This window comes from Ruditapes philippinarum, unplaced genomic scaffold, assembly GCF_026571515.1.
Source record: "Ruditapes philippinarum isolate M1 unplaced genomic scaffold, ASM2657151v2 ctg427_1_1_1_1, whole genome shotgun sequence".
NCBI lineage: Eukaryota > Metazoa > Mollusca > Bivalvia > Venerida > Veneridae > Ruditapes > Ruditapes philippinarum.
The window spans coordinates 191,960-336,138 of record NW_026860379.1 but is presented as its reverse complement, the minus strand read 5'-3'; the positions used below and the strand labels follow the sequence as shown (position 1 = coordinate 336,138).

Genomic DNA, 144,179 nt, shown 5'->3' with positions numbered 1-144,179 from the left:
ATTGTCTGAAAGGTTTGGAAGTAGTAGGCAACAGACTAGGTATTTAACGAAATTTGAAACTAGAAAACGTAACATAGGTGAAGCGGTAGCATCCTATGGTGATGATCTAAGACTACTAGCTCGAAGGGCGTATCCTGATCTTGGAACAGAAGCTCAGGAGTCACTTGCACTTCACCAACTTTATAAAAATATCAGTCTAGACTTAAAGTATAGATGTATGGATAGAAAGTGTAGCACAATAGAAGAAGCCGTGGAGATTGTAGAAAGATGCGAATCAATATTGGGACCAGACGATAGAAAGCGATCAACTGTACACAATATAGCAAGCAGCGAAACAAGAAATGTAGCCGCAAACAACAAGAATTTAGTTGAAAGTGAACTAATGAGTCAAATGCATAACATCTTAAACAGACTTGAAAAAATGGAAACAAAAATTGACAAGGCAAGCTTAGCAGAAAAAGACGACAGAAAAAGAATTGGTAGATATGATCGAAAATTTACGGGGTGTTTCTTATGTAGCGGAATGGACCACTATGCGAAGGACTGTCCAAGGTGGGGACAAAAGTCGGAAAACTACAAACCGCTAGTTTAATGAGCCAAACACTAGCGGGTGATGTTTGGCCAGGTGATGTTGACAAATATGATACAACAAGGAAAATTGGTGTGTTCAATAAACTTACTAATAATTGGAAGGGTCCATATCTGGTGTTGAAGCAGCTTGATGATTTGACTTACCTGATCCGTGCATCTCCGAAGATGGTTCCAAAGGTGGTGCATATTGATCGTCTTCTTCCTTACCGAGGTTCAAATCTACCGAAGTGGTTCCAAGACTATAAACCGAAGAATAATTGATATTTACTGTTGCAAGCTTTAGTTTCTTTATTTTCAACTTGTATGTACATTCGCAATAAAATGGTTTAACTCACCTATGTTCATTCACTAAGGAGTGTTTGAAGGTACGAAGGATGATGTTGGATTCGCCTTCGTGGTTCATATATTGGGGAAATATATGATTACAGGACCCAAGGGGGGCTCTGTGTTCTTTATGTATATGTGGTATATACATGGTTGTCTAAGCCTTGTGCACAGGTTAGACTGTTAACTTACCTCACGGTTGTTATAGGTGGGTAGATGAGGTAACCATCAATCTTGGACTATATATACAAGCCTTAACATCATTCGTTATAGCAACAGAAATATACATGACGTTTACATTTAAGCGTATCAAACTTTTCCGTCAAATCAGCGCGCTTCGGAAGCAAATAACCCTAGACGTATCAAATTCTGTACCGTTTCAAATTCCGTAATAAATCGAGAAACACGTATCAGAGGAATGGCTGGCTTATGGCAATGGGAATCCATGTATAAAATATCATGGCCTAAAACTTAACAAGATGTTGTATACCTGTATTTTCAGTATGGTTCACAAATGTTGGTCCTGCGGGGAAGGTTTTGACAGCAGAGATCGGTTGCGCACGCATTATATGAACAAGCCCCACAGGTTTCTAGAAGTCATTTGTGCTTGGTGTTATGAGAAATTCAGAAGACCTGTTGATCTCAGATCACATATTCAGAAGAAGCATCGCTCCGTGTCTAAGAAGTATGGACCACACTTTCCGTCAGACAAGGAGGCATTCTTCGCTGCTGTAGAACCCAGGGCATACAGGACGTGTATCAAGGGGACACCAGCTGAAATACATGGCATCCATGAGATGAAAGAGCTTCTGTTGATGTGTCCCTTTCACTCTTCAGAAAAGTGGCAGTATGGCTGGGACAGGCATGGTCCCTTCTCAACCGTACAGTACAGTGTAGGTAACGTCGAAAGGTCATACTCTCCCACAAGACAAGGCATGTGGGAAATGGAGTCGATTGAGATTTGTCCCTTGTGTCAAAAGTTGTTATCTTTGGAGGCAAGGGCCAGCACTACCGGCTGACGCTAGAGAGTCTGGATCAGAGAGACAGAGATAGGTTGATGAGGACCATGTCTGCCATACGCAAAGAGCCCAACTTTGTCCCCAAGCAGTGGGAGTCCTGCAAGTCATCTCCAGAGGTGGTGAGAATTCTCAAAGCTGTTGGACTGGATGGTATCACAATTGTGAAGGTCGAAGTTACCAGATGGAAGCCAGCCAACAGTGAACGAAGTCCTCCATCAAAAAGAAGATCCATCTCACCTCTCTCTTCAACTTCGTTTTCACCGTTGCCACCAATTCTTTCACCTTTATCCGAACCTGATCTTGACTTTGACGACACCGAAACACCTATAAATCAGCAACCATCTTCAGAAATAAACACATCTATTGTCTCTTCCGTATCCACTTCAACAACTTTACCTGTTACAACTTGCTCAATTTCATCGTCCGACACAACTGTATCAACTCCAGTTTCTGGCACAGTCATCTATTCGACAACATCCTGCTCTTCATCAACTTCTACAGTCTCGTTAGTTACTTCCTGCAGTACAAACCTGAAATCAACTTCCATTATGTCTACTGTTTCTACAACACCATCAATTAAGAAGAAGCACTCCGAGGTTATATCATCTATGGACAGTTCTACAAATCATCATGTTTATACGGTGCCACTGTCTATGCCAGTTACTTCTCCTGTTGTACCTCCTATAGTCACTGTTGATTCAACACTTGAACCAGCTGTAGAAGATTTATCTTGCACAGCGAAGGAATCCGAGACGAGTCTATCTTCTGTAGATTTCGCTACTCTTCTTCTGATGTCTGGTGAGATGCCTCTCTTCCCTCCTGCAAGGCGTGATTGGGAAAAAGCTGCTGGAGTTACTATCCCTCTTACCGGTCCAATTACTGTTTGGCCACCAGCAGACTGGAAAACGATGTCAGCCGACACTAAACTTCTATTGTGGCAGACGGTGGCAACTTCTTTGTCCATTCAGTGGGGTCTACCTCTCGACCGACATTTTATATTGGATGCTTTCCAATTTTTAGCTTTGCCAGGAACAAAAGAGGTAGAAATAGTTTCACCAGAGGCTCGACTCCGCCATGCGAATTTCACAACCATCAGGAATATCGCTCAGAAGAAACAAGTTGTCGGAGCAGAATCACTCATCGCAATATATGAAGCAGGATATCACAAGAGCTTTTCCGCACAACCAGGACACTACAGGGATTTTCTCCAAAGTTTGAACAACATTCCGATCAGGATCTAAACACTACCTGAAATATAAAGTGTAATATTAATTAATAAAAGTAAGTAAACAATTTAGGGACAATATCATGGACTTTAAAATTTAAAATATATATTTGTAACAGATACAGGAGTATCTAATTCTTTAAGGTGGGGAGCGTGTAATGGAATACCTCCCTTACAAATTTGGACATTTCAAATGACATGACAATTTACGTTATACTTTCAACAGAAATCAACATGTGCATATATAATTCTATAAATCATGAACTGTTCTTACTTAAAATGTATTAACAATGATCAAATAGTGCTACCTTTTTAACAAATGGACTTTATTCCACGAAACACAACGTAAAACTTGAATATCAGCATTGTTGACAGTTCTCTTTTAAGAAGAGTATCACATTAGGATAGATAACTCTCGCCACAAAATGGTCAGATGACCCTAATTAATTTCCTGATGAATATCTAATAATTTGGAACATTTACAGTTACTATAATATATCACAAAGTGAATATCTACAGACATTATTGGAAGATTCAGACGGCGCTTTCTTCTGTCATTTTCCATGTTTAAAAATAGCGGACACAGAACTTTGGAACTACTTATTTATAATTCAGTCCGGCTTTTTTATGAATCTATATTTGTTTACATAAAAACTTTCAGGATTTCTTATTTGATTTGAGCCGGTTGATTTTCTGTCTGACATTATCATATTTTAATATGCAAGTACTGTATTTTATCGGCGTAATGCAATACGTCTGCATATATAACTACGCTCATGAATGTTTGACCGGCTTTAGGTTAATATGTATTGTTAAATGTTATTTCAGATAATTTTTATGTTTATGTGGCTTTTCAATTAAGCCATATATGTGCTACTTATGTCTGTTAGAACTTTTATTGTTATTGCTATATTGTTAAATATTGTTAAAGACTGATCACTGGACCTAGTCTTAAGCCGGGATTTTCATTGGCTGGGCACTCTTTGTAGCGTCCCAAAAGTTTATAAATAGGGGTGACTGTCGTCATTTGGCATCTTCTTCTCAACTGTAAAAACTTGAGAAGTACTCAAAGCTCAGATAGCTTAAAGCTCTTCACAGCAGTCTTACCTGATCTATAAATTTATTTAGAATTGCCTGTAATAGATTACTATCTTCTAAGGTACAACTAGTGGAAATATTGTTTAGAAATAATAACTTACCTTTATTTGCTGAGCGTTAAGCTATACAGTACTATCGTAAACAACAACAGTTTACTTACAGAAGTCTATTACAAATTTATTTTCATGCTGAACTTAATATGAATTATCACGTTATGGCAGACCCTAAAAGATGTATTGGTCTTAGAAATTTCCAACATCCTGTCATACTTTGCATTTATTTGTAACTAAATGTTCGTAACCGAAGAAGATCCCATTGCATAAGCCTAGGTCCTCTATTGTCGAGTATTGTCAATGCCAGTATTTAATCCATCGAAGAAGAATTGTTCATGCCGCCCGATATTAATCCGTTTATAACGATAGATCTACGTCACAGAGTAGTATTGTCAGCGAATATCATATACATATTTATTGAGATGTACTTGTTATATATGATGTCACATTATTAAATGACGTTTACATGTTAATCGAGTTACTGATGTCTTGTACCAGTTTCCTGTGTTTATACCAATGCAGGACTTACCTATATTTGTACACTCTATCCTAAGTAATAGGTTGTATAAATCCTGGTTATATAAATATCCTGACAAGATGACCAGATACTTACAAAGGATCCCTTGATGAAACTATGATGTCTCTATTATGATCTGAGCCTACCTCTTATGATGTATACTACAAAGATGACTAAGATGTGTTGAAGCTATGTCTGATGTTTAAAACAACAGCTGCTTGTAAGAGTATGTAATATGGAGTAGAAGTATTGCCATACACTTACTAGTTAATACAGTGGCCGGTATCCTGATTAATAAGGATTTGGTAACTACCCTAGGGGGGTAGGTCCTTACAATATTTTATAATGATCAGTTTCAACTTTTTATTCTTAAGCGTATTTACAAATGCGGCTTTTTAGTGACCATTGATTTTGTGAATCATTATTTTTAAAACACGCTTACCCATGGAGTCAGGAGTAGTCAAGAGTTTTAAAATTCATTTTAGAGTTTTTCTATTTTATGTTATATAATTTATACGTCACGCGCATTTTCAATACTCACAATCGTGTTGACATAACTAATTACCGTCTTAGTCACGCCATCCATGATTAGATCTATATATTGTATAAAATAAATCAAAAACAATAATAATTCAATTCATCTTACCAAAATGGAGAGAGACGCGCATTTTCAAGGACATGATAAACAAATATGCAGAAATGTTATCTATTCTCAAATTTTGTGATAATTTCCTTTACAAATAAACAAAAATTTCTGTATCCATTATAATGAATGAGTTATATTCATAATAGATTTAAAAGTTAATAAAATTGGATGTCTTACATACTTGCGATCTAACAATCCTTTTCTTGGTACAGATAATTCATTGCATTCAAAAAAGATAATGGAATTCATCTCCAATTTTTCCGGAGCGGTTACAAAGTGTACATTTACGTAAATTCCAATTTATACCATTCCAACTTCAGGTTCCAGTTGAATAAAGCATATATTGTCTGTCTGTCTGCCATTTTGTTTGTCAAGATTCCAAGTCACATGGCGAAATTCCGGCTTTACTGTCGAATGAAAAATCTCAGGTGCCCCTTCATGCAATACTTCAGGCATGAGCGACCCCGGTGTAGAACCACCAACCTTCTGGACAGCTTTCATCGCTCCCTCACACGGAATAATCCAAAGAAAAAATATAAATGTCACATGTTGTTATAAGACTATGAATGGAAACTTTATTTGTAATTAAACTAATTCAAGAACTAAAGAAAATTGTGTAATTAAATTTAATATTAACTTAATTATATGTATGGAAATTGAAAAATAAAAAAAATATGACTTAATTTCAGTTTTGATTTTCAGCGTTGAAATCATTCTAGTTCAGTATAAAGTTATAACATAATTAAGCGTTCACCATTTAATTGGGCATGTCTTGTCTTCGTTTTCATATTTAACTGCGTCAATAAACGGATTCTTCACCACTTTGTGCTAACTGGTCCTAAAATAATAATTATTATCACCACCGCGATCACTGACAATATAAAGGGCATTTTGTATGAAGGTCAATGAGTTTCAATGGTGACCTTTATCGCAAGGGTCGATCAAATAACGTTTCAATTTTTTTTCTAAGTTGTTATTTTTTGAAAAAGAATTATAATTATTATTATCATTTATTCAAACCCATGAGACTATAAAAGCCCATGAGCTAGGTTTCCTTTCAACTGAGTTTCTGGATTGATATTCCGTTTGACATACTTTTCAAGCACGAGTCGGCACATGTGTATTCACTTTATACCCGACATGGTATATGCCTAAATGATGGTACCTGACATTGTATAGACCTAAATCATGATGATATCTGACATGGTATAAACCTAAATGATGATATCTGACATGATATACACCTAAATGGTCATTACTTTACATGGTATATACCTAAATTATGATATCTGACATGGTATATACCTAAATCATGATATCTGACATGGTATATACCTTAATTATGAAATCTGACATGGTATATACTTAAATGGTCATTACTTAACATGGTATATTCCTAAATTATGATAACATTTGACATGGTATATACCTTAATTATGATATCTGACACAGTGTAGAACTAAATTATGATGATACCTGACATGGTATATACTGATGATACCTGACATGGTATATACCTAAATAGTCATTACTTGACATGATATATGCCTAAATTATGATATCTGACGTTGTATAGACCTAAATTATGATATCTGACATAGTATTACCTAAATAATGATATCTGACAAGGTATATGCCTAAATTATGACATCTAACATTGTATATACCTAAATTATGATATCTGACAAAGTATTACCTAAATTATGACATCTGACATTGTATATACCTAAATTATGATATCTGACAAAGTATTACCTAAATTATGATATCTGACATAGTATTACCTAAATTATGATATCTGACATGATATATACATAAATTATGATATCTTACATGTTGTAGAACTAAATTAGGATGATACGTACCTGACATGGTATATACTAATGATACCTAACATGGTATATACCTAAATAGTCATTACTTGACATGATATATACCTAAATTAAGATATCTGACAAGGTAAATACCTTAATTATGATATCTGACAAGGTAAATACCTAAATTATGATATCTGACATAGTGTAGAACTAAATTATGATGATACCTGACATGGTATATATTGATGATACCTAATATGGTATATACCTAAATAGTCATTACTTGACATGATATATACCTAAATTAAGATATCTGACAAGGCAAATACCTAAATTATGATATCTGACATAGTGTAGAACTAAATTAGGATGACACCTGACATGGTATATACTGATGATACCTAACATGGTATATACCTAAATAGTCATTACTTGACATGATATATGCCTAAATTATGATATCTGACATTGTATATACCTAAATTATGATATCTGACAAGGTAAATACCTAAATTATGATATCTAACATAGTGTAGAACTAAATTATGATGATACCTGACATGGTATATACTGATGATACCTAACATGGTATATACCTAAATAGTCATTACTTGACATGATATATACCTAAATTAAGATATCTGACATTGTATATACCTAAATTATGATAACATTTGACAAGGCAAATACCTAAATTATGATATCTGACATAGTGTAGAACTAAATTAGGATGACACCTGACATTGTATATACTGATGATACCTAACATGGTATATACCTAAATAGTCATTACTTGACATTGATATATGCCTAAATTATGATAATATGACATTTGTATATACCTAAATTATGATATCTGACAAGGGTAAATACCTAAATTATGATATCTAACATAGTGTAGAACTAAATTATGATGATACCTGACATGGTATATACTGATGATACCTAACATGGTATATACCTAAATAGTCATTACTTGACCATGATATATGCCTAAATTATGATATCTGACATTGTATATACCTAAATTATGATATCTGACAAGGTAAATACCTAAATTTATGATATCTGACATAGTGTAGAACTAAATTATGATGATACCTGACATGGTATACACTGATGATACCTAACATGGTATATACCTAAATAGTCATTACTTGACATGATATATAACCTAAATTAAGATATCTGACAAGGCAAATACCTAAATTATGATATCTGACATAGTGTAGAACTAAATTATGTTGACACCTGACATGGTATATACTGATGATACCTAACATGGTATATACCTAAATAGTCATTACTTGACATGATATATACCTAAATTAAGATATCTGACAAGGTTAATACCTAAATTATGATAACATTTGACATGGTATATACCTAAATTATGATATCTGACATAGTGTAGAACTAAATTATGATGATACCTGACATGGTATATACTGATGATACCTAACATGGTATATACCTAAATAGTCATTACTTGACATGATATATGCCTAAATTATGATATCTGACATTGTATATACCTAAATTATGATATCTGACAAGGTAAATACCTAAATTATGATATCTAACATAGTGTAGAACTAAATTATGATGATACCTGACATGGTATATACTGATGATACCTAACATGGTATATACCTAAATAGTCATTACTTGACATGATATATACCTAAATTAAGATATCTGACATTGTATATACCTAAATTATGATAACATTTGACAAGGCAAATACCTAAATTATGATATCTGACATAGTGTAGAACTAAATTAGGATGACACCTGACATTGTATATACTGATGATACCTAACATGGTATATACCTAAATAGTCATTACTTGACATGATATATGCCTAAATTATGATATCTGACATTGTATATACCTAAATTATGATATCTGACAAGGTAAATACCTAAATTATGATATCTAACATAGTGTAGAACTAAATTATGATGATACCTGACATGGTATATACTGATGATACCTAACATGGTATATACCTAAATAGTCATTACTTGTCATGATATATGCCTAAATTATGATATCTGACATTGTATATACCTAAATTATGATATCTGACAAGGTAAATACCTAAATTATGATATCTGACATAGTGTAGAACTAAATTATGATGATACCTGACATGGTATACACTGATGATACCTAACATGGTATATACCTAAATAGTCATTACTTGACATGATATATACCTAAATTAAGATATCTGACAAGGCAAATACCTAAATTATGATATCTGACATAGTGTAGAACTAAATTATGTTGACACCTGACATGGTATATACTGATGATACCTAACATGGTATATACCTAAATAGTCATTACTTGACATGATATATACCTAAATTAAGATATCTGACAAGGTTAATACCTAAATTATGATAACATTTGACATGGTATATACCTAAATTATGATATCTGACATAGTGTAGAACTCAATTATGATGATACCTGACATGGTATATACTGATGATACCTAACATGGTATATACCTAAATAGTCATTACTTGACATGATATATACCTAAATTAAGATATCTGACAAGGTAAATACCTAAATTATGATATCTGACAAGGTAAATACCTAAATTATGATATCTAACATAGTGTAGAACTAAATTATGATGATACCTGACATGGTATACACTGATGATACCTAACATGGTATATACCTAAATAGTCATTACTTGACATGATATATACCTAAATTAAGATATCTGACAAGGCAAATACCTAAATTATGATATCTGACATAGTGTAGAACTAAATTATGTTGACACCTGACATGGTATATACTGATGATACCTAACATGGTATATACCTAAATAGTCATTACTTGACATGATATATACCTAAATTAAGATATCTGACAAGGTAAATACCTAAATTATGATAACATTTGACATGGTATATACCTAAATTATGATATCTGACATAGTGTAGAACTAAATTATGATGATACCTGACATGGTATATACTGATGATACCTAACATGGTATATACCTAAATAGTCATTACTTGACATGATATATACCTAAATTAAGATATCTGACAAGGTAAATACCTAAATTATGATATCTGACAAGGTAAATACCTAAATTATGATATCTGACATGGTATAGAACTGAATTATGATGATACCACGAGATGGTATATACCAAAATAATCATTACCTATCATGGTATAGACCTAAATGATGTAATTCACTTAAATAATGATGATACCCGACATAGTAAATATCTATATATCATTACTTGACGTAGTATAGACGTAAATTATGATGATACTTGAAATACCAAAAATGACAATAACCTAACATAGTATATAGACTTAAATGATCGGACATGGTATATAACTTGGTGTATACCTCAATGGTCGTATATTACATGTTAATTGGTTTGAGAGATGTCTTATGAAGTAGAAAAAAAATAATGTGCAATATGAAGGTGAAAGAGAATTATGTGAAAACATACTAGAAATATTACTGTTATAAAAGTATCTTTGGCGCTTCCCAATATAATAAGACATGATGTAAGCCATTCATTATCTTTATTTCATTATTTTGCAATATTGTTATGGATACCTTTAATTAAAACCTTACTGAAAGAACTGCTTAATTAGCCATTGATTAGTCCGATCCTGACCTATTTCTCTAATTCTAAAACAAATAAAGATTTATCTATTTAATTTTCTTTTTCTTTTTTCAGGAATTCCAAAAAAACTCTTTTCGTTTTTGTTTTTTAACGTATTGCTTAATGACTTGATTTGTACATATTGTTGAAGCTTTTTCTCTGGTTTATTTAAGTGACACAGAGCTATATATAATGTCAGATGCTCAGATAGAAAATGTTCTTACCAGTTGCAAGAGGTCGACATAAAGATCGAGCTTTTAAAAATAATATATTAAATTTTAATAAATCGGTTTAGGCACCCAAAGAAAAAGACTACTCATCATGAAGCCAGTTTTGTAGATGAAAACCTTATCGCACTAAATAACTAAAGTAACCATCACTTATTATATCTTTCAATCTAGACAAAACTTTTTAAAGGCACATTATGCCCTGGTGTGCTTTTAATTAAATTTCTCAAAAGCCCTGTTATTTCCGGTGTTCCATTATTGTTTCAAAACAATATACTCACTGGCCATTAACATTAATCAGCTTTTGTTTCGATTTTTTGTTTTTTGGGGGTTTTTTGTTGTTGTTTTTTTTTTTTGACAATTAGTACAATTGTAGTGAGTTAGCATTTTGTATGGAAGTCAAAATACTACTTTGTTCACATTTTGCTATACTTTAATTACAAGTAATTTTACATTCAGCGGTAATTTTAGGCACCTAACATGATCTTAAACCATTATTTTACAGGAACAAATCTCATATCTATGCTCTTCTTAAAGAATGAAAATTGTATTCGTTTTAAGGCATAATGTGCCTTTAATTATCATCTTAACGGACGTTTAAAAATAATGTAAACAGCAGACAGTGGTTTTAAATAAAAAAAAAATTAAATCAGACCTTTAACAATTACTGTCTGCATTGTGCAGACCATAATCAGAAGGTGCCGGCTGATCATTGCACTGGTTGCCACCAGCATGCTGACAAAACTCATTAATTTATCAGGGATAAATTGCAATGTATGACGTCATCAAATCAATCGATAAAAAAATTCTGCAGGGGAGATTTCCCAAGAGAATGATGGTAACAACTTGAGCATGCAATAAATGAAAAAAATTGTGAGACTCAATTTTTTCAGGTGAAGTCCGTGTTTTATAATTGCGAGCAAGTTGGGTTAATTAAAAGCAGCACCTGCGACTAGCGTGAATAACGTGCAATTTCCTTGTATGCATATATGCATAAAATGCAGTTTTCTGGCTGCACTGTACATACATACTCTTATAAAATAAAATACTGAAAACTTACCAGGTTATTTTTTTCATCATTTTGGCACTTTTCAGCAACGTTTATAATTTAATAACTAATGTGTTTAAGATCGGCTTCGTCGATTAATGTTATATCTCTGCCAATAATTTATTCATGTTTAAAACAAGCAAATTTCAACGTCTTCCCTTGAAATCAAGCATAGAAGATGTTAAAACAGGTCTTTATAAGCTTTTTTATTTTTGGTTTGGTTTTACATCGCACCAACACAGTATAGGTCATGTGGCGACTTTCCAGCTTTAATAGTGGAGGAAGACCTCGGATTTCCTTCCATGCATTATTCCAAGCAAGAACGGTCACGCGAGTAGAACCAGCCAGCTAGATATGTTCCTCACATTAAAGAATCCAAAATCACTTTCGGGATTCGAACCCACAGCGGCAATCTGCAAGTGGTTTAAAGTCAACAACATAATTATTACCCTTGTCTAAATTTTACGACCCGAATCCCCTAATCCTGGAGCCGCGCCATAACATAATTTAACAATCCTGAATGTGCATGTATGCATGCTAGATGTGTGCGCTATATCAAAAGATTAAAGAAACACTGAAAAATAGCGTTGTTTGACTTTTTATTCATTAAAAACGAATAATTGAACAATTATTATCAACAATGTTTTCTTGGTCCATTTCTACAAAGTTGTGGACCAAAAATGTGTGTTTTAAATATATGTATATACATGTACATTTATGAACAAACATATGATATCAAATATTTTCTTGATTGGCGTATTACGCAGAAAAAAAATAACATAAAAATACCAGTTACCGTATTTTTACCCATTTGTCAAAATGAACTGAAATAGTAACATGAATTAACGCCAATGAATTTTTTGTCTAGTCCAATAAACAAAAGAAAAAGAATACATCGCAAAACCGTGCTTTTGTGTTTTAATAAAACAATACACAGTGACAGATTTACGCCTCCAGATTAGCGAACCCAGTTTCTATTAAAAGGAAGAAAAACGTATTTGTTCGATATTCGAAACCTATATAAACAATGCAAAAAAATGACAAAAAAGGACGACCCTTTGATTGAGTTAATGTTAGTAAAAAATATATTACATCTCACACGAGTTGCCATATAAAATTTTACAATGTGTTATTAACGGGTTTCAAGAAATTGTGGTCACATATTTTGTTTGAAAAGTTTAATAAATTCTATAATTACAGAGATTGTTTTTACCACATGACGAAAACCCATAAAAGTTAATGAAGTGCGACGAATTTATATTACACAAAAAGTGACATTAAGATAAATACGAAATGGTTATATTACATTGAAAAGAAGTGATGTCACGTGATAAATACGTTTTTTCACCGTCAGTTTTACCCCGTTACTAACGGAATAGGTATATATAGTTAATATGAGGGCACATTTTTAAGCACATCTCATTCTATTTATGTGAATTTTAAGCGCCTGTTGCTAACTTAGAATACGTTATATGGCAACTCATAAGGTTGTTGGGGGTTTTTTTTTGTTGTTTTTTTCTCTCTCTCTCTCTATCATTTTTCCATTTGTATGACGATTTTAAATTTTCACGAAAATTAACCTAAATCTGGAGGCATGCTGCTTTAATTGTAAGCTTTTGTTGACTTTATGATAACTTCTACAATAAAATAATACAAATATTTAACTTGGCAGTAAGTCAAAAATGAACCATTAATTACATGTGCACGGAAATGGCGAAACTTTTAACTCCGTGCAAGTAATTGATATAGAAAAATAAAAATGTAATGATTCTAAAAATAGATATGGCATGTACGTGCAGTATTTTGTATGATATAATAATGCAAATATTTGTAAAGATTAAACATTTTGATTCGTTTCTTTCTTTTTTTTCTAACTACCCTTATCATAATATCATGAAATAAAACAAAAACCAGTAATCTTTTAAAACGAAAGAAGAAAAAGCACTTGAATGAGACAGGGTCTTTCAATTGGTTAGTGATTTTACGAACGTAAAATGCTTGAAAAATATATAACCTGTAATTAACGCATTGACTGAACTGATTGCCTAATTCGTAACTATATACCGCTAAATTATCGGAGAAGAATCGGTCGATGAAATATCGATTTTCAACTCCCGCTGTCGCGTGACCTTTACGTGCGTTTATTGATTTTAGGTTATATTTATTAAAACACGGTTTAAGGCCAAAGAACGTCCATGTTTGTTTTCAGTTTTTTTTCCTGTTGATTTTAATAAATATGGAGTTTCAACTAAGAAATAACGAAATACTACACTCTGTACATATGGTTCCATCGAGATAGGATTGCCCCGTAAAACAATATATGTAAAAGAAAAATATTTACGAATTAATTTGTAAATCATTGGGGGGGATACACGTTACCGCTTGCTCTTTAAATTGAATTACCTTCTTGTGTCATTTAAATGAGCGGGAATTCTTTGATAAAAAATTTAAATAGTTAAATACGTGCATTTCAATTTGTTTTTTGTTTCTTTCTTTCCAAACACATTTAAATTTCTCGAATCATTTTTGAGCATCCTCTATAGCAAATTTTATGGCATATTAAGTTGCATTTGTATAACTGGCAGAAAAAAATGATAATCACAGCCATATTAGACCATATATTGGCTAAAGTATTAAGGCAGATATCTATAATCATTAAAATATTAGTTATAATGTTTTGAATCATAAACATTCTATTATTATATGGCAACTTTGATCACTATGCACAAACTATTGGTTGAAATATTAATTAGGAATATTGAAATAAACAATATTATCTGTGAAATATTGGTTGCATTATTAATTAGGAATATTGAAATCAACACAATGTCATCTGTGAAATATTGGTTGCAATTCTAATTAGGAATACTGAAATAAACAATGTCATCTGTGAAATATTAATTAGGAATATTGATGAAAACAATATGATCTGTGAAATATTGGTTGCAAATATTGAAATAAACACCGTCATCTGTGAAATATTGGTAACAATATTAGTTAGAAATATTAAAATAAATAATGTGATTTGTGAAATATTGGTTGCAAATATTAATAACGAATATAAAATCAAAAGTAGAGACATTGTTTGCAGGGTTTGTGACTAACCCAAGATTTGAGCCGTGTCATGACAAAACCATCATAATGGGTTTGCGACCAGCATGGATCCAGACAAGCCTGCGCATCCGCGCAGTCTGATCAGGATCCATGCTGTTCGCTATCACTTTCTCTACTTGTTATAGGGTTTGTAAGCGAACAGCATGGATCCTGATCAGACTGCGCGGATGCGCAGGCTGGTGTGGATCCATGCTGGCCGCAAACCCATTATGTTGGTTTTGTTGTGACGCGGCTCATTTGTTAAACGTATAGAGATTAAATGTGAAAAATAAAGTATCTATGAACATCATAAACATCAAATGCAAGTTCTGGCTTTCGCAGTTAATGCCCCTTTTCTTGTAAGTCAATGCAGTTAGATCTAACGAAATAAACAGTACATAATCTTTAACACACATAACATAGAAATGCAACTGTCTAAAACATATCTTTATACACACACATATACATATATAACAAAATAAAACAGTAAAATGGTGAATATAGTGTTTTTTAAATGAAAATTCCAACATAATTAACAAGCCACTCTAGAATCGAAGTAAAAAAATAATATCTAATACCGTTTTAATCGCCCATTTTTATCTACCATTTTTCAATCGTTTGAAGGATATAATGTTTGTTTTATTAAAGAAAGATAGTAGTTGGTTAACATATTATCAAATCAGCGTCATTATTGAATATTACAAAATCTGGGAAATGTAAACTTCCATAGTCATTTCTAATTACTACGTAGGCCTTTCCAAGTTTTAGTCAATTTTTGACTACCATATACCAATACATGTAATATGACTATTGAAACAGAAAAAATATACATACATCATCTTTAAACAACAATATGGCTTTTTCATATGTAACACATGTTTATCTTTCTACAATACGTGTAACTCGTTAATAATTTTCAAATCAATGTTTTTATACTTATATATCATTCACAATATTTGAGAGAAAAAAAAACACTACGTTATATTTTGGTCTTTGGTTAAATTCACCATGCCGGCAATGTAAGTGTCATATGGCGCAAATGGCGATTTTTTTTCCAGTTCTGCGCCGGTTCCGGACGAGTCCGACGATCGAATCCGACGATCCCAGCTGCACATCAGTGCACTATTTTAGACAAACCACATCTAAGCAGTTATAGACCATTATGTATGTTTATTTTTTAAATCCGGAAATGATAAGAATTAAATATAATGATAAAATTCAAGAAGCATGTGTTAATCTTAAATAGTTAACAATTGTTGTTAAACATTCAAAACAAAAAAAAACATACAATTTAGAATTTCAATACTTAAAAAGAATGAATGCCCCGAGATTTTGAACATAATTGTGTACAAAACAAATGGATATAAACAAAAGAACATTGCATGTCATGGACAATTAAAAAATATATATACGTGTAGAAAACATGAAAACTTTGCCTATTTATTGCAATAGAACAATAGTTATTACCTAAATTTTGATTTAAACAATAATGAATATATACAAAACAAGTCAACATAGCACTACTTCAAATACAGCACAGTTAGATGATATGGTATGGTACAAACGTAATTTATAAACATGCAAGTATTCCGGATTGTTTTTAACCCTTAACCTGTAGAATCATGTACTGCACGGGTCCACGTGCAGTCTGGTTAGACTCTATACTGGTGACAAAGGCTAATCATTGACAGTTCCAACAGGTCAAAGGTTACAAAAAGTTGTTTTCTCTTATTGCACCAAGTCTTGCTTCTTCATTATTATTTCGTATTTGCAACTCTCAAGTCAGGTAGATTAAAAACAGAAGTTTTTGGACACTCTGGCATGCGGGTGCCAAAAGTTTCTTACCATGGCGACAAGTTCAGGCCAAGATCTGCCGGTACATTCGTGCCGTCTGGTCATGGCCTGCCCTGTTCGCGCTATTCAGTCAATACTAACCTTAAATTTTCCCTATAATTGATAAATGGTTCCGTCCAGATTCAAATATTGAACGATTCCATTTTAGATATATACATTTATATTTATCGCAGTAGGGGTTAAAATATGTGCTAAATAACCGTAATATTTACTATAGCTGACAAAATTAGCATATCGTCAACTAAACATTTAAAAGGAACGTTTACTAAATTCTGATGAAGATTTCTTAAGTTTACTGTATTTTTAACAACTGTGTTAATCTGTCGATTATTATTTTATTGTGAATTAAAACTGAATTTAATTTCAAATGCCAGTAAGTCCAACTGCTGTTCAACTTAATATGGCACTATGCAAAAAATTATGTAGTCTTCCATGGATTTTGAAACATAAGAAAAGAGAATGAACAATGAAAATTGCAGAATAGATTGAATATCATCGTACAATGAATGTATTAAGTTAATGAATGATTTAAGTCTAAAAATCCTCAAAATAGGTTTAAACCTGCGCGCCATTTTTTCCGTTGCAAAGAAACTAAAACGCCATAGGTGTACACAAGTATCATATTAAGTTACTTCGAGATTAAGAGTGACATAGGGAAAACATCAAAATCAAAATTTTGCTGAAAAAAAACTGTACAAACTGATCAAAATGTGAAAGACAACTTTTTTCTATCTTCTCATGAACAAAAAACATACATTCTTGAACAAAACATTACGAGACAGTTTATCAATGAATAAATGTCGAGGCTGCGGCTTACGACACAACCTCGAGCATTTTGAATATAACATTGAGACAACTTCAGGACTTCGCCTTTCCATTTACTACTAACAATTTCAAATCTTAATAAACAATATAATCTCAAAATTATTGACAGCCGATAAGCCTATCTTACGACTTCAACCCAGAAAAAAATCGAGAACCGAGACTCCCTTTCTTAACATTGTAAGTCTAGTATATTCTGCCAAAAATCTATAAACTGTAAATGATATCACATTTGTTGCGCTTATAAACATGACATCACATTAAACATGATGTCATATGTTATACAGTTAACAATACTCTTTATGATCATCTGGTTTTACCCTCTACATAAAGGATGTTCATATCCATGTACATAGAGTTATGTCTATTTGATTGTTTCGCCCGCAAGACCATTTCCAATCACCGCTGTGATCTTTAGCACCCCTTGGCAACGCATTTATTCTTCAACTTCTCATTTCTTCTTAAATCTTTTGGTCTTTGGTGTAATGTTTTGGTCCGTGTTCCTTGTCGTTCATGTTCTTCAATCTAATACAATGACGTCATTGTCTTCGGCAGCCGTACCTACAAATCAAGCGGTTCTCAACGGTTGCGGTATTTTCAATAATAAAGCAGTTCAACTTTAATATAGTTATACCATTCAGTAATCAATTCAAGATTGCAAGGTGCTACATAAAACAAAACCTACACAGCTACAGTAAACTAGAAATGTGTCATCATGCCACGGATGCCCCCGCATGCAGCCAAAATTTCAGATGTTATAATATTTAGTTCCAAATTTGTTTGCACAAATTATTGTTTTCATTTAAAGTTCAAAGCCCTTAAAACTTTTCAATGTTAACACAAACCATTTCCATACAATGTTGAAGGCACTGAAATTATTCAGTCTTAACCTTTTGAAAATAGCATATTTCATATTTGTAGCCAAAATAATGGCTACATACATTTCCACAAAAGTATGAGTGCTGAAACAAGAAAGATAAGTTTGTCCAAAATCATTGAACCACGACCAAATTCAAACTTAAACTGCTTATTCCTAAGATGTATCTATATTATTTTCAAAGTGAAAGGGACATAACTCTGCCAAAAAATTCATCGAACCATGACCAAATTCCAACTTGACCTGCCCATTCCTTTGACATATCCATATTTCAAATTTGAGTTGAATATGTAACACTGCTGGGTAGATAATGAACAGAAACTGTAAATTTCATATTAATTTCAAAGTGAAAGGGGCATTACTCTGCCAAAAATCATTGAACAATGAACAAATTCGAACTGGGCCTGGGCATTCCAAAAACATATCCATATGTCAAATTTGAGTTGAAAGTGTTGTACTGTTGGGGAGATAATAAACAGAAACTGAAAATTTCATATTATTTTCAAAGTAAAAGGAGCATAACTCTGCCAAAAATCATCGAACCATGACAAAATTGGAACTTGACCTGTGTTTTCTAATGACATATCCATATGTCAAATTTGAGTTGAATGTGTTGTACCGTTGTGGGGATAATGAATGGAAACTCAAAATTTCATATTATTTTCAAAGTAAAAGGGGCATAACTCTGCCAAAAATCATCGAACCATGACCAAATTCGAACTTGACCTGTATTTTCTCATGACATATTCATATGTAAAATTTGAGTTGAATGTGTTGTACCGTTGGGGAGATAATGAACGGAAACTGAAAATTTCATATTATTTTCAAAGTAAAAGGGGCATAACTCTGCCAAAAATCATCGAACCATGACCAAATTCGAACTTGACCTGTATTTTCTAATGACATATCTATATGTCAAATTTGAGTTGAATGTGTTGTACCGTTGTGGAGATAATGAATGGAAACTCAAAATTTCATATTATTTTGAAAGTAAAAGGGGCATAACTCTGCCAAAAATCATCGAACCATGACAAAATTCGAACTTGACCTGTATTTTCTCATGACATATCCATATGTAAAATTTGAGTTGAATGGGTTGTACCGTTGGGGAGATAATGAACGGAAACTGAAAATTTCATATTATTTTCAAAGTAAAAGGGGCATAACTCTGCCAAAAATCATCGAACCATGACCAAATTCGAACTTGACCTGTATTTTCTTATGACATATCCATATGTCAAATTTGAGTTGAATATGTGCAACCGTTACTAAGATAATGAACGGAAACTGATGATGACGGAATGACAGAATGACGGAATGACGGAAGGACGGAATGACGGAAGGACGGAACAGGGTAACACTATATGCCCCGGCCATTACATGGCGGGGGGCATAAAAAAGCTTAAGTTTTATAGCGGAGACCGCTGAAATGAATTGCATTATTTCTTTACAAAGAAAATATTAATGGCCATTCATATAACAAAGCTCTATAAATATATTATTATTACCTATATATCATCACAATATATCGGTTTATGAGGAATTATTGTGTAACAATGTAAATTCCGTCATATCTGGATTTATTAAACGCCTACAACTATTACTATATAAAGTTATATATAATATTAATATATATTAGAATAATTATTCTATGGCAGCGCTGCCTTCTTAATATATCAGTGAAAAAGCAATAACATTTCAACCTTACCTCCTAAGCGCTTGTGTTTAGATGCTATACCATCTAACAATGGATCACCGGCCCGTTTCTCCCCGACATGCGCACTCAGCTGACTCATAGTTGCCGGCATAGATGCTTCAATTTCCTCAGCTGTAAGGCCAATCGTATGACCAGCCATTTCAACAGCGTCGGATAAGTCAGTTTGATCGGGTTCACCTTCACTTTGTGCTATCGCTTCTTTACTGGGAAACATGTAAGTCAACTGCGGGAAGTACTTCTCCAGGTCATCGAATTTTATCATTTTGTTACACTTTAAAGTCACTACTGGTAAACTATAATACTGAATAAAAGCTTTCTCCTCCGTTTCATTGCAGGTCATTAATGGCACATTTAACACGTTTTCTAGCGCAAAAAGAAATTCGTTCACACTACAACCATTGAAGTACAATTTACACACTGCCTCTACAAGACAATATCGTCCATTCCGACCATCTTGTTCTAAATATAGACACGATATGCTTTTATTGTTAAGCCATGCACCTTCTATACATTTCACGAGTGACACCTGCGGTTTTGCTGCAGAAATCGTGGTTGGTAATGGCTGGTTCCTTTGTGCAGGCATTGAAAGAACTGTACTTGAATCATCTAGGACGGGAACCACTACATCGGAGGATTGTGTAACTGACAAACTGGGACTTAACATTTGGCCGGGAGAGGTTAAATCATGAGACACGGTTTTCGTAACTGATGCGGGTGGCGGACTCGACATCAATTGCAAAGGCGGGAGGGGTGTGGTTTCACGTCCTGGCATACTTTGTTTTGGCGGGGAAACATTTGAACCTGTTGGACTAAACAGTCCAGGAATTTCTTGATTAGCACTAGGGGGTATAGTTCTTTGCACATGAGGTGGAATCGGATTATTTGTAGATTGCAGCTGTACATGCTTATTAACATTTGGATCATGATGTGGATGCCCTGCGATGCCCATTTGGAATGGTGGATTTTGACCAACTGATGATTGTATCTGTTCCCTTGACACTGGGAACCTTTGCGCGCACATATTCTGCATGTGCTGAATCGCAAGACCACCATTTAACATCGGCATCGGACCTCCTGTAAGTGTATCAGCAACCGGAGACAAACCAACAGACCTTGGAAATTGTTGGAAACTCGTAGGCGACAAAGGAGATCCTAAAGGCGATTCTGAAGGTGGCCTTGATGTTGACGGTGGTCGAGACCCTGACTGGGAAACAGACCCAGAGGATGGTCTAGATTGAGTTCTTGGTGAAGTTTCTTGTCCGTTGCTCATAGGGCGCTGTTGAGACATTTCTTTGTTATGTTGTGAGGCTTGTCCATGGTTTCTTCCATTCTGATTGTTTTGAATATTTGCATAATACTGCATTGCCATAGGGTTCATTTGTGGAACAAATGGATTATACTGAGGCATTTGGCCTATTCTAGCATTTGGAGGACCATTGGACATTATAGGCCTACTGTTTGTTCCATACTGAAACCTGTACATGTCCGCCATTCTTGGATCAATCATGCGAGGATTTATGTTGCCAGGAAATCCTGCCTGTGGCGGCATTTGAAACCGGGCACCATTTTGCTCCGGCCTAGTACCAGCTCCCTGAAATTGATTTCGTATCATTTCAAGGGAACCAGGCTGGAACATGTATGGTTGATTCTGCGGTCTAATAGTACTTTGAACTGGCGACGTTGCTAGTTTTGGCTTCTCAACAGGTCTACTGCTCGTCGTTGGTAATTCCATATAAGTTGCATGTTTCAAAGGGTTACTTGACGGCAGTTCAATGATATCAACTGGCGATATCTTAAGAATGTCTTTGATATTTATAAGTCTCGTTGTAGTGTCAGAAAACACAAATTCAACACCTGCAGTTTTACACGCTTTGTTTAACAGTTCACATTCTCTCTTCGTTGGCGGAAGACCACTCACGTTTTCATTAGTCAATAACCCAGCAGCATATTTTATAACAGACAGTGGTACAAACTTATTTTCTAGTCTCTTTATATACGGAGTTACCGTATTTTTAATCTGTAACCAACCAGCAGTTTCAGCGGCCTCTTGCCTAGCGACTGCTGCATCTGGAAACGTCTTTTTTACAAGATTATAGAAATTGATAAAATCGGACAATAATACTATTAAATCTTTCGTGGTAAACTCTTTCTTACCATACTCCCCGGCACAATGCTGAAGATTAATCTCATTAAAAAGTTTTGCTTCGTTTGCTGTTATAAAGAAACTAGTGAGAGGCGCTTGCTTCCCAAGGTCGTCCGGATACGAATTCGGATACCGGCTTAGTAACTTCATTTCAACTATTCTCACTGAAACAAACTGTTTATCACTACGTAAAATATACGGGATATTGATCTTGTCGACAACTGTCCAACCAAACACGCCTTTGATGCTTTGAAAATCTGGTTGCGTTTCAATACTCGTATCTCCATTGGCAGCCACAGTATTGGTGGATGGTTTCTTTTGTTGTTGTTGCTGTTTTTGTTGTTGCTGCTGCTGCAGCTGTTGTTGCTGTTGTTGTAAAAGCTGTTGCTGCTGATGGTAACTGGGAGGTATCAACGACAGATCAACACGCTCTGCTTTGATAGCCGGATGTTGCATAATCTGTAAAATTATCAATTGATCTTTTATAGAAGCAACAATAAATGCAGCAAAAATCATCTCTTTAGGAGAATCTATTTATATACACAAAACACAATACTGTTACAAACACAAAGGCAGAAAATTGTGAGTTGAACAAGTCTAGGGCACAATTAAACATAAATACATCATACATGTATATGTTGTACTTCATAGCATGAGCACATGATTGTTTCTTACGTAAATATATATGTTTCTTCTTTTCCCAATTGAGAAGCATTAAAATCCCAATTATCATCTTTGAAAATAATATATTTTCGTTCAAAAGGGAATCAACTTGAAATTAAGTTAAAGTATACAAGGAAATATGAATACAATGGTTATCAATGGAAGATATACTTTCATTCATTATGTGTTTAGTAATTCCTATTAGTTACTCTACAATTCCCAATTTTAATTTTTCACGACTGCCCTTTCCCAAATTCCAACCTTTTCCCAAAATTCATCGCTGTTGGTGTTATTTATTGTGTATTATTGCTGTTTTACTAAAAAAATTGATGTTTTAAAAACATTTTGAATAAATAAATATTTAAGTATCAAAAAAATGGGAGTGGTATGCTATGTACATGTATAATATCCAAGCCTCACACCGACTGCCTGTGATTTTATCAAGAAATATTAAAGTTGGAAAATAGTCGGCAGGTGGAAGAAACAGATTGGAGCGACGAAAGCGCATAAATGTAAACTTTGTACTTCGGACGAATTTTATGTTGTACATTTCTGGTTTTGGTACTACATTTATTTAAAGTTATAATGCGAGACCTAGTAATAAAGTATGTAATAGCTAGTTCATAGTGTCAATCAAGTGAAATGTCCGCATGAAAGTATGTTCTTTTTTTTTTAATTGCAATCTATAAACCTAGATTCTCTATTAATAAGTTCATTGTACATGTAGTTATGTCTTTATTTATTATAAATCAGGCATATTCTTAAGAACACTTTATGTACTGAATAAAGAAAAATTACAATTATGTCAACGTAAGAAAACGCTATCTATAATACGTAAACTTGTACACTTAAGTATTTATTCTTTATGTATCAATAAAATGATTAAATGTGTATGGGTGATTAGCTATTTATCATATTTTACCAGATACTGTATTGTACAGCTTACGAAATAATTTTTCTGTCTGGCACAATAATACCCAATTATTTCCGCATGAATCATTTGACGTCATTGAAACTATAAGAAAAGGTAACCTACCACTCCAATAGTCATGCCCGGAATGGAAAAGATACTGCAAACATTCAAGATAAGTATTCACGGATCAGCATCTCAATTTATGCGCTCACGATTTCAGGAACATCACAAAGTCTTGCCTCTGAAAAATTCAAGTATGTACATGTATAATTGTATATAAATGTGTATAAATAATAGATAGATAACGCATCTAAACAAGAATTACTATACTCAGTGTGTAAGTTAGTAAAATAAGAGCTTGAACAAATTTATGAATGGAGTTATAATTTCATTTAAGAACACTGCATCAAACGATTTATAATGTGCTTTAAAGCGACTTCACTACGTCATATTTAAAGGGACGTCACTATGTTTTTTTTATTAACAAGACCAAACTATTTTTGTCGAATTTATTTGTCTACCCTTCTGATGGATTTATTTGCAAGATTAAAAACATTCACCCACTCCGTTTTCCCCCAGAATAATCATTTTATTGTTTAAAATGAGGCAAAAATAACTCAAACCGGATAAGAATCGCATTAAAATCAGTATGAATTGAATTGAGAATTTGTGAGTATATCCGTTATTATTATTTCGTTGTAAGTGTCCTAATTGATCTATGTAAGAATTATAAAACATGTTTGATATTTCAATTGGATTTCTGAGGCATTATTTGCCTTTAAGTTGAATATAAATGAAATTCATGTTTGCTTTATTTACTAGTGTTATTATGATAACTACGGTAATTTCCATCTTCCAATATATGGATGCAACTTGCCGCCTGATATGTGACAATTAATAAACAGAAGAAAAAAACTTTTTTAAAGTTGAATATGAACGAAATTCATGTTGTTGCTGGTATAACAACACAATTGCGTGTGCTAAATAGAATCAATACGGTAATTTGAACCTAATAATAGATGCAACTTGCAGCAATGCTAACCGTTCTTTGCTGCCAAAATATGCGCATTTTGTAAAACTTAAATTACAAATTACATACGTTACTAATTCTTTCTGTTCTCCAATTAATTTTGGTCTTAGATTTAGTAATAACGTAACATTGTGTTGCCCAGAACCACAGAACTATATTTTAGTCTGCCTGTACAGCAAAATGTTTTGCCATTTTCTATAAATTTACCGCCATATCTCTTGTATATTCTCACTCCCTGATAATGTCTGTGCCATCGCACTTTTGGACGCGTGCCAATTTACACCAGGTTAAAAATTATTTATGTTTGTCTTGGCCCAAAGCCAAAAATTAACTACGTTGTTGAAATTGTTTAGTAGTTTAAAGGTGCGCCATCTAAAAATAAATTTCCGATAGGTATTTGTTAATTTATTAATTTTATAAACATGTTTGTATGGTACATAACCATATGTTAAATGCCTTTTTTATTATAATATGGGGCTTTTCTATTTCAAAAACTCTGATATATATAAGTTTTAAAACACATACTTTTTAGTTTAGAGAAAAACAAACAAATGCATTTCGGGGTTGCTACATAAAAACATCATTTACGATATGGGTTGTGAAGTAGTTGTCAAAATGCCAAGTTTTCCAAACATACTTATTTTTACCTAGATATCAAAACCATTAAAATTTCACTGCAAGATTAAAGAAAACTTATGCTTACATGACGTCAATGCGTCCTTATGAATGATGTCGCGAGTCACGGCGGTCGCGTCATATATTGTATGTACGACGTCGTTTTAATACCAATAACTACATTGACTGTTAAATTTATATCGAAATGTCCGATAAGCAATGACTTTCAATAATCAAAATCATGCACGATTAATCACTTTCATTTCACACAATTGTTGAATTTATATCTTTAAATTTTAAACCAGTTCCGGCGAAATTAATCACCGCAAGTCTAAGTACTGGTTAATGAGCGCGTTGCTATTGGTTACCGCTGTGAACTGTTAAACACTGACAGTAAACACTTGTTTATCGATCCATTACACAGCATAGCCGGAGGCCATTAGAATTTGGATGCCTGCCAAATAAAGCGTACGGAAAATATATCCTATATTCATGTTTAAAAGGTTTATTCATATTGCGATGAAAACCTAAAAAGGGTGTTGTATTACGAACAAAACAAAGATATAACAATTTAAAGAGCCTAGCCGAGGGTTTACTGTAGCCATGTATTAAAATGTTTTGTAAGAATCTTGTAAATCCCCATGGCAGATGCGGAGCATAACATTTCTATTTATAACTACGGTATGCGACAGATTAATCACCTTAAAGACTTAAAGACCTAAAATTATTGAAATATTTTAATCGAATTATTATTATTGTCGGATCAAAATTATACATGTAAGTTTAAGAAAATGTGAACTCGAAAATGTGCATTGTGACGTCACTCACGTCATGCACATTCATCACAATGATAAAAAACACAAAAAATACGTTGAGTCTCTTTGTTAACAATGAAGATAACTCTCAGATAACTCCAGTCCCCTTTTAACGATGAGAATGTTCCCGTGTAAAATTTACTGATACAGATTCTTATAAATTGCTAAATAGAAACCAAAATACCCGGCGACGATTTTCACTCTTTGCCTAAGCAAGGTTTGTAACGCTTTAGAGCAAGCAATTTTCTTACAAACGTAACTCGGACATCATGCAACCAATGACAGTAGTTATGAAATAAAGGCATTTTTCTCTTAGTTCAATTTTCACAACACTATCATTTATTGAACATCTACAATTCAATGCCTATGGCTTTTGGAGGCATGCAAGCACCTTTTTCTAATTTCCGTGAAATATGTATCATACACTTCAATATTGCAAGCGGACACAATTTCGATCACAGGAAGTGCACCGCAGCACGTGTTTCTATACAGTGAATATTTTTATATTAACATTGTCGTTATCAACTTCATCTAGTCCAGTTAACTTAATCCCTGATTATTAGGACATTGAATTACTAGAACATAGTTGTTATCAATTTCTTTTTGTCCTGTTACATAATCTCTGATTATTTAGGACATTGGACATGTATAATATCATTTATTACAATGTATTTAAATTATCGTGAGAAAATGAAGGTTTAACGTCCTTATAACAAACATATCGCATTTAATTAATATCATACAAGTCAACGCTTTCAAACTTTTTAAATACTAAAAAGGTAAAAAATATTTAAAACAGTAAGTTATCTACAGTACATAGAAGTTGTGTCAATTATTCTCTAAAACTTACAAAAAGTATTTTCCGTCATTAATCGTAACGTGTTCATTTATTCCAAATTGCAATATTGAATAGCACGTGTTTCGCGTGTCACATCATAACCGAACTTCCGGAAAGTATGTTCAAAGACATTTCGCTATTCAAAATAAAATTGAAAGAGAAGTCGCAAAAAAGTTAAAAATATATTTTGCAATCTGACTTACTTTCGCCTCATCCCGCCCACCCCCTCCAAGAACACACTGTTTTGCCGCCGCCCCACCCCAAAGTACTGTATTGGCGTTAAATCAAAACGCATGCATTCTATGATTCATATACAATTTTTAAAAAATGCATCACGTTTATTAGAAATGTTACGGTAATGTTTTTTTTTCCTCACATAACATATCAACGTTTATTAAGAACATTACGGTATTGATGTACACTATTTCCAGCGCGCAGCCAACAAACAAAATACTTAAACTAATTACCATACACTTCATAGATAAGGAAATTAATTCTATGTATACGCCAAGACAGGCGCTTTAAACCAGTTTAAAATGCAGATTAAAAAAATATATATTTAAACAGTTCCTACTTACGCGTAGCAAACTTAAATCAACCTTCAATTACGCCAATCCGCCATTTCAAAACACTAAGAATCTCCAAAATTATCATGACACACTATAAATCATTAAATGTTGACCAAACATTTCCGCGGGAACTATACAACACTACACAGCGACTTTACACGATTTATTAAACACGTCGAGATACACGAGTAACACGCAGTCAGATTTACGAGAGAATTATACATCGCTTGCGACGGTTATTGGTTTGGGCACAGTGCCAATTTTTCGGTGGTAAGGGCCTGACGTTATTAAAGCGTGAAATGTAATCGTAAAGAATTAAAGGTCGTCTGGTTATAAACGGTGTTTTTGTGCGAAATACGAACAAACACTGTATTGTTGCAAGGCAGTCAGCCGAAACTTTAAATGCGATCTATTGTATTGGAAAGAATAAAGTAATCCGTTATCGATCGGCAGTCCTGAATCTGTACATGTACATTCATGTTCGAAATACTCTTTTACTAGCTGATATTTGTACTGTAAATTGATTGAATTACATTTTCAAAAGAATTTAAAATCTGTTTATATTCACATAAATTAATTGTTTTAATTAATAAGTAAACAGGGAGCTAAAATAATTGAAATACCTTCTCGTAGTCATTTCGCAACTAAGAACCGAACAGTGTCGTCATTGTTCAATTTATGACGTCATTTATTTAACATTGATGACGTAATGAAAAGGCTTCACGATCATAATTTTCATGATAAAGCCATTATATATTTAGAATTACAAATAGATACTTGTAAATATTTATAAGAGCAAAAAGGTGCTGACCCAATAAAAAATAGGGACATTTCGATCTATAACTCAAGGTCAAATAAATAATCCAGCACACAATACCTAAATACACATATCCCACTAGTCACATCCAATTTTAAACTATAAAACTGTCACAGAATATTTTTATTCGACCCACTATTCAGCCTTACGTGTACCAAATGAATACATCCCGCCCATAAAAAATCCCCCGCTTTGGCAATACGCCAATATTGTCTAGTTACACAGACGTATGTGGGTTAACCAATAAGTAAGCTTTTGTTTGAACTGCATACTACGTAACTTCATTTATCGATTACCAATAATTTCTGGACAAAGGGGGTTCAAAATAATTTTCTTTTTTCGGCCCGTGTTTCTATGTTATCGAGATAATAATTATGCTTCTCTACACGAAATTTATATAATCTATTCTTTTAAAATTGGTCAAAATTTAAGATTTACAATAAGTTTAAAATTACATGTTCTTCTTTGATTTTGACACGTTTACAAATGAAATTTTTATATTTTAATAAGAATATAAATATATCCTTTCGTATTTCATAATTTGAAGTAAATAATACATGATACCATTTTTTTCCTAAGTGTGCTTTTTATCGATTTTAGTTCGCTCAAATTAATCTTAACATTAACCCACACAAGTGCGTACTTAACAACAAAGCGATAGTTGCTAGGCAACGTATCCGCTCGCTATAGATAACATCACAGATAATTATACTGTCGGCGGTTGTCAATAGCAACGCTGTTATTATATGCGCTACTGCACACGGTGTTTAAGCAAATAGGTAGCCTCGAGGCAAGCGGTTTTTAACCTTTTTTCATAACGCAATAATACCGTCATCCTGTCGTTATTTTACATATTTTTGACATGATTTATCAGCCGAATTACCGACCTTTATAGTTGCACATAAAAACATAGACTTAAACAAGCATAAATATTATCTGTCTTCTATCAGATAACGCTGTTCTGCTATTACTAGATAACGATAATTATATACATGTCCAGTTTAAACCGGAAATGGCGATAATCACATCGCGGTGAAATTGATCAACGGTTAACAGAAACATAAATCAGTGTTAAAGGCATTGATTTTATATCAAAATGTGATTTTTCAATGACAATCAAGTGACAGAAAACTAATATTTTTTTTCAATTTACGCAATGTGTAACTTTCAAATACATATTAACAGTTTGGTTTCATGACAATGCGATCGAAGTTCTTATACAAACCCACGCGGAAACCGTGCTACATTTCCTACTAGTTAGTGTCAACTTATCTTTAAATCTGATCCATATAAACCCCTACATGACCCCACGGATTTATATATACAAATAATTTGTAATTAAGATCCGTGATAACCCTAATCCTCTTATTCGAATTAGGGGCCTATCAGATAAGTGGATTACAAAAGTAAAAATTCTGGTTTAGGTCAGAGTAGGGATTTATCAGTTCAGGGAAGGGCCTCGGTCATTTCTGTAAAATATAGTAAGATAAAGCTTTGTCACATTCAACAAGTTGTCCAATTCTATCAAATGTCGAATTCGACTAACTGTCATATTCGATGAGATGTATTTCGACGAATTGTCATCGAGGTTCAAGCTATCCTTAAAGGTATGACGATGTCAAATACATAACTAATGTCATGTAAAGTAAGGTCATAAATCTTGGGTCATGTATTGACGTCAAATTATGGAACACCAAGACTGTCTGATATTGATATACCGGTAGATGAGAAACTTAGCTTAAAAATGTTTTTTGTTCTAGAAATGCTTTTATTTTTATTTCTCAAAATTTGTTTACTTTAAGAGTCCTGTTATATAGTTCCTAAAATGTTACTCACTGGCCAATAATATTTTGCTTCTTTGGCTTCTGTTGCTTTTTAGCAATTAGTACAGTTAAATAGTGAATTAGTTTGTTATAATGAAGTCAAAATACTACTATGTTTACATTTTCCTACTTCACCGATATATAAGTTCGCATTCACTGCAAATTTCTTTAAGTAATTAGTTTTTAACGAGCTCTTAAACTGTATTATAATACTGAACGTTTGTAACGTCGCTTTTCATTGGATAATCGTGACGTTTATATTATTAGTTATAAATATTTTTGGCAGGTTATATGGCCCTATATAAACGGTTGTTTGTAAATATAACCCGAGCCGCTAGGCGAGGGTTATATTGCAAACAACCGTTTATATACGGCCATATAACCTGTCAGAAATATTTATAACGAATTTATAATACAGCAAGCATCATTTTTAGTGGAATAAAGCGAGACTTCTTTATAAATCGTCAGCAGCCGTGTATATTATATGTTATTTTGGTTTTGGAGTGATATATGTGGATATATTACCTGTCAAGATTTTATATCACCCGAGCCGTTAGGCGAGGGTGATATTTTATCTTGGCAGGTAATATATCCACATATATCACTCCAAAACCAAAATAATAATTTTATTACCCTTCCCGTGCCGAGTTAAGACGATTTTAAAATAAATCATTGCTAATTCAAATGAAACGTCGAAATAAGATTCCCTTTAGGATACCCCTTCACCATAACATGACGTCACATAAATACATGACGTATTATCTTTCGAACATAACGGATGTAAACAAGAGAAAAGGAGTAGTCTGTTGAACGCACTTTTTTGAAATTAATATCAAGCTTTCACAAGGTCATATTTGTTTTCTATACTGACGAGAATATGTATCATTACTCTATTTTGGTAAATATTTATCATTTGACAGTTTAAAAGTGCTTGTAAATCGGAATTTATATTGCGTAAAATCAAACCGTACGCGCATCGCACGGCGCATGTTGTTTACAACGTGGGGTACCCATCGGGAAAATTTAATGTGTATATTACCCGTCTGGCTCGGTAATATCAATTTATTTCGGGTGATCAATATCCAATCAAAAAGGCGGAAAAAATCTGGAAGGGTAATAAAAAAACTATATAAACGTCACTAAAATATTATCCAATGAAAAGCGACGTTACAAACGTGCAGTATTATAATATTAGTTATAAAGATTGTTATTACAGGTTATATGGCCCTATATTAATGGCTATTTGTAAATATGACCCGAGCCGCTAGGCGAGGGTTATATTGCAAACAGCCGTTCATATACGGTCATATAACCTGGCAACAATCTTTATAACGAATTTATAATACAGCAAGCATCATTTTTTAGAGAAAAAAGTAATATTTCTTCATGAATCGACAGCAGCCGTGTATATAAAACTTTATAATACTGCACGTTTGTAACGTCGCTTTTCATTGGATAATCGTGACGTTTATATAATTTTATATACACGGCTGCTGTCTATTCATGAAGAAATCTTACCCTTTTCTCTAAAAATGATGCTTGCTGTATTATAAATTCGTTATAAAGATTGTTGACAGGTTATATGGCCGTATATAAACGGCTATCTGCAATATAACCCTCGCCTAACGGCTCGGGTTATATTTACAAATAGCCGTTTATATAGGGCCATATAACCTGTCAACGATCTTTATAACTAATAATATAAACGTTACGAAACCCATTTTGTCATTTGTAAAGAATGAAAAAATATTCGTTTCTGAAGCATAATGTGCCTTTAAAAGGAACATTCATATTTTCAATATACACATAATAAAGCTTATGAATTAATGTTGGGTGTGAATGGAATTGCTTAAATGTACATATATCAATATTCTTTGGTTAAGAATTATGGAACATATGTAAGCACTTAGCAAATAGACCTTATGGGCTTAACTCTGAAGTAAGCCATGGGACATTCCGCTGACGTATAAGTGATTGACTTTATGTAAGACATTCAAGACGCCAGTAATCAGTTCAGTCAACTCCAGAAAGTAATCTTAAAGTGGATTGGCCTATGACGTGCACAGTATTTCAAATATTTATGGAAAAAAACACAATAGCAATGTATCATTTGGATATTCATATAAAAATTATTTTTAAAAATTGTTTAAAGAGTTCTTAAGTAGTGATATAATTATGATGAATGATATTTTGTTCTATCTGCTATGCATAGATTTTTTTGTCTCGGATCATGTATCTGAAAGACAGACTTACCAACAACATCCATATATAATTATTTCGTGGTTTGTTGTCACGTATATGGTACTAAATACTATCAACATAATTATTTATGGTTGATTTATAACAGATCTCGACATTCCACTATCATGGACTAATCCACTTTAAGACGTAGATATTGGAATAGTGTCATGCAATTCAACTAAACAAAACTCATAACACCCCCCGCCTGAAATTATGAGAATTAAGGACACAGTTCCTTGAAGTAAAACTAAAATAAGATGAAACTAACTTGAACTTGAGTAGTATATGTTTGTATTTAATCCCATGATGCGTTTCTTTTGTTAGTAAGTATACATATATTTTTAGTTTCATTTAGCTGTTTTCTATGTGCGTCCGTGTTCGAGTTGTTAAGGTCGTTGACTTTCAACCACATGCCCGTTGGAATAAAATAATTATTATTATATTAATACAAATGTTAATTAAATGTTAGCATTCCACGAGGCCGTTGTCCTACCCTCCTTCTATAGCATGATAAAAAAGCCAACAATCAATTGCCGATGAATATGTATTTTAAATACCGGGTTATGTCAGAATATTAGTATAAGGTTTAAATTTCAGTAATACCACCTTGCGTTGTTTTAATTAAGAATAAGCAGATTTTCTTTACATAACGTCGCATTTGGGAAAGGGAAATCATACATACAATTATATGAACATTCTGAATAGGGAGTTTTTTTTTTGAAGAAATGAAAACAAATGTTAATTAATAAATTGCTAACTCGATTTGATCGGCTCTGTTTATAACAGATAATTCTTTCATACCCCTCCCTAGCACCGGCTAAGGCAGCATTCCATCTTCTACATGAAATTGGTCATTCTTTCTCTTTATTATAAAATAAAATTGTGTAAAAATAAGATCGTATTAATATAATATTATGAAAATAATTTTTTCTTTACTTGTAGTAAGAAATCAAAAGGTCCAAATGAAGTCATTTTTTTCTTACATACGAGTAAAGTGATTTCTAAATATGAAAAAAAAACGCAAAATGATTCTGTATAAACTGGGATAAAAATAATTTTGGTCCCAAGTATAAAGAAATGTTTGTGTCAAACAAATGTGTGTCAAAGTATTATGCTGTTGCAAGTATATTTTATTACATTATTTTCTTTGCAATTATTCGGCAGTTAACGCGTTCCATATTAATTTATTTAAAAACGTGTGCATATCATTTGTAAGTAGATAATTATGCTACTTCATAATTTATTATGATTTATTTCCGGAGATAGATTCGATTGTTTCAATGAAAATCGACTTTCTTTACACGAAAATATGGACACTCACTCTGTTTTCTATGGAAGCCCTTGAGGGACATTTGAAATTAATATTTAAAACTTAAAACAGTTTTCATTTTCGTTATTTGAATCATGATTCATTCATATTGTTAATCAATTAATTTTAAGTCGTTTGTTTATAGAAACTTAATGTTGTTCATTGTTTTTCATCGCTTATGTGAACTTATTTTGTGTTGTACGAAGCGTTTTGCCGGGTTTAAGATGGCAGAATTGTATCCCCTGACATGCGGCCAGGGAATAATAAAAAACATGTTCCGTTTTCTACAATATGGACACTCTTAATATTCTACGAAGCCACTACACATCTTATATCTTTTTGGGACATTTATCAAGCCAACTAAGCGCCGTAGCACCTGTATGCATATTCTAAGAGTAAGAGTGATGCCCTTTTGTTGCTAAAACATCTTGCAAAGTAGCGAAACATATACATGTATACATGTAGGCATATTTCTCATAATAAAGTATGTAATATACAATGTGTCATGGTGTTCGTATTGCATTTTTGTTTTTGTTTTTTTCCCTTGCGTTGTTTTTATATTGATAAATGTGATATTTGGTTCAACATTTTAATTATTATTATTTATTATTCATTTATAATAATAATAATAATAATGATAATAATAATAATAATTATAATAATAATAATTATTATTATTATTATTATTATTAATTTGTTTTCCTCTTTAGATGCATTACTTCCATCCTGTAATATCTATGTCAATAAATTTAGATTAACTAAACGAATTATCTTATACATTATATACCGAAATAAGGTCTTTCAAATACAATACAATACAATACAATACAATACAATACAATACAATACAATACAATACAATACAATACAATACAATACAATACAATACAATACAATACAATGCAATGCAACGCAACGCAACGCAATGCAACGCAACGCAATAATGCAATGAAATTGGTCAACCACTTTAAATGTTTACTATATAATGAATACTTTCAGAAACATAATCCTTATAAAAGCAAAAAAATCACAATCTCTTTACAAAGTCTTTAAACCGAAGAAGAAAATAAAATAAAAATATAATTTGAATTGACCGGAAATTGGACAGGATAAATTTACAATGAATTGCTGAAAAGGCCGCCATTGGAAATTTTCAGAGCGCGTTCTGGCTTTTGAACAAAATAGGTATCAGGGTATAGGTCATAAGTAAGCATTTACGAAATTAAATATTATTTCGAACATTTAATTATATTTGAAGTCATCTTCTATTGTATATACAATGTGAAGTGTACACGCATCATCGCATGTATTTAAATGTCTTTTCAGGTAGAAGTGCCACATTTGATTCTTAATTAACAAGATACAATCTTGTTTACGTTTATCCAGGGTTTTCTTTACTGTATTATGACACACCCTAATTGAATGCCCTGTCTGACATACTTTTATGACCCCCTCACCCCCAACGGACCGTAGCCTTCACAATGGGATTTTAATTAGTTTGACTTATATCAATGTCAATTGTAATGCCTTTAATTTGATATGGCTTTAATAGTTTCTTAAATATTTGTACTAATATTATTAAAATGACGAGGGTCTTTGACCAATGTTGTATAATACATAGAGGATATTCAAGTTTTTTCTATAAATACATGATTTATTTTCATCGAGTGGTATGAAAATAAATATTTCATGAGTGGCGACATCCACACGTGAAATATGATAGTTTTCATTACACAAAATGAAAACAAATCCTGTATTTATAGAAAAAAATTGAATTTACTGTTTATTATATACATTTTTGTCTGGTTTGAAAGACTATCCCTTAAATTTTGTGTATTGGCTGAATTTAGAAGAAAGTAGTCCGGCAAGACACCAGTGAAAATACGGAAAATATGTTTCACTGCAGTGAAAAATAAATTTTTACAGTGAAAATACGGAAAATGAAAATACGCATTTTATTTCATCAATATTTCTCAATATTTCATTTATAAGTATATAATAAATGTATTATATATCACGGCCTTTTAAATACAACCAATAAACTTGCAGAGTTTGAACCACGTGATGTCCAAATTATATGATTAACTGTAAGGTGAAGGTTAATCATGATTTCATCCACATAAAACTCATTAAGGGCTCACACCGAGAGAAGACGCAGCTAGCTATCAGCAGCCAGTGGTCATATTTTAGAGTAAGTAATGTTTCGAGAATCAAAATAAAAAAAAAAAATAATAATAATAAAAAAACAGTATCAAATGCATTTTGTACCCCATAATGCCTCCAATTTATCATACTTGAAGTGACAAGGTTTTGTCAAAATGTCAAAAAAAAAAAAGTGAAACAAAGGTGATTATAAATACATTTTTGAGAACAATACTGCTTCTATTGGACTCGTACACAGCTGCAGAACTTATACCGGGCTAGCGCCTCGTCCAATATAGGTTTGACAGCTGTGTACTCGTCCAGTAGTATTCAGTATTGTATTCAACACAGTGTAATGACCTCTTTATATCATTTTTTTACATTTTGTATAAAAATAACTTATATTACATAATAACTACGTTGGTAAAGTATTTAAATAGCACAAGCTAGCTAAAGAGACTTCAACGAGCCCAGAACTGAACACAAGTCAGCATACTTATGATGAAAGAGTACTAGAAACAGAATATTTTTTTCGGAATCAAAACGTTCTATATATATATCATTATTATGTTGTATGCAAAATAGAATATATGGGTTTTGGGCGGAAAAGCAGAGAAAAAAATGCCTCGATGATTAATATCCTTGAAATATAGGAGTGAGTGAGAACTAAAATGGAGGTTTTAACGATTCCTTTATACACTTCGAAAAAAATGGTGTACAAAATAATGATGATGATGATGATGATGATGATGATGATGATGGTGATAATTATAAACAACACAGTTTTAAATAAGAATTAATCGTGTTTATTTTTGACAATTGATATATTTTTTAAAGCATCATGTTTTTTATGTCCCTTTAAAAAGAATGAAATTTCCAGTTTTCTTTTTGCCATGGACGATATTACAAAAATAAATTGTATGAAACATTCGCAAATTGTTATTAGTCGCGGTTATCCCTGTTTACGTATAAATCATTGGACTCGTCATCAATAGAAATCTCATTGTCGTCTGCCACATCGAAGTCCTCTTTTTTCTCGGCCATTTCTAAATCCGTGCCAGTTATTCCGACCCATTTCCACTTACCGAAGTGCCAGAAACGCCGCTTCCTTATCTTTTCCTTCTTGAATGACTTTTCGAGCTCCGAGGCCGTAATTTCGCTGAAAGTTGCTTTTGGCAAGATTAATTTACGTGCGTTCTGTTCTGTTAAACTTTTAGACTGGTATATTCTGGTGATTATTATATGATCATCTTTCTTTGGCTTGCAAAATAGAGGACTACACATGACTGCAGTACATCTCGACATTGAAGAACGCTTTCTCTTGTCTATCGCCGCCATGTTGTGGCGTTACTCTAAGGTATAGCAGCAACGTCAATTACGTCATATTATATTATGACGTCATCATCATCAGTAAGTCACACGGTAATACCGTAAACTAAACCAATGGCCCCATGTCTAATATAATGTTAACAGTGATACGTAACTATACTATTATACAAGAGCTCTTATTAATGGAAGCAACGATATACTCATAAGAATTCTGTATGATTGATACACTGCTTCATTCAATATCGTATCCACGATGATGCACCGACGGCTCTGTATAAATATACTATCTAGGGCTCTGTATCAATAACTACCGAGGGCTGTATATAAAAGATAGTTTAATATACTACCGTGGGCTTTGTATAATTTTACTATCGAGGGCTCTGTATAAAGATAGTTTTAAATACTACCGAAAGCTCTGTATAAATATACTACCAAGGGCTATATATAAAGATACTACCGAGGGTTATATATAAAAGATACCTTTAAATACTACCGAGGGCTCTGTATAAATATACTGCGGAGGGCTCTGATTAAATATACTACCGAGGGCTCTGATTAAACATACTACCGAGGGCTCTAATTAAATATACTACCGAGGTCTCTGATTAAATATACTACCGAGGGCTCTGTATAAATATACTACCGATGGCTCTGATTAAATATACTTCCGAGGGCTCTGGTTAAATATACAACCGAGGGCTCTGTATAAAAGATAGTTTAACATACTACCGAGGGCTCTGGTTAAATATACTAACGAGGGCTCTGATTAAATATACTACCGAGGGCTCTGTATAAATATATTTGAATATACTACCAATGGCTTTGTATAAAAAGACCTAATGGCAGGGGGGATTATATATATGTGGTATCAAATGCTTTACTGAGAACTCAGTATAGATGATAAAGCTCGACTTAATGGCAGCGAGGATTTATGATATATATGTGGTATTAAAATGCTACTTTTGGAACTCGGTAAAGATGATATTGCACGACTAAATGGCAGCGAGGAATTATCATATATATTTGCTATTAAAACGCTAAACTGAGGACTCGGTATAAATGATATAGCACGACTAAATGGCAGCAAGGATTTATGATACTAGTATATATTTGTGGTAATTAGTAATGACAATACTCTATTGGTATTTCAAGAACTCTATATTAAATATATTTTTTTATGACAATAAATGACAATATACATATGAACAACGAAATGATTCAACATTACGATATGAAGAAACTATGATACTGAGAAAAGAAAATACAATATAAGAAATAATGACCGGTAGACTAATGTCGATGTATCTAAAAATAGATGAAACAAATCCATTGTATTGATAAATGCAATGAAATGTTCTTGTGAATAAATATAATCTTCAACTTTTATATGCAAGATCGAAATGTATATCAGAAAGTGAAATTCAGATGCAACATTTTTATGTGGCTAAGAGTGAAAATATAAAAGCTGGTGTTCAGGATTGAAAAGTAGTTTGATCTTTTATGCAAAGCAAATAGTTTTATATTTATACCATACTTTTAATGGAATAGTCATTTTGAATGAGTTTTACCGCGTGACTTTATGCCCCTTCTCTTATAGCGTACTTTAATTTAATTTCCCGTATCCTAACCTCTTAAAAAGAATTGTCAAAGTTTTCGGCTTAGCAGTTTAGAAATTATATTTTGATATTTTTCACCGTGAAAATATCAAAATGTACTAAGACGTGTATACTTACTTAAAAACAAGTAATATATTGTTTTAAATTTAAAAAAAATTAAAACACGTCAGTATACTTGTATTTGAATAAATAATGAAATGTGTTTCTATTTTCCTAAATACAATGAACTGAAAAAGAAAGAAAAGGCAAAAAAATCATAATAAATGAAAATGAAAAAAATAAAACAAAAACAACAAAAACAGCTAAACATATTAAAATTAACAGTTATCATTTAATTACACATACTTTTTATACTTTTTACATGCATGTTCTTAATAGAAAACGTGAAGTGCATTATTTAATTGTCATAATAAGTTACATAGAAGTTAGAAAACCTTTACAGAGAATTACCTACATTTAAGAGTTATGCAATATAAGGAGTTAATGACAGTCAAACACACGAGGAAATCGTTGACTTTCTAGATAAGACTGTGAATCCGCTTCAGTAAACAAATTACGGCTCTCTGATTATTGTTTTAAAAACAATGTCTGATACAATGTATAATCTGATATTTTTTTCAATCACACAAGCGCTAGCCTGACTTTGTGTAGTCTCATTGGCTTGATTTTTCGACGTTACGTCACGACACGTCACGATAATGATATACGCGATGACTTTTTATGACCTGCGAGAATTTAACAGTTTAATTGTAACAAGAGAAACAATATTAACACTAAAGTTTGAATTCCTTTAATTTACATTTTACCAAGACTGAAGTTGGCAATTGTCTGGGTAGCGGCCGAGTCAAAGCCAACGATGTCCAACATACCCAGGTCGTCTGGGTCTGCAATACTGAATCCGTTTGAAGCCATTCCAGCGACAATCAGTTTCGCATCGTGAATTTTCATATTTTCTCTGTAATCTTTGAGAGCACGTGACGGGTGAATCCTGCCGTACCATGTTTCACTGTCCGTATATACAATGAATACATCGTACTTCTTTTTATTTTCATCCGCCCAAAGCATGGGTAAAGCACAGTCTGTACCACCAAATGGGAGGCGCTCTGTTTTTTCGAGAACTTCGGGCAATGTGTCATTTTTATTTATGTCCATTGGCATAAGATGGTGCGAGAAAGCGACGATATCAAAATTTGCTTCCGACCTTGCCGTGACCATCATCATTGCTGCGGCGGCGTGACGACACGTTATGGTCTGACTCCCGACGCATGGAACATTCATGGAACCACTTACGTCTATAGCCAACAAGTACCGTTTCCCGGTCGGTTCCACGGATGCAAATGACAAATAGTACGCTTTATCGAGAGCTGCAATAACATTCTTGTTTGGTTCCCAACTCAAATGTCCCTTTTCTCCTCTACCCTTTTCGTACGTGGTCAAAGCCAGTAAAACCTTGAATGGATGAATTCTTGCCTCTTTAAGCGCTTTTTCATCTGTCAGTTTACTACATATTGCTTGTTCAACAAAAGAACCTTCCCCACACAGTCCCAATGATGTAATTTTCCCAAGATTACGAATTGCTGCTTCCATTTTCAAGTTCATAATAAGAGCTTCCCAAACTTTCCTCGAGTTCAACAACTGCGTCGGGATGTGCTCCCGCTCTAAACCATGCGTCTGGATCATTTTGACCATTTCATCTTCATCTGTGCATCTCTTCGCTTTCTCCGTGGCTTCTAGGAACGCTATCATCTTCATTAGCTTATCGTCATTGCCCATTTGTTTATCCGCCAGCGCCCGTGCCTCTATGAAACCTTTCATGATAAATTTCAGAATAATATTCAAAGTGTCGTCTGTTGCTTTAGGGTGAGCCAGACGAACCACGTCACGGTGCGTCCATCCCTCTCTATTCCTATACTTGGTAATCAGACGAGCTACCGCCGTTGGGTTTTTACATTTATTCATATACCAATTGACGATCGCGTGTCTGTGGGCTCGGCCCCAGCCAGTTCCAGAACTTACGTCTTCACAGTATTTGACAAACATAAACAAATGTGTGGGAATTCTACACATTTCGTTCAGCGCAGCATACGCCAGTGTCTTAGTTTTCGTGTCATTCGATCTTGCACAGATGGCTAAAGCAAAAATGGTTGGGTTCTGTCTCGCAGCCCGACCGGCCAAGCTAATAGTTCGGATTAGCTCGACCACCTCTGGTCCTTTACCGTCTGCAATAAGTCTGTAAAAATATTTAATCTATTTAATACCAGTTTCATAAAACCGTTTTAAACAAACCTGGGATATAAACACATAAAATGTATATTCCGGTCTAAGAGCAAACCGATATATCAATACATTATTTAATTGATTGATTGATTGATTGATATCTATTAATTAATTAATTTATTAATATTGGACCGAAAAGTTGCGACTGATACGATCTGCAAAGACACCAATTAATAACGGCAAACACATCAACAGCTATTTGAATATTTGTTGCATGTAAACATTGTGCCTGCTCCCTGCCAAACAAACCGTGTGCCATATGCTGGGTTCCCTTAGACAAATAATTTACAATTTCTATAAATAAATAACTCTTTTTAATCAGTTGCGCGTTGTACATGCAATTTCGTATGGAATGGGATCCCAAAAAAAACTGACAATTGAAAACGAAAGTACATTTGCGCAATCCCAACAAAATGTCATCTGGTTACCACAGGAAACAATTCTTCCGAATGAATTTCCAAAAACTCACTTATGAATGACAGAACTGGAATCTTCGGGTTTATTTTTCTGATTTATTATTCTTAAGTTTTATGTTACGGCGACAATTTCAAAATGAGGAACAAATGTATAAAAGTACCAACCTATCAACGCATTGGGCATTTTCTCTCTTGGGCTCATTGGTGACCGCCTTGTAACAGAAAGAGTTATCTGCCCCTAGGAACAGAAACCTTTGCAACTTCATCATGTCGTTGACCTCCCATACGTAAGCCCCGGACCGATTCTTCACCTGCTTCGGGGTCAACGGCTCGCGCTGGGCCTTCTAAATTAAAAATTAAGAAAAAGGGGTTTTTATAAATTAAAGCTGGATAACTACAAGACTACAAGTAACTTTCATAATTTTGGAAACTTAATTTGAAGTTTAATTTCAGATAGTTCCTCCTACAAACAAAATGTTACATAATTATGTTTATTACATTATAAATCTAAATTTACAAAAAATAATAATCAACGTTTCCAAGAAACCTATTTGAATGATTGTTTTTCTAATTGAGTAATTCGTGTATATATATGGCTTAATATAATTATATAGTTGAATTCAATTTTCTGGCTTTCAAATATTATTATATTATGTAAGTTTCAAGTGTACTATATACGCAGATAGAACAGGTTTCAAAGTATTTCTAGACCAGTCAAAATAAAAGCGACGTTTAGAGTTATGGGAGTCAGAAAGTTGTTCTATACTTATGCCTATATCAACAAGTAAAATAAATATATGTAAATGTCAGAAATATATTTATTATATACTTATAAATGAAATATTGAGAAATATTAATTAAATAAAATGCGTATTTTCATTTTCCGTATTTTCACGGTAAAAATTTATTTTTCACTGCAGTGAAACATATTTTCCGTATTCACGTATTTTCCGTATTTTGCCGGACTACTTTCTATTAAATTCTGCCAATACGAAAAATTTAAGGAAAATTCTTTCAAATTTTAACGTCAAAAAAGAGCAATGTATATAATAAACAGAAAATTCAAGTTTTTTCTATAAATACATGATTTATTTTCATCTTGTGGCATGAAAATTATCATATTATATAAATATAAGAAAACAAATTTTAAACGTATATATAATATTAATAAATAAGAACAATATTTAAAAATAAAAGTTATTTTTAGAACCCGGTCATTCATTTTATTGCGCAGTTAAATCACAACGTAGATTGATATCAGATATGAAGGTAGTGCAACTGTACAGTTTAATCTTTACTAGATATATCATTTAATTTATTTTTAAGGCAAATATGTACAAACTCTGACAATATACAAAGTAACGTTATAAGAATAAAAAGAAAAGAGGGAAAATGGGTACTGTATCATATATATTTATACACGGCTTAAGTTAAATCCGTGGGTACAGTATATAGGTTTAAATACTGCAGAAGAACTCAAGAATCATGTTTTTCTTTATTTTATTACTAAAAACTTAATAATTGTTCTAATGCTGCCAACAATAGACTTACTTCGTATCTGAAATAAAGGCACATTTCAATATTTTATATATAATATTAATTGTTTTGGTGTGTTTGACAGCGTAGCTTAGTTGACTATCGATAGACACGGAAGGCTGTAAGCACAGGAACTTGAAATTCTATCAATATTAATGATAATATCCAAAATATACCCCCTATACAGTATTTATTTATACTGTATTTGGGGTATATTTTGGATATTATTATTAATATTGATAGAATTTCAAGTTCCTGTGCTGTAACTAAAATTTGCTATTGAAGGGCCTCCTGTCATATGCCCTTAATTTTTGTAAGAGAAGCCCTTGGCTTAAGATGAGCAGAACAACACCAGTATTCATGATCGAACACACTGATGGACAAAATCGCTACTTTACTACTTTACGCCACTATACGTATTTTTGGCACACCGCTATTATTTTCATGTTATTAAATCAAAATTAAACGTATTCTTGTTGAACATATAAACAGGTATAATGTTATTTCAAATTCAGCTTTATAAACATGTTCAAATTCCAATTATTTGAGTTATTTTTAGAGTTCTCATAAGGAAGACGCTGATTGTCTGGGCCCTCCGAGTCCGTACGAAAATAACAAATCTGCTTGATAAATCATTACAGTAAACATCGAAAACTTTACCTCTGTTATAAATTTCCTCGATGATTGCCATGTTTCTTGATCGTCGTGATCACTGCTGAATCTTGATCTTGTTAGACCCATCTTAAATTATTTTTCATGTCTTCACTCTATATAAACCCATGAGCAAGTACTGCGTTGTTAAATATAGTAACAGCTAGGTTTTTCCCAGTTTATTTGTACACGCGTCGCAGTTAATGTATCGGAAAACCACTTTTCTGGACTATAAATAGAATACACAAATTTAAGTTGTACGATAAGGAATATATCAAACAAAATTAATATCCTTGTGATCATTAAATATTCTAGTAAAGTTTTTTTTATCACCTTGAATTGACTAATAGCTTTGTATAAAGCATTGCATCCATTTTTCCAAAACCTGAAAGTGACATTATATGCTGTCGAATTTCAGTTGTCAAAATTGTATTATATTTTAAAGATTGGCTATTAAACTGGTGATTGACCAATAATTGATAGAATAACACGAGATAAAAATTACCTAAATTATAAAAAGACTTCACCGCTCTTTTTTCACAATTTTAAAAGCATAATATTACCGATATATTCTGAACGATATTTATATAGAAATTTCCTTTTTTCACGTTGATATTGTTTTTCTTTCTTTTTTTTTCATAGTAAGATATTTAAATAATTGAATACAATTATGCCAAATTGTCAAGTTATTTTTATTTTTACCTGTCTCTGACCATTTACCTTAGACAATATAAATTATTTGAGTAAAGGTGCCATTTTACGTACTGGTATTCTATAAAAATAAGACCTATAATAGTTTTAAGTCTAACCATGTTGTCTTGGAAAATTGTTTATAAAGTATAAATAAGTACGTTTTGGGAAAGCAAGAACATTTTGTTTAAAGAACTGTACGTAGAATCGTAGATCACATTTTTTAGTCGATATGCTCCAAGTGGCGGTTTAGTTTAGGGACAATGTCTATCAGAAGGAAAAAGTAGATACTGCACTGGTTGTTCCAGCCAACACCGCTTTTTGGATCATGCAAATGTAGGACGTTGTATGCAGAAGACAATTTAAACCTTCTCTTCTGGAAGTATCTGACACAATGTTATAATCTTCTAATTATCAAATTTAAACGCGAGGACCGCATGCGATTGAAACGCTCGTCCGTTGAGGTTGAAAAAAAAAATCTAAGTTAAAAGAGGGTATAACTTTCAAAATCATGAGCCTTGTCCAACAACTGCACATGATGAGCAAGTAGTCAGTTTCATGTTGATAACTTTTAAAATGTTTGAATAATAGGCTTCATTAAAGTTTTTGCAAACGACGTCACACCGATCATAATAATATTAATCTACAAAACCGACGAGCTAAAACCGTTCTATAATTTAATTACGAAACCCGCACTTTTAACGCTTGGTTGAAATATTACCGCAAATTATCGTCACGAAATCCCGTGGACATTTGCAGTCACATGCCGCGATGCTTTTGCATAGTCCTTTAAATGAATAAATAAATAAATAAATAGAAAGGATTTTGAAAGAAAAATGAATATATATATGTGTTTTTAGACTTAATGGGCCTTTAATTCATGGTAGTTTAGGAGATGTCAATGAAAAAAGGTTTGGGCTTTTTCGCATAAGACATGTGAATATGAAATAACATAAATATATATTTCAACTTTCATTAGATCTATATGCAAATTCATTAAAAATGATTATAAGTACATCCGTTAAAACCTGTCCAAAAAGAAGTACGCAATGCAGTTGATAAAACATAACATAACATAACATAACATAACATAACATAATCTTTTAAACGGTAATATGAATAAATATATCAGCTGCCCTTGATTAATTTTTGCAAAACTATTTTTAGATGACCTAGCTTGTCTGATTTATTTTTGGAAACACTCTTGAAAAACCCAAAAAGTTATTTTTAACAATTAATGAAATTTTTGCTTTGTTTGCAAAATTTTGATGTTTTTCAGGGAACAGAAAACCAATCCTTGCAACTCGTAAATGAAAACTTTTTTCATTAAGTTATGCAATACTCAGAATCTAATAATACACCTTTAGTAATATTTGAGGAGTTTGGGGATGGTAAGTTATATACATGGATATATTTGAAGAAAATTACTTACTGACTTCCATTGTGCAAATTTTATTTGCTATATTCTAACAATGAAATCTATCTTTATGAAATCAAGGATTTTCTGTTTTCATACCATACCTATATATCACTCAAATTAATACCTCTAATTTCCATTTAAAAATTAATGTTTTCAAGAAATACTTAATACTACTACATTAGGAAGAACTCCATCAACTTACAAAGATCCATTTTGGGACAGTGTCATTCAAATAACTGTTACAAAGATTAGTTTTGATACAGTGTCCTTCAAATATAACAGTGACAAAGATCAGATTTTATACAGTGTCATTCAAATAACTGTGACAAAGATTAGTTTTGATACAGTGTCCTTCAAATAACTGTTACAAAGATTAGTTTTGATACAGTGTCCTTCAAATATAACAGTGACAAAGATCAGATTTTATACAGTGTCATTCAAATAACTGTGACAAAGATTAGTTTTGATACAGTGTCCTTCAAATAACTGTTACAAAGATCAGATTTGGTACAGTGTCCTTCAAATAACTGTGACAAAGATCAGATTTGGTACAGTGGCCTTCAAATAACTGTGACAAAGATCAGATTTGGTACAGTGTCCTTCAATAACTATGACAAAGATCAGTTTTGGTACAGTGTCCTTCAAATAATTGTGGCAAAGGTCAGTTTTGATACAGTGTCCTTCAAATATAACAGTGACAAAGATCAGATTTTATACAGTGTCCTTCAAATAACTGTGACAAAGGTCAGTTTTGATACAGTGTCCTTCAAATTTAACAGTGACAAAGATCAGATTTTATACAGTGTCCTTCAAATAACTGTGACAAAGGTCAGATTTGATAGTGTCCTTCAAATAACTGTTACACAGATTAGTTTTGATACAGTGTCCTTCAAATAACTGTGACAAAGATCAGATTTGGTACAGTGTCCTTCAAATAACTGTTACAAAGATCAGATTTTATACAGTGTCCTTCAAATAAACTGTGACAAAGATCAGATTTTATACAGTGTCCTTCAAATAACTGTGACAAAGATCAGATTTGATACAGTGTCCTTCAAATAACTGTTACAAAGATCAGATTTGGTACAGTGTCCTTCAAATAACTGTTATAAAGATCAGATTTTATACAGTGTCCTTCAAATAACTGTGACAAAGGTCAGATTTGATACAGTGTCCTTAAAATAACTGTTACAAAGATCCATTTTGGTACAGTGTCCTTCAAATGAACTGTGACAAAGACTAGTTTTGGGACAGTGTCCTTCAAATAGCTGTGACAAAGATTAGTTTTGGTACAGTGCCTTTCAAATAACTGTGACAAAGATCAGTTTTGGTACAGTGTTCTTCAAATAACTGTTGCAAAGATTAGTTTTGGTACAGTGCCTTTCAAATAACTGTGACAAAGATCAGTTTTGGTACAGTGTCATTCAAATAATTGTGGCAAAGATCAGATTTGGTACAGTGTCCTTAAAATAACTGTTACAAAGATCCATTTTGGTACAGTGTCCTTCAAATAACTGTTACAAAGATCAGATTTGGTACAGTGTCCTTCAAATAACTGTTACAAAGATCCATTTTGGTACAGTGGCCTTCAAATAACTGTTACAAAGATCAGATTTGGTACAGTGTCCTTCAAATAACAGTGACAATGATCAGATTTGGTACAGTGTCCTTCAAATAACAGTGACAAAGATCAGATTTGGTACAGTGTCCTTCAAATAACTGTTATAAAGATCAGATTTTATACAGTGTCCTTCAAATAACTGTTACAATGATCAGAGTTGGTACAGTGTCCTTCAAATAACAGTGACGAAGATCAGATTTGGTACAGTGTCCTTCAAATAACTGTAACAAAGATCAAATTTTGTTAATGTGTCCTTCAAATGACAGTGACAAAGATCAGATTTGGTACAGTGTCCTTCAAATAACTGTGACAAAGATCAGATTTGGTACAGTGTCCTTCAAATGACAGTGACAAAGATCAGATTTGGTACAGTGTCCTTCAAATAACTGTGACAAAGATCAGATTTGGTACAGTGTCCTTCAAATGACAGTGACAAAGATCAGATTTGGTACAGTGTCCGTCAAATAACTGTGACAAAGATCAGATTTGGTAAAGTGTCATACAAATGACAGTGACAAAGACCAAATTTTGTACAGTGTCCTTCAAATAACAGTGAAAAAGATCAGATTTGGTACAGTGTCCTTCAAATAATTGTGACAAAGATCAGGTTTGGTACAGTGTCCTTCAAATAACTGTGGTAAAGATCAGATTTGGTACAGTGTCCTTCAAATAACAGTGACAAAGATCAAATTTGGTACAGTGTCCTTCAAATATAACTATGACAAAGATCAAAATTGGTACAGTGTCCTTTAAATAACTGTGACAAAGATCAGATTTTGTACAGTGTCCTTCAAATAACAGTGACAAAGATCAAATTTGGTACAGTGTCCTTCAAATATAACTATGACAAAGATCAGATTTGGTACAGTGTCCTTCAAATTAAACTATGACAAAGATCAGATTTGGATACAGTGTCCTTCAATATAAACTATGACAAGAACAAATTTGGTACAGTGTCTTCAAATAACTGTGACAAAGATCAGATTTTGTACAGTGTCCTTCAAATAACAGTGACAAAGATCAGATTTGGTACAGTGTCCTTCAAATATAACTATGACAAAGATCAGATTTGGTACAGTGTCCTTCAAATAACTGTGACAAAGATCAGATTTGGCACAGTGTCCTTCAAATAATTGTGACAAAGATCAGATTTGGTTAATGTGTCCTTCAAATGACAGTGACAAAGATCAGATTTGGTACAGTGTCCTGCAAATAACTCACTACAGTGTCAACCAATAACTGTGACGATGATCAGATTTGGAACAGTGTCATTCAAAAACCCCTAACAAAGATCAGATCTAAACTTTCTCTGTTGAAGTTTTTGTGGCTGCCATGTTTGTTTGTTTCTTTTATTGGGTTTTACGTCACACCGACACAGTATAGGTCATTTGGCGACGTTCCAGCTTTACTGGTGGAGCAAGAACTCAGGTGCCTTTCCGTGCATTATTTCAGGCACGAACGGGCACCTGAGTAGAACCACACAACGTTCCGTAAGCTAGCTGGATAGCTTCCTGACATTAAAGAATCCAAAGTCCCTGTCAGGGTTCGAACCCACAGCGGTGTACATTAGATTAAAATTGTAAAAGCAAAACAAGAAAGATGTAAATGCTGAAAGTTTATTGACTCAGAAAGAAAAATCTACAAATAAAAACAAGATTACTCATCATCATATCACATTGTTTCAATCTTTGGAAAATTAAAAAAAAAATGAAATGCTTCGTAAACATGGCAAACTTGAACATATGTTGATATTTGCTCATAAAAAACATTAAAAGAATTGACAATCATAATTATTTTCACTCTTATAAATATTCTAATGCATTTTTACACAATAAAAATACCTCAATTTCCCTCCCTCTACCCAATAAAAAAACAACCCTCAACTATAGACTTCACTTTTTTTCTTCAAATAACCCTTTCACTGCAAGGCACCTATTACTTATAATACTTCAAATACGGAGTTTTCAATTCAATTCGCATATTAAGAGCCTTTTAAATATGTAGGTATGTTGTTTTGTTTTTTTATTAAAAAAACCACTTGTCCTGGTCCACTTATATTATTTGCAACTGTATATTTTAAATTAAGAGGACTTTGTTATAAAAACAAAAAACTGTCAGTAGGTCAGTGTGCTTGACTTATCGTGAAACAAGAGCTTGGATAAAGTGGAATCTTTTAACTTCAAAAAGGGTCATAATTCTGTAAAAATCCATGTTATAGTTATGGGCCTTGGACATTGGCCTCCTATTATGCTCTAAAATAAGTGTGAGAAGATTCAATCCTTTCCACTTTCAATTCCTTTCTGACACCTGACACCTGGCTTTGAGGATATAAAACATTTTCTGAGTACTGTCTCAGGATTTTCTTTGGTCAGTGTTGTTTCTGTGTCAGTTTTGCTTTGACAAATTAAATACTTAAGACCTCAGTCTGAGCTTAGATAATTAAAAAAAAATTTCTTCATAACTTTGGACCCTGGTTGAATACAATAGCTCTCCATATTTTCTTATAGTTGAGCTTATAATAGCATAAAAATAATAACACAAAGCAGCATGGCAGGCCAGCTAATTGCCCTGCACTGCTGACAGGCACATTATTTTTGTTAGTTAACATCAACATATTGCATAAGAAATACTATAGTTGACTGTTGATAGTTTCATAATCATTACCACAAATATTATTTTTGTTGGAATTTTAAGTCGCAACGACACTGTAAAACGTCATATAGCCATTTTCCAGTTTTTACTATAATAAATAATTAAGAAAAACTTGACGTGTCACGGTGTGTTACTCTGTAGTTTGAACTTGCATTGGTAAGAAAAATTTAGGAAAACCAATATCGGCCTTCCAAGCATGTGTACATTACCAGTTTTACTATTTTTAAATCAGTACCTAATCAATTGTTAATTTCATTAAGTGGACGGGATTCCAAATACATGTAGGGAAATAAATGACAAGTTATGCAAACTGCTGTGAAAGGGCTAATAAAGAAAATTTATGACCTTAGTGCAGTAACGGCTTTAGTTCCTTTAATTTCATAGGAGTAAATCAGTTATTGCACTAAGGTAACAGAATGTTGACATTTAAATTAGTAAACTTACTGTAAAAACAAGTAATTCATTAATTATTAATATTAAGAATTCTACAGAGTCCTCTATGACTCCAGATACCAGATCTGTGAGCGTCGCTTTGTTATATTAATCTAGAATTAAAATTATTTTAATGATTTTTAAAACTGATTTTATCTTTCTAAATTTATAATAAAAAAATATATCCCAGCCCATCAAAGAGTGTTAGAAAAATAAAGACATTAATAGAGAAATTATCAAATTTAACAAGACTGTACCTATAAAAACCACTAATCAAGACATAAAAATGCAAACAAAATCTAGTAAGTTTATCTATTATATAAACAACAGTAAAAAGGACCTGCCCATATAAAAACAGTAAATGCATAGTTTAATACATGTATATATATACATATAATCACATTAATAATTGGACGGACCAGCCTTAATGTAAACATACAAATTTTGATTCAGAAAACAAAAGAAATACAAACATTATTAAACAACAATGATTAGTACTAGTACCGTATTGTTTCCATTTACCCCCCCATCTAATTAGCGCCCATCGCCCCTGCCACCTCCCCCTCAACCACATTTTGTAGAAGATAAAAAATTTACCTTATTTACCTTATAGATTTATAATCAATAATGAAAAAGCAATCCAAAAAATCCAAATATTTTTATCTAAAAATAATAATTTATGACAAAAATAATCCTGAATTATACATGTATATTATTTGATCATAATAAAGATTTTTATAATTGAATTGTCTTATAAGAATATTTTAAAGCACATTTATATTGTTCTAATTAGCGCCCCGCCACCTTTTAAAAAAAAAAATGCAAGCCCCCAGGGGGTGTTAAATGGAAACAATATGGTATATACAGTAAAACTGTTATACAACGATATCCAGACGCCGTATCTATATTGATTGTTATATCAAAATATTGTTACATCCCAGACGCAATCAATTTGAAAACAAGTCCGGACTGCGGCAACAGTATCGTTATAAGCGGTATATCATTATAAACGATAGCCTTATAAGTGGAGTTTACTTTAATATTATGGTACATAGTATTATTATTATAATTAAAGTGTATACAGTCATGTATGTTATTATTCAAAGAGCAAAGGTTTTAAATGACAAAATGTCACTTAGGATAAGAAATAAATCCCACTTAAAATATCTGCAGTTCATGACATAAATAAAAAAAGTCCTTACATTTGGAGCAAACCAAAATTTCTTTTTGAAAGGTTCAAATCTAAATTATTAATTAAAGAAGGTCAATGGACAAATTTTTATTTACTATTATTTTTTTTTAATAAGTACCATTTGGAGAACTACTAATCTAAATTATCAATTAAAGGTTTACATACCGGTACTTACAATGAAGGTCAAAGGAATTCTGCTTTTTTTTAATAAGTATTATTTGTAGAACTGCCTTTTTAGACTCTAAATTACTCACTTAAGCGATTACAATGAAGGTCAAAGTACAAAATTTATTGTTTTCTCTAGCATGTTCTATACCGATAACTGAATGGCCAGTATACGGTATGCCAAAAAAAAGTTCATGAGTAATATAATATAATGGCATCTTAATGAATCAACATTTTTTCAAACTTCTCAGATGCCAACAAATTGCGTATCACAGATATATGAAAACAGAAGAATAATTCACACAAAAATAAAAGTCTAACATAAAAAACGATAATATCACAGAAACAGTAAATTTAAAAGTATGAAATGTACTATAAATGTACTTCAAATAATAAATGCTTTCAAACTGCTTTTTGACTGAATTATCATGCATAACTTGAACTCAGAACCATTTTTATGCCATTTTTTCTTTGGAAAAACAAAAACAAACTTTTTTTCTTGGGAAAGCTAAACAATAAATGTTTTAAACTTTTTTTTAAAATTAAATCTTTCACAAGGCATTTGAGAAAAAAAACTATTTCTTTACAATTTTTTTTTTTCAGCTCTGACGTGTATACATCATGTGATGATATTTCAGTCAAATATGTCGTAACATGGTTTCCTTAAATAAAAAAGTGGCAAGGTAATATAACAAATTCACAATGAACAAGAACAAAAATCGAATGCTGAAAAGGCACGCTCATTTTACCATCAATTTTTTCAAGAACTTAATCATAATGTATGTTGTTCACAATGGAAATATTTTGTTTTTTATACTTCATGTAAACTTTTCTCAATACAATTTCAAGAAATTTAATAAATTTGTTGTTTAAAATTGTTTTGACAATTTAATTAAAAGAATTCTTCTTATTAAAATCTAAAAAAAATTTTGGTTCCTCAAAAGCACTCAAGAAGACATTTACCACATTTAGTTTTAGTATAATATCATTTTCTTAAACTAAAAGTTCTTCCGTTTCTTGGACATAACGTTTTGAAATAAACGGATGTTGTTTCTTTTCTTTTTTCCATCATTTTCTTGAACATGCTATCAAATTCAATAGTTTGTGTAGTTATTACATAAAATGTGTTGGGGTGTCTTTTACACAGGTTTTCTAACCTTCAAAATTTTTAATTTTTTTGTCATTAAATTTCTAGATTTGTTATACCGTCTTTTTTTTCAAATTTATAAAACAACTTTATTTTTTTTGTCATAAAGTTGGAATTTTTCGGAGGTAGGTTGAACGGTACTAAATTTCCTCCTCCTGCACAGCTTCTCCTTTCTTCAACTTGTCAATGATCTAAAAATAAAAAAAAGTTAAAAATAGAAAGTTGAAAATAATTAATAAATTTACAACATTTACATATCAGGAGGATAACTGATCATATCATCTTTTTTTTGTTCTGACATTTATTTTCTTTAATTGTAGTTCTACAGAAGAACTAAATGTTTTTGTTTACAGTGTACCATGTTTTTTCTTTTGATATGACAGGACTGGAATTTTTTTTTTTTCAATTTTGTTTACGATTTGATGAAATTTGTTTGGACAAAATTTATAACGTGAAAAAATCATGATTCTGTCTACCCGCTTTTCCAGAATAATCATATAAATTATGCAAAATGATTCCAAAATTAAAAGCATATCAATGCTTTTACCTAATTAGGTTAAGAATTTCCAAAAAAAACAATGTTTAAAATATTTCTGAGTATAATTCTTTGTGAAGTTTTGCATATTTTCCCCTTTGACTACCCAGTGAATCTATGTAAAAATTTCAAATTTCAGATTTTGATGCTTCTGGAACACTTTGGAACTCACAATCTAATCAATTCAAGTTGATTAAGCCCAATTAAAGCAATGAAATTTCAATGTTTTCAATGTGTCTAAAACTGATCATGATAACAAAACTAACCAAATTGATAATCAAACAGCTGAAAAAAATAATTTGAAGTAAAAAAAAATAAATAACAAAACCCCAACAAATCAACGTGATAATAGGCAAAAATACTTACATTTCGAAGTCTGGCAATTTCTTTGTTATCAGCATTCTTACTGGCATCATTTGTAATAAGCTTCACTCTTGATGCATACCTAAAATTATAATATTGTATACTTTAAACATACCTAAAATTATAATATTGTATACTTTAAACAATACCTAAAATATAATATTGTATACTTTAAACAATACCTAAAATTATAATATTGTATACTTTAAACATTACCTAAAATTATGATATTGTTTACTTTAAACAATACCTAAAATTATAATATTGTATACTTTAAACATTACCTAAAATTATAATATTGTTTACTTTAAACAATACCTAAAATTATAATATTGTATACTTTAAACATTACCTAAAATATGACAGTATTTATGCCTAAACAAAATGTAAAATATTGCACCCTTACAATAGAAGAATTGCATACTATATAATAATAACAAAACAGTATTGCATACTTATAATAACATTATTGCATAAATGAAATAACACTATTGCATAATTATATAAGATGAATAACACCATTGCATATATTTGTGATAACAATACTGCATACTTTTCAACAGTATAACTCGTGGGCTAAACCCCCGCCCCCTTGTACAATTCAGATAGCCTGGTGTTCTCTTTCTATTACTTATTGTATACACAACATTATTGCATACATATAAAACACAATGTCTAAAATTAGTAACAAAAGCACTTACGTAAGAGAGATAACAGTTTCGTCCATGTTGTAGTCAGCAGGCGAAATATTCACAAACATGAGAGTTTTTGCGTTGCCTCCGAGGGAGTCCTGCATCAACATGGTGAGCTTGTTGTTACGGTACGGGATAAACTGTTGATCACTACTGAGAGCCGAGATCACGTCACCGAGTGCCGACAGAGATTTGTTGATGGACATAGCTTCCTGTCATAACAGAATTATAATAAAAAATTATCGAGGGCTTGATGCAAAAGGGTTGTAACTTATAGTAAACAAAGAAGGAGTTACGACCCTTTAGCACAAACATGTCAAACTGTTTATTAGGGTTTTTATTAAAGTCACACGATCACTGTTAAGGTCATATGGCGACTTTTCAGCTTTACTGGAAAAGGAAGCCCTAAGGTGCTTCTCAGTGCATTATTTCAGGCAACAAGCAGCCACTTGAGTAGATCAATTTCTAAAAAAGTTCTTGGCGTAATTCTTACATATTGGTATGGGGACAGGAAACACTAGTATGAAATTGAGGATAAATCTATGAAAAATAATATCTTCATGCATTTACTTAAGTCTAGATCTAATAATATCATCAGAACCTTAAAACAGGTATAATTTCCTAAAATCTCGTGTTCTCTTTTTCAAGAGAAGTGAAAGTTTTGAAATTCGAATATCTAAATAACCAAGAAATTATAAGAACACAAAATTTAAATACAAAATATACATAGTGAAATTTTATGTTACCTTAAGTTGTTCAGCCCCGGCTCCAGTCTTACCCACTCTTTCACTACCAGCAAGATCTACCAAACTCAACTGTGAATATAAAAATATTTTGTTGGGCACATAATCTACGTATTAACTTTAAACAATCAAGTTTGCATATTCTTTCTTATCTGATTACAGTGAGATATTGAGATATATCAGTGAGATACAAGTAATATCACACTGTTTCAGACTGAGTTAGATACAGAGTTCTAGTCTACATTCTTTATAAAAATATATTAAAAAGAATAACAATAGTTAACGTCATTGTTTGATGTTAATTTTTTGTGACATCTGACTATATTTACGGCAAAACCATCAAATGTGAAAGAAGAAAATAAGTTTCTATTTAGTGAAAATTGACAATACATATAGTCTCACTCGGAAGATTGAAGACTTTTTAATTATTTGCACTTTTGCTTTCGAAATTTTAAAATATTTTAAAATATTCACTTCAAAGTATGGTAATTTTTATAGTCCATATTCACATATCCTATATGTATCTGCTAGACCATTAATGAAGATTGTACATTTACTTCACTTTAATATAAAACCACTTCTATGCATGATTGTAAATAATACTCTAGTAAAAAAGAAAATGAGAAACTGCTTAAATCTTGTGTCAACAAAGTTACAATTTTTTCTAACTACATAATTTCAACTAGATTATGTAGAGTTTGTATCCAGTCGATGGACCCTCATTCAATATGCAGTACAAGAACTTACTTTAGACAGTACACTGTGTACATTTTATAAGTACATGTATGGGTTAAAATAATATTAAAGTACAATTAAACTGCAAAATATCTAAGCTAGTAAAGTCACATACCTTTCCTTTTGTTACATTTCCTGTGTTTTTATTGGTTGCCTCCATCACTATGCCGACCACCAAATGTGACCTTGAACTTTCAGCATTCATCTCTGAAATCAAGAAAGTAAAATCTTTTAGTGAAAGCTAAGAAGTTTCACATTTTTTATATGATATGTGCATTTAGCTAGGCCAGATCGACATAGATCCATGAAGTCTGACCAGGTTCTTCACTATCGCTGCTGAAAATAGAATTAAAGAATCAGAATCTCTCAAAATTGGAAATGGACTCTGCCAAATTGGAAGCAGGGCAAGTCCATTATAGAATCAAAGAAAGGTTATGTTTAAATATGCTTATAAACTCACAATTAAACATGTTACATGTACATCATCTTCTCAGTGTTAAAAGATTATTGTAACTGCATATAAACATGTTTTCAGACACAAAAGTCATGTAAATAGACAATGTAAATAGTAGGTACCGTATATCAGGTTATTTTTGCGTAAGGCAAATTTCACGATTTTGGCAGTGATGTAAATTTAGCACTCTAATTAAAGTGATTTTGTTGTACATGTTTCTTTTTTGCGAAGAAAAATCTGATATATGGTACTATTGTTAAATCTTCAACTATTTTTCGGCAAGGTAAAGGTCATTTGGTGCCTTTCCAGCTTTACTGTTGGAGGAAGACCTCAGGTGCCACAGTGCATTATCTCAGGAGCTAGGGGGCACCTGAGTAGAAATGCTGCGCTCCATAAGCTTGCTGAAGAGCTTTCTCACATTAAAGATACTAAAGCCCTTGGTGAAATTTGAACTTACTGCTGTGTCAATCATTTTTTATCATTTGCACAATACCAGTTTTTAATTAAATGTTATAAAATAAATCATCATCCTCAGGAAATAGAATAAAACAAAATTTTGACCCCCAAAAAAACAAACTAGAAATGTGTCGTCACGCCACGGATGCCCCCGCATGCAGCCAAAATTTCATATGTTATAATATTTTGTTCCAAATTTGTTTGCACAAACATTTCAAGTTCAAAACCCTGTAAACACAAACCATTTTTATACAAAGTTCAAGGCACTGAAATTATTCAGTGTTAACCTTTTGTAAATTGCATATTGCATATTTGTAGCCAAAAAAATGGCTACATACAATTCCACAAAAGTATGAGTGCTGAAACTGAAAATTCAAAATTTTTCAACATTCAAGATAGATAACTTTGTCCAAAATCATTGAATCACGACCAAATTCAAACTTGAAATGCTTATTCCTAAGATGTATCTATATGTCAAATTTGAGTTGAATGTGTACAACCATTGGGGAGATAATGAATGGAAACTTAAAATTTTTAATTTTTTTTTAAAGTTCAAGAGGGATAACTCTGTCAGCCATCATCAAACCATGACCAAATTCGAAATTGATCATGCATTCTTATGACATATCAATATCTTTTATTTGAGTTAAATATGTACAACTGTTTGGGAGATAATGAATGGGAATTGAAAATTGCCTTTGTTTTAAAAGTTAAAGGGGCATAACTCTGCCAAAAATCATTGAACCATGACAAAATTCGCACTTGACCAGCCCATTTTCTTGACGTATCCATATGTCAAATTTGAGTTGAATGTGTAATACCCTATAGGAGATAATGAACGGAAACTGAAAATTTCATATTATTTTCAAAGTGAAAGGGGCATGACTCTGCCAAAAATCATTGAACCATGACCAAATTCGAACTTGACCTGCGCATTCCTTTGACGTATCCATATGTCAAGTTTGAGTTGAATGTGTAATACTGTTAGGGAGATAATGAACGGAAACTGAAAATTTCATATTATTTTCAAAGTGAAAGGGGCATAACTCTGCCAAAAATCATTGAACCAAGACCAAATTCGAACTTGACCTGCACATTCCTTTGACGTATCCATATGTCAAGTTTGAGTTGAATGTGTAATACTGTTGGGGAGATAATGAACGGAAACTGAAAATTTCATATCATTTTCAAAGTAAAAGGGGCATAACTCTGCCAAAAATCATCGAATCATGACCAAATTCAAACTTGACCTGCACATTCCTTTGACGTATCGATATGTCAAGTTTGAGTTGTTATACTGTTGGGGAGATAACAGGGTTCCCACAAAGAAGATAAATCAAAATTCCCTGACTTTTCCATGACTTTCCCTGACCAAAACCATTTTTCCCTGACCAATAACAGCGTCAAGTTTGCACAATCTTAGAGCATTAAATGTAATTTTTTATACATGTAATTCCACCTCCTCCTCCCCAAACAGCCAACCTATTTTCTCCAATTCTTTATTTTAAATTATTCAAGATAAAAAATACATGAATATTAGCGAGCAATTGTCATAAGCAACTTGTCTTGTTTACTTTCAACAAGTATGAGTATATTTATCCAAAATGTAAAGTATTTGATAGTACATGTTATGCTGAAAGATGTTTCATTCTTTTACAAATGCAAAGAGGATTGACCAAAACAGGCCTGTATTTTAATAAAATATATGATTGTTATCAATGGAAAACTGGTGTTGGACAAGAAACAATAAGACAGGTAATGAAGTGGCTACATTAAAAGCAAAATGCAGTAAAAGCTAATAATACTACTTATAAAACTAGCTATGGCAGTTAGTATTTCAAAGTTATGGTTTAATGCATGTGTGCAAAAACACAACATGGCACTAAAATTATTGGTACTTAATCGAAGTCCACTAAGTGTTTTCTCAAGTTTCTCAATATCTTTACTGGATTCTTTTATTACTTTTCTTTGACCTTGACCCTGAAGGCATTGCACTTGGCATTTTACTTCACAAGCAAGTCCATTTTCATATTTTTTCAGCCTCCTGAGCAGATTATCAGCCTCTTTCACAAGAACAAACCATAAATAGCTCAGGAGACAAGGGATGCTTAAACTCCTTTTAGCTTCTTTCTTAATAAGATAGTTACTAATAATGACAAAAATATCCAGAATCTTCAGGCAGAAGCATAATCATTTTAGGAGTCAAAAAATATATAAATAAAACAGACGCTTATAATCAAAAATAACAATAAGATACCCAAAATAATGGAAGAAACTGCCTTAGCTTTTACTGATTTTGCTTCTTGCTGTTTCACAAAAACATTATTTTCTACAAAATTCCCTGACTTTTCCCTGACTTTTGCTTATTTTTCAAATTTCCCTGACCAATTTCAAAATTCCCTGACTTTTCCCTGACCTTGAAAAAAAATCATTTTTCCCTGACTTTTCCCTGACCGTGTGAACCCTGGATAATGAACAGAAACTGAAAATTTCATATTATTTTCAAAGTAAAAGGGGCATAACTCTGCCAAAAATCATTGAACCATGACCAAATTCAAACTTGACCTGCACATTCCTTTGACGTATCCATATGTCAAATTTGAGTTGTTATACTGTTGTTTTACTGTTGGGGAGATAATGAACAGAAACTGAAAATTTCATATTATTTTCAAAGTAAAAGGGGCATAACTCTGCCAAAAATCATTGAACCATGACCAAATTCACTTGACCTGTATTTTCTCATTACATATCCATATGTCAAGTTTTAGTTGAATGTGTAATACCGTTGGGGAGATAATGAAAGGAAACTGAAAATTTCATATTATTTTCAAAGTAAAACGGGTATAACTCTGCCAAAAATCAACGAATCATGACCAAATTCGAACTGCCCTGTATTTTCTCATGACATATCCATATCTCAAATTTGAGTTGAATGTGTGCAACCCTTACTAAGATAATGAATGGAAACTGATGATGATGGATGACAGAATGACAGAAGGACGGAATGACGGAACAGGGTAACACTATATGCCCCAGCCATTATATGGCGGGGGCATAAAAAAAAATAACCAAAACAACAAACGAATGTAGGTTATCATTAGAGTTTGTGCAACTTTTTTTCTTCAACTTACTGGTAGATGCCACGTGACGGTTTGTGCTTCCTTCTTCAAAAAGTGCAAACAACTCCTTTGAATTTTTTGCGGTTTTTATGATTGCTCCTTGAATAAACACCATTCCTTTCTTATCCTTCTTTATATCCAACTTGTCCTATAAAACAAGAATATATCAATTAATATACAAACTCTCTGTATTTTTCTAGTACTTAAAGGAACTCCACAGAAGTCAAAAAACCTTTAATCGTAAAATTTGAATTTCTTACATAGATCACCAGGAGCTTTTAAAACAGGAAGATATGCAAAAGATAATTATGAAATATACTCTGAAATAGATTGAAAATCATATTATTGTGCTATTTTAGCCTCATAGGAGTAAAAAGTTTAATTTTTGCCTTTTTTGGGTCATTTTTCACTAGTGAACGAATGATCTGAAATTTTGCATACAAGTTGTATATACAAGAAAGTACATGTATATAACTGATATCGTACATTAATAAATTTAAACTCTTCTATATTTCATTCATTTATAAATAATAGAAATTGTAAATAAAAGATTTGAATTCAAAAATAGAAATTTCTTTTTTTTTTCTTACAAACTCAACATACTTTAATCGAAAGATCATACTAAGAATGAAAAGAATTACATTCACATTTAACATATATAAAATATGACATTTCATTCAGTTAAAGAAAAATTATTTTAAAAAGCTGACCTTAAAGAATAAAGACGTAAAAGCTATTATTTATGGGTTTCATTATCCCCCATTGTCAACATGACTTTACAGAAACTTCTTATTGCTTTAAAAATATTTTACCCTTTTAAAATTATATAGAAAAATAAATTTCATTGCTATTCATAACTTTTTTTCCCTAAACTTAATTTCTTTAATTAATAAACAGATATGTAGGTAATATACACAGTTTAATGTTAGCTTGCTTTTAAGAAAATAGAATGGAACAGAACAGAACAGAAATTTAATTTAAGACAGACTTACATCATTTTACAAAATATACAATCTTTCCGTAATATACAATAGCTACAGAACATTTTATACTTATAATTATGTATATTCATTTTACTACTCAATACATTATTATCATTATTAATTACACAGAAACTACAAAGCAAGAACAGATTATAAATGCAACTACGAACTAATTAGAAAGTTAAGGCTTAAAGAAAGCAGTCAATTAAGATAACTTCATTTAAATGTATTAAAAATTGTATTCATTTAAATTATACAAAATGCATGATAAATTTTTGATGTGTAAAAGCAATTTTTTTACACCAATATAAAAATGACTACAATATTTCCTAAACCCTTACCATCACAGACCCATTACAATGCTTTACACTGATTACCTTATAAAGAGCACTAAGTGAAAAACAAGAATAATGTAACAGTGACAAATGCTCCCTTATGTTGATGAAAACATGGCTTGACTATAAATAGGTTGAAAATCTATATTTAGCCTCATTGACCTTGACCTAATTGATCTGAAATCAAAGGTTAGATGTCTACAGAAGGTAGATCTATCCACTTAACAAATATCGAAGATATCAGTTGATAAAAGAAAAGTGCATTGAGAAACTGTAGAAAGTGAAATAGAAGGACTGAATGGAGAGACATCGTATTGACAAACTGGCTACCAATATATACTTCACAGAAGAAATTTCAAGAGCACAAGACAGTGTGGATGCTCAAGCATAAAAAAGACTATATAAATGTTGGGGAATTCTTATCAACAAACTGGGCACTGTATGCTCCACAGAAAAAAATTCAGGCAGCACAAGACAGTGTCATTGTTGAATACCCACATTTGATACATGTTATGGTTCAGCCGTTGGTATCTGACCATGGACAGTGTGGGAGTTTGAGCATAAATAAGACTATAATGCATGTTTTTATCTATGTCAGTACAGTGTTGGTTCTATTACTACTTGAGTGTAATTCTCTATCATGCTGGTTAAAAAAACAACTGTAATTTAATTACTGCATAATCAAAATGAAACTTAGCATCATCATTTTTTTCCAAGCTTGCATATGAACCATTTTTTTCACACTCACACAATCATATTAGTGCTATATGCCATAGTGTTCAGTTCACCCCATTCATAAACCCTTTAACTATAAAACTGAAAACTGAAAAGTTGATTGTTTTAACTGAAATCACATCAAATGTGCATAATTACCCAAAGCCATAAAAAATGACTCAGAGAAACTTTAACCAACAAAATCAATAAAGCATTTAAGTCACAGATGTCTATTAAAAACCCATCTATTTCATCTATATCTACTTCAACTATAATATAGGGTTTTGCTACATGTGACATTTCTTTAATATGATTGAAATTGTGTGGGATTTTTTTTGTTCTACGTTTTACCTGAGCTTTTATCCAATCCTAAATATAATGATAGAATAACTATCTATTAAGTATTATACACGCACATGCATCCACATGCAAAGCAATTTAGTTCTCAACAACATATAAATTACAGTGCTAACCCTTCAAAGCAAAAAACTTTTTTTGGAGACAATTATTGTGGTTGTTGCTGACATTTCAATCTCTACTAGGGAAGTTGAATGTAATCATAGATCTTACTACTGGAAGAATTGTTACTGGTTGTTGTTAAGACGTTATTGCTTTAAAGAGGTACACTATGTAGAGGTTTCACTGGATGTATGATAAATATGCATTCACTAGCTTTGTAAGAGCTGAAATTTGTAAAATTTGCCGCCATTTTGTATCCATTTTACCCCAAATGTAAACCCCAGTATAACTTGAATGAGAATAACATCATTTATCAGTAGAGGTATCCCACTGCAAATACAAGTTAACATTTACCATAGTCAGATGGTAGATTTGAAACATGAACTATTCAATCAAATAACTATTATAAAGACTTACACAAAAGCACAAACGAAAAGAAAAATAACATGTACATTGCAACCTTTGCAGAACAATCCTCTGTAGAACAATAACCTCTTTACAACAACCTGAGTATCAAATGTTCCCAAAAAAGTCATACTTCACAATAAATTTAACCTATGAAGAGCAACACCCCTTAGCAACCACCCAAATCCAGGTCTATTGAAGGGTGTGGCTGTGCAGAGGTATTGCACTGTACTAGTTCTTCTACACCTTTAATCAATTGCATACATATACAAAATTATGCAAACATTATGATTGACTTTAGAAATGGTAAAAACAGTCCCAAGGTGAATTGAACATTCATATATTAATTCAGGAAATGGGTGGAACCATAATTAACATAATACAAAATGTACTTAGTATTTTGAAGATACTTTCTACAAGTTCAAACATGTCATGTTAATATTGCACTCAAGCATTTTACAAACATTAAATGCTAATAAACATTCTTTAAATACTAATACAAATTTAACTTACAATCAATAAAACAAGAAAAGTTCATTAAAATGTAATGGAAAAGTTTTAAAATATGCTAGTTTCTTAATAATTTTACTCATCCTGTCCCATCTTCTCTTAATTTGAGTCACTGAGTCATGCTTTGAATAATTTATTAAACTTATATAGCACAGGTGGTAGCTCAGACTCAGTAGAAATGCAGAGTAGCTATTCTTATTACTGCACTGAAAAAGTCTCACTGCATCCTTAGAGAACACATTTTTTTACATAGTCAGTACATTATCTATTTCAGCTTGACTGTATTGAAAGCTAATGTACTTTTTTGAGCTGCTCTTAAATTTAGTCAGCTTCCTTAAGCTTATCAGTACTGGTGTCAAATGAGGTACCCACTATCCCTTGTTTGAGAAACAGACAATTTGACATTATTTAAAACACCACACAATTGATGTTACATTTGACCTTAATTACTTTCTTTGAATAGAGCTACCATAGACAGAGTGAAAAACACCCTAGTGAGGACCGATACATAGATAATGATTCTAGTAGCCCATGACTATGACTAGGGACAAAACTTTCAAGTCTGTGCATAATTAAATATCTACACTATGTATTGCATTAACTTTACTTTTATACTGGTCACATTATTATTGTCATTAACGCGTAAAAGGTTTTTCTCATAATTGTTGTTTAAAACAGTTTTAATGTTTCCATTACCTTAACATCAAATATCACAGCATGTCAGACATTACATAACAAGTTCTCAAAGCATCAAAATTATGTTATGGTCAAACATTAACAATCAAATGCTTTTTAAATCAGCAAACTATACATTAATCCTCGACAGATAGCTCAAATACGTACGTCCATAGAGTCAAGCCATGATAATGACTTTGTCTATCAAAAAACACAACATTATAATAATAAAATTTGAGGGTTGATTGCAAAACTGTTGTAAGTCCTGCTAGAAATTTTCTTTTTAAGGTCAAATATATAATAAAAAACATTTTCCTTTGATTTCAACAGTTTGAAATGTTACAAGAATGTGTTCGAAAATTAATGGAAATAAGTTAAACGTAAATAATCAAATAATCATAATTCATGTATACATAGTTTGAATTGAAAAAAAATCATAATTTGTTCCCTGCTCTAAAACCTCAATAAGATAGTGTAAATTTACTTCAGATCTGATATGGGAAACAAGAGTACTTAATTCTAATATATGATATAAATAATGTAAAACATTTCACTTGCTAATGGTATTTATTTTAGGCAGCATGCCTATTCTTATTCAAACTTAAAAAGGAATGTAAATGAGTAAAAATATTGTCAAGTGTTTCATTTAACCCTTACCACACTAAATATCTCAAATGGACTTATCAATCTTTTAGTTTGGACAGGCTTTCTATAGATAGTTCCCAATTTTTACAATATTTACCTCCCTTGCCAAAAGTGGCAGCCATTTGTTGGGTTCAACTTTCAGTATGAAAAATCAATATAAACAGCTGATTTATAGGTGAATTTGTCAAATTCTCCTATACATATGAAGGAATTTGTTACTATAGCACCAATATGTAAAAGATTTTTATCAGTTTTCATGAAGATGATAATTATATAATTACAGAGAGATTTTTATCGTTTTTATTCAAAATGTCTGCCAGGGGAGGTGATAATTTCTACGTGAAAAGCATCTATACTGTCCCAGACTTACAAAGTATTTTCATACGGACAGTTTCAAAAATGGAAGATGGACGTGTCAATTTAAGAAATTCAACAAGATAAAAGTTTAAAAAAATTCTGAAACTTGTAATAATATATTGTATCTTTGTATATGTACAAATAGCTGAATAGTAAGAAGATATTTTCACATTATATTTCAACCATTTTTTCCCTATCTCTCACAGTATAACATTAATTGTCATAAATATTGTAAATGTGTACTGTCAAAAACAAATGTTACAATAAAAGCTGAAATAGTTTAATTAGAAATTGGCAACATCTATCACTGATAAAACATTTCATGATTTGATACATGTTTCTTATGTGAAAGAATACCACTGTACATATATATGTATATAACATATACAAGCAATATATAAATTATAATCATATATAAATTTGCTCATATACTGAAATTAAAGCGACTACAGTCAAACCTGTGAAGAAAGGTTATCTTGAACATGGCCTTTATAGACAAGTAGGCTTTAACTGGAGGTTACTTTGTTCTATTAAATCAATGAATGCTTGCTGGCCTTTGTTTATAGGGTGATCTCTCTTTGGAGGTTTCTTTGTTCTACAATAAATCAACTAAGGGTTGTCAATGAGTGGCCTTTATTTACAGGGTGATCTTTGTTTTGAGGTGGTCTTTAACACAGATTTGACTATAGTTTTTAAAGACCTTACACTCTACAACATAAGGAAGCAAGTTAATGCACCAGTTGTATAATGGTGCTTTGTTAAGGCTTGAACCCTCAACCCCCTGCACACAACCCCTGAGGTACATATATACGCTAGCTTTTGACCACCACTGTCATACAACATGTGAAAGATATAACCACCTTTTCTGCTCTTTTGTTAAAATTCTTACAATATCATTTTAAACATTTAAAGCAAAATTTTTTTTTAATAACACATGGAGCAGAAATGATAAAACAATGATAAATGTTCATTTAATAGAAGAAAATATAAATGACTGACAATATGTTACTTTGGGTTAATTAAGATTTCATTTATATTGTATATAAAGGAATCAATCGATTATTGAGAGCAAATAAAAATGAGATATACAATTATTATTGTTATCATTGCAAATAATAAAAGAAAGAGGTAACAAAAAATCAAAATAGAGATTGCATTTTATTTCAGTCACATGACAAAAGATATGTTGTGTTGATATATGGGCACATGACAATGATATAGTGTTACAAGGCAAATGATGTGTTGTCATTAGACAATGAAATATTGTCACATGGCAATGATGTGTTGTACATGACAATTATGTATTGGCACATGACAATGACATGCTGTTACAAGGCAGATAATTTGTTGCCACATTTAGGCAGTAACATGTTGTCAATGGCAATGATGTGTTGTCCATGAAAAAAAAAAAAAAAAATGGCAAATGATGTCTGTCGCACAGAAGTGATGTATTGTCATGTTGCTATCACATGACACAATGCCAGTATAATGTTATCACATGGTAATGATGTGCTGTCATATGATAAGATGTTGCCACAAGACAATAATGAGATTTACCACATGACAATGTGGTGTCATGTGTCAATGACAATATGTGCTGCCACATTATAAGATGTTACCACATGACAATTATGTGACAATTCATGTGCTGTAACATGACAATGATGTGGTGTCACATGGCAAAACATGCATACTGAAAAGGTGTCATGTGCTGTTTATTGACTTTGTAACTTTAGTGCTTAAACTGAATTAATTTTATTCCAAAACCTGACAGGCCCAAGTAAAAATTAATATCCAAATAAAAAATACCAGCTCTCTTATCAAAGTCCGTCCATGATTATTCATATGCATTACAGCAAGTGTTCAAAACAATTTGTTCCTATTTATTTTATACACTAGCAATACTATTCATTCCATTTTCTATTCTAAGACAACAGCATTTTCTAAAAGAAGCTCTTTAGCATATAGCTATTACTTTTCTGCTTGAGAATATTGTACATATTTAGTATGAGCCCATGCAGGAATTTTCATCGGCTGTTTGTTTATACCATGAATATGAAATGCCTGAAGTACTGTAAAAGATAATTGCCTAGCAAAATATCTTAGTACGAACTCATGCAAAAATTTCACTGGTTGTTTAAACTATGAAATTCAATATATTATCCCTGAAGATCTTAAAGCAGCACACCTCCAGATTTATGCTAATTTTCATGAAAAATTTGAAAATGTATTTGAAAGTAAAATATTGTGAAGTGAACAAAAAAAGTAATTTACATATTGCAAATAGCACTTACAATATCTTGTTAATCATCAAAAAGAGGTCAAAATATGCAAAAAAGCCCTTACTGCGTTAGTCACACAGAAATATGCTGATATGTTCTGCAAAATCAGTCATTAATTATACATAACATGTTAACTATCACATGAATCTTGCATCTTTTTACTTTTCTTAAATTCTTAGTACACTTTTCTCAAGTTTGATTTTCTTGAAATAGTTTGCTCATCAGGAGGTGTGCAGCTTTAAGTAAAATGTATGAAATGTGGTGATACATGCATTATACCAGCATGCCATGATAATGTTTTGTATCTCAACCATGACTGGGACCATATTCAAAATATTCAATCTGTCAACAGCTTATATATATTATTCAGATGCCTGTATAAGAAGAATTTCATGGAAGATTCAAAAGAGTCACGGAATTGACAATTGTAAAAAAGAAATAATTGTCTGAAAAGATGTCACTGGCATAAGTTTTCTTGCATATCAGACTGGCTTTTCCGTTAGTTTTACCCATGCCTGGGTGCCACATGAGTCAAGTGCTGTACAATAGCACACTTAGGATGACATAATTTTACTGTTATGAATGAAGTTGTAATTTCATAAGCTGTTGTAAGAAAATAGTTACGTGTAATGACATAAATTTCTTTGGAAAATTGTTTTATTAATGTGTAGAGTTTAAAATATAATGGAATATGGTAGAATATGCAAGAAAAAATATCTGACACATGTTTGCGATTGGGACCGGGATATCCCTCCCTCTGGAACCCTCCCATGGGCACGTCCCCTCAGGACGGATATTCAAATCCATACCGCAACATATGACAGATACTATTACTATATTAGCTGTCAGCAGACAAGATATCTTACAAATGTTTCATCTGAATGAAGAAATTCAACCCATTTTTTAAAAAGCAATGTAGTTATTACAGGAAATACTTGGCTGTATGCCAAAATGAGAATGTGATAAACTTGATTCATTTTTAAAGAGTTCTGCAAGGCAAATGAGAACAATGTTCAGAAAACTTGACCAGCTTCTTAAAAAGTTGGAATTGAATTGAATGCACCTCCTTGCAAAACAGATAAAAATGAATCAAGTGAAGCATGATTTTTTTTAATACAGTACCATTTTCTGGACAAGAAAAAACAAATAAAACAGAACATGAATAAACATGAACAAATTAAAGACAAAAATAAAACATTTGTAAAATTCTGCATTAAATGAAATATTCACATACATGCAAAGAATAATATTTTCTAAATTTGTTCCAATATAATTATAACATACTAATTTTTTAATAAGCAAACTTCTTTTTTAGATTGGAATGCCATATATATTTTCAAACACATTATTTTTATTCGAAAAATGTAGATTAAAAAGAAAATTTATACAGAAAGGCATTAACACAATTCTCGAGTTGAGGTCAACCTTGCTTACTGTTAAATCAGTAAACTCATTTATACAAGTTACCCAGAAGCTTTTCCCTATCATTAAAAATGTACTGTGATCTCAATGCAATACAAAACAAAACAAATTCAAAATTTATAATTTACTTCTGTTTATGAACCAACATATCCTTTATAACATATTTACATATAACTGACATTATGACAGAAATTTAAAGAAATCATGTGACAAAATCATGTGACAAAATCATGTGACAAATAAACTGAAGCCATCAATTCTCATAGAATTTAATCTCAACAATTCCAACAATATGGGATATGTACCAATTATAAATTTGAAAAGTATAACAAAATGTACTTACATCTTCAGATCCTGGCTTGGCAAACAGGTCAATCAGTTTATCATTGTATAACTCCAACATGTACGCCTCTACTGTGATAGTAAACTTAGACCTGGAATTAAAAATCGTTAATATCAATGTTAATGAATTCATCCAAAACAAGCTAAACACCTGTTTCAATAAATCAAATTGACCCAAACCAATTCAACACCAAAATTTCTTTTGCATAGAAAAAATCTAATTCAGCTACCCTTACAAAAAAATTTGCATGTTCTAATTTTCATGCAGTCTTGTATCTGAATATATCGTGAAGGCACCTAGGTCTACCTCAGATATAAACTGAAGGCAATTTTTATAGTGTGTTGACGTTTTGATGTAAAATTTATGTTAATTTTAAATTTCATATTGCTCCCCTTTCTTTGATACAAAACAATCGCCTATGTCCTTGAATTGTGAAAAAAAACAAAAAACAATGTTCTACAGGGCATTGTCCTAATTTCACACAGTAACATATATCTTTACTTATTATCATCACCATAATTCTACCTTGTTATCTCACAGGGTAACAGCTTTATTTGCATATTTCAACAATTCATGTGAATTGTTTAAGTCATATGCTACCTTTAATGAATTCATTATTCATTTGAATTTTAAATTTTCACTAAAATTAGCATGAATGTGGAGAATTCCTTGTTTGTCATTTTTGTCATGTCTCAGTGGTTGGTCCATCAAACCAGTTTTTCTAGATAACTAACCAATAATAAACAATTTCTCTGCAAGTGACTGACTACTTATCCTACATCAATCAGCTGTAAGAAGATCAATTGTAATAGAGAATTTTCGCCTTGACCAAGGACTGAACCCACAACCCTGGATTACAAATGTGATGCTCCTCCTACTGACCTAAACAGACAGATGAATCTAGATGCATGCTACTTTAAATAAAGGGTACCAGAATAATCAAACTCCTGGTTCCTGGCATAATACTTACTTTAGTTCATCTATAAGTTCAAATATTCGGTTGAAGGCCCTTGGAGCAATTCCTGGGAATTTCTGATCTTTGTCACCGATCATTGTGAATGTTTTACCAGAGCCTGTCTGTCCGTATGCGAAGATACACACATTGTAGCCATCTACAGCTGACTGTATCAAGTTCTGAAAAATAGAGGCACTCTTCAGATAAAAGTTACTCCCCTTCACAGTAAACAAACGGCCATAACGGCCCTGGATTGCTCACCTTAAATCCATTGCTTTTAAGCTAACTACGTTAATGTTACCTAGACAATGTCATGTAGCAAATATTTAAGCTTTAAGCCTTGTGCTTTAATAAGAGAAGATATTATAAGCTTTTTTTCTATACAAGCTGTATACAATCAAATGACCTCTGAGCCGAGGCCAACTTTGACCCAAGGGTCACTATTTGAATCAACATGGTAGTGATGCTTTGTCAAAACATTAAAATAAAGCACAAAACAGTTACCACTCTCTTCAAACTGCAAAGATGTTGCGGCTGGCCTGGTTATGTGCTGGCATACACCTGATATAACCAGTTTATCACAAAATAAGGTGCAAACCAAAGACCTCTGGGTTGACTTTAAGAGGCAGACACCTGACCAAGCCAAAATTTCTACTTAATGTCCAAGATCTATTGTCATGGAGATATTCCGCCACATCCGAGGATCGCGGCAACATCCGTAACATCCGAGGATCGCGGCAACAAACCCTGATGCTTATTGGGCTAAGCAAGCAGACTTTCCTTCTGAATACACAATAAAAACATTTTACCAATCACAAAAAAATACAGCTTTTCAACCATTTAAATTCTAGAGACAACTTTACTTACATTAGTGTCCTCAAAGATCTTCTCCTGCGTTGAATCCTCCATGAAGACAGCATCGTACTGGAATTCTTTAAGACCACGTGTAGCTTCAACACTGATTGTGTACTCATCACCTGATTTACATACAGGCTTGTTACCCTGAAAATAAAGAAAATTCCAGTATTATATGCTTTTCAAAACTTTGTGAATTGATTCTTTGTTTGTATGATATCAGTTTAGTTGAATAGATCTCAACTTGGTTAAATATATCCCAACTTGGTTGAATAGATCACAACTTGGTTGAATACATATCAACTTGGTTGAAAAGATATCAACTTGGTTGGACAGATTTAAACTTCGTTGACTCAACTTGGTCAAGTAGATTTCAGATTGGTTAAATCAATCTCAACTTGGTTATAAAGAGCTAACAGTTCTCAACTTGGTTGAAGAGATTTCTACTTGGTTGAAAAGATTTCAACTTGATTTAATAGATTTCTACTTGGTTGACTGAACTTGGTAAGATAAATTTCAGATTGGTTGAATAGATCTCAACCTGGGTGAATAGATTTCAACTTGTTTGAAAAGATTTCAACTAGGTTCAAAGGATATCACTTTGGCTGAAAAATATCAACTTGGTTGAATTGTATATCAGTTTGTGGTTGAATAGATATCAGTTTGGCTGGAAAGGTATCAACCTGGTTGAATAAATATCAGTTTGGCTGGAAAGGTATCAACCTGGTTGAATAGATATCAAATCAGCTGAAATGATATTAAATTGGTAACATAAAGCAGAAGACATGTTAGCAGACGATAATTTTCCCAGCATGCAAAGGATTAATGATAAAAGTCCAGTTCATAAAAAAGGAATTGTGATGTTACCCTGTCAAGTTCAGATTTGCTCATTGGTCTAGCCCTACAGTAGACACGAATCTTTCCCTTCATGTCCTCAACCATGTTGTAATATTTCTTCCTCAGCACCTGAAATTTTCATTACTTATTTTATTAATAAAGTTCAACCAATGTTGAAAAGAAAGGGTATGTCCTATAGGAAAATGAGAAATTTAGCAAATCATATGGCTTATTTATTTCACACCTTATAAAATATAACCAATGAACTTTCAGGGTTTGAACCACATTATGTTCAAAAAGAAATCATTATCAGATCCAATCTTATCAATTTAGCCACATTTCCATTTCCAGAGTACAAAACATCCATATCAAGTGCATAACACCCCACTATTGCCTTGTTTATAGTTTTAGAGTCCAAAGTATCTATATCAAATGCATATCATACTCCATCAAGCCTCAACTCCATTTTCAGGTAGAATTTTTTCATTTCAATTCCTTATTGTATTTGAAGTATCAAAATTCTGTCAAAATGTGAAATAAAAAGGTCATTAAACATTGTTGGGAACAATACAGATTCTATTGGACTCGTACACAGCTGCAAAACCTATACCGGTATCAGACTCAACTTGCACCTTGTCCAATATAGGTTTGACAGCTGTGTACTTGTGCAATAGAATTCAGTATTGAACTCAAACATGAACTGGTATAATAACCTTATAACATCCATGAGAAATATACATGTAGTACATGATATCATTTATATTTCACAGAGAAATTTCAGTAATGAAAATCAAAGTAAACACTTACTCTTTCACTTTCAAAGTTCTTGGTAAGGACAATATTTTCCTCTCCCAGTTTCTTATTTTCGGTTTCAAGTTCTTTCACTTTGCCAGCAGCTTCTATTCCTTCTTTAGCAGCCACACTTATTGTCTTCATTTCTGCTGTCAACTTGGTCAAGATACGATTCTTCTCATCAAGTTCCTGTAACAAAGGTCAAAAGTCAAGGTCAAAGTGATCAAATGGAAAATAGAGAGGTGGTGTGTATTACCTTTTGGATAATTAATTTTTATCTATATGTAACTTAGTGACCTTGACCTTGAAAAGTCTTCTGCTTACACACTAACATATATCTAAATGTCTCCGTTTAAGGATTACATTAACATGCATGTATGTTAGTTGCCATGAACAATGATATCACAGTGGACAACACCCTCTCATGATACAAAAACTTACTATAATTATATAGTTATAATGAAAATTTCCAAAGACAGCACAATCTGCTTTGAGTTTTTACAGTTCATAATCATAAACAATGGGCCATAATTGGTGAAAGTGCAAGAAACGTTAACAGTATGTAAACAAGACAAATGGAGTTAGTTCCGAGGATTATCATAATAGGGGCAATACAGTGTTGAGGGGAAAACATGATAGAGTAACAGACTGAAAACAATCCAACCAGGGATCAATCCCATACAATAAAGAACCTGAGTGGTTATAACCTAGTGATTATGGTGTCTGATCATAAAAGGGATCTTTGATTCAAACTCTACTAGGGTCATGGCCATGTCTCCTCATAGGACACTTGTACCGTTAAGTTCCAGGAAACAGCCTCTAGAAAGGATGAAATACGCTTCAAGCTTTCCCCACAATCTAGCTTACATAAAAAGTATTAATTCCATACCTTATCACAGTAAAATCAACAGCAAAGAAGTTTCACATAACTTTTATCCTTATAAAAGCATTTTTTACCTTTTTCAGACCTTTGTTTTCCTCATCTGCTGCTTTCAAACCTTCCATAAGCTTGCCAGATTTTTCCTTTTCAAAATCCATCCTCTTCTCCAATTCTTTTAAGATCTTCTCATGTTGTGCCAATTTCTTTTTCTATAACATAAAATACAATCATCACTTAACTGAAATATTAAGAAAATAATTTTAATCTTGATCAATTTGTTGTCTAAGGTTGTTGTGATATAGTCAACCCAATGTTACGTCAATGGTTGACATCATTTTAACATTTAGATTTTAAACTTGATATTTGACATTTAACTCTTAACTGGGACTGCAAGTGATTGACCTTGCCTCCAGTATAGAGCCAAACCAGCCAGAACTTCCATACAGTCTCTGACCATGTTATATACTGTAAATAGCTCAATTTTTATATTTCGATATTGAACTCCCTTAAACTTTGAATGGACTATTCCAAATTCAAAGTAAGGCAAAACCATTGCAAATATTCAACAGGCAGTGGGCTACAAACTTAAATAAAGATAAATCTTACATCAGCCACGTCTCCTCCCTTCCCGCCAGCAGCCCCGCCTCCAAATTTGATCTCTTTCTCCAGACGCTTGATCTCGGCAGCTTGATCTTTAATCTCCCTCTTCAACATGTGTACCTCAGCTGTACCATGTTTGTCTCCTCCACCACCACCTCCAACAGGCTGAAATTTAACGAAAATATTTTTGTGTGTACTTGATACAGTCAGATAATAATGTATTAACTCAAATGAGTGATATATCATTTAAAGTGTTTTTATTTGTATGCTTCTGTGTGTTTAAGTTTGAGGTTAAGTTGGACTTAATGTTAAACTCATTGAATTTTATAAAATGTTAAGTGGAATAAACCGTCAACACAGGATAAGTTTAAGATGTTTTCTTTGAATGAAACCAAAGTTTCCACCTTCAAAAGTCAGGGTATAAAAATAAATTTCAGTTTTTCTTTATGTGCAGCAGTCTCTTCTCATATCACTATTATATCAATAACTCTGGCATAATGCAAATAAGAAAATTTCTTCTGCAACAAGAATTGTAAGAATAAACTTGGCTATTATTTAACAAAAAAAAAAAAAAAAAAAAAAAAAAAAAGCAAATTATTTTTTCACTAAAAACATAACTTACCACTGGCACAATATTCTGAAAAAAATTTTTTTTTTTTTTTTAAATTAGTTTACCTAGAACACACAATCATAAAATCACCTACTTAATATTCTTTTAACAACAAAGAATAACATACATTTCATATACAATGTACATGCAAACTCTTTAATCATTAACCTTTTATTAATTTTTTTTTTCATAAATGTGGTTTGAGAAGGGTTTTGAAACCCCTAATTTGCTATTGGACCATGTTAAAACCTAATAAACACTTACAGTTCCTTTGCCTGCTTTCGACTCCAGTTCTTTCACACGTTTTACGAGCATAGTGATTCGTTGTTTATCCTCATTGGCCGTCTTCTGCTGTTTCTCTTCTAAATGACGGGACATCTTCTTTGTTTCCTTGTCTTTCTCAAGTCGATTTGCCTTCAACTTGGCCTAAAAATAAAATATTTACTTTTATGAACAGAAAACTGTCATACATTTGTAAGTCACATTTATACAATTTTTCAGGAAAAACCCAAATAAAACAAAAAATATATGTCATCAAGAAATTCCATCCCACTGAAACTTGCATGATTATATTTATTTTGTTTCCCTCTTCAAATCTTTTTCATAAAGCACCAAGTATACATATATCATTTGTTGCTCAGGGTCATGAAAAGGCTTATTCAGTTAAATAAAAGGTTTCTGAATTAAATATACCAAATTTTTATGATCTTAAAATGGATATACATGTATTTCAGTATATCACTAGCTGATTACCAGCAACTGAATTGTGTGTTGGAATGAATGTTAACTGCCTGATATATTTTCTTTTAATCACAAACACTGCATGCTCTCAAATTATACAAACAGATGAATTGACTCAAAAATTGTAAAATTATCATTTAAGACCATCACTTAAAATACACTATCAGCACTATGAACTCTCAAAAGGCTATACATGTATATTATGCTAGGAAATCATTTATCACAAACCTCAAGTTCTCTGTTAGCCGCTCTTTGGGTCTCGAGATGTTTACTAGCGACCTCCAGCTGAGAGGTCAATTCTGCTACCTGAGAGTTCAAGGCCACCGAGGAACTCTTGTTACTACTTTTATCTTGTTCCAGATTTTTCTAGAAAATGAATGCAAATGAATGAAACAAAAGCTTTTATCTTAGCTTGACATTGTCTTCTGCTAATCTGTCAATCTATGCAAGAATCACTGTTACCATGGAAACTGTTGCTATTTTATCAAGTTCTTGAAAAAATAATAAAATTTTAGGGACTTATCTGTTTCATATCGAGGGCTACTGCCCCACATACCATCATTTTTCTCTCAATCCCACTGCCATATTTTGATTTTAGACATGTACAATGTGCTCATACTAAGAAAGTGTAATCTACCAAAATGTATGGAACTGATGAAACAAAACTTTATATCTTAGCTTAAATATTTATTTTACTAATGATACTTCATGTTGCCATGGTAACTGTTCCCTAATTCTTTACTAAAACTCTTAAAGTCTTTAATATAATAAGTTAGAGAAAATTAGAAAAATAGATATATCATAGACACAAATCTATTTATAGGAATAGTTCTATTTCTAGAAATAGATTAGATCTATTTATAGACACAGTACATACCAGTTTATCTTGTAATTTCTTGATTTCTGCTGCAGAATCAGGAGGTAACTTAGACAATTTCTCTGTCTCTAGCTCATCTGTCTTCAACTTCAGAGATTCTATTTCCTATAAAATGAAATAAAAAATTCGAGATATTAATATTGAGGGAACAAAAAATCGTTACAACATGGTCAAAGCGAATAATATGTGATTTAAGTAAACTTAAGGAAATTACCTGAAATAAATGTTCAAAATATGCCTTTAATCTATTAGTGACTAGGTAGAAATATAGCAAATTCTCTCATAATTAAAACTAGAAATGTGCCCATAGGATCATCGTTTTATCAGTGTACAGGCGGAGAGCATGATGGGCAGATAGACAAAAGGAGGTCTATAATGCTCAACCCCTTAGTTGCAGGGGCATAATAACAAAACAGTGTAGCTTAGATTATTATTAATTATACAGTTCTTTAAAGGGACTCCACTGGGTTTTTTTGACATGATGGGACTGAAAATATTTTCTCCAGATAAATGTACCATTTGATGTAGGTTTAGACGACTAATATTTGTGCAAAATTGCAGATCATTCGCGCACTTTGTTTTTCAAGAATAAGTATTCAAATAGTAAATAAATGACCCAAAATGAAAAGCGTTTAAACGCTTTTCACTCAAATCGGGCTAAGAAAAGCATAAAAATACAATTTTCAATTTATTTCAAAGTATATTTCTTAACTATCTTTGCATATATTTATGTTTAAAGTGCCCCAGCTCATTTATGTTAGAAATTCAAATGTTATGTTATTAGGCTTTAAAACCTCAGTGGAGTCCCTTTAACTTTTAATGATAATAAACTATAATGAGTTGGTGAAAACTGACCTTTACTGGGTAGAATTGTAATAAACACAAGCAACTCTTGCATTAGACAATGTCATTACTGAATAACTTTCCATTAAATTTGTATTTAGCCTGGATCCAAAAGTAATTAGTATTGTCATCAGTCTTAGAACCGAGTCTCTACACAGTTGCCTGACCAGCTTAAAACTTTTATCTAGATATACCTTCAACTGATAATGGACAGTTCCAAAATCAGAAGTTGGTTAAGTCCATTTAAGAAATTCAGCAGGTTAAAGGTTAAGAACACTTACCTCATTCTTCACATCAAGTTGAGCCTCGAGGCCTGCCTTAGCCGTGTTTAGCCTCGCTTCCATGCCAGCTTTCTCATTCTCCATCTCTTCCTTAAGAACATCCATCTGTTTACGTACAGTCTCGAGCTCGTCACGGGTGTTCACATGGGACATACGTTCCTGCATTAACTCTGCCTCAAAATTATCAGCTTTCTTTTGCAGGTCACTTAACTGCTCTGTCAGTTCCTGGAAAATATAAAAATAATTGTTACATACAAACTATTCTTAGAATCAATTAAAATTCCTAACAGAAAGAGAAAGATGAAAAAGCATTAGAAAAAAAATTCAGCACTGTGTTGGATATGAACTCACAAGAAACTCTATAGACCAATGTACCAAACAATGGATTCCCATATTCAAAGTGTTGGCATGGCTGAGTGGTTAATGTGTCGGACTAGTAATCTTATGATCACAAGCTGCATGGGTTCAAACCCTGTCAGGGGCAAGTTGTTTCCTTGAGCAAGAAAGTTTACACTCATTGTTCAGTACTGGTTAGTTCAAGTAAGTAAATTCAGTAACAAGAGCTGTCCGTAAGACAGCGCGCTCGACTTTTTTATTGCTTGCCAATAAAAAAAGTTTTTGCAGTAAAAGGCAATACAAGAATCTCTGTATTTTTAAAGTGAACAATGGCCATGAGCATTAAGATATTTAGTGAAGAATTATTTTACTGAATTGTGTGATACCCTTGAACACTGCAGCAAAGTTTGAAATGTTTAAGTCAAAAGAGGGCTGGTAAGAAAGAAAAAAAAACTGAGTTGAGCCTTAAATAAATTTAATAGTATTAAACCAAGATTCTAAGTCGATAAAAGGCCTTAATTTTTAAAACAAATCCTTGACAGAGTTACCTTCTCTTGCGTACAGATGGGGGTAATGATGTGAAATAGCATTAAAAGTTTCAAAGCAATATCTCAAAGGGTTAAGGCAATAAGTGGATTTTACCCATATTCAATGTATTTTCTAAGTCAAAAAGGGGCATAATTCTGTCAAAAACCTTGACAGAGTTATGTCCTCTTGTCTGTTGATGAAGGTCGTGATGGTAAACAAGTTATGGTCAGTTTCAAAGCAATACCTCCAATGGTTTTGAAATAAAGTGAGGTGGTACAAAAAACTTAACCAAGCTCAATACACTTTCTAAGTCAAAAAAGGGCCATAATTCTGTCAAAAACCTTGACAGAGTTATGTACTCTTGTCTGTAGATGGAGGTTATGATGGTGAACAAGTATGGTAAGTTTCAAAGCCATACTTGTAATACTTCTGAAATGAAGTGGGGTGGTACGAAAAACTTAACCAAGGTGTGACGCCAACGCCGACGCCGACGCCGACGCCGGGGCGAGTAGGATAGCTCCCCTTTTCATAGAAAAGTCGAGCTAAAAACCAAAGATGTTGTAAAATATTGTATTCATAGTAAGTGAGGTTGCATCCAAGAAAGGTTTGCCTTGTTCGCAGAATAGATTTGAAAAAGACCATTGCCAAGATCTACAACCTCTGATAAGGCCAGTTACAAATTCAATGCAGGGATATGTCCATTTTATAAAATTTATCAGGGGTGAGGGTGAAAGGCACATTATACCTAAGAAACAAATTTTTGAATCTTTAGAGACAAACATGAATTTTGTTATATTTAAAAAATAGTTAAAGAGAATGTTAGATGCTTGTTACGTATACCTAGAAAGTAGTGATAAATGTGAAATATTTTGTCATAAAAGTAGCAAAATGTAAAAGGAAGTACATGTAGTTAATGTATTTTGACTTTCATACAAAATACTAATTCAATATTAGTGCTCGCCAATTTTTTTAAGCCAATCACCGACGAGGATTTTTCAAATTTTCAGGTTACAAATCTTAATAGAACAGATTTTATATAAACTGGACGTTTTATATCATAAAATGCAAGTGGGCGGAGCACTAAGCCGGTTAGAGTGCATATTGGATGTTCTTCGTAAATAAGAAAGCTACAGTCGCTTCGCAAGCTCCGCTCCTTTTTAGCTTTCTTATTTACGAAGAACACCCAATATGCACTCTAACCTATACTAACTGTACTTACTGCCAAAAAGCAACCAATGAAAAAAAAAATGGTTCAAGTAATTGACCAATGAGTAACTTTTTGGATACTATAAAAGTACACACTCATTTAAAAAGTTTTTGAGAAACAAAAGCATTTCAGAGGCATAATGGGCCTTTTAACAAAATCTGGTAAAACTTACAGCACTACTTGTAGCATCAGCCATTAGCGTAGCATTTAATTCTGCCTGTTTCTGCATGTCCACTATCATCTTCTCCAAGTCCTGTAATATAATGTCAAATTTACTTTATTCATTTTTTTTTAGGATTTACTAAATGACATTAAAAACTGCTCAAACTAATAGTGATAAGCCTTTTCCACCAGTATAGAGCCAGGTCAACCTGCACATCCATGCAGTATCAGTATATATTTTGAAATATTCCCTAAAAGTGATGAATAGTTTTGTCAAGATTAAATGATGGAAAAGTATATTTAAGATATTTTTCAGTGGTATAGACTAAAACTCTGCTCAACAACCAGTGAGGAAACAAACTGGTTCAAATCTTAACTTGTTCAGTAAAATACAGCAGCAGTAAATTAACTCAAACTTATTTGAGCCATGCCATGACAAAACCAACATAATGCGTTGGCGACCAGCATGGATGCGGACCAGCCTGCGCATCTGCGCAGTCTGATCAGGATCCATGCTGTTTGCTTACAAACCCTATAACAAGTAGAGAAACTGATAGCGAACAGCATGGATCCTGATCAGACTGCGTGGATGCGCAGGCTGATCTGGATCCATGCTGGTCGCAAACACACTATGTTGGTTTTGTCGTGACGTGGCTCATTTCAAAATAGAGCATTAATTACAAGACTACCAACTGAAGGTTCTTTTTTTTTGGACTGAACATGTTCTGATGCGTGCAAAAAAGATATACAAAATTATACAAAAGAAAGTAAAACCAGAAATTTCTACTTACATCAACTTTGTCCTTATATCTGTTTTTCTCATCATTGAGATTTTGTGCCTTGGCTTCCAGGTCAATGATCTGGTTGTCTGCCAGAGAAAGGGCTTTCTCTAGGTTTTCAATATCAACATCAGCTGTAATAAAATACAAGCACAATGTTATTATAGTATAAATTATGCTGTGTTTTTAAAATTTTGGTTTCCCCCCCTTAAAGAAAAAAGGTCCCCCCCCCTAAAAACCCTAAATTAACCCAAAAAAAATAGGGGTGGGTTTTGGGGGGTTTTTTTTTCCCCCCCCCCAACCCTTAAAGTTTTTAAATTACCCCCCTTTTTAAATTTAAGTTTTATTTTCACATACTTTTTGACTCCAAATATATGCTTAAGAAAGTATGCTTAGAAAATGAACATATTGAATGGTGCATTATTTCAAGGCAAGGCAGGTACCTTGGCAGAACATTATACAAAGGCAGGCACATTGGTAGAATGTAATGCAGGGAAGAGTGGGCACCTGAAAACAATATGATTTCCAAAAAAAGGCAGACACCTGGGTAGGATATAGTGCAGGGAAAGAAAGGTGACCTTCACTTTCCAAAAACTAGACCGATAGTTCCTACATATGAACAAATAGAATTATATACTCGTCCCTGCTAGGTATTCTGTCAATGATGATACTGCAGTAATCTGAACATATGTTTATCTCCGTACTTAAAGTGACCTATAAACATTTCATATGACTTAAATGTTTCTATCACAAATAATTTTGACGTCTGCTTACTGTGAAAAAGCAAGGTGCAACAGCCAAGAGCAATACAGTACATTCATAAAAGTATGTTCTAACAATTTACCACAAAATGTAAGAACCCCAGTACCAGCAATAACCACCCTAATATACCATCCACACACATAAAGTAATGAATGACCTACTTTTTTCAGCAGTACCATCGGCACCTACAGCCTCGTTCACATCTCCCGTCTTCATCAACAGAAGTGCCGACATAAACAAATGTTTCTCCTTAAAGTCATGTTTAGCTTGGTCCCATTCATCATGGTAAAACTCTCCATTCTTATCCCTGTAAAATAATCATGATTCTTTCAAGGAACGTACCTTCCGATTTGTATTAACACCTATAAAAAAAACTGTTCTACTTAATGGCATTACATTGTATCCTCAGAAATTACCTACAAGTTTATAAAATTTGATGAAAATTCTCATACTCTATTTACAGGACGCATTTGTTTGATTACATGTTTAATAATAATAATAATAATAATAATAATAATAATAATATCTTTATTTAAAGAAGGTTACACATTAAGAACATACAATAACAATCATATATATCTTATTTCCAATGTGGCCTTCTGAAATAGAAAACAACAACAACAACAACAGGAAATGCATAGGTAGAAAAATGAGTGTATAATATGTAATTTTTAGAATAATACAACTCATATACTTTCGACAGACACTCGACAATATGTTTAAACATATACGTATATTGCATCATTCGTTCGTTCGTATATATTTATTCATTCATTCATTCACTCATTCATTCACTCATATGAACATCAAGATATGCTTTGTATTTTTCTTTAAAACATTTAAGGTTATTAATATTACGAATATATAAAGGTATATTGTTCCAAATGTTCAACTTTGTTCAGTATACAGTTATTTCATGGCTGTTTGTGGAACAGTCAAAACTGTTGCACAAAAAGGCAACCGTTTACTGTTTCACAAACACCCATGAAATAACTGTTTTATTTATTAACTAATACTTTGCAATCAAATTATAATATATATTGCAACAGTTTTACAACTGTACATTGAGCTGAGTGACGTTCAATAACCGAATAGTAGTATGGGAGCGTTAAAGGAAATACCGATGACAGGGGTGTAACAGTTAAAAATGTTACCCGCTCAACAGTTCATTTCATAATTGCACATGCTAAGGATTTCAGTGGTTCAATTAAACAGTTGTAAATAAGAAATTAGTATTTATAGAAGGCATAAGGTAACAATTTTAACCCTTTACCTCATATATACGCGAAACAACGCACTTTCGACCCCCCACCCCTCTTTCAGGCCTCAAATAGTGAAAAAATGTCCTATTTGGGCCCCAAACACATGTTTTCGTTTGAGAAATGTTGCTAAAAAAAGTTAGGGGATGTGCCCCCTTCTGTTTGGGGGGTTTGAAGGGGGGGTAGTCCCCCTCTTGCCAAGAAAATTTTGGACTTGTGAGAGGCTGAAAATAACCCCAGGTTGATCCTACAGTAATCTGTAACCAACGCTGAAAAGCCTCTGACTCTATCTCAATCCCTTGAGAAGTTGCAGCACTTTAAAATAAATTATGATGGAAAAAATCAAGGCAAAATAGTGATTTTTGGCAATTTTGAGATGTCCACTCGTTGCCATGGTAACAGAAAATTTAAGACTGAGCATGTCGTTACAAAGGCAAGGGTCCAGTCAACATTTTTGCCAAGTTTGATTAGTACTGAAGCATTTTTCATAGTTTCATAGCAGTTTGAACTTGTAACAGTAGGCTTTTCAATGAAAATGGCCATTTTTCACAATATGCTCATGAGGGAAAGGGTTAAATAATACCGGTAATCACCTAAAATATCAATCCTAAAGTTTACTAAGTACTAAAAGTCATGACCTTGGTTACATTTTTAACTTCATATAATTATAATAAAAACTCCACGTTTAAAACTTAACTTAAAAACATTTATAAATTGTCATTACATTTGTTAACCTTCACTAATTTTATAAACCCTAACCCTAAGCAACAGCAACAACAACAACAAGCAAATTCTGTTAGTGTCACATTAAGAACTCCATACTTATCAGACAATAACATTTCAAAGTATTTAATCATCAATGGTTAGAACAATTTGCAGCAACAAAAATACTTCATTTAGTGTAAGCATGTTAATATTGCTCGATTTTGCTAAAAGCTTGACACTTTTTTATTTGAACCACTTTAAATTCAGTTTACTGGAACTGGTTGTAACCAGTACTGATATTATTTTATATGAGAAAACATAATCATGACATCAGCAAGGCTAGAATCTACAATCCTTGGCTAAAGAGACAGACACTTCAATAACTATCCCAACGTTTTTAGCATAACCATTGAATGCAAGCAGTCATGAAAACTTGTATATGCAATCAATTTAGAGCCAGGTCTGAACTTTTAAGTTCCATGCAGAGTGATCAGTCTTTATACAGTTTACTTCTCTTCTTAAGTATTTCAAAATATGAAAATCTTCCATTACACAAATTTAGCAAATTGACATAAATTCAGCCATCACATTAATTCAATGTAGTTATAAAGCAGACACAGATAATGTAAAATCAATTATATCTCTATTAGCTTTTTTTTTTTTAAAGAATATCAAAAAAGTTTTTGTAGGGGAATCACTATATGAGCCGCGTCAGGACAAAACCAACATAGTGGGTTTGCGACCAGCATGGATCCAGACCAGCCTGCGCATCCGCGCAGTCTGATCAGGATCCATGCTGTTCGCTTTCAGTTTCTCTACTTGTTATAGAGTATGTAAGCGAACAGCATGGATCCTGATCAGACTTTGCGGATGCGCTGGCTGGTCTGGATCCATGCTGGTCGCAAATCCATTATGTTGGTTTTGTCGTGACGCGGCTCATATATCCTATAACTTTGTTTTTCACAAAGAGCAAAGGATGACATAAATTAAATACCTACGACACTGAAGCTGATCAGCCTTTGCTGCCTTAGTATAAAGCCAAGCCAACTTGCACATTCCATGCAGATTTGATCAGGTTCTATATCGTTGGTAGCTCAATTTTTTATGTTTAAATATTGAAATCCCTTAAATTTTATATGAACTATTCCAAACTAAAAGCTGAGCAAATTATTCAACCAATTCAGCAGGGTTAAGATTAGACCACATTCAATTATCTTTAATAATTTTTAGAAATGTCTGACATCCACAAACTTTTACTAGATAAACTAAATGTAATAATTTTGTTATAATTGATGTTACAGTACATGGTTACATGGCATACTAGTAAGTTAACATTTCACGTCTGCAATAGCACAAATATTTCACTCATTTCACACTTGTATACCCTCGAAATATGCGCAATGTAACACTCTCTTCCAAGGTCATTTTTTTCCACCTTCTATACAAAGATTTAAACATTCAATATATATAAATGAAATACAATTTCAAAAAAAAAACAAAACCCTTAATAATAATTCTCATTACAATTTGCCAAAAAAATTAAATATTGCATACCCAAGCTGGAAAAATTATCCTAAAGATAGCAATGACCTTTCACCATACTGACTTTAAAGGCCAACTTCTATGCCTATAATATTATACCTATAAAGTCAAAAAAAATTCTTGCTTATATCTCAACATGACCTTTGACCTTCAAATTTTAAATTTATACAGATTGTTAACTGTTCAAGATCAACTTTTGCAGAACACTTTTTTTTCTTAACAAAATTTGCACTTTTACTTTTTGAAGTCAAAATAATCTGCTGACTTTACCTTTTCTTATCACAAAACATTTAAATTAAAGGGAGATAATTTTTACCTTTCTTCTTTCCCAGGAATTTTATTGTGTTTTTGTTGGTAGGCATCAACCCATGCCTGATAAGCTGCCTGCTTTGTATCTAACACTTGTTTTAATTGGCTGACATCGGTCTGGGCATCAACCAATCGGCTGTTGACTTTTCCAGCAGCATCAGGGACTTCAGTGTGGATCTCATGTATCTAAGGGAGATAATTCAAGATATGAGAAAAAATATCATGTATCAAAGGGAGATAATTCAAGAAATAAGATCAAATACATGTACCATGCATCTAAGGGAGATAATTAAAGAAATAAGTTAAAATATCATATATCTAAGGAAGATAATTCAAACTATGTAAAGATGAAAAAGGCTTTATATATATGCTTGTAAAACATTTCACCAGCCATTTTATAAAATATATCGAAAAAACATTTCAAGATTTGTGATAAAAACTATATTTGTATGTAACAATTTATATCAGTTCATGAAAAATAAACATCAGATCTGTTTTCTTAAGTTTTTATGACTAATGTAACTGTTTATTCATTGTCAAATGCATTTTCATTGACCTTCCATAATTAGCCATGATAGCTTTGTAACATGAAAGAATGGTGGGGGGGGGGGGTGGTGGTAGTGGAAGAAACTTGCTTGAAGTCAGTTACCTTAATCACTTATCCTGGCTTGAATTCAAAACTTAATATGATGCAAACCCAGGATTTCAACATCATAATAATAACAGAATAGAAAATTAAAAAATTGCCCACAGTATAGAGCAGGAACAGATTGTGTGGCCTGGCTTAACTACTAATTGCATTAAACAACTTATTATAGCTACTATAACTCAAACAGACTTACCAGCATAGCAACAATCTCCAACAGTTTCACAGCTTTCTCTGCAGAGAGCAGTTCATTGAGTCTACCTTTGGTTTTTGAATGAGCTTTCACCATCTTCTTCATGTCCTTTGTCATGCTGACATTCTCCTCACGTAGTTTCTTTATTTCCTATCCAATACACATAAATTATGTGTATTATGTGACATAATATAATTAACAGTATAAGTGGATATTTATGCGTGTGTCAAAAAGTTAGCCAATGTAAAATTCCTGACATTGCACATGAGGAAATATGATCCAATCATGCAAGGGCAGAAATTAATGACAGGTTGGTGGATATTTAAGCTACAGGATATTTAAGCGTTTTTTGTCAATTCATTAAATTCGCCAATATTTCCACGTCGCTAACTTAACCACTTATACAGTAATTCTTAAATTGTTTTGATATCCTACAAAAATGTATCATGCCATGAATTATTCTACAGCTGTAAGTTATATTTTATTTTACAGCTTATTTTAAGAACTGTGTCACTTTTTAACTACAATAAATGAATTTATAACTTTTTCTTATCCACATTTTACTAAAACAATGAAGGAAGGGAGGTAACTCACTGCAATCAATTCCTCAATCCTCTTGTCTTTTTCATCAAGATTTTTCTTGTTCTCTTCAAAGTGGGTCACTGTAATCGTCTCTGTAATTGTCTGAAATATTCCAAAATAAATGATAATAATTTTTACATTATAATTTTTCTAAATTAATTAAGTTATATTTCAAACAACCATATACATGTATAGCTATTTTAATTACTTTACTCAATGTAAACCTTTACTTGCTGATAGTAAATGATTTCAAACCAACAGATAGCCCATGAAACAAATGTAGACCAAGATCAGACAGCCTATCTTAGCTGTCTGATCATAGTCTGCACTGTTTGCTATTCAGTCAGTACTTATTTTGAAATTTTCCAAGTTTTTAGCATGACCTTTGATAAAAGTCAGTAATATTTACATGAATAATTAGCAAACCTTATCATTAAACTGTTACTTCTCTGATTCTCTATTTTTCATTAAAACATATTCTTTTATTTTTCCCTGGACTGGTATACATTATTTCTTGGTAATTTATATAATAAAAACATACCTTGACTCTTTCTCTGAGAACCAGTCTTTCTTCTTTCAGAGCCTCATTTTCAGATTCAAGGTCAGCGACCTTGTTGTCAAGGGCACTTAATGCAGCTGACATCTCCTTCACCTCATCAGTACTATCTGTAATATAAGGAATAAAAAATTTGACTCACATAATGCATTTCAGCCTGCTAAATTTGTATGATGGACTTATGGACCTATTTTTCATTTCTGTGAAGTTCACGGAAATTAGCACTTAAATTGATTTAATTGCTTAAATGAAATAGCAATAGAAATGAAACTGTTTGACTGCATGATTGTGCTGACTAGCCTGGCTATGGACTGGTGGCAATGTTCTTTTAAAGTTTTGTTCATTTTCTTTTTGCTGGGTTTAAGTCACAATGACACTCTAAAGGTCATATGACAACTTACTAGCTTTACTTGTGCAGAAAGACCTCAGTGCATTTGTGAATGAATCTAAAATCCCCTGACAGAATTCAAACCCACAAAGGTGAGGAGCAATTGGTTTAAAATCCTCAACTTTCACCACTAAGCAACTATTACTTGAACTGCTAGCATTATAAAATATTATTTATCAAAACCTGTCTGTTGTAAACAGAAACATGTCAAGCGATATTCTTTTTTTTCAAGACAAGAAAACTTAACTTTCATGAAACTATACAGTATCTGGTGATAAAAAACATATGTATGACCAATTATAATTACAAAGTGAATGTAATAAAAGTGAAATTACCTCCCCCTCCTGTTTGCTGTCTCTCGGACAGACGCTCATATTGTTTGATCATCTTTTTCATGTCCCGACGCAGTGCACGATTCTCGTTCTTTAACTCTTCCAGTTCCTTCAATGAAATAATCATAATAAAATTATGATAAAATGATAAACAGGAACATGTGACCAAACCATAGAAGTATAAAAAGTGATGATGTCACAATAAAACAAAATGTGATCAAAAGTGATCCTTTCAAAACAGATTAAAACTAATCAGGGCAAGGGACAGTCTACCAATCCTGTATGACTTCTGAACCTGCTGTGAGAGACAAATGACCATTAGACTCAAAGAATGAAGTCATGGAGAACTTTGGCCTCATATGAGGATCTAACCTGCAGCTCCTGGAATACAAAGCTGATGCTCTACCCTTTGTGCTATGTTAGATTAAACAATATTGTTACCGTTGTCACTGTTGAAATGATTTTGTCAGGATCACTTTTCAGGCTACTGAAGTTAAATGGTACGGTAATTTACCATAAAACTTAATCAATGGAAAAAGAATATAAACACTTGAAAATACCAAAACGCTCAAGTACAGTTAATCTTATTTATTAAGATCTTCTGTTAATATAATCTATACATTTACATAATAAGGTACAGAAAACAAAATTTAAGGATTGAAAAGCTCTTTTGAAACTCTCTCCGTAAGCTATGTTGTGCCTAAGAGCACAATACCTAAACTTTTTAAACTACAACAAAATATCTACATACTTGATTATCAACAGTATTTCAGTCATATACAAGCATGATTTTTATTTTTTTATTTTTAGAGAATATCTCCACACGTACCTCATTAGATATGCCTGCAGTACCAGCAACACCCAATCCTGCGCCGGTAGCAACTCCCTCTGCCTTCATAGTGGCTATCTGGTGTTCCAACCCAGCAATGTTTTCTCTCTGTAAAAATTAAGAATGATTTAGAATGATCTTCATATAATCAACTATAATTTTTTTAATCTTATCAGTGAAGCATCATTTATATCAATCACTTTTTTTATTCTATTTAATGTTTTCATTTGATTACTTTGATACTAGAAAAAAAATTGGTGTGGTTTTTTTGTGTTTTTAAACCCGAAATTGTAAAAAATATGGAATTCTGGAAGAACGTCCAAAACAGCAAAAATGAAAATGTTGCAGACTCCGTTTAATCGAGCCTGCTCAAAAAGAATTAAATACATACAAGAATAACATTTTTATTAACCTAATAAAATAGAATGGTTCAGAATTGATCAAGTATCAGGATTATTTGGGTGAAAAAAAAGAATATGCCAAATTTCTTTTAAAATCCTTGAAGATTTATCACAAAATGTATTTTTTTTAAATAAAAATCACCTCATGATATTTTAAGTCCATAATTAATTTTAGGGCAGTCATTTAACACAAAACCAAAGACTCCAAACTGTAGAGAAATCCAAAAATAAAAATCATCACCTAAGTGCAGTAACGGGTTAAGTCCTTTTTAAATTTAATAAGAGTTAACCAGTTATTGCACAAAGGTGACAAAATCTCAACCCTGATCTCAATCCTACAATATTTCTATTGTTCATATACAATTTATCTTCAGATTTTTTTTTCAAATTTTCATCAGATCCAAGAGAACCTATGTGTAAAGTATAACAACAGTCTCTAGGAAAATTCACACTCATGTATTCTGCTATATAGATTCTAACCTGCTTGGCGAGGGTCTCATTCTGTTCGCTGATCTCGGTCCTGAGTTCTGTGATCTCTTGTTGCAAGGTTGTGATCTCTGTTCTTATTGTGATAATTGTGGTTTGCGTCTGCTTCAACTCTTCAACCACTGTCGGGTCTGGTACCTTTACCTATACATAAACAATGGTATGGTAAAACCTGTTCTAAACAACCATCCCATTGACAGACATGAAAATAAAACAGCTATGAACTTCCTATCTTAAAGTATTCTACTGGTATCTTTTAATAAAAGTACAATAAAATTACAGTATAAGTTATTTATCTTTATTGGATTTTTTGCCACAATGACATTGTAAAAGTTGCATTGTAACTTTCTAACTGAATATAACCATCAATCAACTGTAAGCTAGATTTATGGGGTCTTCATATTTAAGCAGATTAAGCAGGTGTCTGCCTCTCAACCCAGGGCTCATGGGTTCGAGCCCTACTCGGGTCACGATCATGATCATTCCTCATATGACACTAGTACTTGTAGGTTCTAGGAAGCAGTCTTGAAATTGATTAATATAAGTTACAAGTACTTGTTGCCCAATCAAGCTAAAATAAATATGTTTTAACTAAGGCAGATATTCTTACCTGGACAGTGACCACCTCTGGGTCTGTGGTATCAACCGGTTTGTGAGGCACCTCAGGTACGTCCGGTACGCCACCAGCCTGCACTTTCTTGAATGTGTCTTCTTTTTGTTGAAGGGAGGTAACCATGTAGGTCACTTCCTCACGTGTTGTGTACATCTCTTTTACCATGTCTGTCCTGTTAAACAAGAAGTAAACCCCACAAACATTAAATAATGGGTAGAATAATTGTCTGATATTTACTTATAAGCTTTCCCCTTTGTACAGTAAACAAGTAATAAATCAGTAATATTTCTCGAAGATTGAGGCATTCCCACTACCATGCATGTTAGCAACTCTTCTAAAAATATATGGTGGAAAAAAAGGCCAGATTGAACTTTTACAATACTATCAATGTCTCAGCCATAACTTAGGAACATATTTTATGTTAGAACGATGACAAGCAAAGGATTTTTCTACAAGGAGAATATCACTCCTGTTTCCTTCCATTAACCTTTAGCATGCTGACCACAACTGAGTTTAATCATGTGCCCAGTACAGACCAAATCAGACTGCACAACCATGCCGTTTGACTATTGTCAACACAGTTGGCTATTCAGTCAGTTCAAACCTCAAACATTTTTCTTTAACAATGATAACTGGTTTTCTTCACAATAAAAGATGGTAAAGTCCATTTAACATATTTAGCGGGTTAAGAGTTAAAGCAATCTTAGGCTTTCAACAACAGATAAATTCAATATAAACCAGAAAAAAAAACAAAGAATATAACATACTTATCATCTTCAGCAGGTTTACGGCCATTTTTCTTCTCAAAATCTTTCTCCCATTTGTTGATATCATTGTCTAGTCGGGATTTCTCGTCATTCATCATTTTCTTCTCCTCCTCATTCTTTCCCATATTCTCCTAAATATTGTAAAATAAACAGTATAAATCAAATAGAGAATGTCTCCATATAATAGGTAATACTTTGATAACAAGATATCTAGGACAACCATTGCTTCTTTTTACCATATTAATAACCCTCTTTCAGTAAATAGATATATTAGTTGAGATATAAATTCCTTACTGGTTGAATGTTTCTGTTAAGTGTTTGAGTTTATATCTAATGAAAGTGACAATCTTTTATTATGAGGTGTTACTCAAACTAGCTATAGTTTCAGTCACCATCAAAGTTTGGTACAATGAAAAACATATAAGTCAAACATCTTTAAGTTTTACTGCACATAAAGTCCAAATTTGATACAATAATCACATGAATAAAAAGTTAATATGATAAAAAGAAAGCACATGAATAAAAATAAAAAACCATATTACAACACATAAATCAAAGTAATTCTAACCGTTAGAGCAGCTGAGGTATCGGTTCCCTTTACAAGGAGAGCAAGTGCTGCATACTGGTTCTCCAGCATCTGGTACTTGGCTTGAATCCCAGCCACTTCTTCCAGACGTCCTTGAAGTACATCATGTTTGACCTTCCACTCGTTACCAGACTGTTTAAATTAATAAGACATTCAAATATTATACTCTGATACAAATGTATTATCAAATAATCACTGAACAAAGCTGTTTAGATACTGACTAGAAAATATTTGGGGTTTGTTGGTTTCTTTGGTCTTTTTTATTTTATTCTTCTTATGATTTTTTTAAAGTTTCTGTAATTAATCCTTAATATGCTGGAACTGAAAGTTATTAACCTTTGCCACCAGCATAGAGCTAGGCCAGCCTGCACTTCTATGCAGTCTGACCAGGTTCTTTACTGTTCAGCTTATCAACTTGAAATTTTCATTTTGATACCCATAAAATTGATAATGGACAGTTCCAGGATTAGAAGCTCGACAAGTCTATCTAAGAAATTCATAGGCTAATAATTTAATAACATGGCAACATGTGAACAGTTAATCAAGTACTAGAGGGTGAAGATCATTGGAAATCATCCAAGTAAGGAGTGCTGGATCGGAAAAATGACCAAGTACTTAAGTATTTGCTTTGGTATTCGTTGCCATCTCTATTTAATAATGATCCTTAGTAATATAAACTAGAACTGCCACTGTCATGGCATGAATACCCCCGCATACCACTTTGTCAGAATCAACAGTAGCCATTTAGAGCTCAAGGACAACGTCCCTGCCAAATCTGAGGTTACTAAGCCAGTGCTATGTATTCTACATGCTTCAAATGTGAAAATGTCAAAATCAATAAACTGCGGACAGGCGTTCTTAAGCAATTGAGGGGAAAAGCTTTTTTTAGTCGACCTTTGACCCAGTGACCCTCAAAATCAATAGGGGTCACCTTATAGTCATGATCAACCTCCATGCCAAATATGAAGACTGTGGGTCAAAGGAATATTAAGTTAATGGGTGGACAATCTTTTTGAAGTCAAAGTCCATGTGACCTTGATCTTTGACCCAGTGACCTTAAAATAAATAGGGGTCACCTACTAACCATGACTAGTCTCCATGCCAAATATGAAGACTGTGGGTCAAAGGAATCTTAAGTTATTGAGCGGACAAGCTTTTTTAGTCAAGGCCCCTGTGACCTTGACCTTCGTCCCAGTGTAATAAAAATAAATAGGGGTCATCTACTTATCATGACTAACCTCCATGCCAAATATGAAGACTGTGGGTCAAAGGTTTCTTAAGTTATTGGGCCGACAAACTATTTGAAATCAAGGCCCCTGTGACCTTGATCTTTGACCCAGTGACCTCAAAATCAAAAGGGATCATCTACTAATCATGACTAACCTCCATGCCAAATATGAAGACTGTGGGTCAAAAGAATCTTAAGTTATTGGGCAGACAAGCTTTTCATAGTCAAGGCCCCTGTGACCTTGACCTTCAACCCAGTCAACTTAAAATCAATAGGGGTTATCTACTAATCATGACTAACCTTCATGCCAAATATCAAGACTGTGGATCAAAGGTTTCTTAATTTATTAGGCGGACAAGCTTTTTAAAGTCAAAGTCCCTGTGACCTTGACCTTTGACCCGGTGACCTCAAAATCAATAGGGATCATCTACTAATCATGACTAACCTCCATGCCAAATATGAAGACTGTGGGTCAAATGAATCTTAAGTAATTGGACGGACAATCTTTTTGCAGTCAAGGCCCCTGTGACCTTTGACCTGGTGGCCTTAAAATCAATAGGGGTCATCTACTTGTCATGGCTATCCTCTATGCCAAATATGAAGACTGTGGGTCAAAGGAATCTTAAGTTATTGGGCAGACAAGCTTTTTGCAGTCAAGGCCCCTGTGACCTTGATCTTTGACCTGGTGACCTCAAAATCAATAGGGGTCATCTACTCGTCATTACTAACCTCCATGCCAAATATGAAGACTGTGGGTCAAAGGAATCTTAAGTTATTTGGCGGACAAGCTTTCTGAAGTCAAGGCCCCTGTGACCTTGACCTTTGACCTGGTGACCTTATAAGCAAAAGGAGTCATCTACTCGTCATGACTAACCTCCATGCCAAATATGAAGACTGTAGGTCAAAGGAATCTTAAGTTATTTGGCGGACAAACTTTTTGAAGTCAAGGCCCCTGTGATCTTGACCTTTGACCTGGTGACCTCATTAGCAAAAGGGGTCATCTACTCATCATGACTAACCTCCATGCCAAATATGAGATTGTGGGTTAAAAGAAACTTAAGTTATTGGGCAGACAAGCTTTTTGAAGTCAAGGCCCCTGTGACCTTGACCTTTGACCTGGTGACCTCAAAATCAATAGGGGTCATCTACTTGTCATGACTAACCTTCATGCCAAATATGAAGACTGTGGGTCAAAGGAATCTTAAGTTATTGGGCGGACAAGAAAAAATCGACGGACGCCCGACTGCCGGACGGACAAGCTGATTCCAGTATACCCCCCCTTACAACTTTGTTGTGCGGGGGTATAATAAATGTATCACATACCACATTCTTCTCAGCAAGTTCGGTCTGTAATTTGTTTATTTCGTCCATCCATTTCTGCTGCTCCGCTCCGAATCCTTCCCTCTCCGCGTCAACCTTGGCTCGCTCCTCCGAGAGTTTCTTTCTCTCTTCCACAATCTCGTGTCTCTCTTTTTCCACCTGTTTGTTGTTCTCTTTTGTGGCAGCCATGACACCTGCTGTTGCCATGGCACCTGAAAACAATTATCTTAATATTACCCTTATATGATCTATATGTACTTTTTGTTAATACCCAATTGTGCCTCAGGTGCCCCTAGCTGTACTTGTAGAGTCAAAATCTGGGTTAAAGGGAATTAACCTTAATAAATACATTAGGTGCATTTACTTAAATGAGTAGACCCAACAACCATTTGTATGCTTAGCCAATGTTTAGATTAGTTTTCTGCTTTTATCACATTTTCTGGTCATATTTCAGCGGCTGAGCCGCCAGATCAAACCTGGCTGACTAACCTTTTCCACAATTGACCCAACTAATTCCAAATGCATGGAGAAACAAATTTACATTAGACTTAATGTCCAAGGTTAAATTGTCAACATGAAATCTTGCCTCACCCAAGGGCATAACCAGTTACCTCTGGATTACTTATCCCATGCTCTCCCTAATGAGCTAATGAATCGTAAAAAAAAAATCTAGATGACAGAACTGACCTGCTCCAAACCCAACTGCTCCGGCGGCCGCGTTTACTGCAGTCTCTTTACTGGAAGCTGTTGCTACCTCAAGTTTTACAGGTGTGTCAGAGGGTTTACTCATGCTAGCCATCTGTTTCTCCAGACTAGCTACATTAGCTTTCTCTGTCTCCAGTTGATCTTGTAGTAACTACAAAAATACAACATGATCTTATCTTATTGTCTGCAAGAATATTTCTCAAAATGTAGATCAGTGCATTTTTTACTTTAAAGGCACATTATGCTTCAGAAATGAGTATTTTTTTCCTTAAATTATTTCATAAATAATATAAATGTAAATAAAAGAAACAAAAGCTTTAGACAGAATGTGGAGCCCTGAGGAGAATATTCTCGTATTTTACTAATAATATTATATTTTTCTCTATTTTAAAGAGGGAAAATCAAAAGAATGAACTAAAACTTTGAAATAATTTTAACCTTTCTTTCTTCCTCCCATGCCTCTGGAACTGGAACTAAAATCGAGAAAAAAATCCATATTTTCTCATTTAAATCAAAGAATGATATACTTTCAAAAAGCCAGATTTTCCTTAAATTAAATTAAAAATGGACTTAAAATTAAACCAGGAATAATTAGGAAATTCGTCAAGTAAAACGCATATACATGTATATTATTTTTCAGTCACTCACATGTAGGGAAAGGGAAGAAGTTCTTTACAAAGGGGAATATTTCATTCAAAATACACGAGGTTATAATTTTCACAGTTCACAAAGGGCTATAATTCATGTAAAATCTATCTATGCTAAATTTGTTTGCCTTACACAGTACAATGACATTTGTAAAGTCTCAAGCAAATACCTTCAGTGGTTGATAAAACCTGAAGTTTCATGCCAAACTATAACCTTACTTTACTTTGATGCTTGGCTGAGTAGGACAGCCCCATAAAAAGGATAAACCTACCAAAGGATAGCTCAAAGTTAACAAATATTGTAACCATAGTAATTATAGTGTCTTTATTTTACCTGGTGCTGGTACAACTACTCCACTTAGTTTTTCCTGAAGTCCTTCCTGAAAGAAACAATAACAAAAGTATAAGCATTCACACAACTTGACAACATCAAAAAATATCTGAAAACAGGAGATCCCTAAAGAGCATTTAAATTATAGATAAAATGGTAAAAATTGCAGACTTGGTTTGAGTCTGTTCATGAGAGACAAAAGCAGGTGAAACATTTCTCATGTCCTGGAACCAGCTTAAAGTGAAATTTATGCTTATTTTTTCATTGTCAAGTTCAGCTAATTTGACTATATATTTCAAAATATTGACTGTTATAATGGTGATTGAGTAACAGTTGAAATTAGAAAATGATAAGGATAAAATACAAATCTGCCTAAAATATAAAAAAGATTGCCCCACTCTTTTGATAAATTGAACACAAAAGCAAATTCAGGTGGATCTTTACAGAAATTTCCCTCTGCCATGTTAGTGATATATTGTTCATGCTAAATGAATTTTAAAATTTATCAGGATATAAGTCAAAAAGTAGTTTTTGTTTTCACCTGTTCACTCAATTGGATGGGCATAATGTCAATTTAAGTGGTATTCAATTTTCAGCACAATTTCCTATTGGAATAAATTATCCCAAAGAACAATAAATATATATCAACACTAAGGTGAAGTATGAGGTAACATTTTACAGCTGCCTTCACAGCACTGAAGTTTTTACAGTTGCTCTTGTAAGTATTGAAATTTTTTTTAGTTTTCTTTTTAAGTCACACAGATATTGTAATGGTCATAATTTACTGGTGACTTTTCAGCTTTACGGCCATCAGGGCTAAGGGTTAAGCCACCTCACCTCTTAATTAAAATGGACTCAGGTCCAAAAGCCTAAAATCGTAAAATTTGAATTTCCTACATAGAACAACTGGGGCACTTAAAACAGAAAGATCTGTGAAAGATATTGAAGAAGTATCGTCAGAATAAATTGAAAATCATATTTTTGTGCTATTTTATCCCGATTTGAGTGAAAAGCAATGCATTTACACTTTTCAATTTTGGGTCATTTTTCACAAGAAAGAATAATCTTTCTGGACACACGTTGTGAGGGAATGATCTGAAATTCTGCACACAAGTTATTGGTCTAGATTTACATGAAATGGAAAATTAATCTCGAAACATTATGACTAATCCCAATATACAGACAAAGGCAAATACCTTTTCTTTCTCTAACTTTTCTATCTCAGTCTTGCTGTGAATCAACAACATTTTCTTCTCTCTCAACAGACGATTGTTTCTCTCGGCCAAACTCTGAAAAATTACAGACAAAATTTATAGAACAAAATATATCAGGCGTTTTTTATTTGTTTGAAGTAAATCATTTTAATCAGTAGATGAAAAGTTTGTTGATGCCGGACTCATCATTGAAACCTGCACTGTAATGCTTTCCTGCCAAAAAATTCAAACATCATCCAATATCGTAGCATATTGGTTATTTCAGGAATGTTTCGAAATATTTGCCATTAAATTATTTACAATCCCTCATTATCACTATGTACTAAATTGTCTTTATAAATGGTTAGAAATAATTGAATACTGAATATTATGAAAAATAATATTCTGGAAATGACTGATTATTACAAAATAGGCTGATGTTAGAAAAATTTTTGGCAGGAAAGCATTTCATTAAGATTAACAAGCATAAATTACTAACTGGAAACCTACTTTTAAATTAAATGAATAACAAACAGAAATAACCAACTACACTGTATTTCAAATACAAACATGAGAGAATGGTTTCAAAATAACCTGAAAAACAAATACATGTATAAAATGTCTATTTTCAAGTTTTTACACATAGGTATTACGTAGTTGAAAATTGACGTTTTTCAAGTTGAAAATTTGATTGGATATCAAAAAATAAAGAAACTATAATTTTTCTTCAGTCATTCAATTTACATTCACATTCTACAAAACTAAACAAGTACACCTGTAATTTAAACATACGGTAAGTTGATTAATTTGATTAATTTTTTTTTTAAATAGTATTTTTTTCTCATATTTTAGATTTATTATATGCAGGTTACCTGTAACATTTCGTTCCAGTATTTTTCTTTTTTCTCAACCTCGTCTTTATGGGTATCAATAACTTTCCGGAATGTCTGCCTTTGACTGGCATACTCATCTCTTATACACAACACAAACATGTTGAATTGTTCCTGAAAAAATAAAACAAACTTACCCTTAACCCATTACTTCATATACACGCCTTTTAACGCCTTTTTCACCCCCCCCCCTTTTTGTTGTCTCAAATGATGAAAAAATGCCTTATTTAGGCCCCAAACACTTGTTTTTGTTTGAGAAATGTTGTTAAAAAAAGTGACCTCTTTTTCGGCGCGGCCCCCCAACCAAAAGATACATCAGGGGGTTGCCAGAAGGGGGATGTGCCCCCTTCTGTTTGGGGGGTTTGAAGGGGGGCGGAGTCCCCCTCATCGCCAAGAAAATTTTGGACTTGTGAGAGGCTGTAAATGACCCCAGATTGATCATAAGGTAACGTGTAACCAACGCTGGAAAGCATTTGACTCTATCTCAATCCATTGAGAAGTTGCAGCACTTTGAAATCAATTTTGATGGAAAAAATCAACGCAAAATAGTGATTTTTGGCAATTTTGAGATGTCCCCTCGTTGCCATGGTAACAGAAAATTTAAGCCTGAGCATGTTGTTGCAAGGGCAATGGTCCAGTCAACATTTGTGCCAAGTTTGATTAGTGTTGAAGCAGTTTTTATAGTATTATAGCAATTTGAACTTGTAACGGGAGACTTTTCAATGAAAACAGCCATTTTTCACAAAATGCTCATGAAGCAATGGGTTAACTAGGTAAACTTCTTGAATGGATTTGTCCAGCTTATATTTTTGAAACTGTCCATAATTGATTCTAGGGATATCAAGAGGAAAATTAAAAGTTAAGTCAGTCAACCACATAGAGCCTGGTCAAACTGCATAGAGAGTGAAATTTTAAATGAAAAAGAGATATTTAAAATGAAAGAGTGATATTTAAAATGAAAGAGTGATAGTTCCATTCAATAATGATATTCCTAACGAAAAAAGTGATATTTCAAATTCAAGAATGAATTTCTTTATGAAAGGGTGATATTTGAAATATAAGAGTGATATTTAAATGATTAAAGAGGTATTCATTCACTAAACTTTAATAACCTATTTCTTTTTTTTTTTTTGACAGACAATTACTAATTAGCATTTCCGTCCTATCAACAAAAGATAATGCTATTACATAACAGATATAGAGGATATTGAATGAGTGTAGTTTAATACTAAATTTATTGAACAAGTTGAATAAAATCATATTATGCGAGCCTCTGGCGAGCATAATATTGTTTTATTCAACGAGTTCAATAAATATAGTATTGAATCTACACGAATATAATATTCTTTTTATCACATATATAAAATAAGAACTGTAAACTGTTAAAATGAGTAATTTTTCAATGACGCGCCTATAATGTTACACTAACATTAGCGCGCTTTAACGCTATGTTTATATATAGCGCAAATGATGTCACGTCGAAGTGTTATTACACTAGTGTAATATCGTTTTTATTAAATGGCTTTATTACACTCGTGCGCCACGGATAATGTGATAAATAAGATTACCTGTGTTTCAGATTCTATTTCCCCATAATGCATCTGTATGTTTTCCACTATGACGAGATGGTTCTGCTTCATTGCCTTCATGTCCTCCATGATTTTAGCTATACAGTTACGTGCGTACAGGTACGGTATATATGCGTGCTTCTCTGGACAGTCCTCCTCCACTTCAACTAAGTAGAAGATTTAATTAACATTAAAGGGTGCTAAGCTTTTTAATAAATAACTGGTGTTCTATACAATAAGGATTCCGGTAAAATCATATCGTTTTCAAAACCTTTCGGTCATATTTGTTTGGTTATAATGCTAATTTTAACACATTTTTTGGTTATATCTCAGAGGTTGATCAACCTAACTGGCTTTCCTTAATAAACCATTAAATACTAATTTATCTGTAAGTGATCTGCTATTTGTCCCAGATGATTTTTGAATCAATGGTGAGCGACAAATGACCATTAGGCTTCTTATCCGAGATTAAAAGTTACGGAGAAATTACAGCTCGCCGAAGTTTCCAACCACCGGATTACAAGTCCAATGCTCTCCTTGTTGAGCTAACTGGGTCAACACAGTCATATCTGGTGATGGTCACAACAAAAAGGTGTAAGTTGTTTAAGAAACATGAATTTTACATGAAAACAGAATACAACGTTTCCAAACAAAATATTAAAAGTCTTAAGGTGGTCTTCTGACTTGCTACTGGAGACCTCAGGTAACCCTCCATTTATAATCTCTGGTACAAGCTTATCGCAGATTTATACACGATTGTATACAATACAACAATACTTTTAACCATAATTGGAATCCACGGTACATACCAGGCATTCTGAACAAACTATATTTATTATTACTGTAGTCTCAATATTTTGACTGCAAGACCGACCAATTTAACAAACTGATATTACATAGATGTCCGAATTTGAATCATAAGTGGGTTGTGAGTCAGACAGGTGACCATCGTATATATAATAAAAAGTCAAAACCAAATGATATTATACAAAATTTTGTTAATTTACATCAATATTGAAATGCAAAACATACACTGATCATAAAAAATGAAATAATTAAGACAAAACTCCATCATGGAAAGGAATTAACATAGGTGTTATGCTGGTTTTCCAATCCATATACATGTTTATTGTGGTGTAAAATGATACATGCTTGTAAATTTGCTAGATAAAATATGTTTTACTACGCTTATATAACCAATACTGGTAAAAAATAGCCTGTGTTACCGAGGATGCTATTAACGAGAAAGATCCAGTTACCTTTGACGCCTTTGAGTCCATCTTTCTGGTCGGCATCGTGTAAACGAGCTAGGCTAGAACTAGGTCTACTGTTAGATGCAGAAGCTGGACGATCTATACAAACAGCAATACAAACATAGAAAGCTAGTGTTAGTGATCATTATGTCAGAGTAGAGCAGTTATATTTTCAAAAGTTTGATGGTTGCGATGTTAAACGGTTGTATCCACCTTTTTAATAAATATGCAGATACAACGGTTTTGTGCCAACCAAACTGTCGCATTTATTGTTAATATCATTTCAAGTACAAGGAGATAAGATTAATAACGAATTATGTTATTAACACACAAAAATACAAGCAGAAGAGTTATAAGTATAATAGTTACATTGCATGCTCTATAAGTACCTAATTAAGTATTATATATAGTAAAGCACCTTCTGAGAAACAGCATACATTCACAGTACTTATCTAAAAATAGCATACTTATGGATAATTTTAATGCATTTTCATTTAAAATGGACATTAAATGCCTTTTGTTTCAAATAGACATTGAAATGCCTTTTTGTTTCAGATTTACATTAGGTAAATACCTTGTCATTTCAAATTAACATCAAAATGTCTTTCATTTCAAATGGACATTAAAATGCCTTTTCATTTCAAACTGACATTAAAATGCTTTTTGTTTCCAATTTTTTACATTAAAATGCCTTTTTTGTTTCAAATCTACATAAATATGCCTTTTTTTATATTTCAAATGGACATTAAAATGCCTTTTTGTTTCAAATCTTCATTAAGATGCCTTTTTATTTCAAATGGACATTAAAATTTTGTTTCAAATTTACATTAAAATGCTTTTTTGTGTTAGATTTACATTAAAATGCCTTTTTATTTTCAATGGACATTCAAAATTCAGTCTTGTTTCAACTGGGCATTACATATAAAGTATTAGTTCAGTAAGTTTAGTATAAATATTAAGTCTTTATTAGTCAAAATATAAGTCGCAACTCCATTCTATAATTATTTAATACAGAAAATTTCTGTGATTATTTCCTTGTGCCACATTGCTTTGATAACATAGAGAAAATATCAAATGATCATATTTTTAACATCATTGCTATCAGAGTATCATACTGTTACCTTTCTCTCCAAGACTGGTTGCTTTACTAGCGTGTGAACTAACTAAACTAGAACCAGTCTGTTTTTCAGCTTGACCGTCTGCTGCATTAGACTGTGCACTATCTAAGCTAGCAAGATTGGTTATAGCAGAAGCAGGGACATCTACAGAAAGCAACAGAAATATACATGTTTATATGATACATGGGTTAATAAATAGGAATTATAGCAAAAATGTGTTATAGTAATGGGTTGCATATCTGATAAGGTAAAGCTATATTCCCAAGGGCCTACTATGGAATTAAAACTTTTCACAATCAAAATGAAAGATAATACACTCTACCATAATTTTCCTTTTATTATATACCTTTTATACACATCATAAAAAAATCTGAACAAAACCAAAGGAATTGGGTTTTCTTTATGAATAGCATTATGAATATAGCATCAATTCATAATAATATCTTGAACAAAAAAATGAAATACTGAAAAATCAAACTGGATACAGGTTTTTTTCTAACTTGAAAATGATTGTACTTTCATCATAAAACTAAAAGGTATATAATAAAACTTAATACAATACAGTCAAACCTGTTGTTACCCCAACCAAGAAAAATTATCACCTAAAATCTTAATAAATCATATAAATTTCCTTTTTTTCCCTTTTTCTCTATTACATAATTTATGATATAGCAAATTACTTCCATTTAAATCTCTCAACCAAAAAAAGGACTATTTATTTCTTTTGGTTATTTACATACAGATTTGACTGCAGATGGCAACTAAACTAACGGTCTACAAATTGATAAGTAATAAGCTATGTTAAAAAATATATTAAATATAAAAAAACAGCAAATGCAATGGTTTTATAGCAGAACAGTCTGACTTCAAATCCTTGGGGTCACAAGTGTAATAACTTATATATTAATTATATAATTTATGTTGATGAGACTTTAAAAAGCAAAAGTCCTGTGAAATATTGCTTTTCACCTTGCATGTAAAAGAACAACTATTTGAGCCTAAAGATGTTTCTCCAAAAATAGACCTTATGACATTGTGCTTAAAGTAGCTACCAGTAATTATTATCATGTCATGTATGTATAAACTATATTTTGTTTTGTTAGCCTTCAAACAACTTCGTGATTCTCCTTTTCTCAAGTATACCAAATATATCAATAAAACATCTATCTTTCCTTATGCCAAGCATATTACAGTCTATACACTAATGCTGTATGAATAATTGATGAACTAAAAAGCAACAAATGAATCTTTAATGACTCTTAAAACGTTAAAATGAAAGCTTAAATTTTCATGTTTTTCTAGATTTTCTTAAAAGCACCTAACATACAGAATCATACTAAATTTCATTTAAAAAATATGCGATGAAAGAAGTTAAAGCATTATCAACTGAATAAAGCTAACTTGAGACACATACAAATTCAATTTACAGAAAGTGAATCTTTGCATGTAAATTAACATCCTCAAATATTTTTTTTCTGAAAACTTTTTGAAAAATTGTTTATTTATCTAAAATGATAAAGCTTTTTTCACAAAGATTCATCACCATTCCGTATAATGTGTAAAAATGATCAAAAGTGTTGTACAACAATGCCTTATTACTGAAATGTTCACCATTCTAGGTGCTGTGTGAAAAAATGTACACCTATTGAACATGAAACTTTAATAGCACTGTGTGAAACATGTACACCTGCACAACATGAAACTTAAACCATGAAATGTCACTTTGTACTGTGTGAAACATGTACACCTGCACAACATGAAACTTCAACCTTAAAATGTCACTTTGTACTGTGTGAAACATGTACACCTGCACAACATGAAACTTCAACCTTAACCCTTTCCCCCATGAGCATATCGTGAAAAATGGCCATTTTAACTGAAAAGCCTCCTCTTACAAGTTCAAACTGCTATGAAACTATGAAAAATGCTTCAATACTAATCAAACTTGGCACAAATGTTGACTGGACCATTGCCTTTGTAACGACATGCTCAGTCTTAAATTTCCTGTTACCATGGCAACGAGGGGACATCTCAAAATTGCCAAAAATCACTATTTTGCCTCGATTTTTTCCATCAAAATTTATTTCAAAGTGCTGCAACTTCTCAATGGATTGAGATAGAGTCAAAGGCTTTTCAGCGTTGGTTACACGTTACTTTATGATCAACCTGGGGTCATTTTAAGCCTCTCACAAGTCCAAAATTTTCTTGGCGATGAGGGGGACACCTCCCCCTTCAAACCCCCAAACAGAAGAGGGCACATCCCCCTTCTGGCAACCCCCTGATGTATTATTTGGATGGGGGACGGCGCCGAAAAAATGGTCACTTTTTTTAACAACATTTCTCAAACGAAAAACAGTGTTTGGGGTCTAAATAGGACATTTTTTCACTGTTTGAGGCCTCAAAAAGGGGGGGGGCAAAAAGCCGTCGAAACACGCTTATATAAGGGAAAAGGTTAACAAAAAAATGATGAAAAACCTTGGAATCACCCAAAATCTAGTTTTTCCATGTTAACATGTGGTCTTTTACCTAATTTTGGTGAAAAATTGTTGTTTTGTAACATTTATATTTTTTTAGTTAACCCTTTCCCCCATGAGCATATCGTGAAAAATGGCCATTTTAACTGAAAAGCCTCCTCTTACAAGTTCAAACTGCTATGAAACTATGAAAAATGCTTCAATACTAATCAAACTTGGCACAAATGTTGACTGGACCATTGCCTTTGTAACGACATGCTCAGTCTTAAATTTCCTGTTACCATGGCAACGAGGGGACATCTCAAAATTGCCAAAAATCACTATTTTGCCTCGATTTTTTCCATCAAAATTTATTTCAAAGTGCTGCAACTTCTCAATGGATTGAGATAGAGTCAAAGGCTTTTCAGCGTTGGTTACACGTTACTTTATGATCAACCTGGGGTCATTTTAAGCCTCTCACAAGTCCAAAATTTTCTTGGCGATGAGGGGGACACCTCCCCCCTTCAAACCCCCCAAACAGAAGAGGGCACATCCCCCTTCTGGCAACCCCCTGATGTATTATTTGGATGGGGGACGGCGCCGAAAAAATGGTCACTTTTTTTAACAACATTTCTCAAACGAAAAAACAGTGTTTGGGGTCTAAATAGGACATTTTTTTCACTGTTTGAGGCCTCAAAAAGGGGGGGGGGGGGGCAAAAAGCCGTCGAAACACGCTTATATAAGGGAAAAGGTTAACAAAAAATGATGAAAAACCTTGGAATCACCCAAAATCTAGTTTTTCCATGTTAACATGTGGTCTTTTACCTAATTTTGGTGAAAAATTGTTGTTTTGTAACATTTATATTTTTTTAGTTAACCCTTTCCCCCATGAGCATATCGTGAAAAATGGCCATTTTAACTGAAAAGCCTCCTCTTACAAGTTCAAACTGCTATGAAACTATGAAAAATGCTTCAATACTAATCAAACTTGGCACAAATGTTGACTGGACCATTGCCTTTGTAACGACATGCTCAGTCTTAAATTTCCTGTTACCATGGCAACGAGGGGACATCTCAAAATTGCCAAAAATCACTACTTTGCCTCGATTTTTTCCATCAAAATTTATTTCAAAGTGCTGCAACTTCTCAATGGATTGAGATAGAGTCAAAGGCTTTTCAGCGTTGGTTACACGTTACTTTAAGATCAACCTGGGGTCATTTTAAGCCTCTCACAAGTCCAAAATTTTCTTGGCGATGAGGGGGACACCTCCCCCCTTCAAACCCCCCAAACAGAAGAGGGCACATCCCCCTTCTGGCAACCCCCTGATGTATTATTTGGATGGGGGACGGCGCCGAAAAAATGGTCACTTTTTTTAACAACATTTCTCAAACGAAAAACAGTGTTTGGGGTCTAAATAGGACATTTTTTCACTGTTTGAGGCCTCAAAAAGGGGGGGGGGGGGGCAAAAAGCCGTCGAAACACGCTTATATAAGGGAAAAAGGTTAAAATGTCACTTTGTACTGTGTGAAACATGTACACCAGTCCTGCACAACATGAAACTTAAACCATGAAATGTCACTTTGTACTGTGTGAAACATGTACACCAGTAGACTGACCATGACACTTTAATGACATTGTGTGAAACACATACAATTACACAAACATAAAATGTCACTGGTACTGCATAAAACATGTACATCTGTTGGACATGAAACTTTGTGTGAAACATGTACACCAGCAAAGCAAGAAACTTCAACAATAAAATGTCACTGGTACTGCATAAAACAAGTACATCTGTTGAACATGATATATCAATGGTGCTGTTTAAAACATATTTTCATGTAGAGCATGAACAATAAATGTTGCTGTTTATTACAGACATGTACTCCACTAGAAAAGGCAATGAAATGAAAATGGTGCATGTTGTGTGTCTCCATACCAAGAACAATCAATGATGCTGTGTGAAACATACACAAAATGTCAAATGTGCTGTATGAAACATGTACATATGTGGAACATGAAATTTCAACAGTGACAACTGTGAAACTTGTACATCTGTTTAACAAAATACCCCATCAATTTTTGCTGTGTGAAACATGTAAACCTGTATAACATAAACATCAATAGTGCTTTGTAAAACATATACATATAACATAAAACATAATGCTGTTGCAAATGCTTTGTCCACCTTTTGCAGTGATAGCTTAGTTCATGTAGCCATATGGAAAAACAAATATTATATGCAGGCACTGATATGTTTGATTTATTTCTAGCCATCTACATGCATGTTTACCTCCTGGGGTAACTTTATTGCCCCTTGATAGACTAAAAGTACTTCCAAATTTACCCTTCCTTGATGAGTTTGGCATCTCTAAATCTTCAAAAAAACATTAGTATTTGGTTATATCTGGTACTGGTGAATTGTTATTGGTTAGATCTGGTTTTGGTTAGATCTGGTTTTGGTTATTGGTTAGATCTGGTATTGGTTATTGGTTAAATATGGTATTGGTTATATCTGGTATTGGTTATATCTGGTATTGGTTAGATCTGGTATTGGTTATTGGTTAGATCTGGTATTGGTTATTGGTTTGATCAAGTATATGTTAGATCATGTATTAGTTAATGGTGAGATCTATTATTGGTTATTGGTTGAGGCAAATATTGGTCATTGGTTATTTCAAGTATTGGTTAGGCCTAGTATCAGTTATTGTTAGATCAGGTATAAGTTATGGTCTGATCTAATATTGGTAACTGATTGATAAGATTAAAGCCCAAGGTTATATATTTGACATTAATCAGCTCCTTGTAAAAAGTATGGAAAAAGACTTGAAAAATACTGCAATTAATCATTGATTTGTATTAACATCACTAGTACAATGTATTTATTTTATGTCTCGATCAAATGGTTGATATCACAGGCTGTCATATGGCATATTTGACAAAAATATAGGAAAATATAGCACTATATAGGATTGGTAACAGCCATATATTACTTAAAGAGCATTAGTTATGATAATGACTATTATGACTATTTCCTAAGACATCAGTGACCAGTCCGACTAGACTTGGCTTCCAATTTTTTTCATTATTTTAATATTGGCAATCCACTAATGGTTTTGCTATGCTGATTAAACAAACAATTTCATAATGTTTACAGCTTAATAATTCTATATTTTTGATTTTGATATTGAAATTAGTTTCACTTAATGGTCAATCACCATTACAATACTGGCATGCGAGCAGTTCCCGTACAAAAATCATAGTTACTTAAACATTATTTTTTATTACGCTCACTCACCAAAGTTTTAATTTTACACATCAATATTCGGCTCGTCACACAAATCTTGGAAATTCCATCATGTTCTAAACATAGAATAACCCTTACTTATGAGGCCTCATATGGGGTACCGAAATTATCGATTATTTTGTATGAAGAGAAGTGGTTCCCGTACATAAAATCTAACCAATTATAATTATACAATTTTATTATATCGGACCTATTTTTCATTTACAATTGTTGAACAGACCATTATCTAAGAGATAAATGGATGTAATTCAGGAAATAGAGCGAAGACTAAACGCAGGTATCTATTACCCGGTACCGTTACCCCAACGCATTCACATGCAATAGCATGCTTGTATGCATGGTATTTTACGCATCAAAGCCATAAAATTATTTTATATAGTAATATTGGTCAAAATTCTGATAATTCAACAAGTTTTCATCACATTGCCTACTTATCTGTAAACAGGTGGTATTAGTGGAAAACCCTTTAACCAGACTCACGTTTAAGTATTTTAGCGCATGCGCGCAAGGACGGAATCCCCCAGAGAAAACAAGGTCACGTTTTGACGACGCACAGGTGAAAGTGATTTAAAATGAGACTTTCTATACGTACTGCAGAACTGACACTTAGATTTTGTCTCGTTTATGTATCTGCTTGATTTGAAATGAATTTTTGAAGAATACAAATAAAAATCAAGCGTTTATATGAAAAATACGGGTACTACTTCTGTACGGGAACTGCTCGCATGCCAGTAGACATTGTCTTGATACATAAAATGCAAACTCAGCAGAGCTTCAAAGTGCACAATGGAAAACGTGCATAATATCACATTTGCAAAATAGGACATGTTCTTTAAATAAAATAAGCAGTAAAAGGGAAATTCTTATTGGAAATAACAAGCAAAGGAGAAAGAAAAAATATATATATGCCAGCATAGGTTATAAATTTCACAAAAATTGATACAAGAAATGCATACTTCAAAATTATTATTCTACTAAGGCTGTAAAAAAGTTAGTAAATGAAAAACTACCTACTATAGCAGAAGATAATATCTAAATTATTTTTTTAAAAAATCAAGTGAAATATGCAATATATTAGTAAAAACTTCTTAACAATAGATAATAAATCCATTAAAATACATGAATAAGAATGTTACCTTGTACATCTTGCTCATTTCTCTCTACCCAAGCCTCTGTAATGATAAACAAAATATTCAATTGAATTTGCATCATAAATATATACACATGATTTTTTTCATAATTTAAGCCTGCGATAGTCTCAAAAATTACATCATTCATGTGATAGATGTACCTTTATAATTACATTTAAAAATATCATTTGATATAGTTTGCCAATCAATGGAAATACTTGATATTTTAATGACTTTTCTTTTTGGAGTACAACTTCAGATGTAATTCAAAGAATATCTTACTTCTTAGACACAAGCAGGCACTTGTGTAGATCTAAGCAACAACTTTTCTGCCTAAACTAGCTGCACAATGTCTTATTGATAAAATCACAAGTTCTAGGTCGCTGTCAAGGGGTTAACCCTTAAACTACTGATTTTCTTACATGAACTTGTCCAGCTTCCAATTTTGGAACTGTTTATAATCATTTTGGGGGATATCAAGATGAAAATCTTAAGTCAGTAACACGTATAGAGCTTTGTAAGACTGCATTGGAATGCAGCCTACCCCGGTGTATAATGGTGGCTTATAACACTATTAACTTTTGGTTTCAGCACAGTAAAAGGATTTAGCTAAAAGATTTCCATTTTCTCTGACACAACAGCTGATGTTAAGTGCCTTAAACCAGCTGCAAAAAGTAGCCATGTACGTCCTGCCTATCTCAATATATTTTTGCGATATAATTATCATACTGGTGTACTTATATTTTCCCGTACTTCAAGATCATTGAAACAATACAGAACATGCAACTTGCATATAAAAACAATCACAACTAGAAATGTGTCATCATGCCACGGATGCCCCGCATGCAGCCAAAATTTCAGATGGTGCAGTAATTATTTTTTTCATTTTAAGTTCAAAGCCCTTAAAACTTTTCAATGTTAACACAAACCATTTTTATGCAATGTTCAAGGCACTGAAATTATTCAGTCTTAACCTTTTAAAAATAGCATATTGCATATTTGTAGCCAAAATAATGGCTAAAAGTAATACTATGAGTGCTGAAACTGAAAGTTCAAAATTTTTCCAACATTCAGGAAAGATAAGTTTGTCCAAAACCATTGAACCACGACCAAATTCAAACTTAAACTGCTTATTCCTAAGATGTATCTATATCATTTTCAAAGTGAAAGGGACATAACTCTGCCAAAAAAATCATCAATCAATAAGTTGAATATTTAACACTGTTGGGTAGATAATGAACAGAAACTGTAAATTTCATATTATTTTCAAAGTGAAAGGGGCATTACTCTGCCAAATATCATTGAACCATGACCAAATTCGAACTTGGCCTGGGCATTCCAAAAACATATCCATATGTCAAATTTTGTGTCAATGTGTTGTACCGTTGGGGAGATAATAAACGGAAACTGAAAATTTCATATTATTTTAAAAGTGAAAGGGGCATAACTCTGCCAAAAATCATTGAACCATTAACCAAATTCGAACTTGACCTGTATTTTCTCATGACATATCAATATGTCAAGTTTGAGTTGAATGTGTTGCACCGTTGGGGAGATAATGAACGGAAACTGAAATTTCATATTATTTTCAAAGTAAAAGGGGCATAACTCTGCCAAAAATCATCGAACCATGACCAAATTCGAACCTGACCTGTATTTTCTCATGACATATCCATAATTATGTCAAATTTGAGTTGAATGTGTGCAGCCGTTTTAAAGATAATGAACGGAAACTGATGATGACAGAATGACGGAACAGGGTAACACTATATGCCCCGGCCATTACATGGCGGGGGCATAAAAATGTTTTAAGGTATAAAAAAAATATAAGATTTAACTCACTAATGTTGGAGCAGAACCTTTAGACCTTGCTGAAATCATGATCATAATTGTCAAAAAAAAGGTGAGATTTTAGCATTTTAATCATTCAAGCACCTTGTCCAGTATGTACCGGAATACTCTGTGTGGTGCTCCACTCTTTTAGTCTCTTTAAACTACTCAGATTTTTTTTTTAATTCATACCTTTAGATCCATTAGATCGGAGAGAAACGGCACTTCCCATTGTTTTCAATGTTGATGATGGCTGTACATCCCTCTCTGACTTGTTGGTTTTAGAGGGGCTTATGGTTTTAGAGGGGCTTGTCCCCTTCCCAAGCTTCTGCTCAACATGATCTTTCTTGCTCTTCTTACCCTCAGAACCACTTGTCTGAGGTTCACCCGTGCTCGCTGTAGGACCCGGTACATCGGTCTGAGGGTCCTAGAGTAAAACAATCAGGGAAGTGTATTATTATAGTAAAACTTTAACAATCAGTTTTTTTTGTAACAATCATCACAAATAAAGAGTTGCATTCTACTTTAAGATGAACATAATATAAAAGAATGCTCTGACGTTCAACCTGCAATGAATGAATAACTACATAATATGAAAATAGCTTTTATTTTGTAAATGGGGAAAAATTGACAGTGCCCTTATTTTATTCTATATATTGTTCTATTATCAGTCAGTGGGCCCTTTACCCAATGAAGTTTATTGGACAGACAGATAAGACAAGACATTTGTTTTTTGGATAATTTATAATTACATGTGAATACATGCAGTTTTTGAGTATCCTCATGTATGTTAACTAGTTTTTTTTCATGAGTATTAGCTATCAAAGACAATAATCCTAACAAGGGGGTTAGAGTTTATTTACAATAAAATCTTTTATATAAACTGACTATTAAAGGGACTGGACTACCAAATGACAGTTTAATCTTTCTTTCTTTTTATAAAGTTAATATAAATACACAACTGTTACACAAAACTTAAAAAATTACCGTTTTATACAATATGTGAATTGAAAATAATCATCAACCAAAATTTGTGGAAGGGTTTAGCTTTAATAGAAAAAATTTTAAAAAATGATTTGGGAAAAACTTTGATTTTCATCAGCACTGACCTCACAGACCTTTAGAACCCTGTTTTCTTCAGTAATTTTTTCAAAACAAAGAAAAAAAAAAAAAACTATGTACGAGAATTTACAGTAAAAAAATTTACCAACCCCTGTTGGAAAAACTTGCAATTTCCTTCCCATATATTCTTAAAAAACTCCCCTCCCTTTTAAATTTAATTTTTCATAAAAAAATGAAAACAAATTCCAAAAAAAGAAAGTATTCTTCTAAAAAAAAGGAAATTGAAAAAATTTAAAAAGTGGGGTTCTAGTAATAGTATTAATTCTTGTGGGAAATTAGAAAATAATTTTTTTTTATGTTTTAACAATATAACACTTTTTTAATACACCAGTTAATGGAAAATGCATGCCTCTGAAATCATGGGGCATATATTTTCAGAATATACTAAGAGGATATTTTTTCGTTTGCGTGAAATATGGAATATATTTTCACTCAACATGATAAAATGCCACATATTTTCACGAGCCGGTAAGGCGAGTGAAAATATGTGGCATTTTATCATGTTGAGTGAAAATATATACCATATTTCACAAAAAAAAACGAAAAAATAACCTTTTTATTTAATTTCATTATCAAAGAAAATGGTAACGAATCCCCTTGCTTGCTACCAACTGCAATTGTACAGCGCGCAGTAATTTATGCGTAAGCACGCGCTGTTTGGCGCTACATTGTGACGTCATGTAAACAACTCTTTAAACGTCTGTACAGCGTTAATTACTGAATTAAAGATATTGGTGTTCGGATTAATTTTCTTAGTTAAACCATTTTCTATCATGCTAAATAGTTTTCAAAACAATATTCAAGAAAAAGTTGTTTTGTATTTATCAGATTTTTCAAACAAAACGGCGAAAAAAGTCCCTTAAAATAAATATGAGTTTTGACTCCGCCCACTTTCATATTTATATTTCATATTTATTTTTAAAAAATATGAAATATATTTGACTGATATAGCACCATATTTCATGGGTAAAATTAAATAAAGTTTGTATAATATTCATTTTAAGCAAGGTAGCAGAGAATGAAGATAACTGAACAAAACAAAGAACAATTTTAGGTAAACTTAGTTATAGCAGCTTTACTTTGAATATTGATTTATTTTTAAATCTTCACTTATCAGTATTTAAGATGAAATAAAAACACCAACTGATCATGATCCAGATAATCTAATCTATTATCGAACAGTAGAAAAGATCATAGAAATATTTGTATACTAGTATATACTTATAGAATTGTGTTTAACCAAACCAGAAACTTCAATATTTGAGGCAGTCTCTACAATTGGCAACACTGATAGAATTTGGTAAGGAATAGTGTCTGAAATGGTAGTTTTTTATGATACTATTCTGCACATACATTTCAGATCACACAAAGTTTTGTAACAATTTAATGCAACAAATATATACTTTTCATGTTTTGGCATAAAACAATATATTTTTCAAGGGTTTTCTTTGTAATCACAACAATATTCAATGCATTAAATAATGTATTAATTAAAGACATACTTGCAACACTTTCTATTTCTGTGGTAGCAGATGATATAACGGATGCTTTAGACTTCCTCCTTACAGCTGGAGATGGAGCAGTCTTCTTTTTCTTCTTCACTTTCTCTTTAGATGCCATCCTGACCAGCAGGATTCTAATGACAGATGGAAAAAACAAAACATATTAAATTTCACTTCTAAAATGATTGTTTTGTTTTAGTAATCTTTTAGGAAACAAGACTTTTCAATTAATAAGGGGAGGGGTGGCCTAGTGGTTAAGGTGTCTGCCTATCAACCTAGGGATCATGGGTTTGAGTCCTAATTAATCTGGTCACAACCATGTTTCTTCATGTGACACCAGTACTGGTTGGTTCCAGGAAGCGGACTCGAAAGTGATTAATATAAGTTGCATGAATTTGTTTTGCAATCGAGCTTAAATAAATATGTTAAAACCAACACTTCAATTCTTATAGCCATAACAGGCTTCTTTCCATTTGTAAGAACTTCAAGTTCGATTTTTAAAGCATAATTAAGAAACGATTGCAGAATTCAAATGTAGATTACCGTCTGCAAAAGGTAAGGCTTTTTGCTGATTATACTGGTGCCTCATATTTCCATGGTACTTAAATGTTTTATAAATATTATGCAACCAAGTTTAGTCCTTAACCCCCCAAGAATACGAGAAAACAGGATACACCTATGCCTAGGCTCATCTGAAAGTAGCTTAAGGTCTTCAGCGTACCCGTTTATACATGTATACTATGACATGACGTGAACGCTGAAGACAACCCCGTAGGGAAAGTCCACCAATAATCGTGCCAGAAATCTGACACGCTCGTATTCATTCATCGAACATGCCATGAAGTAAAGTGAAGCATACCTTGATAAAACTATATATAATCTGTTGATAAACCAAGGACGGACAAATAAAACTCTTATTACTAACATAAACTACCTAATAGTTTCCGACAGGTAAAAATTCCTGCACTTGGCCGCCATATTGCCGAAATGTTTGACCACGTGATTACGAGATTGACCTTTACGCACCCATGTGCTTCTAATATTTTATAAATTACTTTTTTTAAAGATATTGAAAAAGGTGATTTACTGATTTTTATATTTAATAAAATCATATTTAAGTACTAAAAAATTAATGAAAATAAATTAAAACATTATCTTAAATAAAAGCATCGAAATCATGTCAACAAAATGTTCTAAATATAGTACACCACTCAATTCAAATCGGTTCCGACGAATGACGTCATACGAGGTCTCGCGTGGCACCTAAATGTCATGGACGACTATAGTCGGCGTAGATTGATGTTTCACATTTAAATAGGCAATTTTAATGACGGTATTAATATTTTGATACTTTAATTGGTATAGAACGATATTAAAATAATTGTTTTATCGTAAAATGCACAAGAATTGATTTGGTCAAGTGTATTTGCAAGTGAAAAATAAGAATAAATCAACTTATGTTATTCTGGTTAGGTTTCGTAACGGGTCTAATCCAAAACTTTAATGCCGCATCTGATGAAAAACAAAAATGTTAAATAGCGGCTTAATTATAAAGTTTTGGAAGCCAGAACTAATCTGAAAGGGGTGATTTTCTCTTTGGCATTTATCAAATACCTCAATGGTTGTTTAAAAAAAAAGATTTTCTTAAAAGGTATGAAATCTTAAACAAAAATGGTGAAATATTAAATAACTTTGCTCTTAATCTGAATAAAATATTTTTTTTTTAGTTCTATGTTACATTTCGATAAAAATACAATAAAATATTGAAAGTAAAACTACTGGCAGGTTCATTAAGTCTAGGAGGCACTTTAGACTGTTTAAGCCTGATACTTTGGAAATATGTGTACCACAAAAAATACGAGGCACCAGTACTGGTCGGAGACCATCAACCGGACACTTTTTGAACATTTTTTCGTACAGATTTCATGATTTTTAACATAGAGACCTAAAAATTTGACACAGTTCAGCTAGGTTCTTCTCTTAACTAACAAACTAGTTTGTTTATTTCTGAATGCATTGACACTTATATCTGAGGCTCGACAAGGAGGGGTATCAAAATTACCTAAATTGTCTACACTACAGTACCATGTGTCCGGACAGATATGTACATGACGTGATTTAATTCAGATAAAAGCTGGGGTGTTTTGATTTTTAACATGATATACAATATGTCAGCAACAAATGCTGAAGTTTTGGATATTCTATTGTTTACTCTGCAAATAGTTATAGCTGGTATATGAGGTCAGGCATTGCTTTCTTGGCCACCAAATTTCAATGTCAACATTCTTGAAATAGACATTAAATTATTAACATTTTATGGAGGTTGAAATAAATTATTTACTTAATTTTAGAAGAAACATACATTTATTGTTGATACAAAAGTGACTGACAACCACTGAACAAGGAAAATACGAAATTAAGCATTTTCTGGGCCGTCCGGGTTTGATGGTTGTCCGGTTTTGGTGGTCCCCGACCAGTATACTTATTGAAATATGCAACGGTTCACTACCATTGTACCAATAAAATAATTTGCCAAAAAGTGGACGAATGCCATTTTTTTAGGCAATTTGATTATGCTAAGCAATATGTTATCAATATTGTTATGTTTTGGTATTCATTAGTCTCAAACTATGCATTTTAAGATATATCTTACCCTTAAACCTAAGTGAAATTTCTAAATCAGCAAACTACGTGTTTACTTAATTGGCCGCCATTTGTAAACAACTCCACAGTTACTTAATGACGTCATCAAATATTGTGTACCAAAATTGCGAAAAGACCACGAAAAACCCTCATTTGCACGAAATGGCCAGACATACGATGTAACCCGAGGGCAATTCAACAATAATAATAACAATAGAAAAGATCAGATCATGTTCTTTAATTATTTTTGATATGGGTGATTATTCTATTTAAAAGGCGTACGGTTTTTAAAGAGTCTTCTTGTACACTGTACTGAAAGCGATACACAGTTCCAGTTTGCAGACGACACAAAACATGTCTTTTATATTGTAAGCTTGCATGTCTCACCCTTTTAGCTGTAGGGGAGGTTTTTATTTTTGAACATTGAAACTTGATAAGAATAGTTGCCAGATAGAGTTTAATAACGAGCAAGATGCTTTGAGCAAAGCAGTAGATATCAACAGAGTTATGGCCCCTGATAATGCTAAAAAATCATTTTAAAACTTGTATCCTTTGTAAAGTAGTCTACAGGAAGTATTTTCTTCAAGAATATAACAGCTAAAGCAATGGAACTTTCTAAGAGTAGCTGTCAGCATGTAAACTTATACTGTTGAGTGCTGATTTAGGCCTATTGAAGATTAGCAGATATATTGCCCCTGATTAAGCAAAAATAGCATTTTTATTTGGGTCTGTCAGAACAAACCAAAATAATTACGCAAGATTTAAACTCTAAGCTGTTTAAGCATTGAGTGCCGAAAGATAGGTTCGCTCTGAAGCGGTTACTTCCCTTTATATGTAACACTTAGGCCGAAAAATTTAGGGGAGATCACTGCGTAAATATGGTCACATGACAGGCGGATTAATTTTCAAGCAAAATATTTCCCGAGTGATCGAAGATTTCTAATATTGCTTTATTTTTTTATAGATATACATGCTTATAGTAAGCGCCATGATTTTTTACACAAGTGTTAAACAACAGTTAGCGTCGTTACAAACCCTAACTAGAATAATATGGTTTTCTTCAGGCCGTTAAAATGTAAATCCATCGTGGCCAAGGGGTTTGCGCGTTCGCTTAGGAAGCGAGAGATCTGGAGTTCAAATCCCAGTTAAGGCAAATTTTTTTTTTTCAAATTGTTTAAGTCAAATAAACATTGGATCGAATATCAGTGTTGCAATTAGTTTTATAGCCAATCTACTACAATTAAAACGCTGGAAAGCATTGGTGGCACTATACAAAAACAAAATGTTTTATAATCTCACAACCTTCACCTTTCTGTTAGTCTGAGATCCAAACAAATTCAGCGCCTTCTGTGCTTTGATTTACTGGTGTCATGTGTACAGTAAAGTCAGTAACTCCAAAAATATTACTGCAAGATTTGTAATATCTACCATCAAGTGAATTTAAGCACCTTAGTGATTTGTTGGTGATTAGATTAGTTGTTGCTCCTGCTTTAATAGTGTGTGAGACAAGAGCTGTCTTAGGAGACAGCGAAGCTCGACTGTTAAAATACTGGACGCTGTAAGGAAGACAAAACTATGAAAGAAAAATCAATTATATATTAAGTTATAGTAAAAAAATATCATTTGTTAACATAAATTCATAAAACATAAAGTTCAAGGGGGAATAATTCTGGAAATAGTCATGCTAGAGTTATGAACCTTGTCACACAACGTGTGTAATGATAAGAAATATACATTTGAAGTAGATACCTTAAAAAGTAAAGAAGTTATAATAATCTCAAAGAAAATCCAAAGTTCAGAGATAAATCTGAAAATGTTGCTTCAAGAGTTATGAACCTTTTCACATAAGATGTAATTGATGATAAGGAATAAGTATTTGACATTTTGACAGGAGTGTTTTACAAACGTTTTTTAATAGCGAACATTTTTTGGCATCCTTTGATAAAATATTTAAAATGAGAACTTGATGCCATTCTTGCATGTGTACTGTACAATTGTAGGGATATCTTGAAAATGTATGCGTTTTATAATAAAGATCTATTTTTATAATTAATTTACATACTGTGTTGCAAGTGAAAGAAATATTTTCCAGGAAATCAAAGCTTGTAGGCAGGTTAGAGGCAGATCAGAGTGCTTCCTTTGATGATAGCCATCAAGAGGGAGATGAAAACACTATCTTTTGCTCAAACACCATGTAAGCTTTCTCTTGTTTGCTTATGTAGATTTTTATAAATTCTAAAATCATCTTACATGAATATCTTTTATTTTTGTAATGAGCTTACAATTGAATACTTATGTGGCTAGAGGAGAAATAAGAAACAGTACTTTCTCTGATGTCATTCATTCCATAAAGCTATTTTCCTTTATATGGCTGAAAAGAATAATAGAAAAAACAATAGAGTAGCCACATATTAAAGTATTGTCTTGTTAGAATGCTTATCTGTCCATCCACTTAATTATTTTTACCATTAAAATTACAGCTTGAAAAAAATGCGCTGGACTATATTTACCTAAAAATTGATGCTAAGTAAACTTAAAGCAGGATCTTCAGCTGAAAATGATTAATAAAATCACTAAACAAATATTGAATTTAAATTTTAATATTCTTTTTTCAGGAATTTACCCACACAGAATTATAGGGCAGCAGAATATTTAGGTTTGGTATGAAGCCTTAAGCAGCATTTTATAAAATTCTAATTAAAATTCAAAAAATCTAGACACCACAAGAAAATTATGAAAATATTGAAAATTGGCCTTAAAGTTATATAGTATGAATTTGTTTGAAGTCAAGACAATGCTTGTAAGCTATATTGGGTATTGGTATATTTAACTTCTATGTAAAATCACTTTAATTATACTCCCCCCCCCCCCACCTCTCTAAAATTGTTTTGTGTCTTCTTAATCACACTGTATCTAAACATTTTTCAGCGAAGTGGTTATTCTGTATATAGACAGACTAGTCCAGACAGGAAAAGTCCAAAAGCATCTAAGCGGAAATACGATTGTCCGATATTTGAAAATGAATCTCCAATTCAACCATTCAGTTCACTTCCACATCCTAATGACTTATTTGGGAAAAGGTAACTGTAAAATAAGTTAACTTATGTTTATCAAATATCGGCAGTTTTAAAAAGTATAGAAAGTCTTATGGTCATTCAGAGCTCAAAAATCCTATGTAAGATTCGAACTCATGATCCTTGGCTTACAGACAAATAAACCTAAAGCTCTAAACCACTTAGCTAAAGAACTGATGTCAAAATATAAAATAGAAGTTGTATGTTCACACAAAACATTTTGTTTTTGAAGAAATGATCAGGTGATTTAAGGCTTTATACATTAGATAGCTTGTGTCGTCATATCCATTTCTAGGAAATATCGGTAAACTGTAGATGACAACTACTTTGAAATTTTTATTTTAATTTGCAGATCTAAGAAAGAGGGTAAGAAAAAAAGAATTCAAGTAAATCCTGTTAACTATCACAGTCAGCAGCTGCATCAAAAACAGGCTAAACTGTAAGTGTTTCTGTTTCTAAATACCGAGCGTCAACAGCGATGAACAAGTTCTGCCCTAAAAAATCATATTCTTCTATCCTTAATCTATTACTGAATAACAAAATTAATGGTAAAAATTTCTGAATTTTTAATATTTGCTCTTGAAAGAGAATGTCAGTTAGGGGTTGAGGTCTGAAATGGAATCAAATTGATAACACTCATTTCTAAATCAACCAAGTGACTTATGTGTTTGTTTATTCACAATGTGGGTCTGAAATTACACTGCATATGACCCTTTATCACACACCCGTGCCGATTTTGCGACTCCGTAAAAATGGTATTGCACGGCCGTGCATATATTTTGACGTGACGTCATTAGCGTTATACAAACATAGTGTAAACATGCGCTAAATGTTAGCGTTATACTATAGACGCATCAATATAAAATCACTCTTATTTCACTTTAAACACTCTTTATATTGGGTATGTGATAAATAGAATATTAAATTCGTGTAAGTTCATTACTGAATTTATTGCACTTGTTGAATAAAATAATATGCTCGCCAGAGGCTCGCATAATATAATTTTATTCAACTCGTGCAATAAATTCAGTATTGAACTTACACTCATTCAATATCCTCTATTTATTTCTAGAAAATAACTTCCTAGCAGACCGTCAAAATTTGATTTTGACTGACTGTCCTTTTTATCTGATTTCTTTCTTTTATTTATAAAGAAAATTTTGGTAAAATTTTACTTGTCCGTACTGGCTGTGGGACAACCTGTGCAATACGGACAATTGATTCCTGCCCGTGCTTAGTATAGTAGTGTCTTCATTTTTCATTGGACATTATATTCCAAAAATTCCATTCATAATACTGTTTTTATTTGTAACAGAAATATGACAACAAATGAACAGCAAGGAGATTCTGTGAATGATTCTAGGATCCATGGACGCACCCTTCATAAAGCTTACACTGACAGCTTATCCCGGCTGGATTCATCAGCACAGAATTCAAGTACAACAGACGATAGGAAAGATTCAAGCAAATCATTTGTCTCCTCCGATAATGCTCATAGTAATTTGAAGAGGACCATGCAGTATGAAAACATAAAAAGCCTGGATCATTTTCCTTTCAGTTTTAAGACCACCTCTAAAATATATGAAGAATGAACTGAAATTTAAAACATTATGTTAAACCATAAGACCATTTTGTCATTGATATTTGATGTTACAGTTAAGATTTGTTACTCTGCAAGTATACAAACATATAAACAGTGCAACCTCCCTATAGCAATTAACTCTTCACAACAACAGTAACAATTCATTGTAATTTCTTATCAAAGTTAGATTAATTAATTACTTAATCTGTAGCAAGTTGGCAACACTCTGTCAAGCATAACCTTTGTGTCCCACAGGTTGCTGTCCTGTTAAGGCTGTACTGTATATAGATCATGACATGTTATTCAGTTTTTTAAATTGATATTATGCCCTTCCAAGAGTACACGGTGAGTTTTTAAGTAAAATTAAAATATCACTACATATTGTCATATTTGTTTTTAATAAAGGTCACTTGAGCACCGGTAATCAGTAACACCTGTGACCAACATAAATATTCTTCAGAAAAAAGTCAGTAATATTCAGTTTATAAAAAAAGTGGGGCATTCTTTTTATATTTTAGACAGCTTCTATATTTTATCCTATACATTCGTAATTATCAGTTATTGTTTAATTGCCATTAAAATAATTTATCAGTTCAAGTAAAGAACTAAATTATGTAAAAATAAGCATAATGTCACTTTAAAGATGTTGATCTTGTGTACTGTAAGTTGTTTGAATTGAAGTATGGCTTTGTCTTGTTGATCATTTTAGATCCTTGTCAAGTGTATTATTTTGCTTCAGCCATCACTCTCCTTCGATCCCAAATTCCCATGTAACATTGAAGGAACTTGATGAAATTACGGTGATCTTTGGATGTACAAGTACTGGTAATTTCGACAGCATTAATCAAGCAGGGTTACGGCCCTTAGCTTTACAAAATAAATCACAAAATATACATAAGTTGCCTTCACATCCAACTACATGTATTTCTTCATGGGCTTGTTACTATATAGGAAATATTCAGTTGCCATTAAAATTTAATGAAAATGACAGCACAAATTTTACGACTGATGATGCTTCCAAAATATATGGCAAAATTGATCCCAATAAAGCACATTTTATATCTGCTAAAAATCTTAATAAAATATATGAAAAAAGAAACAACATTCTAAAAAAAGTAATTTTATTTTATTTTTATGATCAAACTCCATTTTTTACACGCCAACTCTCTTCTCCCATATTGTGATAACATTCATTTATTTAGCAATTTTTAACTAACATTCTGGTGGTTGAATACTAACCAGTATGACTTGGATTATCAAATCTTGTAGAAGTAAATCCGGCCACTTAACTGTAATTAAATATGAAGTAAAAATCGCTCTACCATATTAAAAGTACCCAAATTATCAAAATCTGAAAATATCCATTCTTCTGACCGGCTGTTACGTTTTTGAAAGCAACCAATGGTCAATAGGTATTTTTACTTTTTTGACTGGTTTACTGTCATATTTTTTTCCAAATTTGTTGTAACACTTGCACATTTCAAAATAAAGGAATGATGTCTGAATTTGGTAGACTTGTTACCAATATTTAGCGATTTCCATGAGCATTTTGGGATTGTGGTTACTAAGCAAGACAAGTTCTTTCTTTCCGTGCTCTGTTAAACCTACAAAACAAAATAATAAAATCCATTCATCTTGACGTAAAGCAATAAAACCATTAAATAATTTAAAGATGTTAACTTATGGTTCTAGAGTATTGCACTTCTCCTCTATGAGGTGTTACCACATATAAAGTTTAAGATTAATTAAAATAGTTTTAGTTTTATGTTACAGAAAGTGTGACAGACACAAAATTATATTCCTCCGCCTATGGTGGGAGGATAGTACAACTGAGCAGAAAAATTTGCATGGAATGGGGTAGGACTATGTGCCTGAATTTAGTGGCATAGAGTGGTCAATATTACTGCTTCCACTAATAATACTCCTTTTCTTAAAGACAAGGGTCTTAATTCACAACAGAGTCAAGGTGACTATATTAGCTATACTGGTAGAAAAAGACCTAGAAAATTCCAATCTGTGCATTACTTCAGACATGAGCTAGAACCAAAGTAGTACCACCAATCTTCAATCAGATTTTTAAACAACTTCCTTGATGAAAAGGACGAGAACAGACATACTGAACAGTTTCTATTTGGTCAATGAATCAAAAATTGTGTTCTTTGTTTATTTAGCCGAAGTTTTTTTCCCCCCACATTTTTGGTTATATCTTGGTAATATCTATACCCAGTCCATCTAATCAGCTTTTCTGGATAACTAACGAATAATTACCAATTTCTCTGCAAGTAACTGACTACAAATCACTCCTGATTTCTTAATAAGCATTGAGAGACAAATGAATATTAGACTCTATGTCAGAGATCAATTGTTATAGAGAAATTCTGCCTTGATAGAGGATCAAACCAGCAATGCCTGGACTATAAATCTAATGCTCTCCCTATTAAACTAAGTGGGCGAATAATAATAAAAACTTACTTCTAGGCTTGATAATCCATTTCCTCTCAATATAATAATCTATACAATTATGAGCCTCCTTTGGACTGTACTCGGGTACCAACATTGGAACAAATGGGTCAAAGCACTGGAAACCCTGAAAACACACAATAATATTATTTATAGAAATCTTAAAAATTACTCATCAATTCAAAAGTCAGATCAATTATCAACTGTAAAAGAGCAAGGCTAATCCATTAACCCTATCCATGCTAAATATCTTCAATGGACTTTCAATCTGGATCAAACCATTCATAATTCTTTCAAAATAGGTATCCACTTATTGTACAGCGAACACTTCAAATCAGGATTAAAAGGCACAAATTTGCAAAGTGGGTTTTCACAGCTTTGACATAAATTTGTGGTGAAAGCTTAAAACCTATTTGAACCACTTCTGAGTTCACTTCCCGGAATCTACCAGGAATGGTGTCATACGACAAAACAAGGTTGTGACCCCAGTATGGCTCAAACCCATTCATGTAATAGATTCTACACAGTGCTTACCTCATCTTTGAGAAGGTATTTTGGAGTATAGGGCACTTTCTCTGGCTCATGATCTGGTTCGTCTAACGTGTCAACATTCTGACACACTGTACCAATACACACACCATTATTCTGTATTGAAAAAAAAATGTAAATAATAACATACATTATGGTCTGTCCAGCTACTGTTATACAAAACCACAATCCCGCTTTTACATCAAACTTTCAAGTGAGGTTAAATGTACAGGTCGAGTATGCTTCCAGAATTTGGCACTTAAAAAAACCCTCTCATTTGTATGTTTGAAAATCACTGTAATGCAATCTTTTGAAAATGTATGGTGAATGTAATGCTACGTTTGAAGTTGCTGAAACACGTTACCGATCATGATGGCATTTATGAAGAAACATTTATATCTATATGATATGAGGATAGACCAAGTTAAAACTAGTAAAAAGCTGTTGTGAGTTATATCAAGGAAGTCAGATGTATGTCTTACAAAACATATGAATTATAGGAGATACTACTGATAGAAATGACAAGTGTTATGTGAACACATTTTGATAGTTGTTTTAATCTGAAGGTATTTTCAAGATTGTTCAACAAAATACCTTACACCTTTGAATGTCTTGCTCACATTCATGCAATATTTAAACATCCCGAGAAAAGCAAGCAACTTCAACGAGCAAAAACTCTGAACTGATATCACTTGCATTATGATATTTCACAGGATACAAATATATGGATTGAAGCTTATCTCAGAATAAGAGTGATATTGAATATATCTTACAAAGTCACAAAACCCCTAAAAACTTGAGATGTGTCAAACAAAATAACTCTTCTATAAAGTTAATGCTTTTGAGATAAAATGACATGTGATATATTACTATGTCATTGTTATATGTCACTTGATCATTCATTTAATTCATTTCACTTACCCAGTCTGGTTTATAAAGATTTAAGAAATGTCTAAATGTTGACACCTTCTGTGCATTCACCTATAATAAAAACATTACACAATGAAAAATTCTTCAGTGTTAATAAATAATTAATGATTTACAGAAATAGTTCGACCTGGATTCACAACATTAATATGACCTGTCCATGGAAAGTATGTTTCATTTTTCTCAGTACTAGAAAGTATGATGAAAATAAAGTAGAAAAGGGACATAATTCTACAAAAATCCTTGAAAGAGTTACCTGCCCTTGATAGTTAACAAGTAACTGAAATTTGAAGTGTTTATTTGTTATGGTATTTGAGAAAATAAAGAAAACAAAAAAGTCAAAAAGGGAGATAAGTAAGCAAAAATATTTCCAGGGTTATCTGCCCTTCAAAAATGCATTTCTATTTTGACAGTACATGTATACAACTGAGTGAATGTCTACAAGACATTTAGAAATAAACCATAACAAACAAGATATGCCCCCTATGGGCAGCCAATTAGTCATGTAATCAGGTTATTTTGCATGACTTCTGACCCAGTGAACAAACAATTAATAAGGGTTATCTAGTATCTACTGGTCATGACTAGTCACAGGGTAATAATTATTGTGACCCCATAGGTTGTGTGCAGCAATTTAAGTTATTACAAATCTTACCAAATAATATATGCATAAATTTTATGAATCATGTAGGCCTCATTAATGACAGCCAAGTTGTTATATTACAGAAGACCTTCAAATGTGTATACCAAAAGCATTTTAGTTTAATATAAAAATATCAACCAAGGCAACTTGAGTTGTTGAGTTATTGGTCAGAAACCGTCATTAAGTACAAGGTCAATATGACATTGACCCCTTGACCCCAAAGTCAATAGGGGTCATCTACTGGTCATGACCAATCACCATACCAAGTTTGAAGTTCCTAGGCCTAAGGGTTCTTTAGTTATCACTCGGAAACCATTTGGTCTACGGACCGACGGACCGACAAGTGCAAAGCAATATACCCCCTCTTCTTTGAAGTGGGGGCATAAAAATTCTAAGTAACAAAAAGGCCTTGCCAAAACAGGTCAACTGTATGGACAGACATAAGGACATTAAAGTTATAAACCTTATAAACTTAAATTATGTAAAGTCTTACTAGCTTTCTTTCTTCATCTTTAATAGAAGTGTTTCTCCAAAACCCATTTAAACCTTCCACTGCAACAAGAACCTTCAATCTGAAAAAACAAAACATTAAGTAATTGTATGTGGTGAATACATTCTAACCAGAGTAATAATAATAATTTCTTGGTGATATTTATTAAATAATATAAAGAGAATGTTGACCAATGAAAATTTAAGAAATTTATTGTATATTCTAACATGATCTGCATTTATCCCTACTGAACAAAGGACCAAAAGGGTGTGTAAATATACAATAAAATCACTCTGCTAATGATCTTATTTCTAGACATGTAATGTAAGCATTAAAAATATGACACGCTGTAAACAAATACGGAAACAAAAAAAATTCTTGCACAATTTAGCTTGATATCAAGGGAATCAGCTTTTAATTGTTAATGTCATGTTAGAAACAAAATAATGTATCCCAAGCATCATCCCAACTCCAAACAGTGACTTTATTTAGCGATAAAATCACTGTTGGAGACATTATTTCTTACATATGAAATTATTAATATAAAAATAATTTATATAATATTTTGTATTATCCAAACTAACTAACATTACACGCTTATCACTTTCAAATCCAGTTGGTTACGAGTTAAATACTTACTTTTTATCTGACGCCAGTTGTTTAATTTCTTTGAATAAAACACCAATACAATCTGATGCATACTTCCTACGATCAATGCCCTGGTAAAAGAATAATGTAAAACATGTCCAAAAACTGCTATTATCGTGTTGGAATTTCATTGAAATTACATTATAGAAATAGAAAAGGATATTCATCAGAAGTGCATGCTGCTAGATTTCAGTTACATGTTTGTTTTTAACATTTTCTTTCTTTATAAAACAAACTTCTTTTTTTTGAGACAAAAGCAAAAGACAATTCCATATTAATTTTTTAAAAGTGTCATTTTATTACCAACTTGTATAACAGCAGTAATGTGCAACTAGATGTATTGCTGAATGCAATTCATATCCACACCTACATGTATACCCTTGATTATACAAAGTGACAGAAGTAGGCTAGCATGCATGTATGTGAAGTAAGGTAACTTTTTTGGGCATGAAAAACATACATGTATATAAATCCTTCAACCAAATCTGGTTCCAACAAGGTATATAAGTGTTTATTACATTATATCAATATATTCTATATTTTGGACCACATCCGACCTGATGCTTGTTACTACAACATAGATATGAACATGAACTATTCTGTACAACTCACAAAGTCAATTATATCCAACAAGCCACTCCCCTCTAGAGTCTTCTCCCTTAACGACCATGTATAGTCTTTGGTGGTCTGAAAAAGTAGATTCAGTATAATTTTATTCAACTTGTTTAACAAATCAAACATGGGACTCTACACAAATTTAACATGATATTTACCATATACACTGAAAATATTGCGAAAAAACATACATAAATACTTGAAACAAAAATGAAGCAAGTGTATTTAGGCTTTTTCTTAAAGACATATTATGCCTGAGAAACTAATAAAGTTTTCCTTCTTTAGATAGGGCACACAGGATTTTTACAATGTTTGGTTTTAAAGCATGATAGATGCTTGTTACTTAAAGAATGTAGCAATGAATGTATTGTATTTGTTGACTTTCATACAAAATCACTTTATCTTTACTAATTGCTAAATAGCATCAGAGCAAAAATTGATTCAAGCTGCTAAAGGCTCATTCGTAATTTTCTGGCAACTTTAACCAGACAACAAAAAGTTTTTGAGAAATGAAAATAAAAGCATTTTGGGGTATAACTGGATTTCAGTCAATAGCATGAAAAATAGTTCTGTATTAATTAAACATAACATATACCCCGGTAATAAATGTTTGAGCATATCTAACAATATATAACAGTTGACTCAAAACTAGAAATGTGTCCATAGGAAACAGGTGTCCCCACACTCCACTGTTTTGTCAATCTTATGACTCTAGGTAATGTAACTTTACAGGAATGTTGATCAGCATGTGAAGTTTTGCATCCAGGGTTTTGCTTGTGAATATATATGTTTTGTCAGAGTTATTTCCCTTGACTAAGTGAAAATTTGCAATTTTCAACTTGTGTTACACCTAGCTCAAAAAGTATTTGACCTAGGGTCATGAAACTTTACAGGAATGTTGATCAGTGCACTTGAGTACTTTCTTTCAGATTTATTTAGTATTTGTAGAGTTATTGTCCTTGACTAAGTAGAAATTTGCAATTTTCAACATGTGTCACATGTAGCTCAAAAAGTATTTGTTATTCATTAAGTCAAGGGCAATAACTCTGACAAAACAGAATAAATCCACAATTCTAACACTCACGTGATTTTGTCACTATAGACAAAGAAGGAAAAAAACTGGTGTTAAACTGTCAATAAACACCGGTAAGGGACTACTTGTATATGCGCTATTATGTTTTCACCCTTGATTGTATAGTTTATAAAGCATTTTAAAGCAACAATAAAAAGCATTTTTATTTATATTTTCAGTTTGTATAATGTTTTCTTTTCATACAATACCGAAATAATATCTCACATACACTAACGCCATATATTAGATCCATATTAGTTATAAATAAATATTTTGACAAAACGGCGCCAATCCATAAGCAGCGTAATGACGTCATCCTAAGTAAACAACTCATTCATAAACAAGCTGACGTTATTTCATACATACAGGAATGATAAATGGGACACTGATGTAAACACAATACGACGTAAGTTTTTAATGTTGAAAACTTGATAAAATAACGTTTTTTTCTTATTATTTCTTTTGTTTAATAGTTTATATATCTTCGCAAGAGTAGGATGCGAAAATCGAACAGCGTTATACGATAATAGGCACCCGAAGTTATTTCCGCTTGAAAAATAACATTAGTGATTTTCCTTATTTTATCGTGTTAGAATCGAAATAACATCGTCCCGACAGGTGTATATCGGCTATTTAACACCGGTTTTGTCGTTTTGATGCGACAAAATTAACGATAATTAGTCAATTCCTACGCATCAAAACTCCAAACCGGTGTTAAATAGCCGATATACACCTCTCAGGACAACGTTATTTCTTAAGTGAAACCCCAGATGCACAACTCACATGCTGATCAATATTCCTGTAAAGTTTCATGACTCTGGGTCAAATACTTTTTGAGTTATGTACGACACAAGTTGAAAATTGCAAATTTTTACTAAGTCAAGGGCAATAACTCTTAAAATATTAAATATATCCACACAAAAATACCCAGGTGCACAACTTCACATGCTGAGCAACATTCCTGTAAGGTTTCATGATTCCAGGTCAAATACTTTTTGAGCTACGTGCGACACAAAATGAGAATGGACAGACGGACGGACAAGGGTAAATCTAAATGCTCCGCCTCCCCCTAAAGTGGGGGCACAAAAATAAATAAAATCAACATTACATCAGTGAAAATATAATAACATAGGAATATATTTCATATGAAACTGTTAATTTTCATATAATATGCATGGCCCTGTTTTAATGTTTGCATTCGAGGGAAACGCTGGCCTAGTGGTTAAGGTGTCTGCCTCTCAACCCATGAATCATGGGTTTGAGTCCTACTCAGGTTACGACCACGTTTCTTCATATGACACCAGTACTGCTTAGTTCCAGGAAATGGACTTGAAGCAATTCATTTAAGTTGCAAGAACTTATTTTGCAATCAGGCTTAAATAAATATGTTTCAACTTACGAGGCGGAAAAGTGGTATTATTATGTGACTAACTTGTGACAAACATATTTTTATGAATTGTATTACATTAAAAAAAAACCATAACCTGCTAAATTTCGTAGATAAAACTTGTCCAGCTTAAATTTTTGGAAATGTCAATTATCAACGTTAGGGATATCATGACTAAAAATTTGAAGTTTGCTCTATACTGATGGCAAAAACTAATCTTTTTCTGTCCCAGCGGGGAAATGACTAATATAATACCTTAAAGTTTTGTAGCAGATGTCCGTTCTGTTTTTTAAAGTATATCAGCCAATCAAATGCATCGTCTGTATAGTCATAAACGTTGTCCTTGTACGATGACAGCGAAAATGCTCGACTCTTCGTTTTTCTATATCTCAGCCATTCCATTACTAAAAAACACAAATACAGAAATCAGATTTTAATTTCATATCAATTTCATATCATATCTGTTATATAAATATCAAACTGTATTGAAGTTCAAGTTTAAAATCAAAACTCAACAAGAGATGTTTCAGGAGCAGTACATGCTTTTTTTTCCTCAGTACTTTATTAATGAAGTAAAGGGGCATAATTCTGATAAACTGTTTGGCATAAATTTTTCCCTCGACTTTATACAACGTTTTAGCTTTTTTTAGTACTGAAGTTATTGACCATAAACAACAAGAACCGGTTGAACCGGGTGATGCTCCCCGAGAAGGTTTTGGACACAGGAAAGTATAAAACAAGAGCCCGGTTTGAGCCGGGTGATGCTCCCCGAATAGGTTTTGGACACAGGAAAGTACACCTCTTGTAGTTTCAGAGTTATGTCCCTGGAAAAAGTTCAAAGTGCAATAATTCCAAAATTAGGAAAGGCAGAGTTACTGTTCTTTCCACTGCACTTCTAATCACTGTTATCTATCAACTTACAAAGTTTCTTGTTGATATCTCTTATGGTTTCCGAGTTATGTTCCGGACAAATTCAAAAAGTAAAAATAAACAAATGGCAATAACTCCAGAATTAGGCAAGGCAGAGTTATGATTCTCGTGCACTGCACATCTACCCATTGAGATACATCTACCTACAAAGTTTCATGTTGATTTCTCTTATAGTTTTACAGCTATGTCCAGTACAAGATTTTTCTAAAAGGGTAGATAATTCAAAAATGAGGCTTAACAGAGTTATGTTTTTTTTGCACTGCACTTTTACTCAATGAGATATATCTACCTGCAATGTTTCATCTTGATATCTCTTATAATTATAGAGTTATGTTCCGGACAAAGTTCAGTGTTAAAATTAACAAAGGGCAATAACTCAAAAATTAGGACAAAAAGAGTTATTGTTCTTATGCACTGCACATCTACCCATTGGGATCTATTCACCTACAAAGTTTCATGTTGATATCTCTTATAGTTTTAGAGTTATGCCCCGGACAAGATTTTTCTATAAGGGGAGATAATTCAAAAATGAGGCTTAACAGAGTTATGGTTCTTTTGCACTGCACTTCTACTCAATGAGATCTATCTACCTACAATGTTTCATCTTGATATCTCTTATAGTTTTAGAGTTATGTTCAGGACAAAGTTCAAAGTGTTGAAATTAACAAAGGGCAATAACTCCAAAATTAGGACAAAAAGAGTTATTGGTCTTATGCACTGCACATCTACCCATTGAGATCTATTCACCTACAAAGTTTCATGTTGATATCTCTTATAGTTTTAGAGTAATGCCCCGGACAAGATTTTTCTATAAGGGGAGATAATTCAAAAACCGGGCAAAATAGAGTTATGGTTCTTTGACACTGCACTCCCCCTCAATGCCCTCTATCACTGTATGAAGTTTAAACAAATTATCTCCAAGGGTTTTCAAGTTATGCTCCGGACAAGAAAACGGACGGACAGACCGACGGACAGACGGACAAGGCGCCCACTATATGCTCCCCCGAAATTTTTCGGGGAGCATAAAAAATGAACAAAGGGCAAAAACTCCAAAATTAGGCAAGGCAAAGTTATGTTTTTTTTGCACTGCACTTCTATTCAATGAGATCTATCTATCTATAAAGTTTCCTGATGATATCTCTTATAGTTTCAGAGTTATATCCCGGGTAAAATTCAAAGTGTAAAAATGAACAAAGGGCAATAACTCCAAAATTAGACAAGGCTTTGTTTAGGTTCTTTAAGCATTGCAGTTCTATCCAATGATATCTATCTACCTACAAAGTTTCATGTTGATATCTCTAATAGTTTTAGAGTTATGTCCCGGACAAAAGTCAAAAAGTAAAAATAAACAAAGGGCAATAACTTCAAAATAAGGCAAGGCAGAGTTATGATTCTTTAGCACTGCACTTCTACCCAATGAGACCTATCTATCTACAAAGTTTCATGTTGATATCTCTTATAATTTTAGAGTAATGTCCCGGACAAAGTTCAAAGTGTTAAAATAAACAAAGGGCAATAACTCCAAAATTAGGCAAGACAGAGTAACAGTTCTTGTGCACTGCTAATCTCCTCAATGAGATCTATCTACCTACAAAGTTTCATGTTGATACCTCTTATAGTTTTAGAGTTATGTCCTGGACAAAGTTCAAAGTGTGAAAATAAACAAAGGGGAACAATTAAAAAAATAGGCAAGGCAGAGTTACAGTTCTTGTGCAATGCACACCTACTCAATGAGAACTTAGTACCCACAAAGTTTCATGTTGATACCTCTTATAGTTTCAGAGTTATGTCCCGGACAATGTTCAAAGAGTAAAAATAAACAAAGGGGAATAATTCAAAAAGTAGGCAAGGCAGAGTTACGGTTCTGGTGCATTGCACACCTACTCAATGAGATCTATCTACCTACAAAGTTTCATGTTGATACCTCTAATAGTTTTAGAGTAATGTCATGTCCCGGACAAAGTTCAAAGTGTAAAATAAACAAAGGGGGATAATTAAACCTGTCCGTAAGACAGCGCGCTCGACTTTTTTATTGCTTGCCAATAAAAAAAGTTTTTGCAGTAAAAGGCAATACAAGAATCTCTGTATTTTTAAAGTGAACAATGGCCATGAGCATTAAGATATTTAGTGAAGAATTATTTTACTGAATTGTGTGATACCCTTGAACACTGCAGCAAAGTTTGAAATGTTTAAGTCAAAAGAGGGCTGGTAAGAAAGAAAAAAACACTGAGTTGAGCCTTAAATAAATTTAATAGTATTAAACCCACTTTGAGAGAATAAGGTATTTTTACGTCACTCAGAACACCTTGGTAAATGACATAATAGCATAATTTTTCAAGAAATCTATGCCAAGGAAGCAGTATATTTTTGTACAATCAGCATAATATATAGATTTGACTTTGTATGTGAAAGTATTATAGTTACCTTATAATACAAGTAATAGATAAATTTTATCAAGCTTTTTTAGATGTTGTCAGTTGGTCACAAGTGGATCTCTTTCACACAGGCTGTGGGTGACTGGTTACTTTTCGTGGGTCCACTATGTAGATAATGCGTTGTAAACTGATATTTGAATTACATGAAGGAAGTTCAATTCATTATTTAATGCCGGGGCGAGTAGGATAGCTCCCTTTTCATAGAAAAGTCGAGCTAAAAAGTGGACTGGTACTAAAAACTTAACCAAGATTCTAAGTCGATAAAAGGCCTTAATTTTTAAAACAAATCCTTGACAGAGTTACCTTCTCTTGCGTACAGATGGGGGTAATGATGTGAAATAGCATTAAAAGTTTCAAAGCAATATCTCAAAGGGTTAAGGCAATAAGTGGATTTTACCCATATTCAATGTATTTTCTAAGTCAAAAAGGGGCATAATTCTGTCAAAAACCTTGACAGAGTTATGTCCTCTTGTCTGTTGATGAAGGTCGTGATGGTAAACAAGTATGGTCAGTTTCAAAGCAATACCTCCAATGGTTTTGAAATAAAGTGAGGTGGTACAAAAAACTTAACCAAGCTCAATACACTTTCTAAGTCAAAAAAGGGCCATAATTCTGTCAAAAACCTTGACAGAGTTATGTACTCTTGTCTGTAGATGGAGGTTATGATGGTGAACAAGTATGGTAAGTTTCAAAGCCATACTTGTAATACTTCTGAAATAAAGTGGGGTGGTACGAAAAACTTAACCAAGGTGTGACGCCGACGCCGGGGCGAGTAGGATAGCTCCCCTTTTCATAGAAAAGTCGAGCTAAAAATTAGGCAAGGCAGAGTTACCGTTCTTGTGCACTGCACACCTACTCAATGAGATCTATCTACCTACAAAGTTTCATGTTGATACCTCTTATACATTTAGAGTTATGTCCCGGTCAAAGTTCTAAGTGTAAAAATAAACAAAGGGGAATAATTCAAAAAATAGGCAAGACAGAGTTACGGTTCTTGTGCACTGCACACCTACTCAATGAGATCTATCTACCTACAAAGTTTCATGTTGATACCTCTTATAGTTTTAGAGTTATGTCCTGGACAAAGTTCAAAGTGTAAAAATAAACAAAGGGGAATTATTCAAAAATTAGGCAAGGCAGAATTACCGTTCTTGTGCACTGCACACCTACTCAATGAGATCTATCTACCTACAAAGTTTCTTGTTGATACCTCTTGTTGTTTCAAAGTTATGTCCCGGACAAGAAAAGCGGGGACTATATGCTCCCCAGAAATTTTTCAGGGAGCATAAAAATGTAACAAAAATGGGTAACAAATGCCGATGCTGATACCTACGAATGGGTTATGACAATACCTCCACTTTTTTTCTGAATAAAATGGAACTAAAAATGGAGCTACCTATAGTCTAGAGTCTGGTCACACTGCAAGGTTGTGCCAGCTGACCTGACTCTAAACTAGTGGCAAAGGCTAAACACTTCCGGTTCCTGTTGGTTTAAAGTTAACTTTTAATGAAAGCCTCTGAATATGAAAGTGTGAAGACTTACTACTTGGTAAATGAATAGTGACCCAGCCTGACTTTGCATACCGATGCAGCACATGAGCCATAGTCATTGTCTTGCCTGCCCCATACTTTCCATCTGATTTTACGTTAAGGTTTCAGTTTAAAGTAAACACTGCCACCTATCATACTAACTTCCAGCACTGAAGGATTATTTACCCTCATCATTCGTTAAATATCAGCCCAATACCTCCAACTTTATTTGCAATACCTTTTTTAAAAACATTTTTTTTGCAGGGTATTTTCCGTTGTGGCATCATTATTTGAGAAACAGCCAATATGTCGACTTGCATATATGCTCATTAGGGTGCATTATCCTTAAGAGTAGATAACCCTGAGTAAATGCAGTTTTATGCAGTTGAAACAAATGTCATATAAACACAATTTTTAATTGAAAGTTAACTGTATACAAGATGTTGTGCTAGATGCAGGGGCAAAAAAATGTCCTGCTTAAAAAAAGAAATAATTATTTTAAATCAATTCAAGTTAACGTTTATGTCACAGTTAAGAACTGTTCACTTTTCTTGGGGGAAGGAGTAAACAGCCGGATAGCTCAGTCCTGGTCCTGGTTTCGAGTCCCGGTCAACCTACACATTTTTGTCACACTTTGACATTAGGCGCCCAACATGGAACATATAAGAGTTTAATTCGGACTACTTTGTAATGATATTACTGATGAGTGGCTTGCCCCATTAGAGCAAGATATTATACATGTATCTCCACTGCATCTCTCGCTACGTAATTTATATAGTATACTTGTAGCTATCCATTTCTGTTTTATTGAATCATCAGTGTGATATATTACCTTAAACCAAAACTTCACCTCTGTAGAAGTAATCATGCATTTTGATTTGTTTTTAAAAGGATACAGTAAACGAGTTTTATCGGAGGACAATCAAAATTAGCGTTATCAATTATATCAAAGGAATCTAATGCAGGTCGTCGCACCATGATTGCACATTCTTGAAATGTTTTCACCTGCAAAACAAATGTTAACAGTTTGACAAGCACTGATGGATGGAAGTTTAGAAAGCAAATTAAAGGGACACCACTAACAGGAGCTGTCTGCCTCTCAACCCAGGGATGACTGGTTCGAGCCCTAATCAATTCACAACCATGTTTCCATGTTTCTTCATATGACCTCAGTACTGTTTGTTCAATAAAGTGGACTCAAATGTGATTCACATAAAAGTTTCAAGAACTTGGTCGGCAATCAATCTTAAATAAATATGTTTAAAACAAAGGGACACCACTGAGGTTTTTGACATGATGGCCCTGGAAATATTTTTTTCAGAATTTTTAGACCATTTGACATAAGCCTATGCCAGTAAGTTGTGTGTAAAATTTGAGATCATTTGCTGACTCAATTTTTTTCCAGGATAATCATTTTTATTTTTAAAGATCATTTTTATTTAAAAAAAAAAAAAAAAAAAAAAAAGTATTTATTATAATAAACATGATTTTACCTAAATGCAGACTAAGAATAACATTAAACATTAATTAAATTTAATTTTTAGCTCATCTATGTAAGATTTTCAAATTTTATGTTTTTAGACATTGGACCTTAGCAGTATCCCTTTAATAAAATCAAAGAGGACCATAGGTTTCAGTGATTAATAACAGTTTGTATCTGAATAGTAACAACCATATATGAAATTATTACCGTCGTATGTGAAAGATACCTCTGATTTTTTGCGTAAATTAAAATCTTTACCTAAACTTTCAAAAGATTCAGTACTTGTTACTTTAGATGTACCGGTAACTTCACTGTATACAAATATGCCACATGAAGATGGGATAGCTACTTGTAAATACTTTCTTGATAATGAAAAATGTGGTCGGAGCAATATGCAATCTTCTAAAATTGACACTTAAAAATAATCATTTTTAATCTAAAAAGGAGAATAATTTACAAATTTTAGGCTAGTTCTATGGCCACTTCATACGCATCGCTATTCATGGGCAAATTAGAATCTGATTTTTTAAACAGTTATGACCTCAAACCTTCGACTTGGCTCCGCTTTCTTGATGATATATTTATGATATGGGATCATTCTATAAGTGCTTTACATGATTTCATAAACAAATTAAATAGATGTCATCCTACAATTAAATTTACATATAATATGTCGAAAGAAAATGTGTCATTTCTTGATGTTAAGATTCTTAAAAATGAAAATTGCACTTTATCAACGGAAATTCATATAAAACCTACAGATGTCCATCAATATCTGGAGTATAACTCATGCCACCCTAATAAATGTAAAGAGGGTATACCATACAGCCAAGCCAAACGTTACAGACGTATCATTTCAGACAATGATAAATTTCATGAATGTCTAATAAATTTAGAATCTTTTTTCAAGATCAGAAATTATCCTGATAGCAAGCTGAAATCTGCTTTTGCAAAAGTAAAATATTCAACCCAAGAAGAAGCTCTGGAAAATAACCAAAATATAACAGAGCAGCAAAAAATCATACCATTTGTTATCCCATATAATCCGTCTCTTCCCCATCTTGGTCTTATCATAAATAAATACTGGGATCTTTTAATGTTGTCAGAAAATGACAGTGTTAAAAATTTACATAATCATCAACCAATCTTAGCATACACCCGTCCCAAAAATCTTCAAGATTCCCTCAAATAAACGGAATATGAAGGTAAAACTAATTAGTGTTATAATAAAAAAAAGATGTACTCACTGTAAAAAATATTGAAGAACATAGTAAATTCACAAGTAAATACTGGAAAAACATTCGAAATGCATTTTGATGGAAATTGTACTTCTAGTGACGTGATTTAATTAATTACTTGTAAAAAATGTAAAATACAGTATGTCGGCCAAACCCATCAACAGGTATCAAAAAGAATGAACAGCCATAAATTTGATATAAGAAGTAATAATCATCCCAATTTTTCTTCTAATGTTGCAATTCATTTCAATTCCGAAGATCACTCACTTGATGACTTTTCCTTTATGCCGATTGATAAACTTCATGATAATATGGGGAGACTTTTGAAAGAGACATACTGGATACATAAGTTAGAAACATTTTACCCGAAGGGTTTGAATGCAAAAGTGCTTTACAAATTTTAAAATCAGTTTTCAAGTAGATCTAAATATACTTGCAACTTTTTACAAACTCGTCAATATTTTTTTTAGTACATATCGGCATTAAAAGACTGTTCTATTTTAGTAGTCATTCACTGTATCTAAAAATGTTATTAATTTATTTAAATCTATACAAATACATTATTTATGTCGATGATATAAGTATTTAATTACCTCCCTTTATTCACGCATAATTTTGATTGTTACATTTATATACTACATTATTCGTAATGTATTCATATGGTTTTTCATTATTTCATATAACATAAATTGATTTTGAGCATAATACCATATTTTGAATAGATAATAGATAGATCATTTTCATTTTATTTGATAGCTTTATAAAATATACTGATTGATAAATATGTTTCTAAATTATTATCTCCCCTTTTTTACAATTTTCAACATGTGATTAAAGCACATTTTTTTTCGATTTCTAAACTTTCACATAAGTAAACTGTTGTTTTCATACTTTGTTGTAATTATTTACTAGCCTAGTTTCCCTATGAAAATATATGTATCTTTTGATCCAGTTATTTTATGTAATTCCTTTCGAAATTATATATGCTGTTTTTTTTTTAAAAAAGTATATTTATACATACATATGCACATGTTTTATTGTAATACTTATTGTAATATTATCACGTTCCTTTTACGCGCCAAATGTAACGTCTATTAACGTAGACGTTTGTTTTGTACGTTTACGTCATTTTTATATATGTATCAACTGAGGAAGCTTAATAAAGCGAAACATGTTTTGATACTTAATTTGTGTTGGTTTTTGATCCAATTATCCTAATAGTAAACCATGCAATATCATAAATAGAAAAAAAAAACCAATTGGCCAATGTAAAGATTTATTTTTATCCATCTTTTCATTGGCCAATTTAAGGTCAAGTGATGTTATTTGTTGTAAATCTCGTCAAATATTGTTCAGAAATTATGATACACGGATATCCTTTCGACGGCCATCCGCTATACCCGTAGGACGGCCAAAGCGTAAGAAAACGTATCGAATTTTTACATTTCTGAAAGCCAGTCTTATTTTACAACAGTCGTCCATAGCGTAGTTAAACGTATCAAAAATATACCTTTCTAGAAACCGTAGCGTAAATCAGCGTAAAACTTGAATTTTGTGTCATGCAAACCCGTAAAAATCTCGTTTTCGTACATTCTGGTTTTTTAATGTGTTTATGAAAAATCAAAATATTACGCTATGGCTGTTCAACTGCATACGATAAACAACAAAGCCATACCGTATAACACTGTTAATATTACGTTCAACTGCAATAAACAGACTCACAATCCTTGTTTTTTAAAACAAGTTCTGAACGTTTTAAAACGGTAAATTCTACGTTATTTACCGATATAGCCCATTAGAATACCATGTTGAGTAAAACGTCCACAACGTTTTAAAACGTAATTATTGAAAATCAATGAAAATCAATTTTTCTCAGGAAGGGTGATTGATACTATGCTTTTCAACGTAAATTTTGTAAGTTCAACTCATTTTTGTTTCAAATAAGAGAACTGCTTACAGAAACTCCGTTTGATGTATCAATAAATGCATTTTAAAATACTATACCATTTAGAAGATTTTCTTCAATTAATTTGGATATCGATTTGATTACCACATTAATTAAAAAGTGTACTGTATATCTAAACATTTACTATATCTGTCAATAAAGGGCCCTATACAATTAACATATTTGGTGTTTTTATTTGAACAACATTTAACAGAATGAAATAAATGAAAGTTAAACTTCAAGAATTTAGTCATTTAAAACTAAATTTTGGTGGCCTTCCTACGACAAACAGTAGTGGCTTTCAGGAAGCCAAAATTTTATACAGGTTTATTACGTTATAGCCTTCTTATGACTATAGCGCCCTGCTTTTGAGAAGTCGATTTTTCGGTACGTTTTATTAGACTATGGCCGTCGAAAGGATATAAGTTTTTTTTTTTTTTCATTTTTAATTATTATAGAATTCAACTTGGAGAGCTATACAACAAACAAACAGTTTAAAAATCTGGGCTATTCTTTTGAAACATTTTGAGGTGACTGGTGAATATTATAAGAAATTGCAATATTTTTTTTATCAATCAACTTGAAGAAATCCAGAAACAAATTCTGTTCTCTGAAAAGGTTAATACCTGTTTTAAATATCCTGCCCACTGCCAGTTTTGAACATATTTCTCATAGTCATCATTAGTTACCAGGTAATACAGCCCTTCATCATCTAATGTGTGCTTTGTCTGTAATAAAATAATACATGTATAATAAAATAATTAAAGCTGTATTTTATAAATACGTAAGAAAAAATGCCGTTGGCCTAAAAACCAAGCAATCTACAGTTTCATTAACCTTTTAAACTGTTTTGTTGTAAATCTAGTCAAATATAGACAGGCATTTTTTTTTGGCTTATTTTATAGCCGTTATTGGGTCATATTCCCAATTGGAAATAGTATATTATTTTCCCAATTCACAGGAAAAAATTCCCAATTGAAAGTTAAATAATAAAAATATTGAATAAAAATGGGTCAAAGACAGAAAAGGCCGGGTTGCATTTGTACACCAAATATCATGAGGCTGTGATTTTACAAAAAAAAAAATTACCATTGACCATTAATGTGGAAAATTTAACTAAGTAGATAAGCAAGGAGTGGATGAGCTACACACCTAAAATCGAATCCCACGGTATGGGACCATGTGTCAATGCTGTATGCCAAATATCAACAGGTTGTGATAAGTAGTTTCTGAGAAAAATGTTACGAAAATTTCCTACCATTCACCATTAATGTCGAAAATTTAACTAAGTGGGTAAACAGGAAGTGGATGAGCTACACACCTGCATTCGAATCCCACGGTATGGAACCATGTGTGAATGCTGTATGCCAAATATCAACAGGCTGTGATAAGTAGTTGCTGAGAAAACTGTTAAGAAAATTTCCTACCATTGACCATTAATGTTGAAAATTTAACTAAGTGGGTAAACAGATGGTGGATGAGCTGCAGACCTAAAATCGAATCCCATGGTATGGGACCATGTGTCAATGCTGTATGGCTAATATAAAGAGGCTGTGATAAGTAGTTGCTGAGAAAACTGTTAAGAAAATTTCCTACCATTGACCATTAATGTTGAAATTTAACTAAGTGGGGTAAACAGATGGTGGATGAACTGCAGACCTGAAATTGAATCCCACAGTATGGGACCATGTGACAATGTGCCAAATATCAAGAGGCTATGATAAGTAGTTGCTGAGAAAACTGTTACGAAAATATTTTCCCCGCACGTACGCCCGCCCGCCCGCCGCCGGACATTCACCATACTATAACCCGGGTTTGCACCAGTGCAACCCGGCCAAAAATTCTAAAATCTTTGCAAATAAGGGCTTCTTCACTGTAATAGTGCTTAAATGTTTGGAGATGCCATCCTAGACAGTATTTGTTTGCATTCATTTTATCACTGCAAAATTTCAGTCATGCATTTTTTCCCAATTTTTAACAAAACACTGCTGAAATTTCCAATTCCATGGGTATGGGTCGTGTTCCCAAAATCCTGGAAAAAATCTCTGATAGGGGAGTCGATATAAAATCCATTTTAGTAATGAAAAGTAACTTTTTCTGTTTTTATGAAATTTATAAAATGCAGCTTTAAAGTTGTCTTTATGTTTTCTGTTTTTGATAAGTTAAGATTTTATTGAATACCGAAAATTGTGGAAAAAAAACATTCCGGAAATGACCGGTTTATTACGATATTGGCTGATATTAGAAATATTTTGCCGGAAAGCATTTCAGTAAGACTACCTTAAAACAAAACAAGAGCCACCGCCGGGCGGGGGCAACGCTCGACTTTTTACTTTTTCTAAACGCAAACATAGAAAGGTTTGAACATATATTGACGTTTCCTTTTTATAAATTTAGTTGGTCTGTCTTGTCACATTAGTTTTGTTTATATTTTGTATATATTATGAAATAGAAACATTAAGCATATTTCTAAAAATAGCACATGACGCTAATTTCTTAAAATAAGAGCAACATGAAGCAGGAATTTCTAAAAATAGAAAAAGATGACGCAATTTCTAAAAACTAGAAAAAATGAACGCAATTTCTAAAAATGAAAAAAATGACGCAATTCATAAAAATAGAAAAAAAATGACGCAATTTCTAAAAATAGCAGAAAAATGACGCAATTTCTAAAGATAGCAAACAATTACGCAATTTTCTAAAAAATAGAAAAAAAATGACGCAATTTCTAAAAATAGAAAAAAATGACGCAATTTCTAAAAACAAGAAAAACAGAACGGCAACTTTCTAAAAATACGAAAAATGACGCAATTTCTAAAAAATAGAAAAAAAGACGCAAATTTCTAAAAACAGAAAATAAAATGACGCAATTTCTAAAAATAGAAAAAAATGACGGCAATTTCTAAAAAACTCACGAAAAATGAGGCAATTTCTAAAAATAGAAAAATGACGCAATATATATAGTATATTGGTGTATATTATATATACATGCATCTATATATTATATTGCATGTAATATATATATAATAAATATATATATATATATCTTATTCATATACTTAATAAATGGAAATATTGAGAAATATTGATGAAATTAAAATGCGTATTTTCATTTTCGGTTATTTTCACCTGTAAAAATTTATTTTTCACTGCAGTGAAACATATTTTCCGTATGTTCACTGGTGTGCTTGCCGGACTACTTTCTTTTTTAAATTCTATCCAGTACAGTGCAAAATTTAAGGGAAAGTTTTTTTCAAATTTTATGCGCAAAAAAAGAAAAATGTAGCATAATAAACAGAAAATTCAAGTTTTCTATAAATACATGATTTATTTTCATCTTGTGGCATGAAAATTACCATATTTCACTCGTGGCTACCCGCACTTCATCGAAATATTCTATTTCATACACCTCGATGAAAATAAATCATGTATTTTAGAAAAAACTTGAATATCCTCTATAGTATATATCTAAGAATATACTATACCATATCTATATATATTATGCTATATATATATATCACAGAAAAAAAAAAAAAATATATATATATATATATATATACATGTATATATATATATATATGGCATGTATATATATATATGTGCATATATATATTCCAACAAAAAAAAATAAATATATATACTATCTACTATAGTATGTAACTATATATAAATATATATATTAATATCATATATATATATATATTTCAAAAAAAATAAATATATATATAGTATCATTTATATAATATATATAGCACATGTATATATATATAGCATAGTATATATATATAATATTATAAAGCATATATATTATGAATATATATATATATATACCCTTGCATTAAATATTAAAAAAAAAAAAAAAAAAATATAACATACACAGTATATACTATATAGAGTTATATATTTACTAATAAGTAGGTATAAGTAAATCCCGTAATATAGATAGAGTAGTATATATATAATGATACAGTATATCAGAATCAATATTTGATATATATTCTTATATATATATACCATAATAATACTATCTATATATAAGAAAATAAACAGTAGCAATATACACACAATCACATTAATAGGGAAAGCAAAATTACAGTTCATCTGCAACACAATGAAAATTTAATAGAATAACCTCAAAGACCAAGCGTGATTAATGAGTGAAAGGTCAAGTCTTCGGTAACTTTTAACAGTCTATCTGTGAACATTACTAGTCAAGGTTTGACAAACATCCTTTAAAAATAACAAGTTACACGCATTAATAGCAGTAAAAGAATGAAAATTAAATAATCTGACCTAAGAGGTCAAGGTCATGGATGAGTGATAGGTCAAGGTCTGAACTGGTTATTTTTAAGGAAGGTCCATTTTTGAAGAGTTAATGTTCAAGTTGGAAGAAATTGGCCATGTCAAAATAACAGTGAGAAGCCAATAACAGCATGAACAAGCAAAAATTGGAACTTTACAACCGTGGAAGGTCAAGTCAGGCATGAAGGCAAGGTAGTGTTGTCTACTGAAAGGCTGTCCAGGGTATGTGTGGCCAAAGATATGAAGACAACAGCAAATAAAAAGCATCACACACACTCGGACGGCAACGGCAAAACGGCAACGCAACGGACCTGAATATAACAATGACCGTACTTTTGTTCAAAAAAAAAAGTCGAGCTATAAAAGGGTACCCGATCATATTCTCGTCCGAATTGGGCTAAAATCGAGAGTTCGTAAATGACAGCGCGTAAATCACGTCTCGTATCCCTCCTCATCTTCTCAAATCGTCACTAGTCTGACTTGTCAATAACCCTGTAAGCACATGCATACGCGATTGCTTGCACACTGGCA

The 144,179-nt window shown here is 32.6% G+C and overlaps 5 protein-coding genes across 8 annotated transcripts; 1 reads left to right on the top strand and 4 right to left on the bottom strand.

Moving 5' to 3' along the window:
* Nucleotides 1-12,810: 12,810 nt before the first annotated feature.
* Nucleotides 12,811-29,190, bottom strand: LOC132759828 (uncharacterized). 3 transcript variants are annotated; one of them, XM_060751684.1, is made up of 4 exons: nt 29,055-29,190; nt 24,434-24,551; nt 20,583-23,193; nt 12,811-18,558 (listed from the first exon to the last, which is right to left on the bottom strand). In XM_060751684.1, exons 2-4 carry the CDS (start codon nt 24,446-24,448, stop codon nt 18,518-18,520), a joined length of 2,667 nt encoding a protein of 888 aa, XP_060607667.1. In that variant the 5' UTR covers nt 24,449-24,551; nt 29,055-29,190; the 3' UTR covers nt 12,811-18,517. The 3 variants fall into 3 exon arrangements, with proteins under 3 accessions (XP_060607667.1, XP_060607666.1, XP_060607668.1); XM_060751683.1 differs by lacking the exon at nt 29,055-29,190 and adding an exon at nt 28,187-28,545; XM_060751685.1 differs by lacking the exon at nt 29,055-29,190 and adding an exon at nt 26,044-26,512.
* Nucleotides 29,191-39,760: 10,570 nt separating this feature from the next.
* Nucleotides 39,761-44,504, bottom strand: LOC132759827 (RNA-binding protein RO60-like). The gene is made up of 3 exons (XM_060751682.1): nt 44,344-44,504; nt 42,313-42,491; nt 39,761-41,684 (listed from the first exon to the last, which is right to left on the bottom strand). Exons 1-3 carry the CDS (start codon nt 44,422-44,424, stop codon nt 40,250-40,252), a joined length of 1,695 nt encoding a protein of 564 aa, XP_060607665.1. The 5' UTR covers nt 44,425-44,504; the 3' UTR covers nt 39,761-40,249.
* A 5,163-nt stretch (nt 44,505-49,667) lies between these two features.
* LOC132759825 (nuclear anchorage protein 1-like) lies at nt 49,668-111,516 on the bottom strand. The gene is made up of 44 exons (XM_060751681.1): nt 111,286-111,516; nt 109,270-109,305; nt 107,120-107,203; nt 102,376-102,516; nt 101,261-101,353; nt 100,002-100,168; nt 98,416-98,547; nt 97,547-97,639; nt 96,354-96,399; nt 95,811-95,845; nt 95,355-95,523; nt 94,671-94,879; nt 92,102-92,251; nt 91,534-91,664; nt 90,764-90,938; nt 90,148-90,297; nt 89,267-89,374; nt 88,441-88,546; nt 87,703-87,827; nt 87,174-87,263; nt 86,583-86,729; nt 85,748-85,926; nt 85,274-85,327; nt 82,087-82,232; nt 81,176-81,297; nt 80,395-80,475; nt 78,152-78,376; nt 77,028-77,132; nt 76,379-76,516; nt 75,674-75,835; nt 75,422-75,436; nt 74,806-74,964; nt 74,277-74,408; nt 73,335-73,508; nt 72,558-72,656; nt 71,703-71,837; nt 70,851-71,014; nt 69,881-69,971; nt 60,763-60,898; nt 56,837-56,928; nt 55,990-56,058; nt 55,253-55,455; nt 54,555-54,633; nt 49,668-53,844 (listed from the first exon to the last, which is right to left on the bottom strand). Exons 1-44 carry the CDS (start codon nt 111,323-111,325, stop codon nt 53,794-53,796), a joined length of 5,238 nt encoding a protein of 1,745 aa, XP_060607664.1. The 5' UTR covers nt 111,326-111,516; the 3' UTR covers nt 49,668-53,793.
* A 4,969-nt stretch (nt 111,517-116,485) lies between these two features.
* LOC132759831 (uncharacterized) lies at nt 116,486-122,521 on the top strand. 2 transcript variants are annotated; one of them, XM_060751691.1, is made up of 6 exons: nt 116,486-116,616; nt 118,453-118,554; nt 118,976-119,021; nt 119,289-119,440; nt 119,787-119,873; nt 120,750-122,521. In XM_060751691.1, coding segments are annotated over exons 2-6 (564 nt in total). In that variant the 5' UTR covers nt 116,486-116,616; nt 118,453-118,552; the 3' UTR covers nt 121,027-122,521. The 2 variants fall into 2 exon arrangements, with proteins under 2 accessions (XP_060607674.1, XP_060607673.1); XM_060751690.1 differs by having other exon boundaries at nt 116,499-116,728.
* On the bottom strand, nt 122,128-140,092 carry LOC132759836 (small ribosomal subunit protein mS29-like; the record flags this gene model as incomplete). The annotated part of the gene is made up of 11 exons (XM_060751696.1): nt 122,128-122,620; nt 123,489-123,603; nt 124,011-124,121; nt 124,926-124,985; nt 126,068-126,146; nt 126,704-126,783; nt 127,325-127,399; nt 130,042-130,190; nt 134,694-134,786; nt 135,577-135,685; nt 139,973-140,092. Coding segments are annotated over 11 exons (1,077 nt in total), but the record flags the coding sequence as incomplete, so codon positions are not given.
* Between the last annotated feature and the right edge of the window lie 4,087 nt (nt 140,093-144,179).

What these genes read in the sequence shown, in the direction of transcription:
- LOC132759828 (XM_060751684.1), bottom strand. An exon ending in TAAACACAAGCGCTTAGGAG is followed by an intron (nt 18,559 to 20,582) that starts GTAAGGTTGAAA and finishes CTTGATTTGTAG; the next exon opens with GTACGGCTGCCGAAGACAAT.
- LOC132759827 (XM_060751682.1), bottom strand. Translation starts at nt 44,424, where the DNA reads ATGGGTCTAACAAGATCAAGATTCAGCAGTGATCACGACGATCAAGAA. An exon ending in CGAGGAAATTTATAACAGAG is followed by an intron (nt 42,492 to 44,343) that starts GTAAAGTTTTCG and finishes TTTTTAATTTAG; the next exon opens with AAGGCCCAGCGCGAGCCGTT. An exon ending in AATGCCCAATGCGTTGATAG is followed by an intron (nt 41,685 to 42,312) that starts GTTGGTACTTTT and finishes ATATTTTTACAG; the next exon opens with ACTTATTGCAGACGGTAAAG.
- LOC132759831 (XM_060751690.1), top strand. An exon ending in AATGACTTATTTGGGAAAAG is followed by an intron (nt 119,441 to 119,786) that starts GTAACTGTAAAA and finishes TTTAATTTGCAG; the next exon opens with ATCTAAGAAAGAGGGTAAGA. An exon ending in CATCAAAAACAGGCTAAACT is followed by an intron (nt 119,874 to 120,749) that starts GTAAGTGTTTCT and finishes TATTTGTAACAG; the next exon opens with AAATATGACAACAAATGAAC.
- LOC132759825 (XM_060751681.1), bottom strand. Translation starts at nt 111,325, where the DNA reads ATGGGAAGTGCCGTTTCTCTCCGATCTAATGGATCTAAAG. An exon ending in TGGACTCAAAGGCGTCAAAG is followed by an intron (nt 100,169 to 101,260) that starts GTAACTGGATCT and finishes TCTTCTACTTAG; the next exon opens with TTGAAGTGGAGGAGGACTGT. An exon ending in AAATTGCCAGACTTCGAAAT is followed by an intron (nt 53,845 to 54,554) that starts GTAAGTATTTTT and finishes TTTTATTTTTAG; the next exon opens with ATCATTGACAAGTTGAAGAA.